The sequence below is a fragment of the Chiloscyllium plagiosum genome, unplaced genomic scaffold (genome assembly GCF_037043375.1).
Source record: "Chiloscyllium plagiosum isolate Xiang-an unplaced genomic scaffold, Cpla_swu_hap1 HiC_scaffold_33, whole genome shotgun sequence".
In the NCBI taxonomy this organism is placed as follows: domain Eukaryota; kingdom Metazoa; phylum Chordata; class Chondrichthyes; order Orectolobiformes; family Hemiscylliidae; genus Chiloscyllium; species Chiloscyllium plagiosum.
The window spans coordinates 8709148-8827290 of NW_028270171.1; the positions used below are offsets into that span (position 1 = coordinate 8709148).

The window sequence follows — 118143 nt, forward strand, 5'->3', positions numbered from 1 at the left end:
CCTTGTTGGGGCGGGGGGGGGGGGGGGGGGGGTGGGGAGGGTTGGAGGGGGGAGGTCACACTGGAACTGAGGGAACAGGGAGGGCAAATAAACCATGTACTCCACTTTAACACTTACCTTCGAGTCTGGAGAGAGGGATGTCCTCAGTCAGGAGGGGTGCAGGCAGCATTGGATGTGGATCAACTTTAATTTCTCTCCAGAGCTCAATGACTGGGGCCCAGGACAGGACTATGGAGAGGCCACTGTTCTCGGGCTGAGGGCAGGGCCTGTGTGCTTTTTAAAAATTCACTCACAGGATGTGGGCAGCATTTATTGCCCATTCCTAATTGCCCAGAGGGCAGTTAAGAATCAACCACATTGCCGTGGGTCTGGGGTCAGACCAGATAAGGATAATAGATTTCCCTCCCCAAAGGGCAATAGCAAGTGGATTTTTCCAACAATTTCATGGTGATTGTTAGACTTTTTGTTTTTTTAAAAAAAATCAAATTCAAATCCGTCATGACAGGGTTTGAGCATGGACCCCAGAGCATTACCTGGATCTCTAGATTCACAGCAATATCTCTCTCTCTCTCTCTCTCACACACACACACACACACAAACTCTCTCATAAACACACAAATACATACACACACGCACGCACACACTGTCTCTCTCTCTCTCACACGCACACACTCTCACACACTATCTCTCACACACTCTCACACACACACACACACTCTCTTACTCACACATGCTCTCTTTCTCTGTCTCACATACACTCTAACACCCTCTCTCACACACACTCACATTGACACATGCACATTCTCTCATACACACTCTCTCTCTTACACACACATTCTCTCTCATATACACACACTCATACACACATGTTCTCTCTCATAGAAACACACACACTCTCTCTCTCACACACACTTTCTCTCTCAGACACACATACACACACACATTCTCTCTGTCTCTCTCACACACGCAGGCACACACACTCTCTCTTTCTCTGTCTCTCTCTCTCTCTTACACACACAAACACACACACACACCACAAACCAGTACGAGGTTCTTTGACCTTGCCTGGGATGCAAAGGTGAAGTTCTCCTTTAAACAATTGACTTGGGCCATGCCCTGTGATTCCTGTCCCTGCCTCTTGCCCAGTACCATCCCTCCTTTTCCAATCGGTAATCCCTGTCCTCTTCCACCTCCTGCCCAAAAACAAATGAGGGGAATTTAATACAGGGGAGAAACAGTAAAGACAGGAAGGTATACATTATGAATCAGTCGAGGAAGTCAAACAGAATTTTCAGCTGAGAGTGGCCTGGCACATTGATAAGGGACAAATTACTCCCACCAGCAATCTTCCTTGGCTGTGCAAACACACACACACACACACACGTACACAACACACACACACACGTACACACACATGTACATAACACACACACACGTACACAAGACACACACGTACACACACACGTACACAACACACACACACGTACACACACATATACACAACACACACACGTACATACACAAACACACACACACGTATACAACACACACACGTACACAACACGCACGTGCACACACACATGTACACAACACACACACATACACACACACACACGCACCTGTACACACACATACACAACACACACGTACGCAACACACACACGTACACAACACACATGTACACAACACAGAACACGTACACACACGTACACAACACACACACGTACATACACAAACACACACACACGTATACAACACACACACGTACACAACACGCACGTGCACACACACATGTACACAACACACACACATACACACACACACACGCACCTGTACACACACATACACAACACACACGTACGCAACACACACACGTACACAACACACATGTACACAACACACACGTACACAACACAGAACACGTACACACACACGTATGCAACACACACGTACACATACGTACACACACACATACACAATACACACACACGTACACAACACACACACGTACACAACACACACGTACACACACGTACACAACACACACACATACACAACACACATACACATACACACATGTACACAACACACGTACACACACACATGTACATAACACACACACACGTACACAAGACACACACGTACACACACACGTACACAACACACACACACGTACACACACATATACACAACACACACACGTACATACACAAACACACACACACGTATACAACACACACACGTACACAACACGCACGTGCACACACACATGTACACAACACACACACATACACACACACACACGCACCTGTACACACACATACACAACACACACGTACGCAACACACACACGTACACAACACACATGTACACAACACAGAACACGTACACACACGTACACAACACACACACGTACATACACAAACACACACACACGTATACAACACACACACGTACACAACACGCACGTGCACACACACATGTACACAACACACACATACACACACACACACGCACCTGTACACACACATACACAACACACACGTACGCAACACACACACGTACACAACACACATGTACACAACACACACGTACACAACACAGAACACGTACACACACACGTATGCAACACACACGTACACATACGTACACACACACATACACAATACACACACACGTACACAACACACACACGTACACAACACACACGTACACACACGTACACAACACACACACATACACAACACACATGCACATACACACATGTACACAACACACGTACACACACACACGTACACAACACACACACGTACACAACACACACGTACACAACACACATATACACACACGCACACATACACAACACACACATGTACACACACGTACACAACACACACGTACACACACAAACACACACACACGTATACAACACAGACACATACACAACACACACGTGCACGCACACATGTACACAATGCACACACGTACACAACACACACGTACACACACACGCTCACGTACACACACATACACAACACACACGTACACAACACACACACGTACACGACACACATGTACACAACACACACGTACACAACACACATGTACACACACGTACGCAACACACACGTACACATACGTACACACACACAAAAACAATACACACACGTACACACACATGTACACACACATACACACACATGTACACACACGTGCACACACACGTGCACACACATGTGCATACACACACGTACACGTACACATACACACGTGCACACACGTACATGCACACACATACATGTACACACACACACGTGCACACACACACATGTACGCACACACGTACACACACACACGTACACACGCACACATACACACACATGTACACATACACAGAAAGACATTAGAATAGAGGGCCTTTCAAACCTTGGGATGAAAATAAGGTGAAGTTACCCTTTAAACAATTGGCTATTTATATACAATAGTGCCTATCATGCCTCCGCCACAAGACTCAATGCCCGTCCAGTTTTGTTTGTTGAGGGGATGGGAGGTTGGTGTTATAATGGGCAAGCTGCATCTCCCCACCCCCTAAAACCCACCCACCTCCCCCAGCCCCAGCTCAGGATAAGTCCCTGTCCTGTACGCTGCCGTACATGTACGCATCCTTGCCCTGCTCCTGGACGAACTCCTCCTTCCTGTCCCATTCATTGGTCCAGCCCCCGTTGGTGATGTTGGTGGTGCCCGTGGTGCCATAGCTCCCGTAGCCATCCTCCACCTCGGCCGCCAACTCATCCTCGTACATGAAGCCACACTTCTCGTCGCTGAGCTCCTCGGGCTCCGCCCACGACTGCTTCTCCCCGGACGCAAAGATGCCGTAGAATATCACCCCCGCGTAGTGAACCAGGGAGGCGATCAGGAACACGTACTGCCACTCCTCGCGGGTCTTTTTGTTTCACAGGCCGTGGCCCAAAAAAAAATCAAAACACAACGGGCTGTTAGAAGACTCCTGCAATCATAGAATCTCTACAGTGTGGAAACAGGCCCTTTGGTCCATCCAGTCCACACTGACCCTCTGAAGAGTAACCCACCCAGACCCATTCCCCTACTCTATTGCTCTACGTTTACCCCTGACTAATGCACCTAAGCTACACATCCCTGAACACTGTGGGCAATTTCCCATGGCCAATTCACCCTCACCTGCAAATCTTTGGATTGTGGGAGGAAACCAGAGCACCTGGTGGAAACCCACACAGGTACAGGGAGAACGTGCAAACCGCATGATCCTGAGGCTGGGATTGAGCCCGTGGCCCTGCCACTGTGAGGCACAAGTGCTAACCACTAAAACACCATGCCACCCATAATCAGTTGCCCAGGCCGAAGTATTAACCATATCCAACAGCAGAGGGGTTAAAACATAATCAGAGAATTCCCACAGTGTGGAAGCAGGCCATTGAGTGCATTCCAGCAGACCCTATCCCTATAACCCTGCAATTCCCCTGGCCAACCCACCTAGCCCTCACATCCCTTGACACTGTGCAATTTAGCATGGCCAAAGGGCTACACGATGGCTCGGTGGTTAGCCCTGCTGCCTCCCAGCAGCAGGAACCTGGGTTAAATTTCAGCCTCAGGCGACTGTGTGGAGTTTGCACATTCTCTCCTTGTCTGCATGGGTTTCCTCTGGTTTCCTCCCACAGTCCAAAAATGTGCAGGCTGGGTGGATTAGCCATGGGAAATGCAAGGGTAGGATCTGGTAGGGATGCTCTTTGGAGGGTCACTGTGGACTCGATGGGCTAAATCGGTTGCTTCCACACTGTGGGGCTTCAAGTCCACTTAACCTGCACATCTTTGGACTGTGGGAGGGAACCCAACATAGACACAGGGTGAATGTGCAAACTTCCCATAGACAGTTGCCCGAGGGTGGAATCGAATCCGGAATGTCAACAATCTGCTTTTTTTCTGAAAGTAGCAATGGATATTGAGGACCTACAAGGGTCCTCTCACGAATGCTGGAGCTCACTTTTATAAAGATATTTTCAGAACATGTGGGCATTGCTGGCTGGGCTTGTCCCTAGTTGACCTGTGCAAGATAGTGTTGGACTGGTGCAGTCGGTGTAGTGTCAGGATACCCACATGGCACCATTAAGGAGGGAGTGCCAGGACTTTGATCTGAAGGAACAGCCCCCATCCAAGTCAGGATTAGATTAGATTTGCTACAGTGTGGAAACAGGCCCTTCAGCCCAACAAGTCCACACCGACCTTCCAAAGAACAACCCACCCAGACCCATTCCCCTACATTCACCCCTGACTAATACACCTAACACTATGGGCAATTTAGCATGGCCAATTCACCTGACCTGCACATCTTTGGACGGTGGGAGGAAACCAGAGCACCAGGAGCAAACCCATGCAGACACGAGGAGAATGTGCAAACACCACAGAGACAGTCACTCGAGGCGGGAATCGAACCTGGGACCCTGGCGCTGTGAGGCAGCAGTGCTAACCACTGAGCCACAGTGCTGCCGCATGGCATATGCTCGCAAGCAACCTTACAGAGGGAGGATGGTGTCGGCACATATCTGCTGCCCTTGTCCTTCTCGCTGGTAAAGATGACATGCCCGTGCCCTTTTGGGGATCTAACATTGATGGTCGGTCCCGGGCTTCCTTCAGGGATTCGGGAGGCTCAGGTAGTGGGAGGGAGCTGGGAACTACAAACTCCACTAGGTTCTCCAGGCTCTATCAGCCCTCCCTGTGGGCTAGAAGAGAACAGGAGTGCTCTCCCTATTCTGCCAGAATCAGAGTTAACGTTTCGGGTTGAGTGAACCTTGCTCAGATTCTCTTGATTGCTCCCCACAGATGCTGCCAGACCTGCTGAGTTTTTCCAGCAACTTCTGTTTCTGCTTCTCACTTACATAAGAACGATGAGCAGGAGTAGGCCGTCTGGGCCCCTCGGGCCTACTCCACCATTCAATAAGATTGTGGCTGGTCTTTTTGTGGACTCAGCTCCACTTATCCACCCTCTCACCGTAACCCTTAATTCCTTTATTATTCAAAAAATAGCTATCTTAACTTTAAAAACATTTACTGAAGTAGCGTCAACTACTTCACTGGGCAAGGAATTCCACAGATTCACAACCTTCTGGTCGAAGAAGTCCCTTCTCAATTCTATCCTAAATCTGCTCCCCCTAGTTTTGAGGCTATACCTTCCAACGCCCCTCCTCCAAGTCCCTCCTCCCTACCTTTTATCTTCTCCTGCTGAACACTCTCTGCTCATTCCTGAAGAAGGGCCTGTGCCCGAAACGTCGAATCTCCTGTTCCCTGGATGCTGCCTGACCTGCTGTGCTGTTCCAGCAATAAAGTTTCAACTATACCCTCTTGTCCTAGTTTCACCTGCCAGTGGAAACATCCTCTCTATGTCTGTCTTATCTTATCACTTCCAGTATCAACAGTTCGTTTGGTTTTTATTTAGTCTGGAACTACGGTAGTTTCTGCACGGGTCTGCTCACCTTATGCTTTGTCATTGCTCCCACGATTAAAGGGCACACCATCCCAGATAAAGTGCCCACTCCATTGGATAAACCCATTAAGATGCTGGCATAGCGTGGCGCAATGTCCAGATGGTTAACATTGAAACCTTCAGCAGAAAAGTAAGACACAAGATGGATTCAGTTGAGACATACCCCCATTTGTGCGGTGCTAAATTTTAAGTGAGAAAAACACATGCTAACATACGGCAAATACAGACGCGTTTCTGCTCATGGTTCATACTGTCCCTAACAGTAACAGGTGAAAATGACAGGAATTGGGGATGAGATCTTTAATCACCTGAAATTGCGAATCCACTGAAGCCAACGGCAAGGATGAGGAAAGAAATAGCCACTCCTTTTGTGTGAGAGAAGCCCACCACTAAGAGAAAGGTTGCTTCCATTCCGAAACCTTCAGACGAGAAAAATAAAACAAGAGAAGCTTTACCTCAAACAGTGAAGATTCTATACAGCAACCTGCATTTATATAGCATCCCAAAGCAGGAGCACATGCAAACAAAGATTCATCACAAGGTTTCATATTTCCAGCATCCACAGTATTTTGCTTCAATAATGAGATTTTAGGGGAGGTGCTCAAAATCTTAGTTAAAGAGGTGGCTTTTAAGGATCATTTTAAAAAGTGCATGGTGAGGTTTGAGGAGGAATTTCAGAGTTTAGGGGCTTACAGGCCCTATTTTCACAGCTGATGGCCTGATGGTATTATCGCTGGACTGCTAGCCCAGAAACTATATTCTTAGAATATAGTACAGAGTGGGTCCTTTGCAGTTCTGAGAGAGTGTGGCCCTCATGAATTCCTCATGAGGGGATTTTCCTGCTCCTCGGATGCTGCCTAACCTACTGTGCTTTTCCAGCACCGCTCTAATCTAAACTCTGGTTTCCAGCATCTGCAGTCCTCACTTTTGCCCTGTTAGCCCAGAGTCCCAGGTAACGTTCGAGAGACCCAGGTTCAAATCCCGATGGGGAAATTTAAATTCAAGATAAATCTGGAATTCATGATTACCCTGAGTTGATTGTGGGGAAAAACCCATCCGGTTCATTAATGTCCTTTAGGAAAGGAAACTGCCTTAGTTACCTGTCTGGCCTACATGGGACTCCAGACCCATAGCAATGTGGTTGACTCTTAACTCCCTCTGGGCAACACATGCTGGTCTAGCCAGTAACACCCACATCCCATAAATGAATTAAAGTTATCATCACAAAGGGTTGGGTGTACCTGTCAGGCATTAATCTTAGTTACAGGTCTTCCATCCTGCCTTCTGGGGTCCCACCCTAGTTACTAACAATTGATTACAAAATATCTTTCTTAATTTATTAAAGTGGAATGTTTAAGTGGGTTAAAGACACCACTGTATCATTAGTTTTTTGAGAAAACCGAAAATATTGCCTTTATTTGGTGAAAGATTGCAGCATGCTGTTGTGCAGAGGCACCTGGGTGTCCTTATGCATAAATCACAAAAAAAAAATGGTTTGTGGATGCAGGAGGTAAATTATGAAGGGAAATGGAACTTTGTCCTTCATTGTGAGAGGGATGGAGTTTAAAAAAAGGAGGTTATGCTGCAGAGTTGAGAGAGTGGTGCTGGAAAAGCACGGCAGGTCAGGCAGCATCCGAGGAGCAGGAGAATCAATGTTTCGGGCATAAGCCCTTAATCAGGAATGGCCTGAGCAGGAATTCATGATGAAGGGCTTATGCCTGAGATGTTGATTCTCCTGCTCCTTGGATGCTGCCTGACCTGCTGTGCTTTTCCAGCCCCACACTCTCGACTCTGATCTCCAGCATCTGCAGTCCTCACTTTCTCCTAGGTTATGCAGTAGCTGTACAGGGTGCTGGTGAGGCCACACCTGGAGTACTGTGGGTAGTTTTGGTCTCCTTACTTGAGAAAGGATGTACTGATGCTAGAAGGGGTGCAGAGGAGGTTCACGAGATTGATTCTGGAGTTGAGAGGGTTGGCTTATGAGGAGAGATTGAGCAGACTGGGATTATATTCATTGGAATTTAGAAGAATGAGGGGGGATCTTACAGAAACATGTAAAATTACGAAGGAAATGGATAAGATAGAAGCAGGGAGGTTGTTTCCACTAGTGGGTGAGCTATGGGGCAAGGCCTCAAAATAAGAGGGAGCAGATTTAGGACTTAGCTCAGGAGGAACTTCTTCACCCAAAAGATTGTGAATCTGTGGAATTCCCTGCCCAGGGAAGCAGTTGAGGCTTCCTGGTTGAATGTTTTTAAGGCAAAGGTAGGTAGGTTTTTGAACAGTAAAAGAATTAAGGGTGATGGTGGGTAAGTGGAGCTGAGTCCACAAAAAGATCAGCCATGATCTTATTGATTCAGTTCCAGCCTCGGGCGACTGACTGTGTGGAGTTTGCACGTTCTCCCCGTGTCTGCGTGGGTTTCCTCCGGGTGCTCCGGTTTCCTCCCACAGTCCAAAGATGTGCAGGTCAGGTGAATTGGCCATGCTAAATTGCCCGTAGTGTTAGGTAAGGGGTAAATGCAGGGGTATGGGTGGGTTGCGCTTCGGAGGGTCGATGTGGACTTGTTGGGCTGAAGGGCCTGTTTCCACACTGTAAGTAATCTAATCAAATGGCAGAACAGGCTCGACGGGTCTGATGGCCTACTCCTGCTCCTAGTTCTTACGTTCTTCTGCAGTGTCTTTAATGACTGCAGGACACTCTGAAGCATTTCACAGCCAACAGAATCTTTCTGCAGTGTGGTACCTGTGGCAAAGTGGGAAATGCGTTGTCAGCCATTTTCGATTTGATATTGGAGACTGAGGTTTGTTGCTGTGGATGGCCCTTTTGTGTTCTCTCTGCTCCTCGCTAGCAGCTTAAGGTTCCTCCAGGAACCTTGCAGCTTGAACTGTCTGGTTCTGTTGCGAAGAATGACTTAAAGCAAGCTGCTTCGGCTTATCCATCCATCTCTGTAAGTAACTACAGTCTGTAAGAGGAGTGTAGGCATCTCTCTCTCTCTCTCCCTCTCCCTCTCTCTCTCTCTCTCTCTGTTAGGGAGAGGCAAGTGGTTACAGCTTGATGGGCATCAAATCATGACAGACCTGCAATTCTTTGACCACCCGCCATTAATGTGTTACACGAATGGGCTGTTTAATTATCAGTCTGCTGGAGCCAATGTCGTGAATACATACCCAGCAACCTGGAACTCCTGGCTCTCAGGGAGGGACACTACCCACTGCACCACAAGGTCTGTCTAATGTGAATGATGAAAGAAAGGGAGAGTGGGGGCTACAATTTGCAATCATGGCACTAGCTATTCCAGAAGTGTAATTCTTTCTCGGAAGTAACTTAATAGATGGATATCAATTCATCAACAACCACTTGCATTTATATAGCACCTTAACGTACTTAAACATCCCAAGATGTTTTGCAAGGAGTATTATCAGAAAGAAATGTAGGAATGATGGACCTCAATATAGTTAAACATCCCAAAATGTTTGGCAAAGGGTATCATCAGAGAGAAATGTGGGGATGATGGACAAATATCACCTTATGATAGGAGCTGCAGTAGTTTGGATGAGTTTAAATATTTGGAGGCTACAATCAGGCCAGCTGGAATTATTTGAACAGTCTGGTCTAGGGTGAGTTAAGGTATGGAGGAGGACATAGAATATTGGGCACATAAGCAGTCACTCATGCATAACTAAGAGTTACTAATGAAGTTGATGGCTGTGACGGAGAGCAGCATATTGCTTGGTCTGCCTTGCAGAAACTTACCTCCACAGTTCATCATCTTCCTGACGTTGGTGGTGGACATGATTTTCTTGGCTCGGAGGTGGTCCGCTAACTGCCCGCCAATGGGCACGACAATCGTCATGACGAGATGGGGGAGAGCAGACAACAGGCCAACCTGTGTTGAGAGAGAGTTCAACTCAGAGTTAACAATCTGAAATGAGAACACCCACTTGCTGAACAGGGAAACATGCTGTTTTGTACTCTCTGGGTTTCATCAGGACAAATGCAAGAATGCCAAATTTCAAACCATCACAACAAGTCATATCACAAGAGAAAAGAACGCTGATTGGTTAGCCTCAGCCCATCTTGCCAATCAATCAACATTTTTTTTTCCAAAAGTCCAAATTGTTGCAAGGCTCTGAAATTTGGCATTCTTGCATCTGTCCTGACAAGTGCAAGTCGGAAAGCTTCAGTAACATGTCCCTCTGTTCAGAAATCGTCAAATCTGAAATGCAACGGGGTTCATGTGTTGCTGATTCTCTAGGCAGCTTTTCATACGGGCTGGAGTAGAAATTCCTCTCAGGCATTGAATTAACAAAATGACTTCAGCTCCCCAATGTGCCTCTCTCATCCCAGGCCTCATTTCAACTCCACTACTCACTTCCTGGCAGATTATTCCCCAGCAGAGCTGACTCTGTGGTCCAGTGATCTCCCATCATAAAGAACTGACAACACAGAAACAGGCCATTCGGCCCATTTGCTCCATTCTGATATTTATATTTCACATGAACCTCCTCCCACCCCTCTTTATCCCACCATATTGACCTATCCTTTCATTCCTTTCTGCCTCATGTGTTTAGGTAATTTCCCCTTAAGTGCATCCATGTGGCTTGACTCTGTCATTTCACGTCAATTCCACATTCTCACTATTCCCTGGGTAAACGTGTTTCCCCTGAATGTGCTATTGGACTCGGTGACCATCTTACACTTAATGGTTCCAAGTTCTCATTTATCCCACAAATGGAATAATATTCTCTAAGCTACTGTGTCAAATCCTTACATAATCTTAAAGACATCTCTCAGGTCGTTGCTTTTCTAAAGTCTGGTCTTGTTAAGTCTTTGTGGAGCAGGTCAGGTCCTTTCCTGACCCCACCCTGCCCTCTCAACAATGAGGAGGGTGCACTTCTAAAGAAAATTGTAGAGAAAGCCAATTTTTTCTTTAAAAACCGCAAATATTTACATGAAAAGAACATATTTGGTACCTTGCTGATCTCGAACCCAAAGACCTCCTCAAAGTAGGCCGGCTGGCTGATCAACAGCAAGTAGAAAGTCCAACTGCGGCAGAAGTTGGCCACGACTATAGCGTAGACAGGCATCGATGTGAAAAACTTACGCCAGGGCGCCTTGAATTTCTGTCCAGGTAACAGAACAAATCAAAGCATGGGATCAATATTTCTCATCCCTCGAAATAAACCCACGCTTCTCGCATCGAGGGCAGTCCTTCAGGCTGCAATGAATTCTGTACAAAGTTAAAAATCACACAACACCAGGTCATAGTCTAACAAGTTTATTTGAAAGCACTAGCTTTCAGAGCGCTGCCCCTTCATCAGGTGGTTGTTCATCAGCGCTCCGAAAGCTAGTGCTTTCAATTAAACTTGTTGGACTATAATCTGGTGTTGTGTGATTTTCAACTTTGTACACCCCAGTCCAACACCATCATCTCCAAATCATGAATCCTGTAAATTCTTTATTTCATTCTTTCATGGGATATGGGCATCGTTGGCAAGTTCAGGATTTGTTGCCAGTCCCTAATCGCTGCCTCGGCCATTTCAGGGCATGGTTAAAGCCTGTGGGTGTCTGAAGTGACCGTTAATCTCGAAGAGGTAAGGATGCCTGCTTTCCCTCTCTCAAGGACACTCATGAACCAGATGTTTGCAAATCTACTCATGAACAGGCTCCAGCATGGAACCCGCTCACTACCCGGGGGACTGCCTGTGTGGACATCTCAGTGGCAGCTAGGCAGTGCAGTCACTCCTAGCTTCTAACCTCCAACAACTCGATCCCCTGACCTGTCCGGACTTGTCCGACCTGCCCAGCTCCTTTTCCACCTATCCACTCCACCCTCTCCTCCCTGACCTATCACCTTCATCTCCTTCCCCACTGACCTATTGTACTCTATGCCACTCTCTCCCCACCCCCACCCTCCTCTAGCTTATCTCTCCACGCTTCAGGCTCTCTGCCTTTATTCCTGATGAAGGGCTTTTGCCTGAAACGTCGATTTTGCCTGTCCTCGGATGCTGCCTGAATTGCTGTGCTCTTCCAGCACCTGGTTTCCAGCATCTGCAGTCATTGTTTTTACCTCGTTGATTTTAACCCTACTGCGAATCCTCTTGCAAGGATGCCTGCCTTGAAGAAGTTTTCCTCCTCTCTCTACAAGAATCTCAGGGAGTCTCTCTCTCACTGCAACTCCCAGGTCATTTCCTCAGCCCTGAAGCTCTTCAACCATGTCCTGAAACAAACTCGCTATCACAGCCACATTTGCTTCCTCAGTGCCTGTCTCCGTAACCAACTCACCCCACACGGACTCCGGACCACCTTTAAACCACCAGTGCAGTCACTGTTGCAATATCAGAAATTTAGCAGCCAATTTACACACAGGAAGGTCCCGGAAACACCAGTCTGTTTGTGTGAATACTGACCGAGGGGTGAATGTTGGCTCAGACAGTTCTTGAAGATCTTGTCAACTTCAAAAGCCTTAGCTTCCCGTCCAAGCCACAGTGCCTCTGACAGCATGGCTCTTCCTCAGTGCTCTATGGGAGAATCAGCTTTGATATTTTGTGCAGCATTCCTGGAGTCCGATTTGAACCTGGAACTTTTGTGTCTCAGAGACAAAGCTGCACTGGAGCTGACAGTGGGGAGAGGCAATGGGGTTTGGGGGTGTTGGGGTGAAGGTTGACACCCACATTGACACGATATCTTGGACTTTTGGTTTCTCCCCATTACCAACAGGTGAGGAAAAGTGCCCACTCACCACAAGAGGGTTCATCAGGTTGGCGCCCTCTCCAATAGATTCCTCTATGTAGGTCTTCTCTTCCTCGGTAATGGTTGGGTGTTTAGCTGGACTCTCATAAGACACCAGCAGCCAGAAAATGTACCACACCATGCCGAAACTCCCTGTGAAAATGAATTAAGTGAACATATTTTCAAATTCCAAAACTTTCCTCTTCCCTCATCTAGTTTGGGCGGGTAAACTCTCGAGCAGGGATGGCTGGGAACTGGACACACCTTTGTTATTGGGACTAAGGGGGTTGGTATCAAGGAATTACCCATTTCCAACCTTACTCAATCTCTACAAAGGCAGAAGGGGCAGTTAAAAACCACAGGGGTGGTGACTTCACTGAATGTCTCCTCCCACCCACTACCTGCCCCTGCCTCACCACTCACTTAATTCAGGGGTATTCAGCAGTCAGACGTACCAACAATTCCACTGACTCATATTCTCGTCTTCGGTTCTTAGCCACTCCGTGGCTCCTTCTCCCCACCTCTCCAACCTCCTTCAGCCCCACAACACAGCTTCGGTCACATCATTTGATTCCTAAACTTTAAAAATAATCGCACGGTAAACTCAAAAACGCTGGAGTGTCGTTGGGAATATTTCTTAGCCGTCTTACATTTTTTTTTGTAATTCACCCTGGGATCTGGACCTCGCTGATTGGACTAGCATCAATTGCCCATCCCTAATTACCCTTGAGAAGGCAGCTGCTTTCTTGAACCGCTGCAATCCACTAGGTGCAGGGATACCCACAATGCCGTTAGGCAGGGAGTTCTCGGAGTTTGGTCCAACGACACTGAAGGAATGGTGATATATTTCCAAGTCAGGATGGTGAGTGCTTGGAGGGGTATCTGCAGGCTGGTGATATCCCCAAGTATTTGCCGCTCTTGTCCTTCTAGATGGTAGCTTGGAAGGGTGAGAAACCACTGATAAATTGTACTTGGCATGTGACTGCAGTGCTGCATGAAAATATAGCACCTTGAATACATTTTCATATCTCAAATAACATGATATAATACCATGGCTCCTCTAGTTCTGGCCACTTGAGAATCTCCGATTGTAATGGTCCCATTATTAGTTGCTGTGCGTTCAGATGCTGGGACCTGATCTCTGAAACTCCCTTCCTCAACCTCAGGTCCTCTCTCCCTCTCTCTCTTTCACTGAAGTCAGGAGCCACACATTAGATTACTTACAGTGTGGAAACAGGCCCTTCAGCCCAACAAGTCCACACCGACCCGCCGAAGCGCAACCCACCCATACTCCTACATCTACCCCTTACCTAACACTACGGGCAATTTAGCATGGCCAATTCACCTGACCTGCACATCTTTGGACTGTGGGAGGAAACCGGAGCACCTGGAGGAAACCCACGCAGACACGGGGAGAACGTGCAAACTCCACACAGTCAGTCACCCGAGGCGGGAATTGAACCCGGGTCTCTGGGGCTGTGAGGCAGCAGTGCTAACCACTGTGCCATCGTGCCGCACGACACCAGGTTGTAGTCCAATAGGTTTATTGGAAATCACAAGCTTTTGGAGCGCTGCTCCTTTGTCAGGTGAAGTGTGAGCCTCTCATATTTCACCTGATGAGGGAGCGTCCCTCTGAAAACTTGTGATTACAAATAAACCTGTTCGACTACAAGCTGGTGTCGTGTGACTCCTGACTTTGGATTTTAACCAGCCCAGGCTGACACTGGTACTTCCATGTCTTTTCTCACTGTTGACACCCCTTAAAACATAGCTTTTTGACAAAAAAAAGGTTTTGTTAACAGGCCATGTCAATTATCATTTTATAATACCCCTGTGAACTGGCTTAGGATGAAAATGAATAAAGCTTATTTTCTTTGAACAATGTGCATTTTCTGTGCACAGGAGCTGATACAGAGACACACACACGCCAAAGGGAACAGATGGGAGTGAATCATTCCCTCTGACTGTGCATGTGGTCTTCTTGTACAGGAGTTGACACTGAGGCAAACACATAGGCAATATAGTACCAAGTGGGAGTGAATCATTCCCTGTTACTCTGAATGTACCATTGTTTTCTGAACTGCAACTCTAACACAAGTATACTTATCAATCCAACTTGAAAGTTGACCCTAGTACGAATATTACCATTGGGTTGGCAGAGCTCCAATAATTCTGAATGATTGTTAGTCATAAAACAAGAAAACTTTAACATTTCTAGATAAAGTAAAGGTAAAGTCAGGGTAGTGACAGGGTAGATAAACTACAGTATTTCCACTGCTTGGAGAGTTTAGAACTAGGGGGCTTAGTCTAAGAATTAGGGCCAGACTGTTCACAAGAGATGTTAGGAAGCACATCTACACACAAAGGGTTGGAGAGGCTTGCTATTCACTTCCACAAATGGCAGTGGATGTTGGATCAGTCATTGATTTTAAATCTGAGTTGGACAGGCTTTTGTTAAGAAAAGGTGTGAAGAGATTAGGGCCGAAGGCAGGTATATGGAGTTAGGCACAGATCAGCCATGATCTCATTCAATGGTGGGACAGGCTCAAGTGGCTGAATGGCCTCCTCCTGTTTGTATGGTCCTAAAGTCACCATAGTCCCATCAGGCTGCTCTCTCATTAGAGAGAGACTGGTGATGAGTTTAATCTGAAGATCACCATGTCTCAGGTGAAAGGCAAGGTTGAGATGGTGGAACTATCATGGTAATCTGAGTTGATTGACCCCTGTAACATCTCTGTGGTAATTGAACACACCACTACTTTAGTTCCTTCTGTCACTTTTCTCTACGGCGGCTCAGTGGTTAGCACTGCTGCCTCACAGCACCAGACAATAGACAATCGGTGCAGGAGTAGGCCATTCTGCCCTTTGAACCTACACCACCATTCAATATGATCATGGCTGATCATCCTTAATCAGTATCCTGTTCCTGCCTTATCTCCATAATCCTTGATTCCACGATCCTTGAGAGCTCTATCCAACTCTTTCTTAAATGAATCCAGAGACTGGACCTCCACTGCCCTCTGGGGCAGAGCATTCCACACAGCCACCACTCTCTGGGTGAAGAAATTTCTCCTCATCTCTGTCCTAAATGGTCTACCCCGTATTTTTAAGCTGTGTCCTCTGGTTCGGCACTCACCCATCAGTGGAAACATATTTCCTGCCTCCAGAGTGTCCAATCCTTCAATAATCTTATATGTCTCAATCAGATCCCTTCTCAGTCTTCTAAACTCAAGGGTATACAAGCCCAGTTGCTCCAGTCTATCAGCGTAAGGTAGTTCCGCCATGCCAGGAATTGACCTCGTGAAACTACGCTGCACTCCCTCAATAGCCAGAATGTCTATCCTCAAATTTGGAGACCAGAACTGCACACAGTACTCCCGGTGTGGTCTCACCAGGGCCCTGTATAGCTGCAGAAGAACCTCTTTGCTTCTATACTCAATCCCTCTTGTTATGAAGGCCAGCATGCTATTGGCTTTCTTCACTACCTGCTGTACCTGCATGCTTATCTTCATTGACTGGTGTACAAGAACACCCAGATCTCTCTGTACTGCCCCTTTACCTAAATTGATTCCATTTAGGTAGTAATCTGCCTTCCTGTTCTTGCCACCAAAGTGGATAACCATACATTTATCCACATTAAACTGTATCTGCCATGCATCTGACCACTCACCTAACCTGTCCAGGTCACCCTGTAATCTCCTAACATCCTCCTCACATTTCACCCTGCCACCCAGCTTTGTATCATCAGCAAATTTGCTAATGTTATTACTAATACCATCTTCTATATCATTAACATATATTGTAAAAAGCTGCAGTCTCAGCACTGATCCCTGCGGTACCCCACTGGTCACTGCCTACCATTCCGAAATGGAGCCGTTTATCACTACTCTTTGTTTCCTATCAGCCAATCAACTTTCAATCCAAGTTAGTACTTTGCCCCCAATACCATGCGCCCTAATTTTGCTCACTAACCTCCTATGTGGGACTTTATCAAAAGCTTTCTGAAATTCCAGGTACACTACATCTACTGGATCTTCCTCGTCCATCTGCAGAGTTACATCCTCAAAAAATTCCAGAAGATTAGTCAAGCATGATTTCCCTTTCATAAATCCATGCTGACTCTGACCTATCCTGTTACTACTATCCAGATGTGTCGTAATTTCATCCTTTATAATAGACTCCAGCATCTTTCCCACCACTGAGGTCAGACTAACTGGTCTATAATTTCCTGCTTTCTCTCTCCCACCTTTCTTAAAAAGTGGTGCAACATTAGCAGGAACTGATCCCAAATCTATCGAACTCTGGAAAATAATCACCAACGCATCCACGATTTCTCGAGCCACCTCCTTCAGTACCCTGGGATGTAGACCATCAGGCCCCTGGGACTTATCAACCTTCAGACCTAACAGTCCCTCCAACACCAATTACTGGCAAATATAAATTCCCTTAAGTGCAGGTCCTTCAGCCACTGTTACCTCAGGGAGATTGCTTGTGTCTTCCCCAGTGAACACAGATCTGAAGTACCAATTCAATTCTTCTGCCATTTCTTAGTTCCCCATAATATATTCCCCTGTTTCTGTCTTCAAGGGCCTAATTTTAGACTTAACCATTTTTTTGCCTTTCACAATCCTAAAAAAGCTTTTACTATCCTCCTTTATATTTCTGGCCAGTTTACCTTCGTACCTCATTTTTTCTCTGCGTATTTCCTTCTTAGTAATCCTCTGTTGTTCTTTAAAATCTCCCCAGTCCTCCGTTTTCCCACTTATCTTTGCTACGTTATACTTTTTCTCTTTTAACTTTATATTTTTCTTAAATTCCCTCGTCAGCCACAGCATCCCATGCCTCCTCCTAGGATCTTTCTTCCTTTTAGGAATGAACTGATCCTGCATCTTCTGCATTATACACAGAAATATCCACCATTGTTCCCCCACTGTCATCCCTGCTAAGGTATTGCACCATTGAACTTTGGCCAGCTCCTCCCTCATAGTTCCATAGTTCCCTTTATTCAACAGAAATATTGTCACTTCCGGGACCCGGGGTTCGATTCCACTCTCAGGCGACTGTCTGTGTGGAGTTTGCACATTCTCCCCGTGTCTGTGTGGGTTTCCTCTGGGTGTTCCGGTTTCCTTCCACAGTCCAGGGATGTACAGGTTAGGGTGGATTGGTCGTGCTAAATTGCCCATAGTGTCCAGGCATGTGCAGGTTAGTTGTATTATCCATGGAAAATGTAGGTTACAGTGATAGGGTGGGGGGAGGGGGTGGGATGCTCATTGGAGGGGTCATGTGGACTTGATGGGCCGAATGGTCTGTTTCCATACTTTAGGGATTTTATGATTCTATGACCATTATTGCATGCCACCTCCTTCTATGACTGTTACAGTTAACCCTTTCTCTAATGTACTTATTCTAATATACTCATGATAATACAATCCGTACCATAAACATAGAAGACTGAAGACCACCCTGAGTACTGGACAAGGATCCCTGCCAGAGGCATTGCTATCACTGCCCCTGCATAGGAACCTGCAAAAGAAAGAGTGCACATAACCAAAGTGCTACTGAGATGGGATATTCTTAAATAGTGGAACATGAGCAATGGGTGGAGGCCATTCAGCCCCTGAAACATTTTCCAACATTCAATTACATTTGGTTGAATCTTATCAGAAACCGACTAAGTCTCAGTTTTGGTGAGAGTTCCTCATGCTATCTTCCCAAACACTCCTCCTTACCTGTGCACCATACTCTTATGCCTTCTTGCATTCTCCCTGGATGTTCAGATGGGCACCATCCAGGATTCCTGGTACCAGCACCATTCTTAGCGCCAACTGGATACCCCATCAATTACTGGCAGCCAGCAATTGCCCTCAGTAGTTCAATTTATTTGTCCCGGACATGTCAGGCAGAGGGTATTTGGCATTTTCCTTTGAGGGCAGGGAATTGTAGGTCCTGCTGGACAAGAAGTGGCATGTAGCCATTGCCCACAGAGTGTGTCCTGAGATGTTTGTGAGTGACGGAGGTCCAGAGAGGTGAGCTGGAGACACCCGGCACACACTCTGACTTTCATGTTGGTAATAGTTGTCATCTAGTTTCTATCTGGAGGGTGGGGGAGTGGGAAACTCCACATCAAGGAGTATGTAATAACGAGGATGTTAATGCATACGAATAGCTGTCTCACCACCCACGAGCAAGAATCTCATCTTATCGTTTAATATTTGGTGGGGAAAATAGGACTTTAAGCTCTTGACAGTGGGAAGCTCCTCATTGCTGATTTCACACCATTCTCCCAACGTTCCGGTCCATACCCCCATTGTTCAGGGTCTGGAAAGATTCCACTCATGATGTCTGATCTTTCCCTCACCTCCATTTGGCCAACTTTGCCAACATACCCATTGATGCTGAGATCCCACGAACATCTATCTCTCTCTCTGCCGGGTCACCAACTTTGGTCGAAGACCTGCCTGGAGGTTTTATTATCCCATCCACTCCCACCTACTGTCAACATCTCCTCTACCTAGTCCTGCCATTGATCACTCAAAGTGTTTATTGTCACCAAGATCCAGTTCAGTTGGATAAGGAAAATACGACGACCAGTCAAAGGTCACTGGGTTTATTTTACTCTTCTCCAATATTTATGCATTTAATAGATGAAGGAGTTCATGGAAATCAAAATTAATCTATCATCTAACTTAATGGCTTCTGAGTTTTGCCAGTTGTAAATGTGTCTTGGAGATTAAGGGCCAGATTATTCTTATGATGTTGAAAGAGGGACAAAAGACTCCAGACAGAACATCCCTGCTCATCCTCAAAATAGTGCCATGAGGAATCTTTTATGACCACCAGAGAGGGTGGATTGTTAAATTTCACAACTGGAATCACCAATCATACAGCCAGGTTACTGGAATGGTATGGGCAGTGGTTTTTGGTGGGGGGAGATTATTGCAGACTCAATGGGCCAAATGGCCTGTTTCTGCACTGCAATGACTCTTCAGTACACAAGATGTTCAGCAGAGAGTGAGAGCTCCAGGCAGACCTTCTGCCGATATTGGCAATTCTTTAGGATAGATGTTTGAGAGCACCACAAGTAAAAAAGTAGAAAACCACTTCAAGTGGCAGTGCAAATTGCGCAGCTTCAGATGAAAGATGGACCGGGAAAAATGGGGAAGGCTTCCCTATCACATGGGCTAGATGCTGTCCATACAAGCTACAGAGATCAACTCAAACACATCCAACCATCTATTTGTCTCCTGGTATCAGTGAACCACCCTCAACTATCAAGGATTGTATACCTTCTATGTAAATTTAGCTACTTTATCATATCTAAGTTGATGCTTCTTAATAAAATTGAACAAATAACCTTGAAATTACTTACTAATAAACAAGAACCTATCTTTTATATTTTGTGTCCCCAAGTCTATATTCTAAATGGGAAATAATTACAGAAAGCTACAACACAACAGGACTTGGGGGTACAAAACACAGAAAGCTAGCACACAGGTGCAGCAGGTAATCAGGAAGGCTAGTGGGATGTTGGTTGCTACTTCAAGGGGTGGGGGGGGGGGGGGGGGGAGGGTGGAGTGGAAGAGGAGGGGATTCTTACTTCAACTATGCAAAGTGCTGGTGAGACCACATCTGGAATATTGAGAGCAGTTTTGGTCCCTTATTTAAGGAAAGATATAATTTTGTTGGAGACTGTTCAATGAAAGTTTATTAGGAAGATCCTCAGTATGGAAGGATTGTCTTATGAGCAAAGGCTAACCAGGTTAGCTCTCTACTCACTGGAGTTTAGAAGAATGAGAGGTGATCTCATTGAAACATGTTGGATTCTTACAGGGCTTGACAGGGTAAATATTGAAAGGGTGTTTCCCCTCATGTGAGAGGCTAGAATAGCAAGCATGGTTTCAGAATACAGGAATGCCAATGACTGAGATGAGGAGGAATCTCTACCTCTTAGAGGGTTGTGAGTCTTTGGGACCCCTTGCCACAGTGAGCTGTGGGGGAGTAGAGTCCCTGTGTATATTTAAGGCTAAGATAGATAGATTCTTCATCAATAGGGGAATCAAGGATTACAGGGAAAGGGCAAGATATTGGACATGAGAAATGTCAGTTTTCTATTTTAAAGGACATTAGTGAATCAATAGTTTTTTCCTATGATTCTCAATGATTTCATTAGACTTTTAATTCCAGATTTTTATTGAATTATAAATTCCACCATTTGTCGTGGCAGGATTCAAACCAACCTGGGTCACCTGGAACATTAACTGGGTCTCTGGATTCACAGTTCAGCAGTAATTTCACTAGGCCGTCACCTGGCAGTGGACAAAGGTAAGGCCGGATTCTGCTAATGCCCATCTCTTAACAAGAGCAGAGATTGACCCAAAGGGTTAAAGGACGCAAGGGTACCATAGAGAGATTGGAATGCTTTCTTTCTCCACTATGAGCCAACTGTGTAAAGTCTACGTGACGGCATTAGAGTTTGGAACTGTGCACACGCTCAGTCCGGAATGAGTGCACATGCGTAGTTGCCCACAGTTGCCAGTGTCAGCACAAACACTGCCTTCATAAAACGCAGGTCAGGCCTCTGCCTGACCACCCCTATGAAACAGTCTATTGTTTAAAGGTCTAAAAGGATCGATTACCACAGAAGGAGGTAGTAGCAAGCCGGCTTCGCTCCAAGGGAGGTGCCCATTTGCTCCAAATTCCATGGCATGCCGGATATGTAACCCCCTGCAGGCAACAGAACACAAGAAAACATCATATTATTGGGTCTGCCCTTGCCAGAGACAATTAAAAGTGAATTCATTGTCTCACAGATGATCCTGCCACAGAAAGTGAGAGGCGAGGTCATTTTTTTAATTGATGATTGTCCAATATGTATGATATAATTTACATGTTCATCACCCATTTCCCTGGAGGGTCTGGTTTATAGAATCAAGGAAGCTTACAGCATAAGGAGGCCATTCAGCCCATCATGCACGTCCCTGTTCTTTGAAAGTCCTGTTCAGTGAGATTTATTTTATTTACTTGTGGGACACAGGCATCACTGGCTGGGACAACATTTATTGCCTGTTCTATCCCAATAGCTTTGCACTTTTTTCTCTTATTTGGTATTGATCTAAGTCTCTGTTGAAGGTGACTCTTGAATCTACCTGCATGATTGTTTTGAGCTATGTATTTCAAATCATAATAACTCACTGTGTTAAAGGAAAGATACCCCCTTTTTTTTCTTTGGCCAATTATCTCAAATCTGTGCCTTTTGGTCATTGACCGGCCTGGCATTGACAATAGCTTCCCTATTTACTTGATCAAATTCCCGGAGCTGCTCTTATTAAATCTCACCTGAAACCTGTGGCTACCAAGGTCAGGTCAGAGGCTAAGAAAATTGCAGTGAGTAACTCACCTCCTGACCCACCCCAAAACCTGTCCACTATCTACAAGCCACAAGTCAGGATTGCCATGGAATACTATTCATGTGACTGGACGTGTGCAATTCCAACAACACTCAAGCAGCTTGACACGATCCAGGACAAAGCAGCCTGCTTGATTGCCATCACATTCTCAAACATCCAGTCCTTCCTCCACCAACGCTCAGTAGCAGCAGTGGATACTATCTACAAGAAGCACTGCAAAGATTTGCCAAAGATCCTTCAACAGCACCTTCCAAACCCATGACTATTACCATGTAGAAGGATACGTGCAGCAGATACATGGTAACACCACCAAATTCTACCATCCTGACTTGGAAATATACCGCTGGGTCAAAATAGAGTCAGATAGTCAGAGAGATGTACAGCACGAAGCATACCTTTCGGTCCACCTTGTTCATGCCGACCAGATATTGTAACCCAATCTAGACCAATCTACCAGCAACCGGCCCATATCCCTCCAACACTTCCTATTCATATACCCATCCAAATTCCTTTTAAATAATGCAATTGTACTAACCTCCACCACTTCCATTGGCAGCTCATTCCATACACGTACCACCCTTTACATGAGAAAGTTACCCCTTAGGTCTCTTTTAAATTTTTCCCCTCTCACCCTTAACCTATGCCCTCTAGTTCTGGACTCCCCCACTCTAGAGAAAAGACTTTGTCTATTTATCTTATCCACGCCCCTCATAATTTTATAAACCTCTATAAGGTCACCCCTCAGCCTCCGACGCTCCAGGGAATACAGCCCCAGCCTATTCAGCCTCTCCCTATAGCTCAAATCTTCCAATCCTGGCACCATCATTGTAAATCTTTTCTGAACCCTTTCAAGTTTCACAACATCTTTCAGATAAGAAGGAGACCAGAATTGCACAGAGTGTTCAAAAGTGGCCCAACCAAACTCCTGTACAGCCGCAACATGACCTCCCAACTCCTGTACTCAATAGTCTGACCAATAAAGGAAAGCATACCAAACGCCTTCTTCACTATCCTATCTACCTGCGACTCTACTTTCAAGAAGCTATGAACCTACACTCCAAGGTGACTTTGTTTAGCAACAGTCCCTCAGACCTTACCATTAAGTTCATAAGTCCTGCTAAGATTTGCTTTCCCAAAATGCAGCACCTCACATTTATCTAATTCAAACTCCATCTACCACTCCTCAGCCCATTGGTCCATCTGATCAAGATCCTATTGTAATCAGAGATATTCTTCTTCGCTGTCCACTACACTTCCAATTTTGGTGTCATCTGCAAATTTACTAACTATACCTCTTATGCTTACATCCAAATCATTTATATAAATGATGAAAAGTAGTGGACCCAGCACCGATCCTTGTGGCACTCCACTGGTCACAGGCCTCCAGTCTGAAAAACAACCCTGCACCACCACCCTTTGTCTTCTACCTTTGAGCCAGTTCTGTATCCAAATGGCTAGTTCTCCCTGTATTCCATGAGATCTAACCTTGCTAATCAGTCTCCCATGGGGAACCTTGTCGAATGCCTTGCTGAAGTTCATATAGATCACGTCTACCAATCTGCCCTCATCAATCTTCTTTATTACTTCTTCAAAAAACTTAATCAAGTTTGTGAGACATGATTTCCCATGCACGAAGCCATGTTGACTATCCCCAATCAGTCCTTGCTTTTCCAAATACATGTACATCCTGTCCCTCAGGATTCCCTCCAACAACTTACCCACCACCGACGTCAGGCTCGCTGGTCTATAGTTCCCTGGCTTGTCCTTACTACCATTCATAAATAGTAGCACCCTCCAGTCTTCCAGCACCTAACCTGTGACTATCCATGATACAAATATCTCAGCAAGGGGCCCAGCAATCATTTCCCTAGCTTCCCACAGAGTTCTCAGGTACACCTGATCAGATCCTGGGGATTTATCTACTTTATGCATTTCAAGACATCCAGCATTTCCTCCTCTGTAATCTGGACATTTTGCAAGATGTTACCATCTATTTCCTTACGTTCTATATCCTCCATGTCCCTTTCCACAGTAAATACTGATGCAAAATACTTGTTAGAATCTCCCCCATTTCTTGCAGCTCCACACAAAGGCCATCTTTCTGATCTTTGAGGGGCCCTATTCTCTTCCTAGATACTCTTTTGTCCTTAATATATTTGTAAAAACCCTTTGGATTCTCCTTAACTCTTTGTCAAAGCTATCTCATGTCCCTTTTTGCCGTCCTGATTTCCCTCTTCAGTATACTCCTTCTGCCTTTATACTTTTCTAAGGATTCACTCGATCTATCCTGTATATACCTGACACATGCTTCCAGCTTTTTCTTAACAAAACCCTCAATTTCTTTAGTCATCCAACATTCCCAACACCTACCAGCCTTCCCTTTCACCCTAACAGGAATGTACTGTCTCTGGATTCTTGTTATCTCATTTCTGAAGGCTTCCCATTTTCCAGCCATCCCTTTACCTGCCAACATCTGCCTCCAATCAGCTTTCGAAAGTTCTTGCCTAATGCCGTCAAAATTGGCCTTTCTCCAATTTAGAACTTCAACTTTTAGATCTGGTCCATCCTTTCCATCACTATTCTAAAAATAATAGAATTATGGTCACTGGCCCCAAAGTGCTTCCCCACTGACACCTCAGTCATCTGCCCTGCCTTATTTCCCAAGAGTAGGTCAAGTTTTGCACCTTCTGTAGTAGGTACATCCACATACTGAATCAGAAAATTTTCTTGTATACACTTAACAAATTCCTCTCCATCTAAACCCTACCATGACCACCCTATTATTCTTACAGATAACTGAAATCTCCTGACAAATTTGTTTCTCAATTTCCCTCTGACTATTAGGGGGTCTATAATACAATCCCAATAAGGTGATCATTCATTTCTTATTTCTCAGTTCCGCTCAAATACCTCCCCTGGATGTATTTCTGGGAATATCCTCCCTCAGCACAGCTGTAATGCTATCCCTTATCAAAAATGCCACTCCCCCTCCTCTCTTATCTCCCTTTCTGTCCTTCCTGTAGCATTTGTATCCTGGAACGTTAAGCTGCCAGTCCTGCCCATCCCTGAGCCATGTTTCTGTAATTGCTATGATACCCCTGTCCCATATTCCTAACCATGCCCTGAGTTCATCTGCCTTCCCTGTTAGGCCTCTTGCATTTAAATAAATGCAGTTTAATTTATCAGCCCCACCTCGTTCTCTGCTTTGTCCCTGCCTGCTCCTTCTTTTCTCAACTGTACCGGTCTCAGATTGATCTCTTTCCTCATGATTTCCCTGGATCCTACCACACACCGCGCCCCTTCCTAGTTTAAATCCTCCTGAGCAACTCTGGCAAATCTCCCTGCCAGTACATTCAGTCCCCTTCCAATTCAGGTGCAATCCATCCTTCTTGTACAGGTCACTTCTAGTCCAGAAGAGATTCTGATTCCAATGATCCAAAAATGTGGACCCTTCTCCCATACACCAGTTCCTCAGCCACGCGTTCATCTGCTTTATCCTCCTGGTCTTGCCCTCACTAGCTCGTAGTACCGGGAGTAATCCAAATATTACTACCCTCGAGGACCTCCTTTTTAAATTCCTGCCTTACTCTGTATATTCTTCCTTCAGAATCTCATATTTTTCCCTTCCTATGTCGTTGGTTCCAATGTGTACAATCCCTGAATTCTCTCCCTCATGGCATTGTGGGGTCTACTTATAATACACAGACTGCAGTGGGTCAAGAAGGCAGCTCATCACCACCTTCTCAAGGGGCAACCAGGGGTAAATATTAAATGCTGACCACACGAGGTACGCCCATGTGCCACGATTGAATTTAAAAATTTCAAAGGGGCGTATTCCAGCCCCTCTTGTCTTTTTGCATGGCTCAAAATCTCTCATCCCTGATGCCATTCTGGAATATCCCATCTGCACCCTGTCCAATGTCTTGCATAAGCATGAGGCTCATGTCCCTGATGAGGAATGAGGCATACCTATCAATTTCCTCATCCAGTGACTGTTCTTTCTGTTGCAGTGTGGACAGTAGATGCTGGCAGTCTATTTAATTCTTGAAGCCATCACAGGCCTGACCTTGCTCTCTCAGGCAGGAATCATCTCATAGCGTTGACCAAGGAAGGGAACCCTGACTGAGATTTCGGCTGCTTGTCACTCAACTCCGCTCAAATCGGAGATGAAATGCAAAATCAATATGTTTGTCTGAGTACATAAAACAAATTAATGATACAGAATAGGTCCATCCTAGCGTGTATACTCCCCTTGAGCTTCCTCCCACTCTATTGCCTTCATTTCATCCTGCCAGCCTAACCTCTTATTCCTTTCTTTATCATGAGATGGTGGTATAATGGTAATGTCTGATCGTGGGTTCAAATCCCACCTTGGCAACCAGTAGAATGTGAATTCAACTCATGAATATAAAGCTCATCTTTGTGATGGTGACAGTGACAGCACTGGTTGTGAAAATGCACCTGGTTCGCTAATGCCCTGTGGGGTAGGAAATTTGCCATCCTTATCTGGTTTGGCCTATGTTCCAGTCTATGCCCACAATGATGTCCTTCACTCTTAAGTGCCCTCTGCCACTCGTAAGAGCAGACATTGGCCATTCAGCCCACCACATGGCAGATCTGAGTGTCCTCAACTCCATTTTCCTGCTTTTGCTCCATAACCCTTGATTTCCTTTTAAAATTCCGTCTATCTCAGCTTTGAATATACTCAATGACCCAAACTCAACAGCCTTCTGTGGAAAGAATCCCACAGATTTATTGTCCTCTGACAGAATAAATTCCTTCTCGAGTGATTAGTCAGCTACTTGATTTTGATTGGTGCAGACCCAATGGGCCAAGAGCCTTTTTCTGTGATGGAGACCCCTATGTTTCTATCTCATAAATGGACAACACCCTATTCTGAGATTATACCCTCTGGGTCCTGGACTCTCCCACAAAGGAAAGCACCCTTTCTGCATTTGCCTTGTCAGGTCGCCTTAAAGTTTTGTATGTTTCAATAAGGTTGCCTCTCATTCTTCTAGATTCCAGGCCCAAACTTCTCAACCTCTCCTCAAAAACAGTCCTCAGTTCCAACCAAATTGGAATGGGTGACAAATACTGGTCTTGTGAACAGCGCCTTGATCCCATGAAAGAATTAAATGAGTGTCTATCCAACTTTCCCTTAAATACATCTTCACTGCTCACCTCACCTACTGCAGCAAGCTCCACACTCTCACCACTCAGTTACTCCTGAATTTTTTGCAAAACAACTATAGAACTGCAGATGCTAGAAATCAGAATCAAAAACAGAAATTGATGGAAAAACTGGGAGAATCCGTAGAGATAATAGGTTTCACTCCATATGCAGGGTTTTTCCAACAATTTTTGTTTGCTCCTGAATTTTTTAATGGGTACGTTTAGATTAGATTCTCAACAGTGTGGAAACAGGCCCTTCGGCCCAACAAGTCCACACTGACACTCCAAACAGTAACCCACCCAGACCCATTTCCCTCTGACCAATGCACCTAACACTATAGGCAATTTAGCATGGCCAATTCACCTGACCTGCACATCCTTTGGACTGTGGGAGGAAACTGGAGCACCCAGAGGAAACCCACGCAGACACGAGGAGATTATGCAAATTCCACACATACAGTCACCCGAGGCTAGAATTGAACCTGGGTCCCTGGCGCTGTGAGGCAGCAGTGCTAACCACAGAGCCACCCTAGTAGGTGATTTTATGATTTGAGTTTTCAATTTGATTTGATTTATTATTGTCACATGTACCTAAGTACAGTGAAAAGTTTTGTTTTGTGTGCAATATAGGCAGATAATACCATTCAAAGTGCATTGGAATAATAGAACAGAGTGAGAAATATAATGTTATGGCTGCAGAGAAGGTACACAGAGAGTGAGGCCAATATTAAATTTGAAATTTGAGGGGTCCATTCAGAAGTCTAATAATACCGGGGAAGAAGCTTTTCTTGAATCTGCTGGTATGTGTCTTTAAGTTTTTGTATTTTCTGCCCAATGGATTGGAAGAGATTATAATTGGGGTGGGAGGGGTCTTTGATGATGTTGGCTGCCTTCCCGATGCAGTGGGAAGTGTAGATGGAGTCAATGGATGGAGGGTTGGCTTGCGGGGCTGTGTTCACCACTCTCTGTAGTTTCTTAGGGCCCATAATTTGAGGCAACCTCAGAAACTGAAGCATCCCCTCCTGGTTATTTATCAATTTCAAGTTCTCTGTTCTCAAATACAGACTAATCCTGTACCAATGGTTGTGGAGCTTCTAGAAATGGAGCTGGAGGCTCATTCAGAAAAGTGAGGTTGATAGAGAGAGGTGAGATTCAGAGAAGTGAATGGTTTCTCTCGTGCTTTATCAAGGATCATTTAGTCCACTCACCTCGACCAGTCCTTGGAGAATCCTGATTAATATGACGCAGCTGAAATGGATTCTGGCTGCTGAGGGTATCAACATGTTCAGGGAAGATGTTGCCACGATCGCCCAGCCAAACACTCTGTCAAGAAAAAGAAAGAAAAGTTGATTCAGACCAACTTTAAGAAAAAAAGTTGGTCCTCCTCAGAAGACATTCCTGATGCAGTGACCAAGAAAACGTGTGCAAAACAGCTTCAGCCAATAAATGCAGAAAGGATATTACACTGAGTGCAAGAGCCAGAATGTGATGTTGCAGCTTTATAAGACTTTGGTTAGGCCGCACTTCGAGTATTGCATTCAATTCTGGTCACCAATTTACAAGAAGGATATGGAGCCTTTGGGAGGATGCAGAGCAGATTTACCAGGCCGCTGCCCGGATTAGAGGGTATGAGCTATAAGGAGAGGCTGGACAAACTGAGGCTGTCTTCTCTGGAGCAGCAGAGGCTGAAGAGAGACCTGATAGAAGTCTATAAAATTACGAGAGGTATAGATGGGGTTGACAGTCAGAATCATTTTCCCAGAGTTGAAATGTTTAATAGTAGAGGACATGCATTTAAGGTAAGAGGAGGAAAGTTCAAAGGAGATGCAAAGGGCAAGTTTTTTACACACAGAGTGGTAGGAGTCTGGAATGCGCTGCTAGGGGTAGTGGTGGAAGCTGTTTAAATGGCTTTTAGATAAGCAATGAATGGAGGGATATGGACTATGGGCGGACAGAAGGGATTAATTCAATTTAGCATCATGGTCGGCACAACATCATGGGACAAAGGCTTTGTTCCCGTGCTGTACTGTTCTATGTTCGAATGAAAGTACAGTGGAACACCATCTCTCCCAGTGTGCAATGGGAGAGTGAGGCTCAATTTTTATATTGAGGACTGTGACTTGAACCGACAACCCATCTAAAGGGCAAAGGTGACAGCTACTGATCAGCGATTGGTGGCCTGTGCAGCTGGGAGATCTTGGCATTAATGTACCTGATGAGTTTACCATGGTATTTGTGACTAACTGGGAGTAACCCTCTCCAGTATGGACAGGCTGAATTATTAGAATCAGTCAGTGTTCCCAGTGCTGCCTATCGGATGCTCCTGATATTTAGGGGAGGTCCCTATTATTTGCTGCTCATTAACATGTAGGCAGCGTAAATCACTGAATTAGGTAGTGACAGAGGCACTGAAGGAAGCAGCTTGGAGAGGGGGTGGGTGTTGAGCAGATGGGCAGCAGCAGACGTGTTAACTTCTTTGCGTAAGTTAATGACACACATGTTAACTATTTCTTGATCATTTCTGGGTAGAAACTGGAAGTTTACTGAAGCAAAGTAAAGAGATATAACTTCACTTAACATGCTGTGTTGTACCTGACTTAAGAATGTTTGATGGGGGCAGTATAGTAGGAGTTCTACTATTTATCTAACCCATCCTGTACTAAAATAACTCCCGATTTGGAGATGCCGGTGTTGGACTGGGGTGTACAAAGTTAAAAATCACACAACACCAGGTTATAGTCCAACAGGTTTAATTGGAAGCACACTAGCTTTCGGAGCGACGCTCCTTCATCACCTGATGAAGGAGCGTCGCTCCGAAAGTTAGTGTGCTTCCAATTAAACCTGTTGGACTATAATCTGATGTTGTGTGCTTTTTAACTAAAATAAATCCAGAGAGGACAACATCCGGTCACCAAATCACCCTTTATTTACACATATATAATACATGACACTGACCCAGCTAGCTCAGAGCTGACTCCTAGAGTAAACAGAACCGCTGATATTCCTGTTTATATCTGTCAGCCAGGGGTCCCTGAGCCCTTGAATTTCCTTTACACTGTCTCATCAAAGGAAAGGTAGTAATTGGAATGAGGTCAGCCAAGCGTACCAGATTAATAGCCCCAGTCATGGAACTCATATTCTATGACGTCCACCTAGCTGACCTCATTCCAATTACTACCCTTCCTTGGGAATTCTGATGAGACAGTGTAGAAAAAAGTTCATTTTGTATCTGATGTGAACAAGAGTAATAATTAAGATTATAATTTCAAGGAGCAAACAAATTCTGACTTAGAACTTTAAGATTGTAAGCTAATTAAAGAAAACAAACTACACAGCAGCAGCAATTATTGCTTAATTAACTGAAGGTAAATAGTTATTAACCACCGTAGCAGAAAACTGCCTTCGCAGTTACAACTTGGGTGTGAGTCATTGGTTCCTTATAAAAGTGGATAGATTTTGCTATCGCACAGACATTGTTGAGGACTGAGTTTGATAAGGTATGACTGTTAACTTAGGAATTTGGTGCAGAGAAGGAAGAAGATAATTTTTTTAATATATTTTTTTAAATCTTTAATTAGGTGGACAGGCAGGTAATTGTTTAGTGAGATTTTAACATTTTACCACTCTAAACATGGGCAGTATTTTAAATTGGCATTAGGAAGATATGAACATTGCATTAAATTTCTAGCTTAACTGATTAAACAATCTGATAAAATCACAAACAACAATTGAGTGATATTTCTAAATTCAAAACCTGATTAATTACTTTCTATATAATATAAATGGTAAGGCTGGTGATGTGTTGCAGCTGTAGCATGTGGACACTGGCAGAGACTCAAGTGAGTCTCCGCAAGTATCTGCAGCTCAAGGAACAGCAGTGTGAGTTGATTAGCTGGACTCTATATTTTGGATACTGTGACACATTAGAGAGAGGATGTGTTACCAGGAGGCACTCACACATTTTAGTGTAGGTGTTATAGATTTGGTCTGTGGTCAGAGTAAGGGTATCCAAAATGATTGAATAAGTAACAATTTAAGAGGCAAAGTGACCAAGGCTAAATTCTAAGTATTCAAAACTATTTGACATTTTGGAAGATCAGGAAGAAAGGAAAAGGAGGTGGGTTGGTTCTATTAATGAAGGACAAGGTCAATACAATCATGAGAAATGTTTTTGCTTCAAAGACTCATAGTAGATGATAACTTTGGACAGAGATAAGAAATAGCAAAAGGGAAAGGACCACACCAAAGGACACTTAGAATGCTTTATAGGCATTCCGATGGGAGCTAAACTGTAGGACAAAGAATAAATAGGACATAGGAGGGATCTGGAAGAAAGATGTTAAAGTAACCATTGGAGATTTTATTATATACAAAGATTGGACAAATTAAACCACCCAAAATAGCTAGAGATGACATCATGAGCATAGTTGATATAGTTTCTTACAACAATGCATTCTGGAACTGGGGAGCAGTCTATTTTAGACCTTTTTACAACTTCTATTGCCATGTAGACTTCCCTCTGTCAGTGAGAAATGTCTGTATTTTATACACTCAACCCTAGGGCTAGGGACAGACATCATGAGCCCTGATTAGAGGCGAGATGGGATTAATTAATGACTCTACAGTAAAGGACCCTCGCATTAAGAGTGATTGTAACATTTCACAGTTAGTTTGAGGGCAAGAAATCTGGGTCTGAAACTACTGCCTTTAACTGAAATACAAGCAACTACAAGGATAAGAAGACATTTGAGTATGTAGTTGGATGAAGTGGAATGGGAAAGCAAGGTTGAATGGTAGGACAGTGGAGAAACAGCGTTAGGCATCTATTGATGTTTCATAACCTAAAAGGATATAGTCCATTGAGGAAAACAGATGCTAGGAGAAGGATAGCTAACCAACGTATTTAAGGATAACAGCAAATTGAAAGAAAAGATATTAAAAAATGCACAGATTAAATATAGCCCAAGAGATGGAGGACAATTTAAGAGACCAGAAAAGGACAAATTAATAAAAGAGAGAAACTGGATTATGGGAGAAAACTAACATGTAATAAAAAGACATATATTTTATTATTAATAGATGAGTAAAAGTAAAGCTTCCCAAACTGTATAATTTATTACTGCTTTAGCAATGTTTTTCTGATGCAATGAGTAAGTAAGGTTAGAGAAATCTGTAGATGTTATTGCATTGCATTTTTAAAGGACAATTGATAAGGTAATACATGAAAGGCTTCTGCCCATGATGCACCCTAACCTACACATCCATGAACACTATGGACTATTTAGCACAATCATTTACCTAACCCTCACATCTTTGGAGTGTGGGAGGAAACTGGAGCACCCAGAGGAAACCTATGCGGACACAGGGAGAACGTGCAAACTCAACACAGACGGCTGCCCAAGGCAGGAATCGAAACCAGGACCCTGGCACTGTGAGGTAGCAATGCGAACCCCCGAGCCACCATGCCGTGATGTATTACGTGGATAGAGGATTGGCTAACCAACAGGAAAGAGATTCAGGAGAAATGGGTAATTTTTTAGCGTCACAAACCAAACTAGTGGAGTGTCACAGGGATTATGCTGGACCTCAATAACTTGTGGTCTATGTTAATTACTCGGATGAAGTGATTGACTATATTTTGCTGATCGTACAGAGAGATAGGAGAGCAGGTTGTGTGGAGGATACAGAGTCTGCAAAGGGATTTAGAGAACACAAGACAAGGAGATACACCAGAACTTGATAACCAGAGGTTGGATCTTTCGGGGACCTGCTAAATTATTGTCAAGCACCTGGGCCAGTAACACAATTAGGAAACATAATTTCTGTCCCTAGTGTCTCAGGAAGAAAAGTTGAGCTGATCTGGTCTTTATTCACTAGAGTTAACTGGGGTTAATCCATATGAGAACTGGTCTTATTGAAACATATAAATTCTGAGGGGCCTCAGCAAGGTGAGTGCTGAGAGGGTGTTTCAACTTGTGGGAGAATTGAAAACCAGGGGCACAGTTTAAGAATAAGTTCTCTTACGTTTAAAACAGAGATGAGGAGAAATTTCTTCAGAGAGTCATTATTCCTTGGTATTCCTCACAACAGAGAGGAATGGAGCTGGATCATTGAATATAACCAAGACAGAGCATTCTTCTGGTGCAGTAGTAATGTCCAGATCTCTGGACCATGAGGTCCAGGTTCAAGACCCACCTACTCCAGGGGTGTGTAATCATATCTCTGAACAGGTTGGTTTGAAAATGCCCATAACCAAGACAAGTAGTTGAGCAACGGGAGGACAGGCAGGAAATTGAAGCTAAGAGAAGGCTCAACAGACTTCTAAATCTAATAATCTTATCAATCGTCATATTGATTACAGATGGCAGGCATAGACTGATCATTGAGCAGGGCTCAAGATGGGGATGCATCACGGGAAGATAAATGAGGTCTAGGGCTCTAGGTGGTCACTGTGCCCGGTGGGGGTGAGGGAGACTGTTTTCACATCAGGGGCGAGGAAGGGGGAATGAGGGACACTGTGCCCAGGTTGGGACAGAGGTGAGGGACACTGTGCCCAGGTGAGGGGGTTGAGGGACACTGTTGCCAGGGGGAGGGGCGGTTGTGAGGGACACTGTGCCCATGTGAGGGGTTGAGGGACACTGTTGCCGGAGGGAGGGAGGTTGTGAGGGACACTGTGCCCAGGTGCGGGGTGGGGGATGAGGGATACTTCCTAGGTTGGGAGGGGTGAGATGAGGGACACTGTGCCCAGGTTGGGGGGGGGGTAGAAATGAGAGACATTGCCCAGGTTGGGGGGAGGGCTGGTGAGGGACACTGTGTTCAGGTGAGGGGGTCGGTGAGGGACACTGAGCCCAGGTTCAGAGTGGGGGGTGGTGAGGGATACTCTGTTCAGTTTGTGGGGGTGTGAGGGGGGGTGGCACTGTGCCCATGTTGGGGAGGTTGGTGAGGGACACTGTGTTCAGTTGGGGAACGGGTGAGGGACAATATGCCTAGGTGTGCGTAGTGCCACTGTATTCAGATTAGAGTGGATGCCACAGTGCTCAGATGGAGGCGGGGCTATTATGCCTAAGTAGGAGTGGGTGGGGCTACTGAGCTCAGCTAGGAGTGGGTGGGGCCATTGAGCTCAGGTAGGAGGAAACAGTGTCATTGAGCCTAGGAGTTGAGGGAAGGCTCTGTACTGACCTGGGGTTAGGGTTTAGAACCCAGACTCGGGTCTGTGGTTGATGAGCCAACCCCAGGTTTGAGTATGTAAAATTCAGAACCTTCCTCCTGGCGATGGGAATGTTGTGTGGTGATATAATTGCTGTTTTTTGAACTGATATCGACATTGAGAGGCTATTCCTACTTGCACATGAAGTGATTTAAATTTTTAAAAATCTGTTGAAACAAATATTTCAGTGAGTCAGTGATCAATTTATGGACCATCTTCCTTCGAGAGATGGTGAAAGCAATTAGTATTGATTCATTCAAATATAAATTGGATTTCTTCAGAAAGAAAAGCATTTTAGAGTCCAGTTTATGAATAATTTGAGAGCTGATATATGTGGAGTGGAGCTTTGGAAAGAACAACAGATTTTGAACCCATTGTTCCCAAAGTTCTCCCCAACTGGGAGTATTCCTCACCTTATGCCTGTGCTTGTGATAGACTCTGTATCGAACCCCGTGCTGCATCTCTCATGAGGTTGATTGATGGGTCAGTATAGAGGGAGCTTAATGTAGTATCTAACTTTGTGCTGAACCTGTCCTAAGAGTGTTTGATGGAGACAGTATAGAGACAGATTTACTCTTTATCTAACCCCTTCCTGAGAGCGTTCGATGGGGACAATGTAGTAGGAGCCTTACTCTGCATCCAACACTGAGCTGTTCCTGTCCTGAGAGTGTTTGATGGGAACAATGTAGATGGAGCTTTAATTAGTATCTAACCCCGTGCTAAACCTGTCCTGAAAGTGTTTGACGGGGACAGTGTAGAAGCAATTTTATTCAGTATCTAATCCTATACTGTACCTGTACTGAGTTTGTTTAATGGGGGATAGTGTAGAAGGAGTTTTACTCTGTATCTAACCCCATGCTATCCCTCTCCTGGGAGTGTCTGATGGGGTCAGTGTAGAGGAAGCTTTACTCTATATCTGATCCTGTGCTGTACCTGTCCTGAGAGCGTTCGATGGGGACAACATAGAAGGAGCTTTACTCAGTATCGAACCCTGTGCTGTACTGAATACGTTTGATAAAATAGTAAAATGAAGCTTGATTCTGTTTGCAACCTGCATTGTAATTGAGATTGAAAAGATTAATGAGACAATGTACGTAGTTTGTCATGGAAGGAGAGAAAATGAAGTTCAAAACAGACTATCAAATGTCCAGTACTTCCTCATTAAGAGAGGATTAGAAAACCATCCCTTGGTACTTTGGTGCTTTGGTGATGGCTGTTCCCTGCTCAAAGTGGAAAGAGTTACAGATTAAAGCCCACTTAAATTTATTAAAGTAATGGACAGACCTCCTGAATCTGGATTTTAATTGGTCCCCAAGAGTCAGAAAATCATTTGTGAATTGCTTTGTAATTCTGGCTTAGCTGCAGGCAGTGTAAAGGATAGCACTAATTACCAACCCATCTGCATCACAGACACCACGTCACAGGCTTGGGATGAATGTCTCTTCAGTTCATGGTTTGGAATAAACGGGGAAGCCAGGCTGTTTTTGCAGGGCACCTAATTCTGCTTTGATCCCTGGAATTATTCATCTTGTCAAAAGAAAGATGGAAAGAGATCCAACAGTCTTTATTCTCATCAGGGCAGATGGGCTGTTTATAGCAAAGCATCACTGCTCCCTCTCAGCTGCAGGACCACACAGCTGCCCAGAGGTTCATGCATGATGAGGAGCTGCATTGACTTCATTGCTGCACTTGGACCTCAGAGATAAAACAAGGGGGGACATTGGTCAGCATCTTCCAAACCCATAATCTCTCTAACCTGGAAGGGCAGCGGCAGCATATACATTGGGGTCAGCAGCAGTTTCAAGGTTTCCCCTCGAAATGACACTCACCCTCCCTGACTTGGAATTAAATCGGTGTTCCTTCACTTAATCTGAGCTATCAATATCCTTTCCCCCCCCAGCACTCTACACTCCACACACCACACACATCCTCTCACCCCCAAACCAGAGCATAAATGCTGCACACTTCCCGTTAACTAGAGTCACCTAGACTCAAAGTGTTAGCTTGCTCTCTCTCCATGGATCTGCCTGACCCACTGTGATCTCCTGGAGTTTTTGTTTTCAGAACAGATTCCAGCATCTGTAGCAATTTGCCCCCTCACTGTCACTGCACCAAAATCCTGGAGCTTGCTAACCAACAGCAATGTCTGATAATGATTTTTGAGAAGATTTGAAGCTCAGGTTGATAATAAGTATGTAAGTTAGCTCGCTGAGCTGGAAGGTTTGTTTTCAGACATTGCATCAGCATGACTGGGTAACATCATCAGGAGAGTCTCCAGTGAAACTGTGGTGGTATGTCCCCCCTCTCTATTTATAGGTCTTGGTTTCTTAAGGTGGGTGCATGCCCCTGTGGTGGCACAGTAGCTCAGTGATTAGCACTACTGCCCCACAGCACCAGGGACCTGGGTTCAATTCCAGCCTCAGGTGACTGTCTGTGTGGAGTTTGCATGTTCTTCCTGTGTCTGTGAGAGTTTCTTCTGGATGCTCCATTTTTCTCCCACACTACAAAGGCTAGGTGGGTTAGCCATGGTAAATGTAGTTCCAAGGATTAGATTAGATTAGATTCTCTACAGTATGGAAACAGGCCCGTTGGCCCAACAAGTCCACGCCAACCCTCCGAACAGTAACCCACCCAGACCCATTCCCCTACCCTGTATTTACCTATGACTAAAGCACCTAACACTATGGGCAATTTAGCATGGCCAATTCACCCTAACCTGCACATCTTTGGATTGTAGGACGAAACTGGAGCACCCGGAGGAAACCCATGCAGACCCGGGGAGAATGTGCAAACTCCACACAGACAGTCGCCCGAGGTAGGGGAGAGGAGTGGGTCTGGATAGGATGCTCTGTGGAGGGTCAGGATGGACTTGATGGGCTGCTTCGGTACTGCAGGGATTCTATGATACTATACCACACAGATTGCAGTGGTTCAAGTCAACACCTTCTCAAGTGCAATTAGGAATGGGTAACAAAGGATGTTGACCTTTGGCACCCCCGTCCCATGGATAAATAAGTAAAAATCTGCCATAACTTTGCATTATCACCAGCCCCTTCTCCAAAAGCCTTTCTGTAAGTCACTCAAGATTATAATTTTTATTTTCACTCTCTTTTATCCCAGTTTGTTCCTCATGATCCCCAATATACACATTCCTGATGAAGGGCTTTTGCCCGAAACGTCGATTTCGAAGCTCCTTGGATGCTGCCTGAACTGCTGTGCTCTTCCAGCACCACTAATCCAGAATCTGGTTTCCAGCATCTGCAGTCATTGTTTTTACCTCATATTTTATTTTAACTCAACACTAAATGGGTTCTCTATGGTTAACTGGTTGAGCAGTTACACAATTGGATAAAAAAAAAGGTTGAGTGGTAACTTGAATGAGGATCCAAAATATTGACAGGGAGAAGATGTTCCCAGTTTTGGGAAATTGTGAGGATACAGATTTAAGGCAGTTGGCAGAAGAAACAACGACAACTCGAGGAGTAACTTTTTCACGTGGAATCTAGAATGCATGCGTTGTAGAGGAGGCGGGGCTGACTGATTATTATCTGAAACAGAAGACTGTACAGGATTACAGGGAAAAGGCAGAGGATTGACACTTTTGCTCCCTGCACCTTTACACATGGACATAATGTGTTGAATGGTCACAGCACAGAAGGAGAGCACTCTATAATTTTGTGAGATGTTCTAGAAGGGGCTCAAACTAAAAGCAGCTCATTATTACCAAATCAATTTGCATGTTTATTGTGATATTAAAATTACTGGTAACCTTTCCTGTACCTTCTACCAGCTTCTGAGGTTCACTTTCAGCCTTTTCCAAGGGAGAGTGCATTAAAGTTGGATAAAATATCAAAATGTTCTGAGGATATTTATCTCTTTTCTCACTGGAGTGTAGGAGGTTGACAGGTGACCTTACAGAGGTTTATAAAATAATGAGGGGTATAGATAAGGTGAATGGCAGGTGTCTTTTCCATAGGATGGGAGATTTCAACACTCGGGGGCATATTTTTTAAGGCAAGGGGAGAAAGATTTTAAAAATACACGAGGGGCAAATCCTTTATGCAAATGGTGGTTCGTGTGTGGAATGAACTTCCCGAAGAAGTGGTGGATGACAATGTTTAAGAAAACACTTGGATAAGTATATGAAGAGGGAAGGTTTGGCGGGATTTGGACCAGGAGCAGGCAGGTGAGACTAGTTTCATTTGGAATTATGTTTGACATGATGTTTGGACTGAAGGGTCTCTTTCCTTGCTGTATGACTCTATGGAAATAAACTAGCATTTCCTTGCCCTCGATTATATTCTTTAAACAGATATTTCTAACGAGGATTGAGTGGCTGCTATGCAAAATAAAAGAGATTTGTATTCAAAAAAAATTCCTGGACTTTCCCTCACAGCCAATAAAGTGTAAAGATAGAGATCAATGATATATAGAGATGTTTGTGATAAGCAGGACGTCACTGTGACATTAGTTGTCATGTGTTGGTATTCTACTAAAAGGCTGGTCCTTGACAATTCAGATTGTGCTACTCTGTAGCCTTCCCATGATGTACAGTGTTGTTAATAGAGTCATAGAGATGTACAGCATGGAAACAGACCCTTTGGTCCAACCTGTCCATGCCGGTCAGATATCCCAACCCAACCTAGTTCCACCTGCCAGCAGCCGGCCCATATCCCTCCAAACCCTTCCTTACTAGATGTTGTTCAACAGTAACCTGGAAATCTGAACTGAGTCTGTAGGAAGACCCAACATGTTATAACATGAAGCATTTTGGAAGAGTAATCACAATGAGGACACATGGCAACCAATTTGCACACAGCAAACTCTGTTAAAGGAATTTCCCACTGCCCAAAGATGTGGAGGTTACGTGGACTGACCATGCTAAATTGCCCATTAACATTGAGGAATGTGCAGGTTAGGTGGATTGGTCACAGTAAATATGGGGTTGCAGGGATAGGATGAGTCTGAGTGGGATGCCCTTTGGAGAATTGGTACAGAGTTGATGGGCCAAACTGCCTCTATCTGCACTGTAGGGATTATATGAACCTGTGAATGTGATAATGACCAGGTAAACTTGTGTTTTTAGTGTACATTGGTGGAGGAATAAATATTGGCCATAACATTGGGGTTGGTACCATGTCTTTATGTTTTCCTCAGAGGGGTAGCTGGACTTTGATGATTTAATGTCTCATCTGAAAGACAAGCCCTGTAGCACCCTATCAAAACTGCAAAGGGCACGCCTGCTTAGGTATTTGCCTGCGAGCCTCAGAAATGGGAATTGAACTGACATTTTCTGGCTCAGAGATGACACTGTTATTCATTGAGCCACAGCTAACACTGTGATGCATTTCCCCGCAAGTGCACTAGTGATGGGAACTCTTCTGAAGTTGAGATTCAGGGTAGGGGATATCACAAGAGACCCAGGAAGCGGATGGGGTTCTGTGAGGAGCTGGAATGCTCTTTGTTGAAGTGGCAGCAACATCAAGTTCATAGCGAAAGGAAAATCGTCAGACAGTCTGAAAGGCTGGCAGCTTGGTGCGCTCCATGCCTGGGCAAGGGGCCAATCCTTGGCACCACGCTTCCAACTCTGTTAATTAATCTTACCATGAGTTGCTCTGCAGGTCATTGCATCAGCAGAAAACAGAACATTAAATCATTCATTCAATGCGTAATTCCATCTCTCTAAGGGAAAGAGGGCTGAAAATTATCCCGACATTTGCATTTGCAGAGATTTTGCTGATGCCAAAATGACCTATATCTCATGCTTTTATGGTGCTAATTTACCTCACCACGACTTTGCTTTTTTCTTGCCCTTCTCTTCTACTTTGAGCACTGACTCTTGCCAAGTAACAGGTGCCCTGGCATCACTCTGGAACTTTGCCCATTATTCCTGAGCATACAGTAAATGCTAGTGGCAGACCATTCAACCATAACAGCTTCTTGGCTGAGTCCCATCGCGTTAGAGCCAATGTCTTACAGGTAAAGGCCGTTGTATCAGAATCAGGGGGCATTTACACATGACTGGCGAATGGTGTGGGGCTTGGTGAGTGGGACTTGAGTTTTCAGGGTGTTGGAAAACCACCTCGGAAAGGTCATAAGCCAACAACTAAATCCAAAATGTTTTGGGTCTTTAGCTGAAGTGGGCAAACTAGGGGATGTTTTGTCCTCACACAGCTGAGGTTGGGGGACACAGATTTCAGGTTCTGGGGTGAGAGATGGAAGGGGGAATGTGAAGAGGAGATCCTTTACGCAGCGAGTGGCAATGGTCTAGAACTTGCTGCCCAGAGAGTTCGGTGGAAGCGTGAAGTGATCAATGATTTCAAAAGGAAATTGGATGGGCACTTGAGGGGGATAAACGTTCTCCAGGGGTGATGATGGCCTAGTGATGTTATCACTAGCTTATTAATTCAAAGATCCTGGCCATGTTCGAGGATTCCAGGTTTGAATTCTGCCATGGCAGATGGTGCAATTTCAATTTAATAAATATTTGGAATTAGGAGTCTGATGATGTCCATGAAAAGTATTGTTGAATGTCAGAAAAACCCGTCTGGTTCACTAATATCCTTTTGGGAAGGAATCTGTCATCCTTATCTGGTCTGGCCTAAACATGACTCCAGACCACAGCATTGTGGTTGACACTTAAGTGCCCTCTGGATAATTAGGAATGGGCAATAAATGTTGGCCTGGCCAGTGACAGCCACATCCCAAAAATGGTGGGATGCCTGTGAATGAACTCATAATGAAAGCCAGCCAATTAAAAACCTGGCCAGCTTTGCTACTTCCTCGTATTTACTCCTTAACTGTGTTTGTCTGGTAGTCTGTTGTTTGTGAGAATGGGGACTGAAAACAAATGTTTTGGATTTAAAGCATGGACACAAATCAGTATACCTGGTTGTTTATTTTTGCCCCTGCTAAAGTTATTGGGTATTTAATAAATAGTTAAGAGTTTCACTTGAGATACACAACTAGTGTCTGGAATTCATTATTCCCAAAGTCTGGGATTGTTTATTCAAAAGTCTGGTTAGGGATCATTGGAGTAATTGTTGGGTTTCTTCGACAGTTTAATTTTACTATATTACAAATACAAAAGTAGAAAGGCTGCATTAGTTTGACTGCTTGTCTCCATGTCAGAACAGATCCTATGTTTCCTCATTGGGCGACTGAATTTGTTTATTATGGGTAAATACAGGTCGGATTTAAAGCTCTGCAGAAAGCAGGGTTGGGAAAGAAGGTCTATGCTCAATTTACTTTCCATCAACTGTTTTAATGCCATTCTTGAAGGACCCATCACCCATTTCAGAGATGCCTGTCAAATAGTATTGATAATCTTCACAAGGGCTAGTCCTTTGTTTATCTCTCCATAACTTACAGTCTTGAGCTTTCCTGTTCAGTTGCTTGTAGGAACCTTCCATTTTCAATTTCAGGCTGTTTAATGTAATATCATTCTATTTAAAAACATATGAATGAGGAACAGGAGTAGGGCACTCAAACCCTCGAGCCTACTCATCCATTCAATGAGATCATGGCTGCTCTGAATATTACAGCATCCTACCTACCCCCAAATAACCTTTTAGCACCCCCCCCCCTTCACCTTCCACTTGCTAATCAATAATCTATCTACTTCCACCTTGAACATAGTCAAAAACTCTCATTTCACTGCTTTTTGAGGAAGAGCGTTCCAAAGACTTAAGGCCCTCTGAGAAAAACATTCTCCTAACTCTATCTTAAATGGATGACCCCTTACTTTTAAACTTAGTTCTAGATTCTCCCACAAGGGGAAACATTATTTCCACAACAACCCTCTCAAGTTGTCTTTTAACAAGGCCAATACATGAAAATTGGTTCCAGCAAGTCTGGAATAGATGCTATGTTCAAGCAAATGCATCTTATGTGTTTCAATCCATTGTCTCTTCTAAATTTCTGTGGATACAAGCTCAGTCCAGTCTCTTTCTCATTGAGTCATACAGCACAGGAACAGACCTTTTGGTTCCACTAATCCATGATGACCATAATCCCAAACTAAACTAGCCCCACCTACCTGCTCCTGGCCCATATTCCTACAAACCTTTCCAATTCATTATCTAAGTATCTTTTAAACATTGTAGCTGTGCCCGCATCCACCACTTACTTAGGAAGTTCATTCCACATTTGAATTGTGTAAAAGATTTGTCCCTCAGGTGTTTTTAAATTGCTCTCCTCTCACCTTAAAAACATGCCCCCAAATCTTGAAATCCGTTCTCCTTCCATTTTTCCTCAATTACCTCTTTCAGCAAGCTCTCATACCTCAGATGATGGTCAATCCAACCTTGTTGCTATTTCTTGATGATATTCACCACGATTCATCCCATCTCCACCATTCTGAGATCTTTTCTATTCATCTTGTGCTCTCTCCCACTGATCCACTATACCCTATCCCGGAGCCACATTTCACCAGAGCTCATTTTGTTGACACAACAAGACACTTAAAATTACAGTTCTTGATCATTTTTTCTTGCAATCCCTTCCCATTCCAATAATATGTTTATTTTCCTACTAAGAGATTACGATCATAAGAAATAGGAATGAGAAGGCCACTCAGCCCTTTGATTCTGCTCATCATTCAATAGGATCATGGCTGATCCAACATTCCTCATGTCTGCTTTTCTGCCCTCTCCCCGAAAATCTTAATTCTCTGACCGATCAAGAATCTATCTCCCTCGCCTTAAATATGTACAAGGACTCTGCCCCCACAGCTCTCTGTGGCAAGGACTTCCAAAGATTCACAACCCTCTCAGAGAAGAAATTCCTCCTCATCTCAGTCTTAAATCGGAGCTCCTTTATTTAGAGACTATACCCTGTGGTGTGAAACGTCCTCTCAGCATTTATCCTGTCAAGACCCGTAAGAATCCAATAGGTTTCAATGAGATCAGCTGTTATTCTTCTAAACTCCAATAAGTAAAGCCCTGATTTGTTCAATCTTTGCTCAGAATATCATCCCTTGATATTAGGGATCGTACGAGTGAATCTTCTCTGAATTGTCTCCAAAGGAATAATATTTTTCCAAAGAATGCTTTCTTTACCGTGACTATTCAGCTCTGCTTTCTTTATAACAATAATCAGATTCTGCCAAAATGTTCCCTTTTCCCTCTTCATCTCTCGAAATCAGAAAGATTTCTGATCTCTCTCGTTTTCCAACAATGAGTCAAGAGGTGGCTGTGCAGTGGTAATATCTCTGGGTTAGTAATCCCAGAGCATAGTAATGCTCTGGGATCATGGATTAGAATCTTTAAACTCAGTTAATAAGACTGGGAATTGAATAGTCATCATGTCAGCCATTGTCTATTGTTGCTAAAAACCCATCAGATTCACTAATCTCATTTCAGGAAAGAATTTTGCCACCCTTACCTGGTCTGACCCACATGGGACTCCAGACTGAGTCCCAACTCTATTCAATGGTGTTTAAAAGATGTGAGGTGATCTCATTGAAAAAAGAGGATCTTAAGGGGCAAAAACTGAGAGGATGCTTCCCTTCACCAGAGAGTCTACAACCAGTGTCAGAATAAAGGGGTACCAATTTGCTGTTTTCTGAAATGATTTAGCAAGTTACTCAGGGAAGGGCAATTAGAGTTAGGTAGCTAATCCCAGCCTTGCCAGTGATACTTACATCCCTTATAGATTCATGGAGTCACAGAGATGTACAGCATGTAAACAGACCCTTCAGTCCAACTTGTCCATGCTGACCAGATATCCTAAATAAATCCATTCCCATTAGCCAGCATGTGGCCCATATCTTTCTAAACCCTTCCTACTCATATAACCATTCAGATGCCTTTTAAATGTTGCAATTGTACAATATAGCCTTTTTCTTCAAACATCATAGCTTATATATTTTGCATGTCAATTTGTAGTTTGCAAGTTTTCACCACTTCTATTGATCCAATTTTTTGGAAATGTTCCCTACCTGTTGGCAGCAAATTTCTGGGATATGTAGCCTCCTGGAATTTGCGTAACAATATACCCCCAGAAGAAGGATCCGTGAATCATTCCCACCGTCTCCGGATCCCAGTTAAATCTAGCTTTCTGGAAAAGAAAGGAAATGGGTTAGATTGTTATTATACATCCTTCTTCAATCAATGCACTGCATAAAATAAATATTTTCTCCATCTATTCCTCTGATTCCTTTGTCAGTCACCTTTATTGACAGACTGTTTATTTAAGTAACACCCTTTACTCCTTTTATTAAATCTGTTATGCAAAGGCTTTAACACCCTACAGCAACCTTGTGGTGATGTCACAAAGTTGCACATCACTGGGTATAAATACTACAGTGTGGGGTGAGTTAGAACACACTACACCAGATTGGATTAGAAATTTATGTATTGAGAGCACTCGGGCACAAACGCATGAAGAAGAAAGAATAGTTGAGGGGTGCGGATAAAGTGAAGAGCCAAGGTCTTTTTCCTAGGGAATCCAAAACTAGGTGGCACAGGCTTAAGGTGAGAGGGGAAAGATTTAAAAGGGACCTTAGGGGCAACTTTTTCACACAGAGGGTGGTGCATGTATGGAATGAGCTGCCAGAGGAAGTGGTGGAGGCTGGTACAATTGCACATTTAAGAGGCATTTGGATGGGTATATGAATAGGAAGGGTTTGGAGAGATATGGGCCAAGTGCTGGTAAATGGGACTAGATTAGGTTAGGATATCTGTTCAGCATGGAAGAAGGGTCTGTTTCTCTGCTGTACAACACTATGACTCTATGATTCTGAGTGTGGCATACGTACCACAACAGTGATATTCCATGAAGTGTTTTTAGCTAAGGTCAAGGCACTCTATAAACACAACTGTTATTGTTACTGCTGCTATCTCTTTTCTGGTTCTAGTAAAGACAAAATCCTACAGATGCTGGAAATCTGAAACAAATGTAGAGAATGCTGGAGAAACTCAGCAGGTCTGGCAGCATCTGTGGAGAGAGAGAGAGAAACAGAGTTGGCGTTTCAAGTGCAGGCATGACCCTTCTTCAGAGTTCTTCCTCCTACCTCCATGATGAGTTTCCCATTGCTGTAGACTGTGTTGTTGTTGACCATGCTTACGATGGCTACCCCCAGATTACAGCGGATCCCAAAGGAGATGCAGAAGCCCAGGCCACTCATTATGGCGATGACATAGCGCTTTGGCAGCCCGAAGCACGTGCAGTCCACAATGGGCTTCCTTTTCTCTGCCACTCCGATCGCTCGACCATCTTCAGTCAACTCGATCGTCTCCCCGACATTCTGCCGCTTCTCTAGGATTCTGTGTTGTCAAAAGGAAAAACAGGGGAGTTAGCATCCTAGGAAAAATTGGAACAGGAACATTACAGGTACAGAAGGAATCTTCAATGATTCTCCTGGGAACAAAGAGAACCCGAGAGCTCATGTGCATAAATCTTTGAAGGTCAGTAAAGTACTTTAACAAAAATAAACAACGCTGCAAAAAGAAAAGTACACTGACAAAACTTTGCATCTTGCATGCATCAGGACAGATGCAAGAATACCAAATTTCAAAGGAATTAACATTTATTTTGAAATTTGGCATTCTTGCTTCAATCCTGATGAGTGGAAGGTGAAAAGCTTGGTCAGCACGTCTCTTGTTTTTTAACAAAGTTCACAATATCAAGCTGTCCAATGACAAGGAATTCAAAGAAAGGTTTTCTTTAGAAAGAAAAAAGAACTATCTAGAAGGTAAGTGGAAGCTCAGTTGTCTGTCGGAGAGAACAAGTCAATGACGTCAAAGAAACTGTAAGCTGAGCAGTCTCCATTGCACTTTAGGCTAAGGGGAAGTCCTGAGTGGCTTAACAGACATTAACAGAAAAATTCCAGAAATGGCAAACTGTGGAAGAAGACCTCCAGGGTGGCGCGGTGGCTCAGTGGTTAACACCGCTACCTCACAGGGTCAGGGACCTGGGTTCGATCCAACCCTCAGGCAACTGAATGTGTGGAGTTTGCACATTCTCCCCGTGTCTGCGTGAGTTTCCTTTGGGTGCTCTCGTTTCCTCTCAGAGCCCAAAGATGTGCAGGTCAGGTGGATTGACCATAGGAAATTGTCCCATAGTGTCCAGGGATGGATAGGTTAGGTGAATTAGCCATGGGAAATGCAAGGTTATGGGGATGGGGTGGGATGCTCTTTGGATGGTTGGTGTGACCAGATGGGCTGAATGGCCTGCTTCTGCACTGTAGGGATTCTATTCTATGAGGTGAAAGTGAGAACTGCAGATGCTTGAGATTAGAGTCAAGACTGTGGTGTTGGAAAAGCACAGCAGGTCAGGCAGCATCTGAGAAGCAGGAGAATTGATGTTTTGGACAAAAGCCCTTCTTCATGAATTCCTGATCAGGCCATTCCTGATGAAGGGCTTTTGTCCGAAATGTGGTTTCTCCTGCTCCTCAGATGCTGCCTGACCTGCTGTGCTTTTCCAGCACCACACTCTCAATTCTATTCTATGAGCCCACGTTAAGAAATAAGTGACCTTTGTTAGCAAGTTGTTTAAGGATCTCATGAAAGAAACATTAACATAGGAAGGCAGTATTGACTGCATATAGAGATTTGCTGGAAAAACAGCAAGTGCAGCCATAACCATTGAACAAGAAACCTTAAAGTGGAAAACGGTGACCCTTCTCTGACATTCCCAAATTTGTAGGATTGAGGGTAAAAAGATTGCATTTTTATTTCTGATATTTGTAATAAAAACGGTTTCAAATATATCATAATATCATTTGTTTTTTCTTTGTTTCTGTGCAATTAATTTGGATGTTCTTTTGCTAAAAATACATGATCAATCTCTTGTGAATAGATGAGTAACTGACCACAACAGTAAGCCAACTGCAAAAATAAACCTTATGGTCTGGCATCTGATTTATCCAGTATTCCCTACGCGTGCAATTCTGGTCTCCTTCCTATCGGAAAGATGTTGTGAAACTTGAAAGGGTTCAGAAAAGATTTACAAAGACGTTGCCAGGGTTGGAGGATTTGAGCTATAGGGAGAGGCTGACAGGCTGGGGCTGTTTTCCCTGGAGCGTCGGAGGCTGAGGGGTGACCTTATAGAGGTTTACAAAATTATGAGGGACATGGATAGGGTAAATAGGCAAAGTCTTTTCCTTGGGGTCAGGGAGTCCAGAACTAGAGGGCATAGGTTTAGGGTGAGAGGGGAAATATATAAAAGAGACCTACGGGGAAACTTTTTCACGCAGAGGGTGGTACGTGTGTGGAATGAGCTGCCAGAGGAAGTGGTGGAGGCTGGTACAATTGCAAATTTAAGAGGCATTTGGATGGGTATATGAATGGGAAGGGTTTGGCGGGATATGGGCCGGGTGCTGGCAGGTGGGACTAGATTGGGTTGGGATATCCGGTCGGCGTGGACAGGTTGGACTGAAGGTTCTGTTTCTGTGCTGTACATCTCTATGACTCTATGACTCTAATTTATGAAAGACTGTCTTATATTTGCGATTCCTAGCTCGGATCTCCACTAGGAATGGAAATATCTATTTCTCAGCCTTCGATAATTTTAAAGGCCTCGCCTAATACATTCCCCCACTGCCCCCTGATGTATCTTTTCCACAGGCCGCTGGGAATTGGAGTCAGTTTTCTCAGAAGGTGTTTGCAATGTACAACAGTGCCAGGATTGTATAGCAGATGAAGGCAAACAAAGCCCATTTTTAAGTGCCATTAACATCATGAAAATAACTAGTTTCAACTGATCTCTGAATAGATGTTATTTGTGACAAGAATAATCAATTGTGATAAAAGCAAGACTGCTCTACAAAGACATGCCAGGCTTTAATCAGGATTAAGGATGGATCAAGGCTTCCATGAAACTGCAGATAAAAATAGCTATGCTAAATGCTTGTAGCACATCCCACGTAATCGTTAATTCAGCAACTCTATCTAAATAAAAGCAACTGAACACTCCTGCTGACAATTTAATTTCTGGATGATCAGGCTGCCTCTCAACACCAGTTGGAAATGAATCGATTACATTGTACTGTACAAACCTGTCGTTAAGTACAGAATGTTTGCAGTCAAAGACTTTGTCTTGATTGGAAATTCTTATATGTTTGAAGTGATGGTAAAAGCTTTAGTCCATCAGAAATTTATGCATTGAGAGAGATAAAATGCTTTGTGTGCAGAAAAGGATCAGTGAGTTACTACCCAGCACAAATGGTGATTATGAGTTAGAAAGGTTGTAATGGATGGACTTGGCTTGGTTGCTAAGAATTCCTCAGTTAGAGAGAATTGGTACACTGGAATTTAACACTGTGTGTGAATAGGAAGGGGTTTTAGTCCATTGGAATACAGAAGTGTGAGTGAATGGGAAGTGGTTTGGTCCATTAGAAGTCAGTCAATATGGGGGAATGGAAAGGGGTTGAATCTATTGGAATGTGATAATGTGGGTGAATAGGAAGGGGTTCCTGACAGAAGTTTATAAAATAATGAGGGGTACAGATAGGGTTAATTGTAGGTGTCTTTTCCCGAGAATGGGGGATTTCAAGACTTGGGGGCACGTTTTTAAGGTGAGGCGGGAGAGACTTAAATAAGATATGAGGGGCTAATTTTTGACACAGAAGTTGGTTCATGTGTGGAATGATCTTCCTGAGGAAGTGGTGGATGCGGTGACAGTTACAGTGTTATAAAGACATTTGGATAAGGACATGATTAGGAAAGGTTTGAATGGATACAAGCCAGAAGCAGGCATGTGGCACTAGTTTAGTTTGGGATTATGTCTGGAACGGACTGGTTGGACCAAAGGGTCTGTTTCTGTGTTGTATGACTCTATGACTCTATTGGAATGTGATAACGTGGGTGGAACAGGAAAGGATTTGACATTTTGGATTGTAATAGTGAGAGTGAATGGGAAGGGGTTTGGTCTAGTGAATGTAAAGATAAAGTCACCATACTCTTACCAGATCATAGGGCTATTCTCTCATTAGGCAGAGAGACGATTGGCGGTATTTAACCTGAGGGTGACCATACTTCCTACAACAGGAGATGTTAAGAAGAAGAGTCCTTCACAATAACTTCAGAGGGTGTAGAAATTGAACCCACACTGTTGGCATCCCTTCACATTGTGAACCAGCTGTCCAGCTAACTGAGCTATATGGTTAGTGAATAGGAAGGGTGTTTGTCTGTTGGATTGTAATAGTGGGGACGAATGAGAAGGGTCTTGGTTTATTGGAATCTAATAGTGTTGATGAATGGGAAGGGGATAGGGCCCATTGGAATGTAGTCCTGTGAGTGAATAGGAAAGGGCTCTGCTCAATTTGAATGTAATGCAGTCAGTCATCGGAAAGGAATTTGTGGTACAAGTGGAGGAACATATTCTCAAAGGCATATCCCATGTAAACCATATTGGATAGACCTGTATCTTCAATTATGGAGCTTCCTGTAGGTCATAACAACATTGTAGTTTGAGCATTTGGCAGAATGAACACAATAATGAGGAGTTTAAAAATCAAACTTGGGTAGTTAATTCTTAACCATGTCACACACCACTGGAGCAAACATGAGGTCCACGTTCTCCAGGTTGGAACAAGCAGCTTTGCTAAGTGAACCCTCTAGCCATGTTAGGAGCAACATCCTTTGCACAATTCAGATGTCTGTTTTGAAAATGAGAAAGCAGGGAAAGGCAGCGTTCATGAAACACTGAACGAAGCTTCTGTGAGTTTAATAATATACATTACTGCCGCTAAGCGTCAGTGGCGAAGGGACTATATGTTGAAACTGGTGGATGTGGTGCCAATCAAGTGGGTCCTTTGTGCTGTGTGGTGTCAAACCCCTTCAGTGCTGTTGGAACTCTACTTGGGGAGTGGCAAGGTGGGGAATATCCCATCACACTGCTGACTTGTGCTAACACCCCTACGGCTTCAAATATCTGATTTCCTGAACTGTTCAATGCAGAGTATATACACACACAGACACACCCTCCTCAGAATCTATTCCCAAATGAAAACCTTGGATGGAGTTGGATGTTGAAAGATTTTAGATATAATATTAGGCAGATAAACTTCCACACATGATCCAGTTTCCCAGACAACTAGGAATAATCGGACACTCATACAGCACAGGCCATTTGGCCCATTGGACTTGTGCTATCTGTTAGATGGTGTTATCCACTTAATCACAATCCCCTGCTACAGGATCATGTTGAATCCTTGAGGGTCTAAGTACGCACTTGGATGCCTGGAACATTTAAAGATTGCCTCTCCAACCAGCACTGAATAAATTATTCATGCATGAATTCGCCGCATGGTGTGGTATCAGAGCAAAAGCTGCCAGTGGAAGGATTTAGAATAAAGGCTTCGTCATGCAGGGTACTGAGCTATAACCTTCTGCTTTCCTCCAGGTAATGCAGTTTGCAGGGGAACTGCAAGGAATAGCACGTCTGACCTCACCAGCATCAGTGATGAGAAGTCAAACCACAAAGAATAGTAGGAAGACAATAAGTTCCTCGAGTTTGTTCAATTAGATCATGGCTAATCTGCACCACAACTCCACCAGTTGGACTTGGTTCATTATCCTTTAATACCCTTGCCTCCCTCTTGTTTTCCAGCTATGGAAGGGATGTGGGCATTGCTGTCAAGGTTGGCATTTATCACCCATCCCTAGATGCCTTTGAACTATTAGTTTTCTCGACCATTTCAGATGGCAGTTAAGAGTCAAACTCATTGCTGCGGGTCCAGAGTCGCATTTAGGTAAGGATAGACCAGGCAAAGACAACAGATTTCCTTCCCTGAAGGACATTGATGAACCAGATGGGTTCTTACATGATTAGATTAGCTTTTAATTCCAGAATTCTTTTGTTGAATTCAAATTTAACCAGCTGCAATGGTGGGATATGATCGTAAGATATAGAAGCAGAATGAGGCTATTCGGCCCACTGAGTCTGTCCCACCATTCAATTGTGGCTGATATGTTTCCCAACCCCACTCTCTTGCCTTTTCACTGTAACCTGATCCCCTTACCAATCTATCAATCTCTGTCTTTCACACGCTCAGTGACTTGGCCTCCATGGCCTTTTGTGGCAATGAGTTCCACAGAGTCACCAACCTATGGCTGAAGAAATTCCTCCTCAGCTCAGAATCTGTGTCCCCAGAACATTAACCTCCATTCCTCCAAAATGAGTAGACATTGCAGGCGAAACTGGCAGCGTCCGTTAGCAGAGTTAGCTTTCCCTGATGAAGTGCTTATGCCCGAAACGTCGACTCTCCTGCTCCTCAGATGCTGCCTGACCTGCTAGGTTTTTCGAGCACCACACTCTCGACTCTGATCTGCAGCATCTGCAGTCCTCACTTTCGCCTAGAGTTAGCGTTGCTGTCCAACGACTCTACATCTGTGTTTGTTCCAGATCTCAACCATCTGCAGTTTTTGGTTTCATTCTGGATTACTCGGCCAGTGACATTACCACAATGGCACTCACCTCCAACAAAATCTGTTGAACTCAGCTTTGAAATTTACAGCTGACCCCGGGATTCAACAGCTTTATTTGGGAGAGACGATAAGTCTTCTTGAGTCACCTTTGGATCATTGACCTTCTGAAGCAACGCTCCCTTCCAGCACAAAACTTCAGTCCTTTGTTTCAAACCAGTGGCTGACTGATGAGAACATTAGGACCTTGTCCAGGTTGGGATTAAATCTGATGTTTTAATTTGAAAAGGTCCTTTTGTTTAATTGTTGTAAATGGGAATTAAGAAAGTTGGCTTGGTTGACAGAAAAGAGCTCCCAGTTGAATAAGAAAGGGTCTGTTCACTTTCCATTTGGCCATGGGAAGGTGGGACATGGTGATGATGGTCATGTGGGATATCAAACGGCAGGAATCTGGGGTAAGGGGTTTGGAGGGCTACGATGGAACCCCTAACAGAATGCCTAAGCTGTGTTGGCAAATGCAGAAGTTGCTGGAGAAACTCAGCAGGTATAGCGACACCTTTGGAGAGAAAGCATTGTTCACAGTTCGGGTCCAGCGACCTTTCTTCAAATCTGGCGTTCTCACAGGAGGAACAGGGTGGAGCCCTAGGAAGGGAAGTTCTTCATGTCCCAATGACGAGTGAGAAGACTATCCATTTCCTTTCATCCCCTCAAAGGAGAAAGCTCAGTCCTGCCTGACAGTTGGGATTGGGTCAGCGATTTCCCCACTCCAGCCCCACTGCAGTTCTATTGCTGCTGGACCACCAGAATTCATATAGCTCCTACATGCTTCTCATCAGTGAAGGCGAGATGGCAATTCAAGTAGGAACAGTGAAGTGACTCTTAATGTTCCATTCCAAAGGACTCCTCCCTTATGCTCAGTTACAGCTGGGCATGTAGGGTGGCACAGTGACTCAGTGGTTAGCACTGCTGCCTCACAGTGCCAGGGACCTGGGTTCGATTCCAGCCTCAGGCGACAGTGTGGAATTTGCACATTCTCCCCATATCTGTGTGGGTTTCCTCTGGGTGCCCCAGTTTCCTCCCACAATCCAAAGATGTGCAAGTTAGGTGAATTGTCCATGCGCAATTGCCTACAGTGTCCAGGGATGTGTAGGTTAGGTGCTTTAGTCAGGGATAAATGTAGAGTAATAGGGTAGGAGAATAGGTGTGGGTGGGTTACTCTTCGGAGGATCGGTGTGGTCTTGCTGGGCTAAATGGCCTGTTTCCACATTCTAGGGATTCTATATCTATTCTATATAAATGTTGGGGTTAAGCCCCATTCTATCTCTATGGTATCTGCTTTGACAGCTCAGGTAAGGTTCTGGGATGATCATGTTGTAAAGATGAGGCTGGAAAGTTTTCCTAACATGAGTCCATCAAACAGTCATCAGTTTTGAGACATGCTTTCGGATGTGAAGTATCAGTCATTCAAGTTCCACCCTGCACTTACCCTTATCTGACTATCTATCCCAGACTCCTCCCCTCACTTTCTCGACATCTGTGCTACCATTTCTGGGATACGCTACACTATAAACAAATTGATTCATACAGTTACTTTGACTCTACATCCTCACATACTGCTCCCTCTAAAGACTCTATTCCATTCCCCCAGTTCCTCTATCCTTGTTGCAACTATTCCGATGTGCCAACTTCGACAAGTGGGCTTGAAATAGAACCATAGAAACATAGAATGTTACCGCACAGTACAGGCCCTTCGGCCCTCGATGTTGCACTGACCTATGAAATTAATCTGATGCCCATCTAACATACACCATTCCATTATTATCCATATGTATGTCCAATGCACATTTAAATGCCCTTAACATTGGCGAGTCTACTACTGTTACAGGCAGGCCATTCTACATCTCGACTACACTCTGACTGAAGAAACTACCACAATCCAAAGATTGGACTGATATCTGTCCTAAATCTATCACCTCTCAATTTAAAGCTATGTCCCCTTATGTTAGCCTTCACCATCTGAGGAAAAAGGCTCTCACTGTCCACCCCATCTAACCCTCTGATTACCTTATATGTCTTTATTAAGTCACCTCTCAACCTTCTTCTGTCCAACGGAAACAGCCTCAGTTCCATCAGCCTTTCCTCATAAGACCTTCCTTCCATACCAGGCAACATCCTAGTAAATCTCCTCTGAACCCTTTCCAAAGCTTCCACATCCTTCCTAAATTGTGGTGACCAGAACTGCACGCAATACTCCAGGTGTGGCCTTAGCAGTGTCTTGTACAGCTGAAGCACGACCTCGTGTGCTCTGAAATGCAATCCCCCTACCAATAAGCACCAATGCACCATATGCCTTCTTAACAACCCTATCAACCTGGGTGGCAACTTTCAGGGATTTATGCACCTGGACACCGAGATCTCTCTATTCCTCCACACTGTCAAGAATTTTACCATGAGTCCAGTATTCTGCATTCTTGTTACTTCTTCTAAAGTGAACTACCTCACATTTTTCCACATTAAACTCCATTTGCCACTTCTCAGCCCAGCTCTGCATCTTATCTATGTCCCTCTGTAACCCACAACATCCTTAAGCACATCCACAACTCTGCCTACTTAAGTGTCATCTGCAAATTTACTAACCCATCCTTCTATGCCCAGATCCAGATCATTTATAAAAATGACAAACAGCAGTGGCCCCAGAACAGATCCCTGCAGCACACCACTGGTAACTGAGCTCCAGGATGAACATTTCCCATTAACCACCACCCTCTGTCTTCTTTCAGCTAGTCAATTTCTGATCCAAACCGCTAAATCACCTTCAATCCCTAAACTCTGTATTTTGTGCAATAGCCTACCATGGGGAACCTTATCAAATACCTTACTGAAGTCCATATACACCACATCAACCACTTAACCTCCATCCACCTATTTTGTCACCATCTCAAAGAACTCAATAGGTTTGGTGAGGCATGACCTACCCTTCACAAAACCGTCCTGACTATCCCTAACCAAATTATTCCTTTCCAGATGATTATAAATCCTATCTCCTATAACCTTTTCCAACACCTTTACCCACAACCAAAGTAAGGCTCACTGGCCTATAATGACCAGCGTTGTCCCGACTCCCCTTCTTAAACGAGGAACAACATTTACTCTCCTCCAGTCTTCTGGCACTACTCCTGTCGACAATGATGACATAAAGATCGAAGCCAAAGGCCCTGCAATCTCCTCCCTGGCTTCCCAGAGAATCCGAGAATAAATCCCATCCAGGGGTCTTATCTATTTTCAGATCTTCCAAAATTGCTAAAAGCTCCTCTTTGTCAACCTCAGTCCCATAAAATCTTGTAGCCCGTATTTTCATATTCTCACTAACATTACCCTTTTCCAATGTGAATACTGACAAAAAGCATTCATTAAGTGTTTCCCTTATGTCCTCAGATTCCACACACAACTTTCCACTACTGTCTTTGATTGGCCCTAATTTTACTCTAATCATTCTTTTATTCCTGACATACCTACAGAAGGTCTCGGGGTTTTCCTTGATCCCTATCAGCCAACAACTTCTCATGTCCCCTCCTGGCTCTTCTGAGCCCTCTCTTTAGATCTTTTCTGGTTAACTTATACCTCACAAGTCCCCTGATTGAGCCTTCACACCTCATCCTCACATAATTTTCCTTCTTTCTCTTGACAGGAGTTTCAACTTCTTAAAAAAAACCTTGGCTCCCTCTCTCGCCAACTACCTCCCTGACTGATAGGTATATACTTATCAAGAACCCACAATAGCTGTTCCTTGAATAAGTTCCACATTTCATTGTGTCAAATTTCAAATGTCTACCTTTTTCCTCAACCAAAGATTGGCCACCGCTGTGATTGACAGGTCAGGGCCCTCAGCCATGTCTGACCCATCTCCTGCACTTTGGCTCTCACCCTCTCTCTTCCCCCCCACAGCAACTATAGGTTCCTCCTTCCCATTCCAACAGCATCCACATTCAAACGATCATTAACTGCTATGTTGTTACTAGCCTCATAAAAGAGGTAAGGACACCATCATGGAACCTCAAGACCTCATCTCCGGTTATACTCCATGATTGAATCAGCCTTTACTTGTTGCACTTGCGCCATGAGGACTGATATGCACATTTTACTATCGAGCATGAGGACAGCACATCGCTGATGACTCAGTGGCTAGCACTGTGGCCTCACAGAGCCAGGGACCCAGGCTCGATTCCAGCTTTGAGTGACTGCCTGTGTGGAGTTTGCGCATTCTCCCCGTGTCTGCGTAGGTTTCCACTGGGTGCTTCGGTTTCCTCCCACAGTCCAAAGATGTCCAGATTAGATGAATTGGCCATGCTAAATTGCCCATAGTGTCCAGGGAAGTGCAGGCTGGGTGGGTTAGCTATAGTAAATATGGGGTTATAGGTAGGGGTTGGATCTGGGTGGGATGGTCTTTGGAGCGTTGGTGCAGACTTGATTGGCTGAATGGCCTCTCCTGCACTGTAGGGATTTAATAATACTAATTCTAACTTTGATCTCTACATCCTTGTGATGCACAGTACACAAGGATAAATACAAGAGCTATGAGAATAACAACATGGAGACAGCTAAATACATTTAACTCTCCTCCGTTCCTTCAAACAATTTCCTGACTATAGTCACACAGACTTCTTAGACCCCATGGTTTCACCTGCTTCACAAATCCTCTGGATCATTTTTCTGCTATAAGCACCAGGCTGAGACATAGATGGATGAATTTTACTTGTTCCATCAGCGTAATAACCTGAGCAAAAATTTTTTGCCTTAAACCTACTTTACTCAGTCTAACGACTTCTCTAACTCATTATGACCAGTCCGGGAAAAATAGGTGTGCAAATAATGTGAATTCTCATATCCTACAATCTCCAATGATTCTTAGAATCAGAGTGGGCACAGTGCACTTTGTGATGGTCCTCTGTGTAGGTAATTCACCCAGTGTCGCTCCCCATGCTTTTCCCTGTACTCCTATAAATTTCTCCTTTTCAGCTAATAGCAAAGCAAATGTATTAATATCCTTCACTTTTATCAGTCTGGTATCCCTCAAAAGAACCGCTTCATCATGGACTGCCTCAGCAACTATTCCTATCCTGGTTGATCACCTTCCTTTCCTGGGTCTACCCTAACCCTGAACTATAAAACTGTGCTACCGTTCTCACTTACAGATATAACCTCAGCTCTTCGCAGCCAGCTAGATTCACCAAGGGAGACATGCCCCCGGTTTATTCTCCCATAGTCCAATCTTACTTCGCTGCATTAAACAAACACAGCTTGTGATTTTTTAACCTCCCCCACTCTCCTCACTGCACTGAAGCATTTCTGCTCATGACTCCTTTTGAGTTCTTACTCGCCAGGTTAGCAGTCTATTAATTCCGGAACTTCTCCTGACTTCCAACAGCACAAAGGGTTCCAATTGCTATCGATCCCTTACTGAGTCTCTGACACAAAATCAGTGTAGATTAGGGACCCACGCGACAGCAAAGCTAACTTCGACACTCTTAACATGGAAGCTTCGGTGATCCCTCTTTCACATCTTCACTGACTGCTTTGGAATTCCTCTTCAGTGACTCCTAAATTGACCTGACTGACCTATCACAAGCCTTGAAAAAGCCCCTCCCCTAACTGCTGGGCAGAATTTAGATTAGAGTAGAGCTGGAAAAGCACAGCAGGTCAGGCAGCTTCTGAGGAGCAGGAAAATCAACGTTTCGGGCAAAGGTCCTCCATCAGGAATGAATCATTCATTCCTGATGAACGGCTTTTGCCTGAAACATCGATTTTCCTGCTTCTCGGAAGCTGCCTGACCTGTTGTGTTTTTCCAGCACCACTCTAATCTAGACTCTGATTTCTAGCATCTGCAGTAAACACTTTTGCCTTGCTGGGCAGAATTGAATGTTACAATTTGAATGACACTTAAAACAGTTTAATGATCTATTTTGAAAGCCATGCTTGAACCTGTCTCCTTCTGTTTATCCTTTCTGTCCGGAATTAAATGGGTAATATATATTTGGTCATTTTAGCCTGTTCGGTAGCATGGACAATAGCCACCCTTGTTTTTGAACGCACTGTCTGCAGTAAGTCAAAATTCACCGAAACAGCACTGCTGGAGGATCTGATTGTAAATATTCAAATCAATTTGCTCAGACATATTTCCAAAGTAGGTAGGATTTGAACCCAGGCCTCTATCCCAGAGGTAGGGTTACTACCACTGTGCCTCAAGGGCACATGCACTGCTTTGCTAATTGAACCAGCTCTTATCAGAACAATGAACTCCTTCCAGCTCACCTGACCACTAGGATCAAAAGTTGTGCAAGCCTTCTCAACTCTGTCTGTGAGATGATTAATTTCCACACCATTTTTTGATTCAAACTTATTGAAACTTGAGACTCCATTTCTGCAGCTCCTTCTTCCAAATAGTGATTATTGTTGCAGTAAACTTGTTGCAGGCTCAAATCATCAGTTGAAGAGGTCAACTCGAACACCGGGGTCCAACCTCAGGATGCGTTGCTCTGATTGTTAGCAAAGTTGTTACAAGGAGTGGGGAGGCTTTGATGGAATGTTAAGGTCACTGCACGAGTAATCCAGAGCTCCAGGATCATGTTTTAGGATCTTGTGTCATGGTGGTAGTGTCCTAATATTGGGTTTTGACCAGTGACGTGGAATTTCCTAGGTGGTCAATCACACCCGCTAGCTAGCGAATCCCCGCGATGACCTTTGGGTTAAAACTTCCAGGTTCAAATCCCACCTGCCACGGCAATATGTCATAACAAGCCCAAGCAGAATGATTCACAACAAAACACCTGGCATGAGGATGCAACTTTCGTGTGTACAGTCTCCCAAATCCACAATTATTGCTTTATTTAATCTCTACACTTCAACAATGCACTGCTCCATTCAGTGCGGTAAAACTATCCTTTGCTCAATAGATATCACACACATACTTGTCGTCAAATTTCTGACAAAATCTCAGATCAATTTCTTGGTCTCATTTCCGATCCATATAGATCCCCAGGGAGTATCAAATAATCCCCTTAAACGTCAGGTGAATTTTCAATACAAAAGGTGTTGTTCAGTGATTCTGAAAGGGAATTAATCTGACACCAGAAAACACAAAAGAACCATAGCTGCCAGTGGAATTCAGTTCTTTGTATTTCAGATGAATACAACCTGAGGCATTATCAATGTCAGCTTGTGTCAGCTTTCCATAACTTTGAAGGAAGTTTGAGAATTAAAACTTCCATCAGCTAAAGAGCCGAATGATTACTTTTGTAAAAGCCAGAAGGATGTGGATGCTCTGGGGAGGGTACAGAAATGGTTTACCAGGATGTTGCCTGGTACGGGGGAGAAAAGTTGGACAGACTGGGCTTGTTTTCATTGGAATGCAGGAGGTTGGGGGGTGGGGGTGGGGGGGGGGGGGCGACCTTATAGAAGTTTGTAAGATTGTGAATGGTATGGAGAGAGTGGAAAGTGAGGCTTCTTCCCAGGGCAGAGGGGTCAATTACTAGTGGACACAGGTTCAGGGTGCGGGGCAGGGGGATGTTTAAAAGAGATGTGTGAGGCACGTTTTTCACACAAAGGGATGGTGTGTGCCTGTAACGCGCTGTCAGAGGAACTGGTGGAAGCAGACACAATAACAGCATTCAAGAAGCATCTGAACGAATACATGACTAGGAAGAGAATAGAAGGATATAGACCTTGTAAGTGAAGATAGTTTTAGTATGGAAGGGCAAAGTGTGTCAGCGCAGGCTTGATGAGCCAAAGAGCCTATTCTTGTGTTGTAATGTTCTTTATTCTTTGTGCATCTAAAACAGAGGAATCATTAGAAAACATACTGGCTAATCATTTATTGAAACAATTCTGCAGTGCCAACCAACCACATGACACCTTCAGAACTTTATCATACACACAGCGATGAGAATCCCCTCCTTCCTTTTAGCACTGGTCATTCATTCCAGAACCATCAAGGTAATAGAACAACCAAAGCCATCTCCAGTAATTGATTCCTTAGTTTTGGGCAGATATTCCTGGGATGAGGGCCTTCAGGTTAGATAAACAGAAGAAAGGAAATATAAAGAGAGAATGTGCTGGAGAAACTCAGCAGGTCTGGCTGCATCTGTGGAGAGAGAAACAGAGTTAACATTTCGAGTTTGATGTAATTCTTCTGACCCAAAAGGGGCTGGATGGTAATTTGTGTTATGCTGTTGACAGAGGGGAAGGAGAAGTGAGTGGAACTTATTGTGAGGGTGCCTGGAGTAAACAACAAGGAGAATCCTAATGGTGATGAAGGAGTGATAGAGATGTAAAGTGGGTGTAAATGAAGGCATAAAAGGAGGAAAATTAGTCCACTTTTCAGAGAGCAAGCTTAACAAGATACAAACAAAACGTGGCCAGGGAAAAATTGGGGAAGGTGTGATAAATGGAGAGTAGAGCTCTGAAGTTGTGGTACTCAATATTGTGTCCCAGAGACTGTGAAGTGGGAGATGGTTGTAGAATAGTGTAGTGATCATGCCATTGGACTGGTAACAGAGCTGCAGGCAAATGCTCTTTGGATGTGGTGAAATTTGAAATTCATTTTCAAAAAAGCAACTGCAATAGAAATGGTGACCTTCTAGCACTATTGATTGTCATTAAAACGCAATTTGATTCAGTAGTGTCCATTAAGGAAAGAGATTTTCCAAAATGGCCTACATATAACTCCAAGGCAGTGTGGTTGAATCTTAACTGCCCCTTTGGCATATAAAAATGAACAGTAAATGCTGGCCCACACTTCTGGCACCCACATTCAACAAATGAATAAAAAAAATTGGGATTTTCCTCCAGGGAGATGAGAAAGCTGAGAGGGTGTTTGATTGAGGTGTTTAAAATCATGAGAGGTCTGGGGCAGGATATTTAGTGAGGAACAGCTCCCAAACGTGAGTGCGTGAGGCCCCTTTTGGTCATGGCTGACCATGTGTTGCATCCTTGTTGTTCTAGTTTTCTGCCTCCCTGAAGCAACGTTGCTTGTGACTGAAGAGACCAAGGCTGGAGTGACACTCTTGGTCCCACAGGTCACATCTGTATGTGGTCTTTGATCTCCCAAAAGTAAAATGGCCAAAACCATTGTTGAAGTGAGTCATAAAAGAGCCAGAAAGGTGGAAATCCCAGGGGATGGAGTCCATTATCAAAGTCAATATGTCCTTCCCAGCCACCACACCTTCAGAATGATACATTGGCCATGGAGGGACTATAACACGTAATGCCTGCACTTTAGGGGTTCAGGTTTGTACAAATTAAGCCTGCCTTCACTAGAATTTAGAAGGTTAAGGGATGATATGATTGAAAGCTTCAAAATAACAACGGGAAAAGTTAAGGTTGATAAAGATAAATAACTTCTGGTGGTAGGAGATTCTAGAACTAGGGAGCATAGTCTAAAAATTAGGACCAGATCATTCAGGAGAGATACTAGGAAGTACAGAAGGGCCAATAGAAGTCTGGAATTCTTTTCCATGAATGGCAATGGATGTGAGATCAGTTGTTAATTTTAAATCTGAGATAGATAATGTTTTGTTAAGCAAAGATTTTAAGGGATATGGGCCAAAGGCAGGTATATGGAGTCAAGCCAGAGATCAGCCAGGATCTCATTGCATGGCAGCACAGGCTCAAGGGGCTGAATGGCCTTCTACTGTTCCTATCTATCTCTCCAACACCACTTTAATTTAGTTCCTCCCTCTTTTCTGACTCTTCCTCTATTTCTGTTGTTGTGGTACTGAGCTCGTAACTCGTTGGAGGAGTTAGATGGGGGAAATAAAACCAAAGAGCCAGAGATGACATGAGGATGCATTTTATTATGCAGAAAGTAGTGAAGATCTGGAATGCACTGCCTGAGAGTGAGGCGGGGCATTTTCAATGATGGCTTTCAAAAAGCAATTGGATAATGTATTGAAATGGTCATGCTTACAGGACTACAGAGAAAGGCACGGGAATGGAACTAATTTGTGTCCTTCACAGAGAGCTAGTATGAACCGAATGGGCTGAGTGATCTCCTCATGCTGTACCCATTTTATGGAGTGTTGGGCTAATGTTATACGCTGGTGCTTACAGTATAACATTGGGGTACCACCCTTAGTGGTAGGATATCCCACCTTTTAGAACCACAGGCCAAGTTATTTTACTAGCACATTGTCTAATCCCAAGAGGGCAAGAGCATCATGGAGGCCTGTGATGAAGTGTCATTGGTGCCAGACAAAGTGGGTCTGGGTTTTCTTGAGCACTGAAATATCAGACACCCTAAGGAGGAGAGCAATGGGGAGGTGGGAGACTCTTTTCGAGGTCAGATGCAGGGAATTACAAAGTTGGGGGAGAGATGAAGAAGGGGACAAGGTGCAAAGAAGGGAAGGCACAATGTGGAGGGAGAAAGGGGCAAAGTGGAGGGGAGAGAGGGACAAGGTGGAGGGGAGAGGGGGGCAAAGTGGAGGGGAGAGGGAGGCAAAGTTGATAGTTGGAGACAAACAAAGTGAAGGGGCATAGCGAAATAAAGTACAAGAGAGAGAAGGGCAAAGTGGAGGGGAGTGAGGGACAAAATGGAGGAGGGAGAGGGGCAAAATGGAGGAGAGTGAGGGACAAAATGGAGGAGGGAGAGGGGCAAAGTGGAGGAGAGTGAGGGACAAAATGGAGGAGGGAGAGGGGCAAAATGGAGGAGGGAGAGGGGCAAAATGGAGGGTGGAAAGTGACAACAAGGTGGGAGAGACACAAGGGGGTGGAGACCCCAGAGGGAGATACAGGGGAGTGCACAAGTGGGGCAAGGCATAAGGGAGTGCACAGGAGAGGAAGAGGCATTGTAGGGGAATGCACAAGGGAGATACACAAGACTGGCGGATGGGAGAAGGGTTTATTCTTTGAGGAACGGACATCCTTCCTGTCCATTCATCAATTTTGGTGAAAATAAACAAATTCTTGCTCTGGCTGAGCATATTATGGTACACTGGGCATTAAGTATCTCAATAAGGTCTAAAGATGGGCAGCTTAGTGGGCACTTTACATACCCCATACCCCTCTATATTGTGGAGAATGGGTCTGAGCTGGGATGGTCTTACGTCATATCATGTGTTCCTCTCTCTCAATAGTATTCCGTAACTGCAAACACCTAGCCTGTGATTTCTGGTCCCGTGTCTGAAAGTGATAATTTTTGCACAAGCATTGTCACCTTTCTCCATAACTCAGCTGTTGTGGCTCGCTGCCAATGCTTGGTGTTATTTGCTGCCTTCTCCCACATGTGCAGGCATCCCTCCCCATCCATGGTCTTCAGATTAAATTTTAAACAGATGACTGGAACTTGGAAATATTTCTTGATCGCCCTGGGGATCTCTTTAAATTGTGACTCTTAAAGGACTACTCTCACTCTTGAATTCAATGTGTGAGAAACGCCTCCTCAAAACATCCCCAACGAAGGTGTTGTCAGAAGTCACATGACACCAGGTTATAGTCCAACAGGTTTATTTGAAATCACAAACTTTCAGAGCACTGCTCCTTTGTCAGGCAAAGTCTTCATCTGATGAAGGAGCATCACTCCGAAAGCTTGTGATTTCAAATAAAGCAGTTGGACTATAGCCTGGAATTGTGTGACTTTTGACTTTGTCCACCCCAGTCCAACACTGGCATCTCCACACAGGGAAATGTTGGACAGCTTTCTTCTTCTCAGTCATATTGTCTCTCTAACCATTGGATCAGGTCTTTAATGAGCCAACACACTTCACAATCTCAGGGCAAATTCATGAGTCTGTATCAAGCTCATATTATGCAAGCTACTCTGTCCTTTCAGGTCTCTCTCTTCACCATTCCAGAATAAGTATCATGTACATTGATTTCCTCATAAATCTTATGCTAATTCTGCTTTGAACTCTACATTTTATTTCCAATGCACTTACACAGTAGTGCTTTAAAGATGTGGACAATTGACATGAGAATAATGCAAGAGAAACAGCAAACTCTTAACTCTTCTCAAACTCTGCCAATCAGAGTCTATACCATTCAGTTTAGCTTTGTCACCTCAATCTCTTTGGATAAATTAATTACTCTGCGCACAAACGAATTAATCATCATCTTCCAGATTTTTCAAAACACAGATGAATGAATTTCATCTACTGTATTCTACCCAGCCTCTTAATCTCAAGAAAACAGTCTTGCTTTAAGCCTGCTTATGTAATGCACCCTATTTTTAGCAGAAATCTCATTTAATTCATTGTGTCCTAATGACACAAACCGATCAAGATGTTGAAGTACTATGAATTTGCAATTCCACTCTAATAACAGGAAGGAATATGATCTGCACTCCAGTACATAACAGAACAATTCAGAATAAGGATAGAAGGTTTGCATACAAATACTGGTTGATAATTGCAATGCAGAACAGTAATAATATACTTTACACTCCAATATAACACAGGAATGCAGTCAATACTTAATTACAGAAAAGTGCTACAGCCGACACTTCAGTAAAGAACTATGTTGGGAGTTACAGTCTAATACAGGTAATTATTAGACTCTATAGACAAATAAATACAGTAAGGGAGATTAAAGACTCCAATTACAGAAAACCATAATGGTCAACATGCACAAAAGGAGAACATATTCTAATATATTACACCATGAAAATACTGCAACATGAAGAGTACAAAACTGCAATTGGCAAAAGTGCTGAACATCAGGAGTCCACTTCGCCTAACTGCTCTTCACATCAAAGCAGTACTTGACCGAGTATGGTATCAAGGAGCCTTAGCTAAATTAGAGTCAATGGTTATCATTGGTTAGAGCCACCCTTAGCAGAAAGAAAAACAGCTATGGTTGCTGGAAATCAATGATCTCAGTTCCCGGGTACCTCTGCAGGAGTTTCTCATGGTAGTGATCTATACCCAATCATCATGAAGTCAGAAGTCACAAAATTCACAGAAGATTGCACAATGGTCAGCACTGCTGGCTTTTGTCAGATGTTAAAGCAGCCCTTGACTGTTTGTGGTAAGAGTTGGACAACATTCCATCTTGGGCTTAGCAGAGACAAATAACATTCACATCACAAGTGCCAGGCAATGACTATCTCTAACAAGACAGAATCTAACCATCTCCCTTTGCTGTTCCATAACCTTATAAACTCTGAATTCCATCACTTTAAACAGACTGAAGTTTATTGTTGGAGGTCAGAGGCCAGCAATTCTGTCTTCCCCGTGCTTGCCCAAAAACCACACAGTCAGAAACATGAAGGAATATTCTCCACCTCTCTGGATGGTGCAGATCTAGTAACACTCAAAAGCTCACAGTATTTAGGACAAAGCAGTCAACTTGACTGGCACCATATCCACCACCTTCAGCATTCACTCCCTCCATCACTGATGCACTGTGGTAGCAATGTGCACCATTCGCAAGATACACTCCAGCAATTAACAATGGCATCTGAATGCATGACCTCTATCATCTTACAAGGACAAGTGCAACAGATTCATGGCACCACCAACAACTGCAAGTTTCCCTTTGGATCACACAAACTCATGACTTGGAACCATGTTACCACTCCTGTCACTGGGTCAAAATCCCTTATAACAGGACTGCTGGCATATCTATATGGCATTGACTACTGCAGTTCAAGATGACAGCTCATTTCCACATTATCAAGGATGATTAGGAATGAGCAATGAATACTGACATGTTCAGTGATGTCAACATTCCATGAATGATTAATAAAAATAAAAGATGTATCGAGAGGAACTAGAACTACCAATGGAATATGACTTTACTTACTGTTAATAAAATGAGGCTAGAATCCAACTGTTCACAAGACATAACCAAGATGCAAAATCATTGTTCTAGTTAACCAAATTATTATGCACTTAATGTACACATAAATAAACAAAACCTGTGCACAGGAATAATGTGAAAGGTTATTTTCAAAAGGTGAGTTAATACGTCATAAGTTAGTTTGCTCCAGCTGCTCTTCAATAACTTTAGTTCAGTTTCAGCCAATTTTACTTTGAAAGCTAGAATCTATATGATGGATACAAATACCCTTTTACATCTGGGCAGCTATCATGTTAGAAAGCCAATTACAATGCAAGCATACTCCAAAAATCTTGTTGATTAATTGGGTTGTGGCAAAAATAGTTACTGAATCGTACAATTAAAATCTTGTGCACTGATTAAATTTTTGATGATTTCTAAATATGTGCACCAAACAATTTCTGTAGTTTATCATCCCTGTAATTGTATAATTGCAAATAAATTGCATAATTAATTTTAACCTGAACACTTTTTTTTGTCAATATGCTGTGTTGTCTTTTAGAGTAGTTAGCAAAGCATTTTGCACAGCCTTTAATAAAAAGGCAACCATTAAACCCTTTGACTCCCTATAACTGTCACTGGGTTTGATTCTGTGGTAGACAATTTGATTGGACAGTGTTATAGACATATACAGCAGAACATGTGTTGCCAAATATCAAAACCTTCTACTGTCATGGACAATTTCATGGACATTATCAATTCCATTATCAATTTTTTAAAAGTAATTTAAAACTTTATTTTTTGTTATCTTTAATTAAATGCCTTTGATGATCCCTTTAAGTGCTGAGCTTTTCATTTATTCTTGTATCAAAGTTCCATAAATGCCACAAGTTCCCTACTTCCATGAAGCAATCAGTTTCAGAGGGGGCCTGTTCTGCTTTGAAGATGCTACAAAGAGATGGAAATATGGTGCACATAGGATTGGAATATTAGGTGCTGTGCTGCCATTTCCATTTGCGCATTATCCTGTTCTTGGGCAGTATGGGAGTATAAGTTAACTCCGCATCCTGGATGAATTTAGATTCATATGAGACTAGATTCTCTTACAGAATCTGAATATTTGTCAAAAAGTTGAAACTTTTGGCATTGTCAAACTCTTTAAAATTAATTAAACAATAAAAAGATTACCATACTCTTTCAGTTCTGAGAGCTAACTCATGATGGTTTAACCTGAGGGTCACCACACCTGGGCAAGGGGAGAGGTTGAGAAGGAGAGTCCTTCATAGAAACCACAAGTAGTGTGAGATTAGAACCCTTACTGTTGGCTTCACAGATCAGCCAATCATTTGAGCTAACAGACCCCCAGCAGCTATTTAGCTCAATAGGAGGGATAAGGTGACAAATTACTTATCCAACAGGAAAAAAAAAGACAATTTCAGTATTGAGACTGATGGACCCACACATTGGGGAACCATTTTGGACAATTATCTCTCAGTGTATGTTTTAACTTCCCTTTAAATAGAAGTGATATTGCATTTAATTCCATAATGGAGTCATGTATTTGCGTGAAATATATAATCATTAATGTCTAATAGTCTGCTGGCAGCACTTTGTATACAATTGTCTCCTTTGGCTTTATGTGTACAATATCTATCCCCATATCTTTGTTTAAATTCATAATACATTTGTTGGGTTGAAATCAGGAACTCTGTCTGACAGCATCATCAATTTATCTTCATCTGCAGCAGTTCAGGTAGAAGACATTCATCAATATTTCCAATTATTGTAAAGATCAAACCACGATTGTATGGTAATTTAGAAGAACAGAATGGTGTGCACAACCCATGTGGGGACTTTTGGGTTTATAGATGGCCATACAGCATTGAGGGAACATTAGCTACCATAACCTTATCAAGAACATCCAGGGATGAACAATAAATGCCAATCTTAATGATACCCAGACTCTGGAAAGTGATGAACTAGGATCTACACAGAATCACAACAATTTAGATTGCAAGTACAGTAACGTATTATGAAGACAAATGGAATGCAGGACATTGTTGCAAGGGGGATGGAGGGTGGGGTGAAGTATGAAAATGGAGACGTCTTACTACAACTGTAGAGAGCATTGGTGATGCAGCATCTTAAGTATGGTACACAGTTTCACTCTCATAAGGTCAAAGGAAAATACTTGCTTTAGAAACGATTCAGTAATGATTCTCTTCTGAAATGAAGGGGTATACATTATAATGAAAGGTTGAGAGGTCTGGGCCTACAATGATTAGTGTTTAGAAGAATGAAGGGCAATTTTATTAAAACATTTAAAATCCTGAGGGATTTTGATAGATTAAATGTTATGAGGATGTTTTTCCCATTGGGTGAATCTATAACTAGGGGACACAGGTTACAAATAAGGTATTTCTCATTTAAGATGGCAATGAGGTCAAATTTCTTCTCTCAGAAGCAATCCTGGTAAAACCCTGATTTATGTCGTACGTTGGGTGAAACAATGGCACTGTGGTTAGCACTGCTATCTCCCATCAGCAGGGACTTGGGTTCAATTCCAACCTTGGGCACTGTCTGTGTGGAGTTTGCATTTTTTTTCCCTATGAACGCATGGGTTTCTGCTGTATGCTCTGGTTTCCAGAGTCCAAAGATGGGCTGGTTAAATGGATTGGCTATTCTAAAATTGCTCCATAGTGTCCAGGGAAGTGCAAGCTAGATGGATTGACAATGGTTAATGCAGGGTTATGGGGACAAGATAGGTGTGGATGCGGTTCTCTTTAGTGCAGACTTGATAAGCCAAATAGCCTTTGTTTTAGAAGGTCATTGGTCTACCCAGGGAGCAATGGATTGAAGATATTGAGGCTGAATTAGACAGATTTTCGATTGCTGAGGGAGTCAAGAGTTATGGAGGGTGGCACAGATAGAAAAATGCAATTAATACAAAATAAAATCAGCTGTGATGCTATTAGTGATGGAGCAGGATCATTGGGCTGAATGCTATTTAATAAAATGTTATTCTATTAAAAATGAAGGGGAGGTGTCCCAGTTAATAGTCAACTCTCACCCAACATCATTAAGACAAATTACCTGGTCATTGTATATTGATATTGATGAGATATCGCTCTGCAAACATTGGTTGCTCTATTTCCTACACTTAAAGAAAATGCTGCGTGATTGGCTGTAGAGTGCATTGGAAAGTCCTGCGATGGAGGAAGATGCTCCATAAATGTAATTTCATTCTTCCATTCAGAATTGCAAGTTTTCCCATTGTGATTGGCAAAATTAGAGAGATAGTTGTCAATGTTAAACGGCTCCTGAAGAAAGAGATATACATTCCTGAATAGATTTCCCTTGGGCTGTTCTCTGATCTGAACCTGTGCAAAGCAAGAATCCACCATTTTTTAAAAAATTCCTTTCCTGGAATATTAACATTATTGACAAATCCACTTATATTATAGCCTGTCCCTTGGTTGTCCTTGAGAAGGCTGTGATGAACTGCCTTGCTGAACTATTGTAGTTCCTGTGGCATTGGTACCCCGTAGTGCTGTTAACTAGGGAGTTGCAGTACCTTTACTTAGTGAAAGTTGAAAAATTGACAACTGGACTCAACCATAGTTTTCATTTAATTATTAATAGGGCCAGTTTATTTGCCTCGATATTAACATATATACTCTATAATATATACATATATAACTATATTAGGGCATCATGATGGCTCAGTGGTTAGCACTGCTGCCTCACAGCACCAGGGTCTCAGGTTTGATTCCAGCCTCAGGCAGACTGTCTGTGTCAAGTTTGCACATTCTCTCTGTGTCTGTGTGGGTTTCCTCCGGGTGCTCCGGTTTCCTCCTTGAGTCCAAAGATGTGCAGGTCAGGTGGATTGGCCATGCTAAATTGCCCATAGAGTTAGGTGCATTAGTCAGAAGGAAATAGGTCTGGGTGGGTTACTCTTTGGAGGGTCAGTGTGCACTTGTTGGGCTGAAGGGCCTGTTTCCACACTGTAGGGAACCTACAAAATAACTCCCATATACCAAAGACAATAGGTTGGGTTTGTTTTCCTTGATAGACAGGCAGGAGGCTGGAAGAACACAGCAAGCCAACAGTCAATGTTTCTTCAGGGGAGATCAGATTGAGGTACACATAATTACGAGACAGATTATGAGAATCTTTTCTCCATGGCAGATGTGTCTAATATTAGAGGGCATAGGTTTCAAGGCAAGGAGCAAGTCATTTAAAGGAGATCTGAGGAAAAAATAAACACTCATGAATATGGAACATGCTGCCTGAGGAGGGTGTAGGAGCAGGTACTCTTGCAATGTTTACGAAGCGTCTGGATGAGCACTTATAATGCCAGGGCTTAAAGGGGTATGTACCCAGAGCAGGTAAATGGGATTAATATAGTTTGCTGAGGGAGTCAAGAGTTACAGGGGTGACACAAAGAGAAAAAATGTAACTAATACTACCATCAAATCAACCGTGATGCTATTAGTGATGGAGCAGGATCATTGGGCTGAATGCTATTTAATAAAGTTCTATTGCTGTTTTTTGGTCAGCATAGACATGATGGGTGAAGTGCCTGTTTCCATGCTGCATGACTCTATGCATAAAATATTGACTCCTAAAAAGTCACTCTAATGGTCTATTTTCACATTTGCTTTTCTTGGCTGCGCGCGTGTTACAAAAGTTAAATCGTTCTCTAGGCGTGGAGAAGGATTACAGACAGGAATCCAATTGTAGGGTTTGACAGATTACATCTGTACTCTTTTACTGGTCAAGGTCGGGAATCTATTTGAAAACATTAGGTACTTGACAAATGAAGGATGCTCAGAGGTGGATCACCAAAAAGGTTTGTACTGGTACAAGATTGACGCCGTGAATTCGGGACATCAAGGGCTCAATCACATAGCCTGGTAATCGGCTCTCTCCCTGTCCTGTCTCCCCCCCCCCCCCCCCCCACGCCACCCCCAGACTTGGTCATGTGAATAGTCATCTTGTCGCGGTACCATGAATAATTCAACAATCTATTCATCAAGGATAATCCGCGCCATCAACGATAAATATGACTTTGGAATTCAATATTATGCGAGCTTTGATCTTCAACGGAAGAAGTATCATTGGACCCGAAACATTAACGCTGTTTTCTCTCTCCACGGATGCTGTCAGACTTGCTGAGTTTCTCCAGCAGTTTCTGTTGTTTCAATATTACATTGGGCTGTAGGGCGCCCAGTTCGATAAATATGTCCTTTGTACATGGTCTGTTTACCTGAATGAACTGATATATAAATGTATCCTATTTCTTCCCATTAAAAGGCGCCAGTTTCTGTCAAGATCACAGACCCAGGTCTGGGCACAGAGGGGAACAGGGAAGGGTAAATAAGTGATGTATTCTGCCTTTCAAATCTCATTGGAACACATAGACAACTCACAGCTCTGACCTATATACACAAACACGTCCAATAATTCAACTTGATTATATGCAAATGAAATCTGTCCATCCCATAACAGATCGATAACATTAATTATTAACGATTGTCATTAATATTCGCTGAACTTTGTCCAATTTACAATATTCTTATGAGACCACTGACAATTTAATTAAGTCTTGCAGACTTCAAAGAATTATTTTATTCAGCGTTGATATCGAATCTTATTTACCTATCTTTGCCCAGGGATATTTCACATGGAAGTTAGGAAGCAAATGTTGCTCCGATTGAAGGAATATTTCAGGGTCGCCCAGGCGTCAATTTTCGTTCGAATTTCAGGAAGGCGGAATTCCTGGGCTCCTGGCAACGAACAAACCTAGGCTTTATGGTGGGCCACTGTTCAGGGAATTACCTTTACCCCAGAAAGATAATCTCCCCGAGTCTCCCAAACCTACGAGCCCAGATCTAACGAAATTTGGAAAGTAGAAATTGAGCGAACGGCGCTCAGCTTGCAAATTGACAGAACCAGTTCTGTTCTGCAATTTCCACTGCAAATGAGGGGATTCCCCGTTTGAGAAGCGCAAAAGGCGACGGGAAAATTCAGTATTTTATTTGTCAAGTAATTTAACTATGCTAAATAATTTAAGCACTCCCACTGGCGCCTGTTAAACACTGAAGCGGCCAATCCCCCTCAGATTTCCTCCCAGATCAATTTAATTCTAGTTGGAAATTAAAATCCTCTTCTTCTGTAAGAAATGGAGTGCTGTAAAACTTTCTGGAGCCGGTTCCGAAATGTTTTAATGCAACAAAGAGGTGCTAGATATGGGATCGTTCTGTTGTCGAATGCCAGCACTCCCCCAGCGCGCTGAAATATTAATAAACGATCATTTATACATGAACGAGGACTGTTCAGCCACTGCTGGGATTTGAGAGAGGGGAACAATATACACAGACACTCAGAAAATCGTAGGTTCAATGCATATTTATTCAGAGTTCGCTCGCTGCTTTGGTCAGGAGCAATTTCAAATGTGTTCCCCCTTCCAAAAGTACAATTTGAAAATGAAACTCAACCCCGTGTCTAACCCACGAGTCGGATTAAATCTATGATGGATTTTTAAGGCTATCACAGTAATCACTCTCTGTCCATCATAAGTATATCCCATCCTGCTGGACATATAGGTGCAGATTAATCAAAGCAGAAATGGCTTTGTACAAATTCTCCTTTAAAAATCTATTTTGTCTGTGTGTGTAATTGTACAGAGCCGAAATACACAGAGGGTAGGGGAAGGGAGCAGAATGCGTTTTATTATCATCAGCTGGAGACAATCCACACAACACGAATTTCAGTAATGTCAGCAAGGGGATAAAAAATATAGAGGAGCAAGTTACTGCAGATTCTGGAATCCAGCATTTGTTGTTTTCAACAAAACAATTGGAAATCTCTTCAAAATAACTGCATACTTAAACGGAGTGGACAAAAGGGTTTGAAACAATTTTTGATTATTCAACCAAAATCAGACCTTTAAATTCCAACGAACCATAAACTCATGTTCATTTTACAATGAAGGAAGACAAATAAATATTTGGAAGGAAGCATGTTATGGTTTAATCGCTCCCACTAATCGCCCAGTACCCACTAATTTAGAGATAAGCAATGTGAAGACAGCACCGAGTCAATAAAACCTTTTGTTGAGTTGCTTGTGAAATGATTGCAAAGTGATACGGATTAAATCCGAATGCCTACGACCCGGCGTCTGAACCAAGTACCCTGCACTGCATTCTCCTTCACTCTGATATAAAGTACACTGCGGGTAAATTCTTCCTGTCCAGTCATAGCAAGGCCCTGTTTGACTTTGTGAAAGAGCGGACGTGCCCTTGCTGATTGGTCAAGGAGACATCTTTCGTCTTTTTAAAATCATTTTGGGAGGCGCGTTTGATTTAGGAAATTGTGTTTAGTAATTTGGAAAGGTGCAGATTGGGAAGGTGACAAAATGTCCAGCACACTGGCGGATGCGCTTATAATGATACACCGATGAATTGCAAAAGTATTAACCGAGAGCCGCGTGTTCGAAAACAAAATGCAGGAATTAGTGCGGCAGGACAGGAACCCGATATATTTGCATTTAACTACAGATGGTGCACTTACTTCTGATTTCCAATTCTAATCCGCATCATAACAAACGCATCGTGTAACGAATATTTATTTTAAAAATCTAATCGAACGAATGCCCAGGATTATATTGGTTTTATATTTTTAAAGAGTCTTCACTGAAAGACATTGGTAGGGAAAGCTCGGGTCCATGCAAAATGTTTCTCGGAGGATTTTTTTGTCGCTTAAGGTAATATGGAAAGGAGAGAAACAATAAAGACACGGGATACAAAGACAATACCCGAGAAATTTAATTCGAAGCAAATTTTAACACTTTAACATTTCAAGCAGTGAAAACAAGGAGCCCCAACAGCCTGGAATGAAAAAGAAACCACAGGAGCGGCTATTCAACGGACAATCATTTTTGATTAATATTTATATCCAACGATGTATGAATTATTTGCAAAGATTTTTATGAGGGGTTAGGAACAAACTCACCTGTGTAGGTTCCCCAAGGTGTCCCCTGCTAATTTCTTCAACTGTTCTTTCCTTATCTCCATATCTCCGACCAATAACGTTAACCAGCGATGTTATTCTAAGCGGAGCACCTTAAAACAATCCCAATTCCAATCATTACGGAGCTGAAGGCCGGCTGCTCTAGTACAATACTCCCAAGAAGTTTGAGAAAAGTGACTTTTTTTTTATGCCAGTGTCCTTGGCGTTATCTATTGATTTATGGCAGCGGAGAAATAGCGCGCCCCGTGGACCAGATTGTAAAATAGAAACATGTTTCTCTTCCTGCAGACTACATGTGATCAAGCCACATTTGATTGATCCATAATATCACGGATCAGCCGGTGGTGGGGGAGGCTGTCCAACCCTTGCACCCCCAAGTGTATGGAATGTTTCATTAGAGTTGGGGAGCGTCTTTAGATTGAAAAGTGGCCCAGGTGAAGTTGCTGAGCGGGTCCGTGTGTATAATTCAGCACCGAAGCTGCTGGACAGCTCACAGTGCGTATTTCAGCACCATGGCTAGCTCACGCCCTTGCCTCGCCCTCTCCCACCTTCTGAAACTTTTCAGACAGCGGGTAAATACGTAATTCCAGAGTCTGGGCTTAGCCTGAAACTTCATGGCGTTTGCCAAGGGTTTGCTGTGTTTTGCCATCGCTCATCGCTTTAGTTGACGAACGCAGTTTCTCATTGGGTGTCCGCCCTGGCAATCACTGATAGCTGGCTGGATTGGCTTCCGAAAGTGGATGCTATGGTAACCAACTGAGATTTGATCATCTTAACTGCTGGGAACATATGGTCACACAATACAGGCTGGTGGTGTGAAGTAATGCACCTATCTATCTGTGTATCTTGACACAAAGAATGTTTCTGCTCCTGGCAGTGTCCACAATCTGGGGCCTTAAATATAAGACCATCGCTGATAAATCCAGTTATGAATTCGGGAGAAACCTCTTTAGCCAGAGAGTGGTAAAAATATAGCATTCGCTTCCCCAGGGTGTGGTTGAAATAAATTTCCGAGAGCCATTTAAACAGATTCTAAATAAATATATGAGGGAAGAATGAAGGAATAAAAGAAAATGTTGATAATGTGAAATGAGCTAGGATGAAGCGTGGACGAGCATAAACATTGGCATTGATTAATTGGATTGAGTGTTCTCTTATTGTGCTGTTAATTCTTGGCAATTCTGTATTCATCAAATTATCCATCCATCTATCCAACTATTTTTGATAGGTACTACACCTAATTCAAGATTTAAGTATCTTGGTTTCCAAAGCATTCCAAATAAAATGTTCATGTAGTGTAAGGATATCATTCTTGGACTGTTGAGTACAGTGATCCAGGATTCCCTCATGTCAGCAGTGGCTCAGCTGATATTGCTTTTCCTTCTGAATATGAAGGCTTTCTGTTTCAGCTCCACTTAGCAAAAAGATCAACATTCCATTGCCAATATTGAATGAATGCTGCACTATTGGAGGTGCCATAATTTGACTGTGATGAAGCCCCAAAATGTTCTCTCAAGTTACTGCTCACTATTCTACACAGATCAGTCAAGATTTTGAACACCTCTATTAAATTCCCACCGAGCCGTCCAATGCAAGCAGGCCTAACCTCGCTAACCGATCTTCATAACTGAAGATCCTCTTCTCTAGAATCATTCATGTGTATTGCTTTCTGTGCAATACCACAGTTGGAGATACACAGTTTTCTGTGGTATCTCCAATTTTTAACACTTTTATAAACCTGTCCATCCATTGGAAAGATGTGTGCACATGATGAAAGGTTATGAATCTGAAATACCAACTCTACTTACCTTTCTAACAATGTTGGTTAACGCTAGAATATTTCCAACATTTTAAATCTGGAAGTAAAAGGTTCTATTTCACAAAGGAATGAGGAAGAGTTCCAAGGTGCTCTAGCCAATATTTAGCTTATAATTTAAAAAATCATAAAACAAAATAATCTGTTTATGATCATATTGATGTGGGAACTTGATTGTTGCTGTGATTCCTAATTTATAACATTGACGCTACTTCAAAAGTACTTCATTGACTGTGGAACACTTTGGAATGTCCAGTTGTCATGACACAACCTGTATACTGTAAATGCAAGTACTTCATTCTCCTTCTTATAAGAGAATCAAATATCATCAATTTTTGTTTTGAAGTGAATTCATTGTTGATAAATGTTTCTCTGGATTGCAATGAATATTCAATGCACAATAACTCCCAGGTAGACTCCGATTTTTCATGTGAGATTTAAAAGTTATGACTGAATCTGCTTCCACATATCCTAAAGTTTGCAGACCATAGCATGCTGGATTCGAAATAATCTCCTTATCTTTCTTGGTTCTTTTGCGAACTTTCTTCAATGAATTTAAATTCCACCGTCTGCCACAGTGGGATTTGAAACCAATTTCCCAGACCATTTCACCTGAATTTCTAGCCCACATTGCATTGCCACAATCTCCATCAAATTTGGGGTGAGGGACTTAGTCTATGAGGAGAGAATAGGCTCAGCCTACATTCTCCACAATTTTGAGGAATAAGAAAGTCTTATTGACAGATACAAAAATTCTTAAAGGGCTAGCCAGGGCACATATTAGGAAGATATTTCACTGATTGGAGAGATCCAGAAGTGATGCAAGCAAGCAACGAGAATAGGCTGTGCAACCTCTGGGATCCTCTTCACCATTTAATAAGATTAAGGTTGATCTGATTATAACATCAAATCTGCATTCCTGTCTATCCCTGATAACCTTTTACCCCACTGGCGTACAAAACAATCTATCCAGCTTTGTCTTAAAAATATTCAAAGACTTTGTTTCCACCACATTTTCAGGAAGACAATTCTAACTCTCTGAAAGAAAAACAGCGTAACCTCTGATTTTTAAGCCCTAATTTTGGATTCTCCCACGAAGGAAAACATCCTTTCCACAACTACTATGTTAAGAACCCTCAGTAATTTATGTATTTCAATCAAGTCACTTGTTAGTCTTCTCGACTCCTGTAGATGGGTATCTAGTCTGTCAAGCTTGCCTCATAAGACAGCCCACCTATTCTAGATATTCGGGGGTAAATAAAATAATGAGGATGCTAGAAATCAGAAACAAAAACAAAAAAAACTCAGCTGGTCTGGCAGCATCTCTAGACAGAAAGCAGAAATTCAAGTCCACCCTTCGGTCCAACTCATCCATGCCGACTAGATATCTCAACCCAATCTAGTCCCACCTGTCAGCACCTGGCCCATATCCCTCCAAACCCTTCCTATTCATATACCCATCCAAATGCCTTTTAAATGTCGCAATTTTACCAGCCTCCACCACTTCCTCTGGCAGCTCATTCCATACACGTACCACCCTCTGAGCAGAAAAGTTGCCCCTTAGGTCTCTTTTATATCTTTCCCCTCTCACCCTAAACCTATGCCCTCTAGATCTGGACTCCCTCATCCTCGGGAAGAGACTTTGTCTATTTATCCTATCCATGCCCCTCATGATTTTGTAAACCTCAATAAGGTCACCCCTCAGCCTTCGATACTCTGTGGAAAGCAGCCCCAGCCTTTTCAGCCTCTCCCTCTCGCTCAAATCCTCCAACCCTGGCAACATCCTTGTAAATCTTTTCTGAACCCTTTCAAGTTTCACAACATCTTTCCAATAGGAAGGAGACCAGAATTGCATGCAATATTCCAACAGCGGCCTAACCAATTTTCTGTACAGCCGCAACATGACCTCCCAACTCCTGTACTCAGTACTCTGACCAATAAAGGAAAGCATATCAAATGCCTTCTTCACTATCCTATTTACCTGTGACTTCACTTTCAAGGAGCTATGAACCTGCACTCCAAGGTGTCTTTGTTCAGCAACGCACTCTAGGACCTTACCATTAAGTGTATAAGCCCTGCTAAGATTTGCTTTCTCAAAATGCAGTGCCTCACATTTATCTGAATTAAACTCCATCTGCCACTTCTCAATCCATTGGCCCATCTGATCCCATCAAGATCCCATTATAATCTGAGGTAACCTTCTTCGCTGTCCACTAGACCTCCAATGTTGGTGTCATCTGCAAACTTACTAACTATACCTCATGGTCACATGCAAATAATTTATATAAATGATGAAAAGTCTTTGGACTGTGGGAGGAAACCAGAGCACCTGGAGGAAATCCAGGCAGACACGGGGAGAATGTACAAGCTTCACAGATAGTTGTTTGAGGGTGGAATCGAACTCAAGATGCTGGTGCTGTGATTCACCAATGGCCTGTTTAAGTGAAGTACATTCTTCTTATCTTTATATTGAATTCCCCTTACAATAAACAATAGCATCTATTAATTTACCTGATGGATTATTGTACTTTATGCGATTCGTGAACTAGGACACCCAGATCCCTCTGCATGTTAGAGCTCTGTAACCTCTGCTCATGCTGATATGATGTGGTGATGCCAGTGTTGGACTAGGATGGACAAAGTCAGAAGTCACATGACACCAGGTTTACTTAAAATCACAAGCTTTTGGAGTGCTTCTCCTTTGTCAGGTGAAGTGGAAGTCAATGCAAAGACACAGAATATATAAGACCATAAGACCTAGCAACAGAAATTAAGCCATTCAGCCGATCAAGTCTGCTCTGCCATTCAATCGTGGCTGATAAGTTTCTCAACCCCATTCTCCCACTTTCTCCCCATAACCCTTGATCCCCTTGATACTCAAGAACCTATTTATCTCAGTCTTAAATATGCTCAATGACCTGACCCCCACAGCCTTGGCAATAAATTTCATAGATTCCCCACTCTCTGGCTGAAGAAGTTTCTCCTTATCTCTTCTAAAAGGTCTTCCCTTTACTCTAAGGCTATGGGCTCGGGTCCTAGTCTCTCCTACCAATGGAAACATCTTCCCAACATCTACTCTGTCCAGGCCATTCAGTATTCTGTATGTTTCAATTAGATGCCCTTCATCCTTATAAACTCCATCGAGTATAAACCCAGAATCCTCAAACATTCCTCATATGTTAAGCTTTCCATTTCTGGGGCCATTCTTGTGAACTTCCTCTGAACATGCTCCAGAGCCAGTACATCCTTCCTGAGATACGGGTCCCAAAACTACAAACAATAGTCCAAAGGTGGTCTGACCAGAGCCTTATAGAGCCTCAAATGTACATCCCGGCTTTTATAATCAAATCCTCTCAAAATAAATGCCATCATTGCATTTGCCTTCCTAAGTGCTGACTCAATCTGTAAGTTTACCTTGAGAGAATCCTGGACTAGAACTCCCAAGTCTCTTTGCACTTAAGATTTCTGAAGTTTCCCTCCATTTAGGAAGTTGTCCATGCCTCTATTCTTCCCACCAAAGTGCATGACCTCACATTTTCCCACATTGTACTCCATTCAGCTGTAATAGTATTGTCTCTGATTCTATTTTCTCCTTCTGAAATTGCTGAGTAACTTCAATATACGCTCCACTTCACCTGATGAAGGAGCAGCGCTCAGAAAGCTTGTGATTTTAAATAAACCTGTTGGACTATTCCCTGGTGTCGTGTGTGACATTATGCAAATATGGTTCTTTTTTATTCTTCCTGCCAAAGATTCAACAATTTAGGATCAACAATAATATAAATAACAATAACTTTTTCATGAATTTATTAATAGTACAGGTGCACAATCCTTTATCGGAAATGCTCGGAATCAGCTGGTCTTCAGAATTCAGAATTTTTCACATTTTAGAATAAGTGGCTATTTGATGGTGAGGTTTTAAAAAATCTTTCCAAAGAACAGACTTACTGTGAGTAAAATGGGCCCTTAAACAAAATTGTGGCCTGTCAATACTGGGCCACGCCCTCACAAGTCATTTCTGAGTGACATGCATGGAGTGGGTGTCGACTTGGATTAACTATTTGAACGCCAAACAACCTTGTTAATGAGAAAAAAAATTCACAAAAAAACCTTCGAATTTTGGAGCTTTTCAGATTTCAGGATTTTTGACAAAGGGTTGTCTACCTGTAGAATAATTTCTTTGTCCAGAGTGTTATGGAATTGTTTACCCTAGAGGGTTTAGTGTGCCCAGACATTGAATATGTTCAAAACAGTGATTGATACATTTTTGGATGACGTGATATAGGGATGTTGCAAAACATTGGATGCTGAGTAGAACATCATTCATAACTACATTGATTGGTACAACAAACTATTATGACGGAATGGTCTTCATATTCTGCATTTCTTACATCCCTATGAGGAAATAAGACTTTGTGTATGTCCGTGTGTGCACGTGCATACACGTGCGTCTTTCAGACATTTCAATGTGTAGCTTTCCAGATATTTGGGAAGTTAAAATAATGAAAAGCATCTTTATAAGTTTATAATGATGGCAGTGTCTGTCTGAGGCTGTAACCATGGGTTACCACAACATCCTTGTTTTTTGCTACTTTCAGATTTAAATATATTCCTAGCAACACAAACTATAGGACTGCAAATTGCATAATTTATTAATCAAACGGGCATGGACTATTTGGTATTCATATATATTTATTGTTTTGTGGGATAGTTAGATAGGTAGATAAATAGAGATAGAGATTATGAGAAGCATCAATGCATGAATATATATAGAATAAAACTAAGATTCTGAGAGATCAATCGATTTGTTGGTTTCTTTTGCATTATTCAGTGTTGTCTCCTTTGTGTTATTTATCCAGGAGTGGGAATGATTGTTCATTGGCTAGTCGATCTTACCTCACTGAGTTCTCCAAATATTTTAATAATAGATGGGAGAATAAATGGATGTGGTAAAGTGCTTCCAATATTAAAAATACATGACAGCAGGATCCATCCCATGATACTGTGAGATTTTAGGCTCTTACTATATTTGGTCAGAGTGCTCTGCAAGCTCCATCGCACCAACCCCAGTTAGCAGAGGATGTGCTTCAACAGAACAGAGCATTTCTGGAGCCTTGAACAGCACAGTGATACAACGCAAAGGAAAGGCGAGGTGACAGCAGCAGTGAAGGTGCACAGACAGACAGCTGCTCACCAGCAGCTTGTGCTACCTACCTGGCTGCATGCTCTGCCTCATGGCTCCAATGCAACAAAGGTGCTGCAAATTCACATTGCGCACATGTCAGGAAGCAAACATGAGCAGCCTGATATTGTACACGCAGTGCTGCCACGGACATAAATGAACCTTTCCAACTTTTCCCACTCCTTTACTGATAAGCGCCTGCTCACCTCTCCAATTGTCTCCTTCTTTGGCTGGGTATTGGTGTTCAGTTTGGTCACTACTGTGAAGCATATTTCATTAGGGCTGCTGTTGCTATTCAGCTCAACAAGTCCAAGCCAGGCTTTTGGATTCACACCAGCAACCTCTCGGTTTTTCCCAACACAGCAAACCCACCAATCGCCCATCCACATTTCTCCTTTGTGTACTTACAGCTTAAAGACATTGATGTTATCTTAGTTATTCATTTGTGGGATATGAATGTCACTGGCTAGGCTCAGCATTTATTACCCACCAATAATCGCTCAGAGGAAAGTTAATAATGTGTAGGCCAGGCCAGGTTAGGATGGCAGATTTCCTTCCCTGAAAGACATTAGTGAGCCAGATGGGCTTTTTATTCACCAAACAACAGTGGTTATATGGTCACCATTAGGCCAGTTTTTTTTTTATTCCAGATTTTTATTGAATTCAAGTGTAACCATCTGCCATGGTGGGATTCTAGCATTGATGTGAAGTTCTGGATTGCTAGTCCAGTGACATACCCACAACACCATTACCTCCCCTGTTTGTCTCAACCACTCCATGTGTTATTAAAGTTCCAAATTCTCATTACTCTCTGAGGAAAGTTGCTACAGAATTGAAAACATCAACCTTTGAGGTGGAACAATGGTATAAGTGGTAATATCATGGGGATAATATCTCATCCTGGTTTGATGTTCTGGTAACTCATGTTCAGATTTCCCTCTCCATGGCAATTGAACACAGTAAACTCAATGAATGAAGAACTCTTGGAAACAAATATCCCATCTTTGCAACAGTGACCATGAAATTGTTGCCAGAAATTAGATTAGAAATTAATCGCGTTCAACATGTCTTTTAGGCAGGGCTTGGGTCAAAGGTTGGGGGGGCTATATCAGGATCCAATAACCAGGTGAAGAGCTGGGGGTACAGGCCAAGGGAAACAAAGGGACCCATGGTTTCTGTCACTGCCACTACCTTTAGGGAAGGACATCTGCCTCCCTTTCCTGGTCTGGCCTATATGTGACTCACACCCGCAGCAATGTGGTTGCATTAAATTACTGAAGTGAGTTTCAGCACTGGACATTTACCGAGCACTTTGTGGTGTGTCAATCTAGTGCCACACTTTAGTAGTGTCAATGGGCTTGTCAACCTCGGTGGGCATTGTAACCGATCCTGGTCCTGTTCTGTCTAAAAGGAAATCACTGCAGATGGATTGAGGTATAATTGTCAGTGAGGATCTGTTGTCTCTTTGTGTGTGCTATCGATCTCACTCAAACCACAGTGAATCTGGCAGTGATCACCTAAGTGATGGGAGCCCAGAGATCAAACTAAGAATGCTCCCTTGCCTAAGATAGTCAGGTATCAGAATGTTTTAAATGTAGTGAGCAGGTATGATGGAGAGGGAAAGGGGCACAAAGAATTAAAGGCAATGAAGGGTTAGAGGTCAAGGGGCTGATGAGTTGTCAAATGGAATATTCTCAGCCTTATACAATCACTCCAGGGAAATCATCACCCAGTAATCTAATCAAGATGATCAGATAACCAAATTAAACAATGAGAAGAGCTCAGGCAGTTTATAACAGGCGTCTGTGAGATTATTGCTGTGGTATTTTTCCTTTGTCAATTCCTCATCCTTCCCGCCTGATCTGGCTGAAATGACAGTGCCGCACTGTGCTTTCAGGAATGGACAGGAAGAATGCACTTGCATTGGAGATAGTTTAGAAGGATTCACTGGGCTGTTCCTGGGACAGACCATCTTGTCTTATGTTGTAAAGTTGTGCAGGTTGACCTCCTATTCAATGGAGTTTAGGAGAATGACAAGTGATCTTATTGAAACATAAAAGATTCTGAGGAGGAATTTGACAGGGAGGACACTGAGAGGTTGTTTCCCATTGTGGGGGATGTCCAGAACATTTTGAAGGTAAGGATGACCAATATCACCGTGGAGGGTTTTTTTTTTATCTGAGAACATCATTACCCTTTAGAAGTCTCTCCCCTGGAGATTAGTGGCAGTTGGGTCTCTGGTTGTATTCAGGACTGAGTAAGAACGATTTTTAATCTACAAGGGAGACAAGGCTTACGGGGGTAGGCAGGAAAGTGGAGATGAAGCTGCAATCAGATCAGCCATGAACTTATTGAATAGCAGAGCTGCATTGAGAAGCCAAATGGCCTACACTAGCTCCGAGCTTGGATGTTCCCACTTACACCTTAGTGAGAACAGACTTTGTTTTTTTTCCATTTACCATTTTACTAAATTATATTGCGGCCAGAATTCACCAACTGCAAGGTTCCTTGACCCACCTGAACTCATGCATTTACTGTGCTGTTTTGAAAGAAATTTATTCTTGGGTTGTTAGTATCACTGACAAATACTGCCATTGCTGCCTGTCCCTAACCGTGCTTGAAGATAGCAGGAAACCTTCCTTATACACTACTGTGTGGTGACAATATTCCCACAGTGTGCTAGGCTGGTTAATGATGACAGTATTGCAGCTTGCTAGGCCAATTCAGAAGGCAGCTGAAAATGTGTTGCTGGAAAAGCACAGCAGGTCAGGCAGCATCCATGGAACAGGAGAATCGACGTTTCTGGCATAAGCCCTTCTTCAGGCTTATGCCCAAAACGTCGATTCTCCTGTTCCCTGGATGCTGCCTGACCTGCTGCGCTTTTCCAGCAACACATTTTCAGCTCTGATCTCCAGCATCTGCAGACCTCACTTTGTCCCCAATTCAGAAGGCAGCAAGGAGCAAACTACATTGGCGCTATTGGGGCATAAAAGACAAGGTTGGAATGGCAGTTTTCCATCTCTCTTTGGCAAGTGAAGCAGTTGGGTTTTTATAATAATACAACATCCACTTTTCAAAATATTGGTGCCACAATCTTGGAATCCTGCCTGACAGCTCTGCGTGTGTAGCAACATCATATGGACTGCAAGAAGGTGGCCAATGCAGGAACAATGCAGCAAAGCCTACATCACAAAAATAAGACTGAACTGTTTTACTCAAACAACTATAGTGAGATCTGAGCTGTTTATTTTGACTTCTTTATGAATCATAATGGATGCACTGCACTCCCTTCCGGAAACATGAAATCTGAAGCCCTTCATGCTTTCCCATATGTTAGCTCATGTAATATATACCATAAGGACTGGGTTCTTTTAGAATGTGAGAACATAAGAGCTAGAGCAGGAGTAGGCCATTCAGCCCCTCGAGCCTGCTCTGTCATTTAATACGATCATGGCTGATCTCATTTTGCCTTATGACCACTTCCCTGCCCTGCTCTCCATAAGCCTTTAACTCATTACTAATTAAATATTTCTACATTTTCCCTTAAATCTATCTAGTGCCTTGGCATCCACAGCACTCTGTGAATTCCACTGATTCATGATCCCCTGAGAGAAATAATTTCTCCTCATCTCTGTTTTAAATTTGCAGCCCCTTATCCTAAAACTATGGCCAATCATTATCGAACACCCCACAAGGGGAAAGTTCTATGTCTACTGTGTCAATCCCCTTTACCATCTTATATACCTCAATTAGCTCTGTTCTCATGCTGCTAAACACTAATGAGTATAGGCCTAAACTGTTCAATCTCTCTTTGTAAGACAACCTTTTCATCTCTGCACTTAACCCAGGGAACTGCGACAAAGGCAATTAAATTCTTCAGTCAGGTATCTTTATGTTTATAGCTATTTCAATGGCAATAATATCACAGATTTACACACACTAGTGCAGGTTATATGCTTACTTATGACACTATACATTACATGCACATAGCTGTCTGAGTGAAAAAACACACTCTGACCCCATGACACACAAAGAGTGACTGAATGTGAGGTGGATTCATAGAATCCCTTTTGTGCAGAAGCAGGCCATTCAGCCCTTTGAGTACACACTGACCACCCAAAGAGAATCCCACACAGACCTTTCCCCTCCCCCCCACTCCCCGCTACCCTATCCCTGTAACTCTGAATATCCCATGGCTAATCCACCTGACCTGCACATACCTGGACAGTATTGGGCAATCTACCCTAACCTGCACATCTTTGGACTGTGAGAGGAAACCGGAGCATCTGGAGGAAATCCAAGCCGACATGGGGAAAATGTGCAAACGTCAAACAGACAGTCACCGGAGGGTGGAATCAAACCTGGGTCCCCTGTGCTGTGAGGCAGCAGCACTAAGCACTGAGGCCCACCATTTATACCAGAACATTACATGTTACCATGTCATGTAACTGTCCTAAAGGTACAGGCCAGTCTGGTTTGGAATCTGTAATACAATGCAACGTTCAAGAAAATGTCAAAGGAAAACAATCAAGACCCAGACCGATCAATAGGGGAAGAAAAAGGTCTTCTTAGTTATTGACTCTGATTTGTATGATAGCTTTCTATCTTTTCTAAAGGTTTCTCCACCCTAGAAAGGGACAGACACTGCCCTTACTTGAAGAACAACAATAAATCAGTGATTACCACACAAAATGGTAACCTGCCCCAAACATCCATATTCTCTGGGAATAGAACAATTTACAACCATTTAATACTGGTCACAAAATCTCAGTGTATCGTGCAAAATTATACAGGGTGTGTGGAGAATCGATGTTCCCTCTCACTAGGGGATGGGTTTTCAGAACTAGGCCTTACCGTATCAAAATAAGCAGCAAACCATTTAGGATTGAGATGAAATGGAATTTATTCACTCAGTGGATGGTGAATGTTTGTAATTCTCTATCCCTGAGGGCTGCGGAAGCTCTATTATTGAATATATACATGACAGAGATCAATAGATTTCTGGATATTTAAATATACTATAGGCATGCCACGATGGCTCAGTGGTTAGCATTGCTGCCTCACAGGGCCAGGGAGCCAGGTTCCATTCCAGCCTAGGCAACTGCCTGTGTGGAGTTTGCACATTCTCCCCGTGTCTGCATGGGTTTCCTCCAGGTGCTCTGGTATCATTCCACAGTCCAACAATGTGGAGGTTAGGTGGATTGGCCATGCTAAATGTGCCCCTGGTGCAGGGCTGTGCAAGTTAGATGGGTTAGTCATGGGAAATGCAGGGTTATGTGGTGGGGGTCTTGGGTGGGATGCTATTCAGAGGGTTGGTGTGGACTCGATGGGCTGAATAAACTGCTCCCACACTTTGGGGATTCTATGACATGGGAATCATGCTCAAAAGTTGTTTTGAGATAGACAACCCTGGTCAGCAAGCTTGAAGGTTAAAATAAACCTATTCCTGCTCCTATATCCAATGTTGCTAACCTAGTTTACTCCTTTCATAACTGGTGATCACGAGTAAACTAGGTCCCTGCTGACTTGAAGGAATTCAGTTTGTGTAAACATGATCCAGCCATGCAACCTTCATATTCTTAGAGTCTTGGAGTCACACAGCACGGAACTAGACCCTTCGGTCCAACTCGTCCATGTCTACCAAGTTTCCCAAACTAAACTAGCCCCATTTGCCTGCGTTTAGCCCATATCCCTCAAAACCTTTCCTATTCATATACCTGTCCAAATGTCTTTTAAATGTAACTGCACCTGCATCTACTACTTCCACTGGCAGCTCATTCCACATACGAACCACCCTCTGTGTAAAAATGTTGCCCCTCAGGTCTTTTTTAAAATCTTTCCCCTCTCACCTTAAATCTATGCCCTCTAGTTTTGGGAAAATTACCTTAGCTATTCATCCAATTCATTCCCCTCGTGATTTTATAAACCTCTATAAGGTCATCCCTTAGCCTCCTATACTCCAGACGAAGAAGGCCCCAGCCTATTCAGTCTCCCCCGGAACTCAAACCCTCCAAGCCAGTCAGTGTATTACCAATCCTTCAGTGTCACTGGTTCAAAATCCTTGAACTCTGTCCCCAAGGGCCTGGACTCCAAATTTGAAATGCAATGTGTTGCATTTGTGTAGCACCGCTAATGTTGAAAAATATCTCGAGGTATATTACTTGGTCAAAATGGATGTCACTCCAATGAAAGGATGAAGGGGTGGATGGGAAACGGAGAGGATTAGGGATGGATTTCCAATGTTTAGGATCAAGAAGCAAGAGGTGATAAGATTGCACCGAACAAACTGAGGGGATGAGCTCGGCCAACATCCCCTTGTTTTAGCAACATTTTGGATGGAACTTTCAAATTCTGGATTCCCTGCTTCTGCAACATTTACCACCTCACACTCCGACAAAGCAGTTTCAGCTCAATTTCTAACACATTAAAATTAAAATCTGTGCCCAATTATAAAGCTGTAAAGCATTCACATTTCACTGTTCTCCCTTTTAGCCTAAATCAAGTTGGTAAGATGTAAAATGCTTATTTATATTACAGCTGCAGGAATGACTTCACAATTCACAAGGGAACTGTGTCAGTGATTCTCACCAGACATGTATAAATAGATTTATCACACCAGTTATTACACTCTCTATTCATACCTGAATGGTGGAGCAAAATTAATTAAGCGTTACAAAACCAGTGGGGAGCCAAAATCAAATTTAGAGAGAGTGCAACAAAGGTTCACCAGGATAGTTCCTCCAGTGTGGAGTTGGGGGTGGGGGTGGGGGCGTTTGCCTTATGAGGAGAGGTTGAGCAGTGAAAGCCTCAATTCCCCTGGAGGTTAGAAGATTGAGAAGCAATCTAATAGGGCTTTGGAGGGATGAACATGAAGGAACACAGTGTCACAGACTCACATTATGGAGTTGGTCACTCAGGGCTGACAGGAAGCGCAATGTCTTTACTGAAAGAATTGTGTATCTGTAGAATTCTCAACTCTAGAGAGCTGTGAATGCTCAGTTACTGAGTATCTTCCACACAGAGATCAATAGTTTGGTTAATGCAAAACCCCTGGATGGAGATATCTATCAATTACATAAGCAATGAGTCAGAATGGAACATTCAGCCCTTTAAACCTGCTCTAGCATATTTTGGAGTGATGGTTGTACTTTAATTTGAAATCTATTTTCCTGCATTATCCTCACATTCCTTATCTCCATTAGTATCAAATAATCTCTCAAAGTCTGTTAGCGAGTTTTGAGAAGATTTGTAGCTCAGGTTGAGGTTCTGGGTGCAAGTTTGCTCACTGAGTTGGAAGGTTTGTTTTCAGACATTTCGTCACCATACTAGGTAACATCATCAGTGAGCCTTCGGATAAAGCACTGCTGGCATGGCCCGCTTTCCATTTATGTGTTTCGGTTTACTTGGGTTGGTGATATCATTTCTTGTGGTGATGTCATTTCCTGTGGTGATGTCATTTCCTGATCTTTTTCTCAGGGGGTGGTAAATGGGATCCAAATCAACGTGTTTGTTGATAGAGTCCCAGTTGGAATGCCATGCTTCTAGGAATTCTCGTGCTTGTCTCTGTTTGGCTTGTCCCAGCACAGGCAGGCCTCAATTCTGCCTCAGGGCCCATTGTACTCACTGTGGATCTGCTGTTTGGTAAGTTTTTTTCAAGTTTCACCATCAAACTGTCACTTATTCCGAAAATCGAAAAATTGCGAATTCCAAAAACCAGCTGGTCCCGAAGGTTTCGGATAAAGGATTGTGTATCTGCATTACCATCTGCGAACTTAGTTTTCTTGCTTTGCAGTCCTGATGAGTACAAGTCAGAAAGCTTCGACTTCATGTCTCCTTTTAGCAATGTTACCACTGAGCAAATATTTGCACACATAGACCTGCCAGGATGTCTATTCACTCAAAAGAGGAATCCAAATTCTGGCCTCATTGATAACATTCTGTAGGTATGCCCCATGCGTTATGTGTGACATTTGGGAGGTGTGTAAGGGCAAGACAGTGGGAAGAAGCCAAATGAGACTGTCATCTGGGTTAGAATATTTGAGAAGAGATTCGGGAACGGCCCGATTTGGGACTGGAGGATACTTGTGTACAACGTCTGACCCAATGTGTTTTTACTCAGCAACCAGTCATTCTGTACTTGAGCTGGGAGTGATCACTGCAGATGTCTGAACTGGAGAGAACTGGAATACAACATTCAGTCCCGGACATTGAGCCTCAGGACGGATATATTGGTCTTGAATTGGTAGAGCATAGATTCACCAGAATCTGTGAACACACTACATTGACTACCCTTGTATTTCCTTGAGTATAAGTTACTTTTTGAAGGAGATTTGCTTGATTGATACTTTGAATGAAGGATTTTAGATCAGAGAGATCAAGCCTATTCGCCTTGGAGCAGAGAAGGTTAGGAAGTGGCCTTATTGAGGTGTTCAAAATTGTGAACATATTTTGACAGGCTAAAGAAGGATAGTCTGTTTCCACTAGTTAACAAGTCAGTAACTAAGAGTCACAATCTCAAGATTGTCAACAAGAGAGTTAGGAGTGAGATGAGGAGAGACTTCTTCATTCAGAGAGTTGTTAGGATTTGGAATGCACTGCCTGGGAAAGTGATGGATTCCGTAAGAGGTTTCAACAGAGAGCTGGATATATATCCGAAAGGATTGAAGTCAAAGGGTTATGGAGATGGGGCTGGAGAGTGGGACTAGCTGGGTGACTCCTTTGGGAGCCAGTACAGACACAATGGGTTGAGTGGCCTCCTTCTGTCCAGTAGAATTCTATGGTTCCAATGAATGAATGAGTGAGTGAATAAATTGATGGTTTTAATGAAGGAATGAATTATTTTACTGTCACGTGCATTTTAGCAAGGAAACAGTGAAATACACTGTCACCATGATCCAACGCCATTTTGAATAGTTTTCTGAATAAAAAAATTAAGAATGATATCACTGAAAGAGTGTCCGTTGGTCCTGAGCCAGCTTATCATCAATGACATCTGTGCTACCATCCCTCCTCCCCGGCATCACCACCATTTACACCAGACCCAACGAACACTAAAATCGCCCCTCCTCATGCGCCATCTCTCGTTGCCTAGGCAACTCTCCTCCGCCGCCACCTCACTGCTGCCTGCGTCAAACCCACCAACATCAGAATCACATCTCTTGCCTCTGGGCCAACCTCATTGATGTCGCTGTGGTGCCCTTTGGCCACTGCTTCGCCAGCGCTGGACCCAACCAACGCCGAAGTCACCCTTCCTCAGGCGCCACCTCTTGCTGTGGGGCCTACCTCACCAAGATCACCTCTGCTGATTCCAATGCCAAGCCTGGGCTTGCCCTGGAATTGTCAGGAGGGGCTCACTTGAGTCGGCGCTGGGCCCATTCACCGCTGATGTTGTCTGAGCTCAGGACAAGAGGTCAGTAAAGGAAGGGGAGAAGAAAAGACCAAGGAAGGAAAGAAAAAGGGTCAGAGCAGATGAGCCACGGCTCAGGAGTCCTGCTCCATTGCCATCTGGATTCCAATTGTATTTTTCTTTCCCTTACCCTCCCCACTACCGCCTAACTGCGGTAGTGCTTATACTTTGCCCAGCACCCATGTTGTGTGCGTGCAGGTGTGAGACACAGTGAAAGACACAAGGCACACAAATCTTTATTCAATTTCCACCACCAGGAAGAAAGGAAACACCCGAGTGGCCAGTGACAAGCAACACCCTTCACATCAAAGGGCAATGCTGCATGATCAATGGATGCCAAATCTATTCAGAGATGTACTAATTAAGGTGTGCAAGGGGAGTAAAGGACATTAGAGATACTATACATTCTGTAGGGGTGGAATCCAGAACCTGGGGGCATAGTTGCGAAGTTACAGGGAAGGTGTTCAGGGGTAATACAGGGAGTGTAAAGTGGGTGGATTTGATGGAAGAGAGGGTGGTGTCAGCAGAAATGTAGGACCATTTCCCTCAAAAGAGGCTATTGAAGGCTATGGTTTTTTTGAAACTTTCAATGGTAAGCTTGAGACCATTTTGGCAACTAAAGGAATTCAGAACCAAAGTGGACTTAAGCCGTAGATCAGCACTGGTCTAACTGAAAGACAGCACAGTCTCAAGGGGCTGAACAGCCTCCTCCTGTTGCCATGAGTGGTCTATTTCACCTTGACAAGTGCCAGGGAGCTCAAACATTAGTGACTGTGAGCTCCCAGCCCGTCTGTGTCTGTGGCACAGTGGCTCGTTGAGGTGGAGGGCATGGTGGCTCAATGGTTAGTACTCCTGCCTCATAACGCCAGGGAACTGGGTTTGATTCCAGCCTCAGGCGACTGTCTGTGTGGAGTTTGCACGTTCTCCTCGTGGCTGCGTGGGTTTCCCCCAGGTCCTCTGGTTTCCTCGCACAATCCAAAGTTGTGCTGGTTTGGTGAACTAGCCATGCTAAATTGCCCGTAGTGTCCAGGGATGTGTAGGTTAGGTTCATTAGTCTGGGGTGAATGTAGAGTAGTAGGGAATGAGTCTGGTTGGGTTACTCTTCAGAGAGTTGGTGTGGACTCTTTGGGCCGAAGGGCCTGTTTCCACGCTGTAGGGATTCTATGATTCATATACCCATTCACATGCCGCTGAGAGAAATACAAAAATGCGTAATCATTGTCCAGGAGGTCAATACTATCTCCCTCCCCACCACTCCACAGTCACTCCTATTACTGTTATGTCTGTGGGCAGCAAACGCTAATGCAGATGGGCGCACCAGGAGACAGCTCTGACGTTTTGGTGCCTGCCTCAGCAACTCTCCTGCATTGAAGGTCACTGCAGAATGTTGGGATGTCTTGCTGGGAGATGGACAAGCACATTTTCTCTCTGCAAAGCTGAAAGACTCTGCACTCAGTTTCCCCTGAGACTCTCGAAATAGAATTGGGAAGATCTGATTTCGCATTGCTGCCATATGGTATCACATTTCCCCCCCCCGAACCACATTGCTTTTTGTTCTCCCCTTCATTCCCCAAGAACCCACTTTATGTTTTTCTGCCTGATCTTTGTTGAGTCATGTGAGCCTATGCAAAAAAAAAATCCTAAAAGCTTGCAGTGTTACCGTCTTAATGAGATCTCTGGTAAGTGATACACTGTTTAACATGAGCTTTAATGGATGTGGCAGTGTTAATAGAGGAAATTGGTTTAATGGGACTGGTTTATTTTACAAATCATACTGGGTTGTGTGAGGAGGTCATGTAAGGCGGGGTTAAAATCCACTTTCAATAAAAAGCAAATATTCCTCTTCACTTCCATTATCAAAGAAAATTTTGCCAAAAGCACTATATGGAGAGTCACAGTGAACTGAGTTAAAAAATTAAGCTGAATTACATCCATATCCACTGGCATGGGATAGAAGGATTTTGAAAAATAGAAAAATGCTTTCAGGCTCCATATCCCAACCTACCTTCTTTACTCTCCCCTCAATTGTTTCCTAACCACAATTATGCCATCTGCTTCAATGTTGTTTTTTTTTAACAGACTTATATTAATTTATTGAATTAGGGAGCAGAAGACTTTCAGAGATTTACAAGGCTTTTATTGTAAATCTATAGTTTAGCACAAACACCAGTTTCCACATTTCCCTGCCCAGAAGCCATCTCCACCACTGAAGAAGAATATAGCTCTTCCTTCACCTGCATGTTTCCCTCCAAGCCTCTCACCGTTCCAACTTGGAATTATATCCAAGTTTTCCCAGCACTCTCTTTGAATCAACATCCCAGGATTCCTGTCCAGTCAACACTGTGGGTGTTCCTACACCCCACGGAATGCAGCAGTTCAAGATGGTGACTCACCACCACACTCACAAAAGCCACTAGTAATGGACAACCAATTGCTTACCAGAACACTAACCTCATTCTCACACACACACACACATGTTCTTATCCACAAACACAGACACATACTGATACACACACATTCACACTAACACGTTCATACACACAGACACAGGCATAATACATGCACACACACAAACCCACAGACAGTGATATATTCTCACACACACACATCCACATGCGCACACATACACACAATCCAGACACACACAAAGACCAAAGGCAGTGAAATGATTCCCTACAATGGGCTCCATCTGGTAAATTTCTGAGTCTCAGTAAAATTTAGTTTTCTTGCTCATAGTGCCACCTAGTGTCATAAGCGCAAGATGCACCTCAGCACAGTCATTGAGTCAACCAACGCCAAAAAGTTGCTGAGTCCCCACAGAACTCTTTTGGTGCAGTGGTAGTATCCCTACCTTTGGCCCAGGTTTTAATCCCACCTGCTCCAAACGTATGTAATAACTTCTCTGAACAGGTTGATTTCAAAGTATCTACTAGATCCCAAAAGTCTTAAATTCCTTTCTTAAACACAAAGCTTTTCCATTGCTGTCTACTTTAGTGATTGTGATGCAGAGTTTAGGGCAACTGAAGGCACGGTTGCTGAAATAACTCCACAGACGATGATAACCCGTCACCAAGTCACCCTTTATTGACAGATACATAGTACTTGACACTGACCCAGCTCCCTCAGAGCCAGCTCTGAGACCAGATCCCCTGACACTCTTGTTTCTTCACTTTTTAAAGTTTTTTTTAGCAGAACCTCTGACCCTCCCGCTTATTTATGTATTTATTGTTTATCCTATTTATTTTACCCCACACTACCACCTAACTGCGGTAGTGCTTATTTTTCCCCAGCACCCATGTTGTGTGTGTGCAGGTGTGAGACACAAGGTGCACAAATCTTTATTCAAATTTCCACCGCCAGGAAGGGCAATAGACTCTTGTTTCTTTTTTTTCTTTTTGGCCAGTGACAAGCAGCTCCCTTCTCAGGGGCAATGCTGTGTGATCAAACAGTGAAGGGGAGGGCAGGGACTGACATTTCTGTTTTTTTTATTTTTTAAAATTTTTTTACTGCGGTAGTGCTTATTTTTTTCCCCAGCACCCATGGTGTGTGTGTGCAGGTGTGAGACACAGTGAGAGACACAAGATGCACAAATCTTTATTCAATTTCCACCACCAGGAAGATAGGAAAACACCTGGGTGGCCAGTGACAAACACTGCCCTTCACATCAAAGGGCAATGCTGTGTGATCAAAACAGTGAAGGGGAGGGGAGGGACTAAATCAAAATAAAGTTGGAGGGGGAAATAGACTCTTGTTTTTTTTTCCATAAATTTAACACCCACACTACCGCCTAACTGCGGTAGTGCTCCTCTCCTGATTATATATTTTTTCTTTTTTTAATATAATTCCCTGTTTATTTTTTAAATTTTTTTTTAAAATTTAACCCCCACACTACCACCTAACCGCGGTAGTGCTTATTTTTTCCCCAGCACCCATGGTGTGTGTGTGCAGGTGTGAGACACAGTGAAAGACACAAAGTGCACGAATCTTTATTCAAATTCCACCACCATGAAGATAGGAAAACACCCGGGTGGCTAGTGACAAACACTGCCCTTCACATCAAAGGGCAGTGCTGTGTGATCAAAAACAGTGAAGGGGAGGGCAGGGATTAAATCAAAATAAAGTTGGAGGGAGAAATAGACTCTTGTTTCTTTTTTTTATTTTATTAAACAAATTACAAAAACAGTTTACAACAAACAGTTACATTTACAGCTGCATACAAGAGACAGCAATTTTACAAGGGAGAGGAGCAGCAAAGCCAGGCCCCAAACCCTACTATTCAAACAGTTTACAGGGACATGAGGACAAACCTCAAATCCCAGTTTCACAAAGATATAAAGAGACAACAACAATGACAGTTGTACATTACACAGTACTGTTACATACAAAAGGGCAGACAATACAGACCTAGCAAGCCCCCGCCCCTCCCACCTTCCGACCACTCTAAGGCATAGACTCTTGTTTCTTTTTTTCCCTAGACTCTTGTTTCTTCTTTTTTTTTTTTATTTCTTTCTTTTTTTTCTTTTTTTAAATTTAACCCCCACACTACCACCTAAGTGCGGTAGTGCTTATTTTATCCCCAGCACCCATGGTGTGTGTGTGCAGGTGTGAGACACAGTGAAAGACACAAAGTGCACGAATCTTTATTCAAATTCCACCACCATGAAGATAGGAAAACACCCGGGTGGCTAGTGACAAACACTGCCCTTCACATCAAAGGGCAGTGCTGTGTGATCAAAAACAGTGAAGGGGAGGGCAGGGATTAAATCAAAATAAAGTTGGAGGGAGAAATAGACTCTTGTTTCTTTTTTTTATTTTATTAAACAAATTACAAAAACAGTTTACAACAAACAGTTACATTTACAGCTGCATACAAGAGACAGCAATTTTACAAGGGAGAGGAGCAGCAAAGCCAGGCCCCAAACCCTACTATTCAAACAGTTTACAGGGACATGAGGACAAACCTCAAATCCCAGTTTCACAAAGATATAAAGAGACAACAACAATGACAGTTGTACATTACACAGTACTGTTACATACAAAAGGGCAGACAATACAGACCTAGCAAGCCCCCGCCCCTCCCACCTTCCGACCACTCTAAGGCATAGACTCTTGTTTCTTTTTTTCCCTAGACTCTTGTTTCTTATCTGTCAGCCAGAGCTCACTGATTGGACCAAATTAACAGCTCCAAATCAGGGAACCCAAACTCTATGAGGTCCACCTGGCTGACCTCGTTACAGCCATTGCAGTTATCTTTGGTAGACTGAAGGTCTGGGGCACATCAGAGCTCAGAGTTGAAGAAACACAGAGTTCCCAAAGCATTGTAAGGCTGGAGATTACGGAGATAGGGAAAGGGAGGGCTGGAGGGGAGAGGTGGGGGACACAATAAAAGGGTGTGAATGCGAATGAGAAATTTAGTCTTGTAAAACCACAACACCACTTTACCACAGCATTGGACAATGTTTGAAAGTCACTCCCTGATAGCTATCAGGAACACTGAGTCAGTGAGCTGCAGGCCTTCACAGACCATACCTCTTGCCTCAGCCCTACGAATGTGGAGATTTGAATCAAAGAATCAGAGAAACCCTACAGAACAGAAAGAGGCCATTCAGTCCATCAAATCTGTACCAACCCTCTGAAAAGCATCCCACCCAACCCAGCACGCTCCCCCTCCCAACCCCATCCCCACATTTACCATAATTAACATACCTAGCCCACACCACCTTGGACACTATGGTGCAATTTAGCTCGGCTAATCCACCTAACCTGCACATTTTTGGACTGTTGCAGGAAACCAGAGCACCTGAAGGAAACCCAGGCAGACACAAGGAGAACACATTCAATTTGCCAATTGAAATATCATATATTGCTTCACGGTAACAAACAAGATTCAATAGTTTTGTTTTATAAACCCCTTTCCTCGGCTGGGATGGACAGATGCTGGTCTTTCAAGGAATCAAGGAATACGGGCAGTGGATTAGAAAGTGGAGATGGATCCCAAGATCGTTCATGAACATATCGTATGGCAGAGCAGGCTGAACGGGCCGAATGGTCTTACTGTGCTCCTATTTCTTACATTTCACTTCACCCTGAATGCTGAGACAAGTTAGGCATCAAAGAATCTGACCATAGAGGAGGAGGCCATTCCTAATTCCATCCCATAGCTTCTTTCCCATGTCCTGTTAGAGTGGCCAAATTTGAATTTATGTCCCATTGCCATTTGGAAGTTCCATTAGAATCTGCCTCCTCCATCCTTTTCAGTAGTGAGTTCCAGGCAATAACCCTCTAAGTATATAAAAAACTCTTAATTTCTCAACTTGTTCACTTCTCAAGTATGTTAAAGCCAATGCTTCTATTTACCAAGCGAGTCACCAGAGGGGACAGTTTCTACTGACATCTTCAATCAAACCATTTCCCCTGAAATCTTCTTGGCTTTGAAGGGATACAATAGCAGAATCTTTCTGCATCACTAAAGTCAGAGAAAATAAGCAGTGTCTGCTACCAGTGGCCGACCGTTTAATCAAGTGAAGTCACTGTCGTCCCAGAAAACCACCGGGCTGCTGTCAAATTAGAAAGAGATGACTGATGGGGTTTAACCTAAGGGTCACCATGCCTCAGGTGAGGAGAGAGGTTGAGAAGGCAGGATCTTCATGGCAACATCAGCAGTTAAAGGGTTACAATGATTGACAGAAGAACCAACAGTAACATGAGGGAAAACATTCTTTCCAGAACTCAGGGTTAGGATTTGAAATAAAACAATGCACTATGAACCCTGGAAATCTGATATAAAATGAGTGGTGCTGGAAAATCTCAATATGTCAGGCAGCGTTGGTGGGCAGAGAAACAGAGTTGATGCGTTAAGATGAGTCTGATCTGCAGAAAAACAATACTTGATTCAAAGCAAATGATGCCAGATCTGCTGACTATTTCCAGCACTTACTGGTTTTCTTTAGGATTTGGAGCTCCCCTTGCAGTTAGGATGGTGCCAATAGAGTTCAATATTGGCTTTCAAGAGGATTGGATAAATGGTTGATGAGAAAGAAACTGCAGGGATATAAGGCAGGGAGTGGGACTAGCTGGATTGCTCATAGCACGTGCTAGTCCAGACTTAAATGGCCTCCATCTGTGCTGCTTATGTTTGTGGGAATGGGGAATTTTATGGGGAGAGAGCAGGAACAGGGGTCTGAGTTGGATGATCAGCCATGATCATATTGAATGGTGGAACAGACTCGAAGAGGCTAATGGCCTACTTTTGCTCCTATTTTCTGTTTTTATGATTCTATAAAAAGCCCTTAATTTCTGGTATCATCCCACTGGACTCCCTTATACTGTAACCAAAACCTTGACATCTCTCTGAAGTCCAGAATTGTATGCAATCGCTCCTGCTGAGGCGGCTCAGTGGTCAGCACTGCTGTCTCACAGTGCCAGAGACCCAGTTCAATTCCTGCCTCAGGCTGTGTGGAGTTTGCACATTCTCCCCGTGTCTGCGTGGGTTTGCTCCAGTTTCCTCCCACAATCCAAAAAAGTGCAGGTCAGGTGAATTGGCCATGCTAAATTGCCTGTAGTGTTAGGTGAAGGGGTAAATATAGGGGAATGGGTCTGGGTGGGTTGGTCTTCGGAGGATTGGTGTGGACTTGTTGGGTCGAAGGGCCTGTTTCCACACTGTAAGTAATCTAATCAAATGTGGGTCTGAAGTCAAAAGCCATTGATTGGTATTGGGTTTCTTTAATTCATTCATGGGCATGGGTGTTGCTGGTTGGCTCAGCATTTATTGCCTGTCCCAAGTTGGCCTTGAGAGGGTGATCTCCTTAGCATCTTCCTGGATCTGCTTTTGCTGGCTGAATGTGGTGGTAGGTTTGACATTCTTCTTTAACAGCTCTTGGACTGCAGCAATGAAAACTTACATAAAAGCAGAAAGTGCAGGAGGGACCTAGCAGGTTAATGTTTAGAGGAACAGAGTTAATGCTTAGAGTGGTATTGTGGCTCAGTGGCTAGCACTGCTGCCTCACCTCTGGCAACTGTCTGTGTGGAGTTTGCACATTCTCCCCGTGTCTGCATGGGTTTCCTCTGGTTTCCTCCCACACTCCAAAGATGTGCAGCTCAGGTGAATTGGCCACAGCTAAATTGCCCATAGTGTTAGGTGTATTGGTCTGGGTGGGTTACTCTTTAGAGCGTTGGTGTGGACTTGTTGGGCTGATGGGCCCGTTTCCATACTGTAGGTAATCTAATCTAACCCTATGACTCTTTGAGTCATACAATATGGAAATAGATCCTTCAATCCAACCAGTCCACGCTGACCATGTTCCCAAACTAAACTAGTCCCACCTGCCTGCGCTTGGCCCATATCCCTCCAAACCATCCTTATTCATGAACTTATTTAAATGTTTTTTCATCTTTGAAATGGCTGGGTCAGCTGGGAAGCCTATGTGTTATAGTTGGAGATGGATGATCAGATAACTGCATCTTACATAGGTGTATTTTGCTGATGTTCATTACTTCAACTCACGGTAGTGAAGGGCTGACTGACAAAGAAAACAGTCAGCATCTGAGGAACTGAAGCCGACAGGAAATGGGGGAATGGGGAAAGAAAACTGAAAGGATACAGCTCCATAACCTGTTTACTGTCAGTGGTGACCCAACTGACAGCATTCCTGCTTCTGAATCAGAAGGTTATATTTTTGACTTTCACCCCGGTACTTGAACATCAATATCATGTTGACACTGCTGTACAGAGTGAGTGTTGTGCTCTCAGAGGTGCTGTATTTCAGATGGGACTTTAAGCTGCAGTAGATCTAAAAGATCCTATAACATCAGTTCATAAAACAACACAGGATGTCACAGTTAATATTTACCAGTTGACCAGTGTCGCTGAACCTAATATTTGCACCACTGTTTGTCGGTACTTGCTGTGTGCAGATTGGCTGCTGTGCTACAACACTTTTAAATGTACTTCAAGCAACGCCTCATGGCCACGAAAGGTACTATATAAATGCAGGTTTTTCTTCCTATTGCACAAAGGTGAACAAGATGGCTTATTGGTCATTTATCAGCTAGCAACAGTTATGATTCATTAGCTCTGTCTATATGCGTAAATAGCGAGTTCTACGTAGTGAGAACACATAGGCACCATGGAACTGATTGCTAAATTAAAACACGATAAATAATCTTTGTTATGACAGCTCCTCAGGATTTCTTCAAACTCCAGGTAAGGACAGTCAGACCAATGAATGTCAAATGAATCACAGACCGATGTGATTACCTGAGGGTGCACAAAGCATGAATATTCCAATAACTTCTCAAATGTCACCAGTCACACTGGTACAGACTAGTCCTGCTGAAAGGTCATTAACTCCTCACTCTTTGATGTTAACATTGCCCTTATCAGATTCTGCTTGTAAACATACAATTGGTCACACATGTTTTCTTGGTGATGGAGAAAGAAATATATTTGTAATAAGAAGCTCTGTTCATAATGGTGTCTTTATTTTTCTGTCTCACCACAAAGTTAAAAAAAACCAAGTGATTTAGGAAGGAAGAAGACAATTAGGCCCTCTTAGAGAAGAAAGAAAAGGAAACTCAGACAGAGGCCCTCTTGTGGTACAGTGGCAGTGTCTCCACTCCTGCACCAGGAGGCCTGGGGTCAAGTCCTACCTGCTCCAGAAGAGTGTAATAATATGAGTGACCTTACAGAAGTTTATAAAATAATGAGGGGTAAAGGTAGAGTTAAAGGCGGTTGTGTTTTCCCTAGGATGGGGCATTTCAAGTCTACAGGGCACAATTTTAAGGTGAGAGGAGAGAGATGTTAAAACGATGGGAGGGGCAAATTTTTTTACTTCATGTGTGGAATGAACTTCCTGAGGAAGTGGTTGATGTGAGCACAATTACAGCATTTAAAAGACACTTGGAAACTTACATGGATAGGAAAGTTGGGACTGGTTTGGTATGGGATTACGTTTGGCATCGACTGGTTGGACCAAAGGGTCTACTTCCGCGCTATATGACTCTATGACTTTATAACACGTTGATTAAAAAAACCTCAGGGGCCCTCTTGTGACGCAGTGGTAGTGTCCCTACCACTGGAACAGGAGGCCTAGGCTCAAGTCCCACCTGCTGCATCTGTAAGAACATCTCTGAACAGGTTAATTAGAAAAACAGGCTAATCAAAAAAAAAAGTTATTGACTGTTAACTCTGTTTCTGTCTTCACAGACACTACCGGACTTACAGTCATTGAATCCCTAAAGTATGGAATCAGGCAATTCGGCCCAATAAGACCACATCAACCCTCTAAAGAACACCCGTCCTCAGACCCTATCCCTATAAACCTACATTTCTCATGGCTAATCCACCCTAACCAGCATACCGTTGGACTGTGGGAGAAAACCAGAGCACCTGGAGGAAACCCACAGACACAAGGAGAATGTGCAAACTCCATACAGATTTGAACCCAGCTCCTTGTTGCTGTGAGGCAGCAGTGCTAACCACTGAGCTACTCTGTATTGTCCAACATTTGCAGCATTTACTGTTCTTATTTCATCAGTGCAGACCTGATTACACCAGTGGTATCTGTATATGAGAGTGAATTGGACCTCACACTCCCTCCCTGGTTGGTCAGGTACAGTCTCTCCAAGATGCCCTTGATTATTATTGTCTTCTCTATGTACTCTGTTTTAAAGGTGTGGGAGATGTTCCATGGTCATCTGTTCACCCAATTTGCGAGGCTCTGTAGAAAGGTTATTCGCTGTGCACTTCAATCTCTTTAGATTTTCAATCTTCCCCATCAGCATGAGACTTTCAAAATCATGATATTACGTGCTCAAGAAACATCAATTGTCCTTTTCTTATGTTACTAAGTAGAGTCCCTTTAGTTTCTTAATTGGTCACATGACTTCTAAAACATGCTTATTAAACCACCCAATTTTTCCAAATACCTTAATATTTACAAAGTGTAGGAACTTCCCCAACTTTGAATGGCTGCTTTCTGCTAACAAGCTCGGACATTGGTGTGAGGTGGAAAAACTAAGTGGGACTTCAGAACAAAGCCTGTGCACCAACTACAAGGCAGCAAGACAACATTGAGGCTTGGCGGATATGTAATGAGGAACATTTCTGCCGCTCAAATCGCCAACCCATACAGGCACGATGGACCGAATGGCCTCCTTTGGCAGTGTAACAACTCTGTGATTCCTAAAATGATAATTTCCAACAAGAGAATCTAAACTTCAATGACAATATCATTTCCACCCCCTGCCATCGACATCCCAGGGGTTACCGTTCACCAGAAATGGAACTGGACCAGCTGTATAAAGAACCACGGCTGCTGGAAATCAGAAACCAAAACTGAAATTGCTGGAAAAGCTCAGCAGGTCTGGCAGCATCTATGGAGAGAAATCAGAGTTAAAGGTTTGGGTCCAGTGACCCTTCCTCAGAACTGATGGTGACTAGGAAAAAGTAGAAAAAACATAAAAAACAACTCTTTCCTAGCTGCGATCAGTTCTAAGGGAGGGTCATTGGACCGAAACATTGACAGCTGTATAAATACTATGGCTGGAAGAGCAGGACTGTGGCTATGGATCCTGCAGGGAGTAACTTAGCTCCTGACTCTGATGTCTACAATAAGAGGGGCTCTCAATGAAATATACTCCTGAATGGGGACTTGACAGGGTGGACACTGAGAGCATTTTTCCCCTTCTCAAAGAGACGAGAACCAGGGGAAATGGTCTCCTGTTGAAGATAGAGATGTAGTAACTTACTTTGGTTCGTTGTGGCTCCAACAACACACAAGAAGATCTACATCAACTGGAACAAGGGAACCCACCCTTCCCACCTCCTTCAACATTTATTCCTTCCACCTCTGACTCTCAATAACAGCAGTGTGTACCATCTATAAGGTACACTGCGGCAACTCATCAAGGCTCCTTTGACAGCATGTTCTACATCTGTGACTTTTAATATTATAGTCTAGCTCCAGACTAACAGGTGCTAGCCCAACATCCAGTGATGATTTGACAGTAGTTAATGGGCTGTTGTTCCCTGTGTCAATGCAACTTGAACAAAAGCTTTTCCCGGTTTTTTTATCTTAAGTGTTAACGGTAACTTCCTTTAATTTGCAGGGAGCTGATGCCCATTCCTTCAGCCTGTGCTGGCCTCTCAATGGATTGAAAAGATAAGTCACAGGGCCAGAAATGTTTGGATCACTGGCCAAATGGAATTTGGATATAATCACTGTGCCTCAGGGACCCAGGTTTGATTCCACCTTGACTAACTGTCTGTGTGGAGTTTGCACATTCACCCTGTGTCTGTGTGGTTTTCTAGGTTCCTCCAACAGTCCATAGATGTGCAGATTAGGTGGATTGGCCATGCTAAATTGTCCAGGAATGTGTAGGTAGGTGGATTAGCCATGGGAAATGCAGGGTTACGGGGATAGGGTAGGATGCTCCTTGGAGGGTGCAGCCTTGATGGGCCGATTGGCATCCATCTGCATGGTAGGGATTCTATTCAATTCTATAAGGACAAGGCAGCAGATAGATGGGAACACCACCCCCTGCAAGTTCCCCGCCAAGCCACACACCATCCTGACTTGAAACTTTATCAACATTTATTGATCATCACTGGATCAACATCTTGGAATCATTGCCCAACAGAAACGTACCTTCACCAGATCGACTCCAGTGACTCATGCAGGCAACTCACCATCATGTCATCAATAGCATTTAGGGATGTGTGATAAGTACTGGCTTTGCGATTGACAGCTACCTCCCAAGGGCAGATAAATAAGCAAAAACCTCACTGGAAACTCAATTTACAAACCTTCTGAAGTACAGCCATTGTTGTAATGTAAGAACCATGGCAGATAACACATGTACTTAAAAATGTGTTGCTGGAAAAGTGCAGCAGGTCAGGCAGCATCAAAGGAACAGGAGAATCGACGTTTCGGGCATAAGCCCTTCTTCGGGCTTATGCCCAAAACGTCGATTCTCCTGTTCCTTGGATGCTGCCTGACCTGCTGCACTTTTCCAGCAACACATTTTTAAGCTCTGATCTCCAGCATCTGCAGTCCTCACTTTCTCCTAGATAACACATGTACAGCAAGCTGCCCTCAGGATAAACTAAACAATTAACCAGATCACTCATTTTAGGTGTTGGTTGAGGGATTAATATTATCCTAACCATTGTAGAAAACCTTACTTTTTGAATAGTGACATATTTATATAGAAAGAAAGGGAGTGAGAGAAAAACATAGAACATAGAACAATACAGTGCAAAACAGGCCCTTTGGCCCTTGATGTTGCGCCGACCTGTGAACTATTCTCAGCTCATCCCCCTACACGATCCCATCATCATCTATGTGCTTATCCAAGGATTGTTTAAATCTCCCTCATATGTTTTGTGAGCAATATAGTTAACATGAAATATTACACCAGCAGAGTTAACCTTGCTCCCTTTCTCCAACATTGTGCAACATTTTCTAATTTCATTTCGAATTTCTCCCACTCAGGTTTATCCTTCTTATTCCCCACTTAAAATGTACACATGGGCGGCACGGTGGCTCTGTGGTTAGCACAGCTGCCTCACAGTGCCAGGGACCCAGGTTTGATTTAACCCTCAGCGGACTGTCTATGTGGAGTTTGTACATTCTCCCCATGTCTGTGTGGGTTTCCTTTGGGTGCTCCGAATTGCTCCCACAGTCCAAAGATGTACAGGTTTGGTGGATTGGCCATAATAGTGCTCAGGGATGTGTAGGCTAGCTATGGGAAATGCAGGGTTACAGGAAATAGCATAGCAGGGTAGGTCTGGGTGGGATACTCTTCAGAGGGTCAGTATGGACTCGATGGGCCATATGGCCTGCTCCCACGCTCTAGGGATCCTACGAACATCAGGTTTAAAGCAGGAGAAGGCCATTCAGCCTGCTTCACTATTCAACAAGATCACAAATTATTTTACCTCCACTTACTCGCCTCCCCAAAATGGCGAGCATGAATTCATTGCCTACTGTCCATAGAATAGAATCCCCACCTGAGGAAGCATGCTATTTGGCCCATCGAGTCCACACCAACCCTCTGAAGGAGGAGCATTCTGCCCAGATCAGCTTGGCCAAACAACTTGCACATCTTTGAACTGAGGGAGGAAACCGGAGCACCCGGTAGATACCCACGCAGACCTGGGGAGCATGTGCAAACTCCACACAGACAGTCGCCCGAGGCTGGAATTGAATCTGGGTCCCTGACACTGTGAGGCAGAAGTACTAACCAATGAGCCACCGTGCTGACTACCATGTTGGTTAACATCCATCTGGTTCACTAACATCCTTTAGGGAAGGAAATCTGTTGTCCTAACATAGTCAGGCCCACATATAACTCCAGACCCACAGCAATGGGGTTGACTTTAAACTGGTTTCTGAAATGGCCAAGCAAGCCACTCAGTTTAAGGATTAGTGGCACTGGAAGAGCACAGCAGTTCAGGCAGCATCCAAGGAGCAGCGAAATCGACATTTCGGGCAAAAACCCTTCATCCTGATGAAGGGCTTTTGCCCGAAACGTCGATTTCGAAGCTCCTTGGATGCTGCCTGAACTGTTGTGCTCTTCAAGCACCACTAATCCAGAATCTGGTTTCCAGCATCCGCAGTCATTGTTTTTACCTCACTCAGTTTAAGGACAATTGTGGAAATGTGACCTTGCCTGTGATACCTACATCCTGTGAAAGAGTAAAGCATGAATAAAGAGGAAGAACAAAACTGTACACCAACTACTTGTCATTCTTTTAAGTAAGGTTTCCTCTAATGACATTAGAGACAGGTTTTGACGGAATTAAGTAGGGAAAAAACTGCTAAATATGAATGAGTTAATTGTGCCATGAAAGGTGCTAACTGGATATTCATTATTTGAGGGACTATATGCCGAGACGTATTTAATGAATGTTATTATAACCAGGTTATAAATTGCTCCAAATGCTTTGGTAAGTCAAAAGACAAGTTGAGGACTTCTCACTGTTTAAGCCAACATCAAATGGCAATGATCATCTCTCAAATTTATGCTCACAGTTCTCTTAAAGGTAAGGCCCTTCATCACTTACTTTTGAAACTGGCCTTCTGTGCCCATCAAGGTAAGGGATGCTAGTGTTGGGCAATGGAATGCATTTTATCTGAGAACTCAGTGTCGGCATCCAGGGGCTTGAGAATGGAACATGTACCATGGGGATAATCACAAATATTTGATAGGTTTCCACACATGGGGATTTTTATAGAATAGAATCCTCACAGTGTGAAAGCAGGTCATTCGGCCTGAGTCCACACCAATTCTCCAAAGATCGTCCCACCCAGAACCACCTCCTGTACCCTATCCCTGCAACCCTGCATTTCCCACCCAGACTGCATGTCTCTGAATACTATGGGGCAATTTAGCATGGCCAATCCACCTAACCTGCATATCTTTGGACAGTGGGAGGAAACCGGAGCACCCGGAGGAAACCCACACAGACACGGGGAGAATGTGCAAACTCCACACAGGCAGTGGTCTGGGGGTGGGATTGTATCAGGATTGCGGGTGCTGTGAGGCAATAGTAATAACCAATGAGTCATAAACAGAAACTGTGCAATGGTGCTTTGTTAAATTCCCAAGAGGCACTTCTTTGGTTTTCTGCCTTTCTCTAATTTACTACACAATGTTTTGAAAATGCAATGACACATATTGGGGTATGAGATCTCAGGAGCCAGCTGATCCACCACCCAGTGTACCCCCATCAAGTGGCTGCATCCCATTGTGAGCTTATACCATGAACATCCACAGGGGACACTGCCTGCTGGATATCAACACTTAGTCCACACCAGCCCACTCTCCACAAATACAAGCAAAATACAGCAGGTTCTGGAAATCTGAAATAGAAACAGAATGTTCTGGAAATATTCCGCAGATTTGGCAATATCTGTGGAGAGAAACAAAATTTTGAGTTGAATGTGACTTTAGAAAGAAAAAGTTTAAAAAAAAACTTTCATGAAATGCAGACAACACCGGCAGGGCCAGGATTTGTGGTCCATCCCTAATTGCTGTTGAACAGATTGGCTTGCTCATCCACTTCACAGGCAGTTAACAGTCAACCAGATAGCTGTGGGCCTGGAGTCACATATAGTTCCAGACCAGGTAAGGACAGCAGATTCCCTTCTCCAAATGGCACTAGTGAGTGGGACGGGATTTTAGCAGCAATTAATGAGGGTTTCTGATGGCCATTGTTGAGACTCCCGTCTGATTCCAGATTTTTGTTCATTAAATTTAAATTCCATGATGGGATTTGAACCCATGACTGCAGAGCATTAATCTGGGCCTTTGGATGTCCAGACATTCCTGCTTTCTCTACGATGGCCAAAAAAATACAGACAGGAATCCAGTCAGAGAAAATGTCTTCAAAACAGATGTTTCTCGAAGAGAGTCAGTAGTGAATTATAGACACTACAGATGCTGGAAATCATAAATAAAAACAGAAAGTTGTGGAAAGAGCTGAATTTTGAAAGAAGGTTGAGATTTCTCCCTTCTCCACTTGGGTCATTTTCTATTTTGATCTTTTCTCTATATAACTGGGGAGGTGTTGGAGTAGTGGTATCATTGCTGGACTGCTAATCCAGAAACATAAGTAGGAAGCTGGGTTCAAATCCTGCCATGGTTGATAGTGAAATTTGGATTCAATATTTTAAGAAATCTGGAATTAAGAGTCTAATATTGACCATGAATCCATTGCCAATTGTTGAGGAAAAAACAATCTGGTTCACTAATGCCTTTTAGGGAAGGAAACTACTGACCTTACCTAGCCTACATGTAACTCCAGATCCATCACAATGTGGTTGACTTTTAACTGCCCTCCTGGTAATTAGAGATGGACAATAAATGCTGGCCCAGCCAGTGACACCTTGACTTGTGAATGAATGAAAAACAAGGGCTAGGGCCCAATGGACGAAAAGAGGATAAAGGACAGCAAGCATGAGTTAAAATGCAGGTTGCTTTCTCTACCTGCCATCGCCTGAGCCCAGCAAAGTCATTATAGTCATTCGAATCACCAATACAATCTTGTTTGAGATCATCCTGGAATGTGGATGGAACCTGGGACTGTACACTTCTGCCATAAATGCATTTAGCATTTCATGCACTTGTAACCATCACTTCTCCTCTAGATTTACTTTCTCTGCTTGTCTTGGTGTTTGGCGTTCTGTCCAAGGCTGGCGTGATTATGGCTACTCCCATTTGTGCCAAAGAGGGTGGTGAATGCCGGACAATATCTGTAAGTGAATTATTTCACCGTGCTAGTGAGATCTCCCACCAGATCCATGTGCTCTCCACGGAAGCGTACAATGAATTTGTGAGTATAATTATGTTGAACTCTAGTAGCTCTGAAGAGTCAACCCAATAACTGTGTAAATGGAATAAAAGCAAAATACCATGGATACTTGAAATCTGAAACAAACCCAGAGAATGCTGGAAAACTCAGCAGATCTGGCAGTCTCTGTGGAGACAGAAAGATAATTAATGCTTTGAGTATGGTACGACTGAAGAAGAGTCATACTGTACCTGATACATTAACTCTGTTTCTCTCTCCACAGATGTTGCCAGACCTGCTGAATTTTCCAGCACTCTCTGTCTTTGTTACTGTAAAAGACAGTAAGATACTTGGGGGTGGAAAGCCATAGCCATGATCTTATTGAAATATACACTATTCTGACATGGTGAATACTGAGAGGGTAGCGCACACAATTTAAAAATTAGAGCCTTCCCTTTAAGATTAAGACTTGGTGAATTATTTTCTCTCAGAGGATGTGAAATTTTCTTTCTCAGAAAGGAGTCGAAACTGGATCATTTAACACCTTCAAAGCAGGGTTATTAATCAACTAGGATGTTGCGAGTTTAGGGAGGTGTGCAGACAGGAAAGTGACCACAACCAGATCAGCCATGATCTTGTTGAATGGCAGAGCAGGCTCAAGGGGCTGAATGGCCTTCTCCTGCCCCTAATTCTTGTGTATATTCATGGAGTCAAGGGATCAGACGAACTTCCTGCAAAACTCTAAAACATCTGAGACGATGAATAGCAAATTATTATTTGTGCAGGTTGTTACTTTGGTATCAGATGCATTGAGGATTAATATTGGTAATTATTTAATGCAAGGCTGGATGAATGCAGATCCACCAGATTTAGAGGCCAAATGCTGGCAAATGGGATAAGGTTAATTTAGGATATTTGGTCGGCATGGATGAGTTGGAGAGAAGGGTCTGTTTCTGTGTTGTACAACGCTATGACTCTATCTGCCATGATCATATTGAATGATAGAGCAGGCTTGAAGGGCTGAATGGCTTATGCTTGCTCCTATATTCCACATTTAGAAGAACAAGAAACAATCTTTTATTGAAACGTAAAAAATCTTGTGTAAGTTTGCCAGAGTAGATGCTGATGGTTGAAAAGAATCGAACATGAAATTCAGGGGCAAGTTTTTACTTTCTCTCCTGGCAGACTCTGTTTTGTTTCGTTCAGTTCAGTTCAGAGGAAACCAATTACTGCAGCAATAATGTGATTTTCTTGCTAGTTTGTGAAGTTTCCATGCCAAGAAAGTTAGTACAAAAATCTTCAGGTTAGACCTGAAATTGAAAAGGTTAGATCTTTAGAGGCAAGTGGGATTAGTTTGATTTGGGAACATAGTCTGCATAGACTAATTGGACCGAAGGATCTGTTTCCCTGCTGTATGACTCCAGAACTCTATGACTTTGGAAAGATTTTATGGTACCAGATTTGGGGAGGAGTTGTAAAATAATCTCCACAGTTCAACAAGAGAAACTGGAAAAAACAGTTAATTAGAAACTAAAGAGTTGAGATCAGAGTACAATTTGAGACTGAGTATCTGTAATAGATAGTGTTGGGAAACAAGCTGAAATTTTGTTTTAATGTTTGTGTCAAGATCTTTCTAACTGTAATACATGAATAGCAGGGTTTATTTCTTTGCTTCCTTTTGTGTAATAAACTTGTGTTCTGTTGTTAAAGAAGATCTGCAGCCACATATGAATATTTTCAGTGCCAATCACTATATTAACTAATAAAACAAACAAAAAATAAACATGGGATCTATCAAGTCAGATTTTATTCTGGAATCTGACTTGTCGAGAATATCATCAGTTGGGACCACAGTAATTCTCCCATGAGGGGAGAACTGAACAAAACTGAAAACAAAACTAATGACTTGATTAATTCACATTGCTGATCACAAACCCAGATGTATAAACATCTAATTCCATTATCACTCCAGAGGTCTCCAAAGCTCTTAATTGCAGTCACACATCTTTCTTGAACTGGTGCTTTTAGGTCACTGTTCCAGAATGACTTTCTGATCTTGTAAAAAAAAATAGCCTTCACAGCATTAACCCACATGCAACTGGTTTTAATTAAACAATTCAATCACTAAAAATAATAATATTATATAGTTATGCACCTTTCATTACAGAACCTAGATCTGGGTGGCAAAAGCACTGTTAAGACAGAGATAAGGAGAACCTTCTTCTCTCAGCAGGGTCACTAGTCTTGGAATTATCTTCCACAGAGAGAACTGTTAACTAGATTGTTGAATATGAGCGAGTTTTGAGAAGATTTGTAGCTCAGATTGAGGTTCTGGATGTAAGTTTGCTCGCTAAGCTAGAAGGTTCATTTTCAGATGTTTTGTCACCATTATAGGTAACATCATCAGTGAGCCTTCGGACGAAGCACTGCTGGTGTTTCCTGCTTTCTATTTACAGTAGTGCCTCGACATACGAACGACCCCATTCATGAACAAATCGATTTACGAACAGGATTGTAAGTAAAATTTTGCTTCAACGTACATACGAAATTCAAGGTACGAACAAATGGAGTGAAGTGCATTTTGTTGAGAGGCATCACCCTAACAAAACTGTGACCAACAGAGCAGTGAACATTTTAAATGACAATGTGATGTCCCATTTTTGGAAAATTCTGCAACAAAGCAAAAAGCAAATTTCTCTGGATCGTTTTCTTGTGGCATCACCAACCTCCAAGAGACAAAAAAGAGAAAAGACTCTGGAAATATCCGAACAATGGAAAAATTTATTCAGTTTGCGAACTTTTCGGTTTGCGAACCGAGTCCCGGAACGGATTAAGTTCGTAAGTCGAGGCGCTACTATATATGTTTGGGTTTCCTTGGGTTGGTGATGTCATTTCCTGTGGTGATGTCATTCCCTATGGTGATGTCGTCACCAACCCAAGGAAATTCAAACATATAAATAGAAAGCAGGAAACACCAGCAGTGCTTCGTCCAGAGGATTACTGATGATGTTACCTAGTATGGTGATAAACGTCTGAAAACGAACCTTCCAGCTCAGTGAGTAAACTTACATCCAGATTGTTGAATATATTCTGAGTTAACCTTTGGAGTGATAACAGAGTGTAGGGTTTTGGGGGATTAAACAGGAAAGTTAAGCTATCGCCACAACTAAATCATTTCGTCATGAGCCTCAAGATTCATGGCAGAGGTGGCAAATAAAAGGATGGACTCTTTCAGTTATATCTTTTTATTCTTAAACTATTCAAAATAACATCAGATTGTGGTGACAGTTGAAGCATTTCTCTGTATTTTACTGTACTATTCACTATAAAATGCAAGTGACAATTAATCATTCAATTCAATTCATTTATGATAATATTCAGCAGGACAGCAGGCTCTGGGGAGAAATGACTGACTCTGGCTCCTATTTTATTATGTTCTTCCTTTCACAGAACCAGCATTTTATTCAAGGTCAACATCTTAACTTCAGCATTATCAATAGCTGCCACACCTCCTCTATAGTGACCCCTCAGAACAAGGAAGATGCATTACGCACACCTGTAAGTATTTCTAATGGAACAATGAGAGAAACCCTGCAAAGTTTCCGCATGCATCTGAACTTTGGACAAAATCTTAGCTCCTTATTAACTAGGGAGGAGAGGGAGGTAAATACTCCCCCAAAACAAGACCATAAGAAACAGGAATGGGAGGAGACCATTCAGCCCCTCAAGCCTGCACTGCCATTCAATAGAATCATGGCTGATTTAATATTTCTCACAGAACAGAAACCCGAAACCAGGCTCATACCTAGCTACCTGGGTTCAATTTTGCACTTGACATTGTCTGTGATTTGAATTCTCTCTGCGTCCTAGCACTTTATACGGTCAGTGACGAGTTGCCATGGTTGCAAGAGGGTGAGAATGAACTTCTTCTCAAATGCCATCAATGCAGTTTCCTTGGCCAATACACTCGGGGATATGGTTTTTTGTTTGGCTGGTGAGAGGTCTAGGCACTGAAATGATGGGCAAAGGAACTAATTCTCCTGGTCCACTTCAGCAGCCCACATACAGAGAATCCCTTCTGCTTCTCGGTTCACATTGACCCTCCACAGAACATCTCTCCTGGATCCACCTACCCCTGTAACCCTGCATTTACCATGGCCAATCTGCCTAATTGCCACATCCCTGAACACTACAATTTTTTGGAAGCACAGTCAATCCACCAAACCTGCACATCTTTGAAAACCGGAGCACCTGGCAGACAAGAGGGGAATGTGCAAACTCCACACAGTCACCCAAAACTGGAATCAAAACAAGGCTCCTGGCACTGTGAGGCAGCAGTGCTAACCACAATGCCATTGTGCCTTGGTATTCTCTCATTTCTGCAAACACCTATGTATGTTTGTATGTGCTTTTTCCTCCTACCCCTTCCCTGTGGCATTGGACAGTGCAGAGGGAAATGCTGAACATCATTAACTAACCCAATGTACCATTCCATCCTGGGATATCTCTTCAACTCTTCTTGAAAATTATGCCATAAGATCTTTTAGGTCCACCTGGCAGAGCTTTGTAGACAGTTTCATGTGCCATCTTGAAAGGCAGCACTCGCAACAGTGCAGCACTCCCTCAGCACTGCACCAGGAGTGTCAGTCGAGGTTGAGTGGCTATAGGCCATAACCGTACAAGGGTATACTTGGGCACACATTACCCGCTGCATCTTAAGGACTGAGGACAAATGAGGAAAAATCAGGAATAAGGATAAAAAAAAGCATTTAAAATGAAACGAGAAATCATTTGCAATGTGTTCAACTCTAGCACGAGCGTCTGCTGAGCCTTGTTATTGCTATTCTACGCTCCTGGCAAGACCCTCTACAGTATGTGATCTCTGAATTCAGTGCCACCCATGGGAATACCAGCTCTATATTGAGTAAATCAATGAAGATTGTGAAACAAATGAAGCGACTTGCCAAAGGATTGAATAAGATAAGTGAGCAGGTACTGTCATACTATTGTGGGGCCAGTAAACTACAGTACCTTTCGTAAACCCAGGTCTTCTCAAAGTCTGCCACAGCCTGTTAAGCACTTGTATTTAAAGTGTTGTAATGTAAAATGCACAGTAGCCAAGAATTGCTCAGAAATCTCCCATAATTAGCAAAGTGATAATGACCAGACAATCTTTTAGTTTTCTTTACTGTTAGATATGAGGGATCAACATTAGCCAGGGAGGTCTCTCTTGGTCTTCTTTAAAATAATGGCATCAGATTGGTTGGCACTACTGCCTCACAGCACCATGGACCCAGGTTCGATTCCACCCTCGAGTAACTGTCAGTGAGCAGTTTGCACATTCTCCCTGCGTGGGTTTCCTCTGGGTGCTCTGGCTTCCTCCCACAGTCCAAAGATGTGCAGCTTAGGGTGGATTGGCCATGCTAAGTTGCGCTGTAGTGTCCAGAGATGTGCTGGCTAGGTGAATTAGCCATGGAAAATGTAGGGTTACAAGGATAGGGTAAAGTAGGGGCTGGGTTTGGGTGGGACACTCTTCAGAGGGTTGGTGTGGACTCAATGGGCCGAATAGCCTCCATCCACACTGTAGGGATTCTATGATTCGATGAGGGACAGAACACTCCCTCAGTACTGTACTGGGATTTTCCTACTCAAGCTTCTTAAGTGGGACTTGAACCTAAAACCTAGAGACAGGATCGCAACTCCAACTGATCTGCCATAGAGGGGACAATGGCCAATAGGATTAGTTTTGGGTTGCCGTGGCAAAGAGCTAGCGCTGGGTTGATGGCCTCAATGCCTTCTCTCTGTATTGTAAAAGTTCAAGTTCTGTATTTGAACAAGACCAGCATCTATTGTCCGATCCCAAATTACCTTGAACTGAGTGGCTGATGTTGAAATGGCTGTGTATCTATTTCAGAGGGCAGTTAAGAGTCAACCACATTGCTATTTGCTTGGAGTCATGTGTAGGCCAGACCAGGTAAATGTGAAAGATTTTCTCTATTAAAGTGATCAAGATGGGCTTTTATAATAATTGATGGTCACCAACTTTGAGACTAGTGTTACTTTCTAGATTTATGAATTGAATTTAAAATTTCATGAGCTACCTTGATGGGGATACAACTCCATATCTCATCTGAGCTCTGGAGAACTAGGCGACTGGATTTAACTTAAAACTGTTGCCATTCCATTGTTATATAAAAGATCAGTTAGAAGGACTCATAACCTCATAAAATGGAATGTTTTGTCATGCTATTTTTTCCCATTCTGGTCTCAATCCACGATCACTTGTCAGAGTTCCACACACGATGCAGACAGTGACCAACAGAAGGTCATTTGACCACTGACGGGACCGGGAGTCCGCCTGACCTTGCTCTAATTCCAGTTCCAGAATTTCCTTAAGGCTTCAATACCATGCTCTTAACATAGTGTAACATCCCAGTGCACATCACAGGAGCCCCATCCAGACAAAATCTGACATTGCAGTGTGCAGATAAGAAGGAACATTGGCCAAAAGCCCGATCAGAGAAAGATTTTAAAGTTTGATTTGAAGAGGGGATGAGGTGTCGGGAATGAATTCTGGAACTTGGGGACCTCACCAGCTGCAGGGGCGACAGGCAGGGCAATAGAAATAAAGGGAGGTGCAAGCATTCACAATTAGAGGAATAGAAAGATCTTGGAAGTTTGCAGGGCTGGAGGAGATCACAGGGAAAGGAAAGGGACATGCTTGGGACAGATTTGAAATCAAAATGTGACTGTTAAAAAGGAGCATTGCTGGACCAGGAATAGGTGAGGTTAGCAAGCAAACATAAAGGAATCATAGTCCCACTGTCATGAGAGAACAATGACTAGGGGTGAATTTAACCCAAGGATCACCATGCCTCAGGTGTGGGGAGAGGTTGAGAAGGCAGGGCAGGACTTCATGATGACCTCAGGAATTGAACTTATGCTTGTTGGCATTACTAGCCAGTCGCCCAGTCAACTGACCTAAGCAGGCATAAGAATGATCACCAGTACGTATTTATCAGCAAATATTTCTCATTTGTGTTTCAGGTTGGACAGCACAGTGGTGCCATTGAGCAGACTGTGCCATGGGAACAGCCTTTAGCTGAAGATGGAGACTCACTCATATCGCAACTGTACAATCTCCTGCACTGCTTCAGGCGAGACACAAATAAAATTGACACTTACCTTAAACTGCTGAAATGTAGATTCACCCAGCAATTGAAATGCTGAAAGGTCACTCTCTGATCAGTGTTATAATTCTCATCCTAAATGTTCACAGCTCAAGTAAATTCAGCAGCTCTTAATTGAAAATTGATAGATAGTCATGCAGCTAACAAGTCCATAATCCCAAATTAAATCAATCCCACCTGCCTGCTCCTGGTTCATATCCTCCAACTCTTTCCTATTCATATGCTTATCCAAACGTCTTTTAAACATAATTGCGCCCACATCTACTACTTCCTCAGGAAGTTCATTCCACACTTGAACCACCCTCTGTGTAAAAAAATTGCCATTCGGGTCTTTTTTAATTCTCTCTCCTCCCACCTTAAAAATGTGCCCCCTAGACTTGAAATCTCCTACCCAAGGTAAAAGACACCTACCATTATAGAGGCATAAAGTCATAGAGATGTACAGCACAAAAACAGACTCTTTGGTCCAACTTGTCCATGCCGACCAGATGTCCCAACCCAATCTAGTGCCACCTGCCAGCAGCTGGCCCACATCCCTCCAGACAGCACTTTATAAACTTCTTTAAGGCCACTACTCAACCTCCTACACTCCAGTGAAAGAAGTCAGAGCCTTTCTTTATAACTCAAAACCTCTATAACCAGCAACATTCTGGTAAATATCTTGTGAATCTTGTCCAGCTTAATAATAACCTTCCTATAATTGGGCAACCAGAACTGGACACAGTAATCCAGAAGAGGCCTCACCAATGTCCTGTACAACTTCAACATGACATTCCCAACTCCTATACTCAAAGATCAGAGCAGGGAAGGCAAGCATGTTAAATTCCTTTTTAACCACCTGGTCTTTATCGATAACCTAAATAGTTGTGTTTCTTTTTCCACACATTCTTCTCTACAAAAAGCTTAAGAGATAACGTCGGATTTATTGAAGAAGCTATGTTTGATAGTCAGTCATTATGCCTTAGACTTTCAATCAAGACACTCAGCATAGTAGTAACAATCAAATTTCTGGCACATTGATGCTATTTTGTTACATCACCCCATCACTAGTTGTTCGGATTGACGATTCCATCCCATTGTTGGTTTTAGAAATCTGGATGGACATTTGTTTGGCTTCACCTTGGGTTCAAACCTCTCCTCTTTCTAATTTATAGATTGTTAATTCCTCTTGAATTTTAACTAAGAAGCAACAAGAAGCAAGTTAAAACCATTCTCAGACTATGACAAACCTACTATCTGTTGGCTTCACATTCAAAGAATCAATATCATGATCCACGGTTGTACTCAATCAAGGTGAACCTTATGTAAGGAGATCAAATCTATACACAGTACTCCAAGTGTGGTCCCAGCAAGGCCCATTTGCTCTTGTTTTTCAATCTCTGAGATTAGTGTATAGACACCGAGAACCGTCCAGATAACAGTACTCCCCAGACTCGTCATCAAAAAAGTCAACTGCTTTTGTATTTTTGTGTTGATAACTTCACACTACATTCCTAAAGCCACGTTCCTGCCCACTTGTTTAACTTGTGTCAGTTTTTTGCATCCTCCTCACAGTTCACATTCCATTTAGCTTCGGACTCTCAGCGAATTTTGCTCCATCTCGCTCAGTCTGTATATCCAGGTCCCTGATACAGACTGCGAATAGCTGAAGCTCAACACTGTTCTTCTAGTATCTCTTGTTGGGTGAGATACAGCCAGAAGTTCTGACCAATTGGTGGCAACGTTGAAGCTGAACATCCTAATTGTAGAATTTTGGTGCAAATTCCTGTCCAGATTGCTAGCAGATCTCAAGAAAAGGAATTTATGGAATGTCTATGAGATGGATTTTTGGAGCAGCTTGTGGTAGAATCTACTAGGGAGCAGGCAATTTTGGATTTGGTGGAATTTAATGAGGTACACTTGATTAGAGAGCTTAATGTGAAGGAACTCTTAAGGTAGCGTGACCACAATAAGATAGAATTCACCCTGCAGATTGAGAGGGAGAGCAGAGGTATACTGCATGCATTTAAGTCCAAAAATGTTTGAAAATGACTTAATTGTTGATCGATTCATAATTAACTGATAGAAAGACACCAACTATGTTCAAAAATTGAAAATGTTGGGAAACATTCAGTAGGTCAGGCATAGTCAACGCATCAGTTTGACAACTTTATATCAAATCAGTACATGTTTGAGATGAAGCTTGAATCAAATGTAATGGTATTACAATTACAAAGGTAACTACGAAGACATGAGGGAAGAGCTGGCCAGAGTTGATTGGAAGGAAGGCCTAGTAGGGAAGACAGAGGAGCAGCAATACTGTGGGTTTTCAAGGAAATTCCAAGGCACAGCAGAAATTAATCTCAAGGAAGAAGAAACATGTTAAGGAGAGGGTGAAGCAACCATGGCTAACAACAGAAGTCAGGGATAGTATAAAAGCAAAGGAAAAGCAATCAATATGATGACAATTACATTGATGAAATGAATACGAGAGCAGGATTATACTGCTGAGGCTGTATAGACTTTGGAAAGACTGCATTTGAAATGATCGCAGGGATAAGGGACTTGTCATATGAGGAGCGGTTGAGGACTCTGGGTCAGTATTCGATGCAGTTTAACAGGATGAGGGAGGGATCTCATTGAAATATACAAAATAGTGAGAGGCCTGCATGGAGTAGATGTGGAGATGTTTCCACAAGTAGGAGAGATTAGGACTTGAGGGCACAGCCTCAGAGTGAAGGGTCAACCCTTTAGAACTGCAATGAGGAGGACTTTCTTCATCCAGAAGGTGGTGAATCTGTGGAACATATTGCCATAGAGGGCTGTGGAGACCAAGTCATTGAGTGTAATTAAGACTCAATGTTATGCTCTTGATTAAATGGTTCAAGGGTTACAGACAGGAAAATGGGGTTGAGAAGCAGATCAGCCACGATTGAATGGCGAAGCAGACATGATGGGCCAAATGGCCTAAATCTGCTCCTATATCTTATGGTTTCACCAATCTGACTTGGAAATATTGCTGTTACTTCAGTATCAGTGGGTTAAAATCATTAAAACCGCTCCGCCCAAACAGC

The 118143-nt window shown here is 43.2% G+C and overlaps 2 protein-coding genes across 2 annotated transcripts; one reads left to right on the forward strand and one right to left on the reverse strand.

The window, feature by feature from the left end:
* Positions 1-1074: 1074 nt before the first annotated feature.
* Positions 1075-74807, reverse strand: LOC122542181 (vesicular glutamate transporter 1). Its single transcript, XM_043679623.2, has 12 exons — positions 74183-74807; positions 46045-46297; positions 44971-45089; positions 29032-29146; positions 21881-21968; positions 18681-18767; positions 13255-13397; positions 11486-11635; positions 10266-10398; positions 6823-6933; positions 6504-6631; positions 1075-3943 (listed from the first exon to the last, which is right to left on the reverse strand). The coding sequence occupies exons 1-12, from the start codon at positions 74242-74244 to the stop codon at positions 3620-3622; spliced, it is 1713 nt and encodes a 570-aa protein (XP_043535558.1). The 5' UTR covers positions 74245-74807; the 3' UTR covers positions 1075-3619.
* Positions 74808-105189: 30382 nt separating this feature from the next.
* LOC122542011 (prolactin-like) lies at positions 105190-115439 on the forward strand. Its single transcript, XM_087978258.1, has 4 exons — positions 105190-107864; positions 111351-111458; positions 112713-112892; positions 114948-115439. The coding sequence occupies exons 1-4, from the start codon at positions 107712-107714 to the stop codon at positions 115128-115130; spliced, it is 624 nt and encodes a 207-aa protein (XP_087834384.1). The 5' UTR covers positions 105190-107711; the 3' UTR covers positions 115131-115439.
* The last annotated feature ends 2704 nt before the right edge of the window (positions 115440-118143 follow it).

Coding starts and splice junctions, on each gene's coding strand:
- LOC122542011 (XM_087978258.1), top strand. CDS start 107,712: ATGCATTTAGCATTTCATGCACTTGTAACCATCACTTCTCCTCTAGAT. Junction 111,459..112,712: donor AAGATGCATTACGCACACCT/GTAAGTATTTCT, acceptor GTTCAACTCTAG/CACGAGCGTCTGCTGAGCCT. Junction 112,893..114,947: donor TGAATAAGATAAGTGAGCAG/GTACTGTCATAC, acceptor TTTGTGTTTCAG/GTTGGACAGCACAGTGGTGC.
- LOC122542181 (XM_043679623.2), bottom strand. CDS start 74,244: ATGGAGATAAGGAAAGAACAGTTGAAGAAATTAGCAGGGGACACCTTG. Junction 46,298..74,182: donor ACCTTGGGGAACCTACACAG/GTGAGTTTGTTC, acceptor TTGACAACACAG/AATCCTAGAGAAGCGGCAGA. Junction 21,969..29,031: donor TTCTCCAAGGACTGGTCGAG/GTGAGTGGACTA, acceptor TGTTGCCTGCAG/GGGGTTACATATCCGGCATG.